Source organism: Rhipicephalus microplus, unplaced genomic scaffold (assembly GCF_043290135.1).
Source record: "Rhipicephalus microplus isolate Deutch F79 unplaced genomic scaffold, USDA_Rmic scaffold_24, whole genome shotgun sequence".
NCBI classification, from domain to species: domain Eukaryota; kingdom Metazoa; phylum Arthropoda; class Arachnida; order Ixodida; family Ixodidae; genus Rhipicephalus; species Rhipicephalus microplus.
This window is the reverse complement of record NW_027464597.1, coordinates 5,061,543-5,182,521: the sequence shown is the minus strand read 5'-3', so window position 1 is coordinate 5,182,521 and position 120,979 is coordinate 5,061,543. Positions and strand designations below refer to the sequence as shown.

The following is a 120,979-nucleotide window of genomic DNA, read 5'->3' as shown; positions in this document are numbered from 1 at the left end:
TTAGATAAATAAAATATACCTGCTACGACAAAGTATTCGCTAAAGAGAACTGAAGATATGTACACACCATGGAATCAGGGCGTCGAAGAATCATATATAAGAATACTAACAAATCTACAGAGACTCGAGGGCCACTATATTCATCCATAATAAAATCGACGAAATTCTAATAAAGAAGGAGATAAGGATTCATCTTCATTTAAGCAGCGCACTGAGGGACGAGGACTAGGAAAAGAAGCTGCACAACACGGGCCTCGTCATCGAACCTCAGTGCCCTGCTGAAATCAAGATGAATCCGTACCAACTTACTTAAAGTTCAATACTAATGAAGGAGATAAGAGTTGGAAACACGACCTCCCAATAGCTATTTATTGCCTGCTTACAAGAGGTTTACAGAACTCTAGATTGGAAGCAGTTATGGATACGAGTACCTTAGTAACGAGCCGTTCACTGATGACATTGCCTTAATGAGTAACTCTTGGTAGAAATATCAGCTCATTATTTATTCAGTTGGACGAGGAAAATAGAACGCATTTTCTGAAAAATTTAATGCACAAAACCAAAGTAATGTACAGCAGTCTTCGGAGAAACAAGCGCTTTGCGATAGGGTAGCGAGGCAGTGGAGGTGGTGAAGAAATATGTCTTCTCGGGAAAGGTAGTTATTACGAAGTCGAACCATGACACTGAAGTAGCAAAAAGAATAAGAATGAAGTGGTGCACATTCTGCGGGCATTCTCGTGTGATTAATGGTAATTTCCACTATCTCTCAATCGGAAAACAAATAACAGTTGCACCTTATCGGTACTTACCTACAGAGCAGGAACCTGTGGTCTTACAAAGATGGTTTCACTGAAATAGTGGATGACACAACGAGCAGCGGAAACGAATGTGATAAGTGTAACCTCGAGAGACAGAAAGGAGAGCAGAGTGTGTCAGGGAACAAACGGGTGTTAAGGATATCTTAGTTGAAATCAAAAATAGTTAATTAGAAAGAGACGTGGGCCGCGCTGGTAGCGCGTAGGCAGGATAGGCTGGACTCCAAGAGAAGGCAAACGCGTGAAGGGGAGACAAAAAGTTAGGTGGGCAGACGAATTTGCGGGTACAGTGTAGCAGCAGCAAGCGCAGAACCGGCTTTATTGGCAGAACATGAGAGAGGCCTTCAGAATGAATGAATGAATGAATGAATGAATGAATGAATGAATGAATGAATGAATGAATGAATGAATGAATGAATGAATGAATGAGCACAACGGGAGCAAGAAATACAAGTTAATTACGTCACCGGAAGTGGATAAATATGTCGGAAGTTGGCTTCCAGATAAATTTTGCGCTAAACAGCACTAACAGCACGCTCTGTAAGAACCCACAGGGTCCTATATGCCTCCACCTACGAGTACAGTAAAATATAGTAGAACCTCTAACATTGTCACACACACACACGCTGGAGGATTAGCCAAGAAGCAGGTAGTTTAAAAAATTCCTAATTATCAGATAAAATACAGGCTATTTAAAGATTAAAGAAGTAATTATGTATCGAAATCGCAATTACTAAATATAGATGAGCAAAAGCACAGATAGTAATGCTGAGAACACTCGAAGGCTTAAGCCTTCTTCATTTCCTTTACCTTCTTCATCAGTGTACTGCGATTCCCGCTCACTCGACTGATAAGGCTTTATGCCCCTAACGTGGTTTGCGTTTACTCCATGATTGGTGGCCTTTCAAACTTTATGAGCCTCGTTTTGTTTTGCTCTGCCTCTGTGATCGGCTCTCCTTTTACCGAGTGACGAACGATGTCATGCGACGACTTCTTTGTGTGACGTCACATTATGTGACCTCACTGCGGCGGCATGCTGGCTTCATAGTCACCTGCTGGTGAATACCCAAAGTTCTGGCGACCTGACGCGCCATGACATCATATCGTGACGTTATCGCGCGATGGTCGCTGTTTGCGCCACTCGAGTTGACGCCGACCCCGGGGGACGACTGCAGACGCCGGAAGTCAATTTTAGCGTTCGGCGAGGCATTAATTACTTTCGCCTCAAAACATAGGGAGGTTTAGTAATCACGTTTCGTCTTCAAAACGCCGATGGTTGCAGCTTACTTTACTTAAAGCTGGCTTCTTCGCAAAAAGAGTCATTTTGCGGAGAAGCAGACTTTCTTGACACGCAACACTTTAAAAAAAAAACGCGCTTAATCTTTTTATTTCAACGCGTCACTGAAGCGTAACCCTGCCTCCATATTCCCAACATTGGGCTTGGAGACATGGTATTCGCTAGAGCTGCTGTAACAAAGTTCAGAGCCCCAAATTTCTAGGTCCAATGCTGGAAAAAATTGAGCGGCGACGATCCTGCCAGTTACAGGCCGTTCGGCGCTCTGCCAGTGCGTTAAGAAGAGGTTGAACTTTGCGCCTCGATATCGTGCTCCCTTCTGGGCTTCATATTATATCGGGCTCCCTTCTGGGCTCCCTCCGTATTCATATAATTCGTATTCGTATTCTAATACGTCAATAAACTGAACGGACTTAGCGGTAAATCAAGCGTCCTAACCGTGCATGTAATGTGATTCCTGCGCTCCCAAATCTTGTTGTCGCTTCATCGACCTCGTTTTGCCTTATAGCTGCATTCGGTGTCCAGGAGTTGTGAACTGCACGCGCTCAGTGAGCTACTATAAACGCCATTAACCTGCACACTTCTTGTACCCCGAATTTGCGTTTGCGCTAGGCGTTTACAGCTTGCTTAATTACTATATAGCGCAGTTGGTGCTCATGTTTTCTTTATACTGCTCGTAAGCATCGTACTACTGAACAACTAATATCACGGAAAACGGAACTAAATTGTAAGGACTGCAGCTCGAGCGCCCGTCCTGCCACTGATCTCCCGGGTATGTGCGACTTCGTTCCTGTTAATATTCTCGTTATACACTTTCTTTGGGTCTCATATGCACAGTAGATAGACCAGCACATTTTTAATCTATATGATTAAGAAATGGGGCGATTTATGATTACATAAGCCGCGGCAGGCAAAGCCGAGCAGCTGCTGTTGCCAAAGTAACGCACCTGCGCCTGAACATAGTCAAGAGGGAAAGCTACGTCAGTAGGACCAAACGGGTGAGAGCGGAAAGAGGTACTGCTGGCAGCAGTGGGAAAATTCGGCAGATTCCACGTACCTTGGGAATTGATGTTATGCGAAGCACGCGGATACAAATGGACTGTGTTGCAATTTTTAAATGCGAAGCGTTTCTTGGCGAACTTTGGCGGTCTTGAGTGTATCTATCTATCTATCTATCTATCTATCTATCTATCTATCTATCTGTCTATCTGTCTATCTGTCTATCCATCTATCTATCTATCTATCTATCTATCTATCTATCTATCTATCTATCTATCTATCTATCTATCTAGCCACTTACGCTCGGATGCTCTCGTGGTCACCCCCTTAACTTGGCATCAACCAAATCAGCATAGGAGGGTATAAGATGCCAATATGACGCGCTGGTCAAGAAATGAATAATGCCAGAATCCCGTCACATACTTCGTCCAGCACTTCCCGCCAGACAGTGGCACATACCCACGGTCGGGTATGCGCCACTGGTATGCGGGTATGTGCCACAGGTAATTGACACTTAAGAGACAAGAAGAGAGCAGAGTGAATTAGGGAGCAAACGGGGGTTAAGGATATCATAGCTGGAATCAAGAAGAAGAAATGGACATGGGCCGGGCATGTAGCGCGTAGACAGGATAACCGCTGGTCGTTAAGGGTAACTAACTGTATTCCCAGAGAAGGATAGCGGGTTAGGGGGAGACAGAAGGTTAGGTGGGCAGATGAGATTAAGAAGTTTGCGGGTATAAATTGGCAGCAGCAAGCGCAGGACCGGGTTAACTGGCGGAACATGGGAGAGGCCTTTGTCCTGCAGTGGACAAAGGCATCATCAGGCTGATGATGATGATGATCTACCGAGGAACGACGAGAACAGGCATGGGCAATTTTAACGCGCGAGCGTTAAGAAATGCCCTACCCGACATCGGTAGCGTCAACCCGACAAATGCAAAGAATAAATGTCAGGGTCACACCTGGAATCTAACCCAAGCATTCTGCGTTGCAATGAAACATTTTAGGGCAGAGATACGCCAGATTTCAGAATTACTTTTCAAATAGACGCTAATCTTCATGAAACGTCAATAGTGGTTGCAGTGCTGCCTACCCAATTTTATAAACATTACATATGTACTCCTATGATACAGCGTTCACGTTGGGTTAGGTGTCATGCGCTAAATTTTATTTATGTAGCAGTGTTTGGGGCTACCGTCCTCGCGAACACCAGCGCTTCACATCAGCTTGTCGCTCCTGGTGTTGGTAATAATCATGTTCTTGATGGCATTGTTCCGAAAATTTGAACAACTGGTTATATAAACATCTGCAACTCTTCAACATATGTCTGTGCGTGCAACATTTGTACATATATACGGTGTCATTTGATGACGTGTTTAATTTTTTTTTAATGCAACACGGTCACCTTCCCTCCGCATGCTTCGCATAACGTCGATTCCTAGATACGTGAAATCTGGCGAATATTTTTATTGAGCGAAACGTTACGAAGTGGAGCTAAAGGTACATACAAATAAATGCCCGCAAAGCTATACATTACACAGACGCATATATTTTATATAGCCAGGTGTTTTCGGTTGCGTAACCTTGTCAACAGCAACATACATATTAGCATGCATTATCACAAGCGGTCAGCTACATACATGAAGCACTGGTGCTCGCGAGTACGGTAGCTCTGGACACTGCTACATAAAACGACTTCATCGGATGGCTCGTCAACCTGAAGTGACGGATGTTTCATAGGAGTACATATGAAACGTTTATAAAGTTGGATAGCCAGCACTGCAACCACAATTGACGCTTTGCGAACGTTAGGGTCTCTTTGAAAAGTGGTTGCGAGGTCTGCGTAGCTCTGTGGGGAAATAATTGATTGCCACGCGGAATGAAGGGGTTCGTTCCCTGCTGGGAGTGTGACATTCATTTTCTGCATTCGTCGAGTCAACGCTGCCGATGTCAGCTTTTCCTTAATGCTCCCGCGTTAAGATTACCCATGTTTTCACCATTCCTGGGTAGATGTAAATTGTCAATGACCTGCAGCACATACCCGCATACATGTGGCACATACCCCAACGCGGGTATATGTCACACGTCTGGAGGAAAGAGTTTGACGACGTACTCAACGGGATTGTGACACTATTCGTGCGTTGACCAGCAAGTCATTTTTGTCAAACTACCTTCTTAGCATTTTATACGGTGTATTCCAGAGGTATTCAATCACATGAGTTGCGAAGCTCCCTATGTATCGAAATCCGGACACGTCATCAGGTTGTCGCGCCACATGTTGATCATGACACCCACGATTAAACGCATTATTTTTGTTTTGTGTTGCAGCTCCCAGGTGGCGTGAACGTCATCTAACTACCGAAAAATCGGGCCAACTGCGTGTCCGGATTTCGGAACGCAGTTTTGCAACTCGTATAATTGAATAACTCTGGTTTATTTCAAGTTATTGGGGTGGTTACGAGAGCACCCAGACGTAGGCGGATGGATGGATGGACGGACGGAAACACATCACCTTGCCGGGTTACGCGGCAGGGCAAGCGGTACACGTGCTCTGGATGGATGGATGGATGGATGGATGGATGGATGGATGGATGGATGGATGGATGGATGGATGGATGGATGGATGGATGGATGGATGGATATGGCTGTACCCTTTAGATCGGGCGGTGGCTAGCGCCACCAAGCCGTAATACTGAATGAACCTAAAACTATATTTATTTTTTTTCCTTAAAAAGTGAGTTTGAGGATTCGTACTTTGCAGTGAAGAGTTTAATTTTCACTCGTGCCTTCACTTTAGCCACCAACCAGATAACCTCCTTCTAGTTAAGTGTACTTGCTTAAAGTCTATTTTGCCCTCCCGGTCCCTAAACCCCAGTGCTTTGAAAAACTCTGCGCCATCATCCTGAACTATAGGGTGAAGCCCTTTACAGAACATTATCAAGTGTTCGGCAGTTTCTTCTTCCTCTCCACACGCACTGCATACTGTGTCTACCCCTTCGTATTTGGCCCGATATGGCTTGGTTCGCAGTACTCCCGTCCTTGCCTCAAACAGTAGAGAACTACCCCGAGTATTATCATAGATCCTTTCCTTGGCAATTTCCTGCTTAAAAGTTCGATAGATCTCTAGTGCGGACTTCTTAATCATGCCCATTTTCCACATGTCAGTCTCCGTTTCCTTCACTTTCTTCTTAACCGATAGTTCTTTTTCGTTTGGCCACCTGCTGTTTTCTAAGTATTTACCAGTCAACTTCCTGGTTCGCTTCCTCCATTTTGTATCGTCATTCTTCATGTACAAGTAGCTCAAAACCTTCCTAGCCCAACGCTCCTCCTTCATTTCTCTCAATCGCTTCTCAAATTTTATCTTGCTGCTAGCTTCCCTGCCCTCAAATGATGTCCATCCCATATTGTCACGTGCTTGCTCAAGAAAGACGATGACAGTTGTGCATGTGCCACGAAGGACTACGAAATGGACGAAGAAGAAGAATTCGCTTGCGCGTTCTAATTAAAAAGATCAGTTATAAAATGAGACCCCTAATACTGCTGGAAAGAGAAGCGTTGCGTTTGTGTCTGGGTCTACCAAAGTTTGTTGCAAATAACGTGTTGTATATGGAAGCTCGCCTACCTTCTCTGCTAAATAGGTTTAAAATTCTTACTGTGCAAACATTCTTAAAGATATACAGTTCACAACAAAGACTCTCATTTTACGCTTTCATTCAAGAACCGACTTTATTTTTCGAAACCCATGGGTCGCGACTACGCACCCCGCAAATAGTATTTGCACAAGCGCTACTAAAGCAACTGAATGTAAAAATTAGACATATTGGTCCAATACACAACCTAAAGTCAATGCTTAACATACAATTCGATGATATATTTCCTCATAACGCGAAACGATTGGCATATAGGTATTTAAATGACCAGTTAGCAGATTATCTAGCTCACCTAGAGATAAGCAATATCATAGCGACTGATGCATCTGTGTCAAAAGAAAAGGCTGGGGTTGGCATCTTCTCTCCTTCTTTGGACTGGTCCTTTTCGATTCGACTCCCAGATTATACCCCGGTATTCATTGCAGAATTATTGGCCATTGTTCTTGCCCTACGCAAATTGCCCTCAAGCGAATCATTAGCAGTTATCATTACAGATTCGTTATCAGTTTGTAATGCACTTTCTGCGGCAGTAAATTCAGAGCTGATGAATACGTTTCGGCATTTAGTACCGAAAAACGTGAAAAAACTGCATTTGCTATGGGTACCAGGACACCGCGGATTATATTTGAACGAAATGGCGGACTCTTTAGCAGCAGTATCCCTGGGTGGGCCCACCATCCCAGTTTTGCCAGATACGGCTTACGTAACCGCGCTAAGGTTCCGAAATGCTTGCCTGCAATGGGGAAAAGGTAATTTGGATAAATTCAAAGATTTCGAGCATTTGAGCTATTGCTGGAATAAACAGTGGTGTGTATCTCGCCAGTTAGAGGTCACTTATACCAGATTGCGCTGTGCAGTTCCACAACTAAATTATTACCTTAACAAAGCTCGGCTCAAGGCGTCACCGCTATGCATTTGGTGCAACGAAATTGAAACAATTGAACATTTCTTTTTATTCTGTCATCGTTATTCTTATCAGAGAAAAAGATTTTTAGTAGCCCCATTACAAAAGCTAGAAATACAAGTAAATCTACCAGTAATTTTATCAATTGGCGGAACTTCATTTGGTTACTGCCACAGGGATGTATGCTCCGCTGTGTTTGATTACATCAACGCAACTAAAAGATTACCATGCTAGTGATCCCCTACCTTTTCAGATCTTTAGTTTATAATTCGTAATTATGTCTTTCAAAAACAAAAGATGGTTTGACCGCTTGCTCAGCAAACATTTTTGTTTTTTGGTAGTATTATTTGAAGCTACTTTTTCAGATTGGCTTCATTTTCATTTTAGTTTCATTTAAGTATCCTGCCGCCCGGTTCTTGGCCCATCCCCCTTTGTGGGTAAGCGCCATTCATCAGAGGTCATCAGCATCAGCATCAGGAAGAACGCCGCCATACTGATACTGGAGAGATAGCTGAGTTAAGAAGGCGATCGTTCCTGCAGTAGTTGGCGCTTTCGATTGCACGGCTGTGAGAGGGGATTGGCCATACTTATCACCTTTGGTTCTTTATTAGCGGTAGAATTTCTTTTTGCTGATTTTTCAGGAGCCATCAATGCCGGTCTCCGGCCCCGGTCAGGGCTCGCCCTGGTCGGCCAGCCGCCCTGCTGAATCGGTACCACTGGAGTAATTCCTCAAGAACGGCGTAAGCAGTTTGCCTGTCGCGCTTGTGCCCACTGATGGTGGAGCCATTCGGTTGAGTGAAACGGAGGTGTTTCAAGAAGAACTTCGCAACATAAGCGGTCACTTTCTGGACATCTCAGAGGTGAGGCGTTTCGGCAAGACTGGCATACTATGCAGGTCTTCAAATATTCAATGCTTAACAGACTTACTGGCCGCCACGAGATTTGCGTGCATTGCTGTTCGCGCTTTTATCCCCCCTCATCTTGCTTGCGTGAAGGGCATTGTTCGGGGTGTTACAACTAACATTAGTCCTGAGGCATTCTTAAAGATGGTCTCTCCGGCTGGCGTGACATCTGTCTACAGATGCACCAGACCTGTAGGTGATACACGAGTCTCTACTGAAATCGTCATCGTTACCTTTGCTGGTCTCACACGCCCCTCTGAACTGAAGGCCTGGCCTTATCTATTCCGTGTAGAGGCATTGACACCTCGCCCACTGCAATGCCGTAACTGCTGGCGATTTGGACATAGCGCTAATGCTTGCAGGTCCTCATTGAGATGTGCGAATTGCGGTGGGGCACATGCCGCATCAAATTGTCAGGTAGACAACTGCAGGTGTTGCCTATGTGATGGAGCACACACAGCCACGGACAATAGCTGCCCTGCTCGAGAACGTGAAACACAAATTCTAGATATAATGGAGAAACGCCGTTGTTCTCGGTCTGAGGCAACTTACTTCATTAAAGAGCGCGAAGTGGGGTACACTGGTGCTACGTCACGCCAATGTGGGTCAATTGAAGCGACGGTCGCTTCCACAGTGTTGGCAGCGATAGATAAGGTCATGCCGATGATTATGGAACGGATTTTCAACACCTTTGCTGAAGGTCTGACCGAGATGCTCGCCGCCAGGTTAAACAGCCTTATTCCCTCCTTCGCTGCACACACTGTCACGGTCCAGGGTGAAGCTGAGCACCCCGACAATGTACAAAATAATCAGCGTCAAGAAGATGTTACCCCTGAAACGCTCGTCAGCACTCAGTTGCCGACCCCTGTGGGGCCCAGTGGGTCGTTTGGTGACATGAGGCTTGGTAATATCACTCATAAACGACGCAATGCTCCATTGTCTCCAACCAGTTTGTCAATGTCAAAACCAAAAAACGTTGTTACTGATACCAACAATGAGCAGGACGTTTTGAGTTCTGCAGTAGAGTCAACTATATTAAGTCCATCATAGCGCCTGTAAAAGTTCTTCAGTGGAATTGTCACTCCATATCTTCCGCTTACACAGATCTTATTTATCTCATACAGCAAACAAATCCTAATATAATTTTACTTCAAGAGTCTTGGCTTTCAGTAAACCAAACATTTACTCTGAAATATTTTAGAACTTTTAGACTGAATCGGTCAGGCAGAGGAAGTGAATTATTGGTTCTAATATCTTCAAAAATGTGTCGTCATGTTACTGTAACTTTTGAACATATTTGTCCAGATTGTGAATTGTTAGGAATAGATTGTTTGTTACCTAACTCCAACAGGATTACAGTGATTAATGCGTACTTTCCGAATGGGGTAAGGCGCACAGATCACCTAGATTGTGTTATCAAGAATTCTTCGTCAAATTCAATTTTATTGGCTGGGGATTTTAACTCGCATCACACTTCTTGGGGATTTAAAACAGATGGCTGTGGCAAAAGATTGTGGAATTGGTTGCAGGATAATAATTTTCGCTGTCATAACTCTGGATAAGTTACCTTTCTACGCGGGATAAGCTCATCAACATTAGACCTAACATTTTCGTGTGGCCAGTTTATGATTTCATCGTGGGAAACGTTTGATAATGGGGCGAGTAGTGATCATGTACCAATTACCTATGAAATCATGCTACCACAACTTACCTTTGCTATCCGGACACAAAAGTTCACCAACAATAAAATTTATAAAACTGTTTTAAACTCCGCGCTCTCGTCATTGAGAGGACGCGTCGGACAGCAACGAGCTGCTTCAGTAGTAGTGTGTCTGAGTGCCTCTGTCCAGCCGGCAGAGTTTTCTGTTAAGTACGGCAGCACACCGTCAAGTTCAGCTTGGTGGAATGAAGATTGTACGCTTGCGTATAGGCGACGTAAGGCTGCTTGGAAACGTTTACGCCACAATCATACTCCGAAAAACTGGGTTGACTATAAATTCCACGCAGCGCTGTTTAAACGTACAGTTGCAATAGCTAAAGATAAACACAATTCTGACTTACATTCGCGTTTATCAAAACCTGATAAAAGATCTGCCCTGTAGAGGTTTCTCCGGAACAAAAAATCGACGCAGGTACCAGCATATTCGCATTCAGTAGTGCTGTCTCCTAAAGAGACAACCTATTTGTTAGAGGGCATCGCGAAAGGACTTCAAGCGCGTTTCGCTTCGTCATGCTTGAGACCTGTGACATTAAAAAGCGCAACCTCGGACTTTCGGGAGGTCACTATGGCTGAACTGGCAGATGTCATACTAACTGTAAAGCAAGCGGCTCCCGGTCCAGATCAGATTACAAACTCTATGATTAAATTGATATTTAATTCCCATCCCGAGGAGCTTTTGAATATTGTTAACTGCTCCTTACAGCACGCATGGATTCCAAGCGCATGGAAAATTGCTAAAGTTGTGTTGCTGCGAAAAAATCCAAGCCTCGGATATCTCCTGGATAACATTCGGCCAATTTCGCTTACTTCAAACCTAGTTAAAATAATTGAAAGAATCCGTCATAGAAGGCTCAGTGAATTCATCGCTCGTCAGGACATCTTTTCACCAAGGCAAGTATGATTTAGACAGGGGTGCTCTATATGGTCGGCTCATGTTGATTTGGAAAGCCGAATTCGCCTTGCAAAAGTATCTGGTGAGCTTTCTGCATTAGTCACGTTAGATATCGCAAAAGCCTACGATAGTGTGGAATACAGTACATTAATTTCAAGATTAGTGGACTGTGAGGTTCCCAAGTACATTATATCTTGGATTCAGGAGTTTCTCTTTGAGAGTTCTTTTGTCGCCACGAGGGAATTACTTCGGCTTTATATAAGCAAACAAGAGGTGTTCCGCAAGGATCAGTCCTGTCACCTCTTTTATTTAATATATTATTATCATCTATTCCCGTTCATAAAAATGTTCCTCTTTACGTCTACGCCGATGATATTGCTTTTTTCTCGTCATCCCGAGATATCAATAGTTTGTATCAAATCTTACAGTCATATTTGAGTGAGCTTGAGGTATGGCTTGGCGGGCTGTCTTTTTCACTTAATGTTAGCAAATGTGCTCTGCTTGTATTCCCTCTATCCGTTCCCGTATTTCTTTCACTGCATTATCGAAATGATCCGATTCCACAAGTAACAGCGCTAAAATATCTTGGTATTGTTTACGTGGACAATTTAAATTGGCAGCAACAAATAGAATCAAACACCCGTAAAGCAGAAAGCACCGTAGGATTGCTCCGCCGGTTTTGCAATAGGAAGTCAGGGATGCGCAGGGATACGTTACTTATGATATACAAACTTTACGTACGCCCAATTCTGGAATTTGGCTGCGTTCTGTTTTCTGGAAGTGCTGAGTACAAATTAAGACCTCTTATATTGCTACAAAGGCAAGCTCTGCATCTGTGTCTCGGGCTACCTAGGTGTGTCGCGAATAGCGTGCTTTATTTGGAAGCTAGAATCATTCCACTGGATGCTAGATTTCGACAGCTTACTGCGCAAGCATTTTTAAAACTTTACGATGCACCCTTCTTCTGGTCACAGGCAGTTTTCATCCAACATCCAGTTTCTTTGTTTCAGCGCCCGTGGTTTCGTTATCAAAGACCCCAAGTCATTTTCGTAGAGTCTCTGTTATCAAATCTTCACGTTTTCCTACGGCATTTAACCCCCCAAACCCAATGCTCGGTGCCAGTTGACTTAATTTTCGATGATATTTTTCCGAAAAATGTTAAGTTACTTCCAAAGCATGTTCTGGAGGGCCTCCTTCAAGACCATCTCAGTCATTTTCCTAAATACGTAGTAATTTTGACGGACGCAACGCAAAATCTTCAGAAGGCTGGAGTATGGGTATTTTTTCTCATCAGCTTAATTGGTCTTTTGCGCTCCGATTGCCTGACTTCACACCAATTTATCTCGCAGAATTCCTGGCTATTACATTGGCTCTTCGAAAACTAAATTATCAGCAATCAAAAGCTATTATTATTTCGGATGCTTTGTCTGTATGTACACATCTCACGTCCGCAAAGAATTCTCCTCTTCTCAGGATATTTTGGTCTCTCGTACCGCATAGCCTATCGGAAGTTCGCTTTATTTGGGTCCCCGGGAATGCTGGAATTGAACTAAATGAAATTGCTGATTCGCTCGCTTCGGCATCTTTAAATTTCCCGGTGGTGCTAGTAGCTCCATAGTTTCCTTTTATTACTGCCGAACGATTCAAACGCCTGTTAATCTTAAAAATCAACGAAACGTCGCTTCTACAATCTGAAGAATTTCGGCACTTGCAATTCACATGGAACACCGCAAAATGCCTTTCCCGTCAATGTGAGGTGACCCTCACAAGCTTTCGCTGTAGAGTTCCTCTGTTAAATTTTTATCTCAACAAATCAGGATTTTCATTAACTAACCTATGTGTAGTTGGATGTATTGCCAGTTGGATGTAATAGGGTGGATGTATTGCCAGTCAATACATCCACCCTATTATTGTTTGGAGCCAGTCAGTTGGGTGTGGGCCGCAGTGCTATTCTGTCAGCGCTACATAAATTCATTCAGGCAACCGGAAGGATACGCTGCTAGTGGTACTGCCAGATATATCCAATTCTTTCTCCCCCTTCCTCATTCTTGTTAATTTGTTTTATATAATCTGGTTTATCGCATTCTTCTGCAATTTTTCACGTTTTTTCAAAGGAACATTATTATTGTTCCTATCTAATTTCTCTTTATTTTTTTAGCAGGCGTTGTAAAAAATGATCTATTATGAGGTACAGTGTGGCCAATCCCCCATGTGGGTATGAGCCAAGATCTCCTAGGAGACAAGACAAGACAAGATCGACCTGCTTCTGGTGTCTCAGTCTCTACGGCAAGACCTCTGTTTTGACGTCGTGACACTGGTGGAGGTGCTGGAGCCTACAACCGGATGCAGGACAGTCTTGCTCAGACCCGTTCACCTAGTCCAGAGACCCAGCCCCTCGTCACGACTCCGGTGCACCGATTCAGTCGGCGCCTACTAGGCCTAAGTCCGGAGTCCGCACCTGTTCTGCCTCTAACCAACATGGCAGCTCCTACCACATCCACGGCTACCCTTACATCGCAGACCACTCTTCCCTCGCAGGTGACTCTTGAACATCCTCGCGTTCCTGAAGTTTTCCATGGGGAAGAGTACGAGGATGTTGAGGACTGGCTCGAACAGTTCGAACGGGTCGTTGTATCTAACTACTGGACCGAACAGCACAAACTTGGCCGTGCATATTTCGCCCTGGAAGATATGCTCGCACGTGGTACGAGAACCACGAGGCTACTTTCCAATCTTGGGAAGATTTCCGTCGAAAGCTCCTCGCCACATTTTTGAACACGGACCGACGGGATCGCGCACAGCAACTGATTGAGGCTCGCGCACAAAAACCCAACGAAACAGCCGCCATGTACGCAGAGGGTATGATCCGTCTGTTTCGACGAGCTGACCCTGACATGCCCGAGGCGAAGAAGGTGCGTCACCTAATGCAGGGTGTCAAAGAACCAGTGTTTGCGGGCCTCGTACGAAATCCACCTACAACAGTAGATGAATTCATAAGAGAGGCGACTGTCATTGAGCGCGCACTGCGACAACGATACCGACACTTTGACCACCTGCCGAACCACACGGCAGTAAGTGTGGCAGCTCAGAACACTGCCGTGTGTGAAAGTTCCCTGCGACAAATGATTAGGGAAATACTGCATGAGGAACTTCAGGCCCTCTGCGTCCCTCCTACCCAACCGCCCGTCGCATCTGTTGCCGAAATCGTCCGCCAGGAGTTGAGGCAAGCCGTTACACCACCGGCGCCAAGTCCTGAGCCACACCCAGCGAGCTACGCTGATGTGGTCCGTCGTCCTCCACCGTCATTTATGGCGACACCCTTCCAGCCACGACCCGCGGCCGTACTTTGGTGGCAACGGGATTCCATGAGACGACCACCAGTTCGCCGAACTGACTTGTGGCGCATGGCCGACCGTCGACCTATTTGCTTCCGCTGCGGAGAACCAGGTCACATTGCTCGCTATTGCCGTCATAGCGATTCCGTCTTCGGGAACTTTTCTCGTCCCGCTTCTTTCCGCTCTGAAGACCGTCGTGCCCACGATGCCGATCAACTGTCGACTGGCCAAGCAACTACAGCGCGTCGCTGGCGATCTCCATCTCCTGCGCGTCACCGTGACTTCCCTCAGAGCTACGCGGACGTCACCAGAGGCCGTTCGCCTATAGCCCGCGCCGGGGAAACTAACTGCTGCGACCTCCGGGGGCAAAGTTGCCAATCGTCGAGACACTGAAAAGTTCCCCCTATCACCGCAAGAAGATATGACGACAACCACGACCAATACGATGCGAATACGACTACGAATACTAATGCCGGTGAAGTTGTCCGTGCTGATTTTAGCGTTTTCATTGACGGACATTACGTTACAGCACTGGTCGACACTGGCGCCGACTTCTCAATCATGCGACAAGAACTCGCCGACCGCCTTAGAAAGGTCAAGACACCGTGGACAGGGCCACACATAAGGAGTGCTGGTGGTCAGCTGATGATTCCCACGGGTAAATGCACCGCTCGAATTCGCATTGGGGATTCTAGCTTCGTGGCCACTTTCGTCCTGTTGCCAGACTGCTGTAAAGAGCTGATTTTGGGCATGGATTTTCTTCGAGATCATGGCGCTGTTATCAACATCATCCCTCAACGTATGGTGACGTTTTGAGCACATCCGTATGTCGATGACAGCAGCGACGAACTACGCGGCAGTTTGCGAATAGCCGACGATGTGACGCTCCCACCGAGATCCTGCTGCCTTGTGTCTGTGTCCAGTGGGTGGCCTTCCTATAAGGATGTGATAGTGAAGCACATAGTCGCTCTTTTGCTCACGCAAGGCATTTCCATCGCGAGAGGCATCCTAGCGCTTACTGGTGGACAGGCAGAAGTGCTCCTTACAAACTTCAGCAACGAGCGCCGTCAAATCCAGAAGGGTACCGCAATTGCCTACTTCGACGATATAGACCAAGCCGGGGATTGCTGTGCTTTGCAACCAGATGACGCGACAGTCCCTGCCTCGATAACTTTGTCGGTGGACATCTGCTCCACGCTACCGCCCCCAACAACCAAGATAGGAAGCGTCTGCATGGACTTATACACCAATTCGAAGACTGCTTTTCGCGTACGTCAAAGGTCCAGCGGACATCATTGACCAAGCACCGCATCATTACTGAAGACAACACGCGACCGATTCGGCAGAACCCCTACCGTGTGGCTCCGAAAGAACGCGAGGAGATTCAGAAGCAAGTACAGAAGATGCTCGTGGATGACGTCATACAACCTTCGAAAAGTCTTTGGGCGTCCCCCGTTGTTTTGGTCAAAAAAAAAAAAAGACGGCAGCTTGCATTTCTGTATTGATTATCGCAAGTTGAACCAAGTCACGAAGAACAACGTCTATCCATTGCCTCGCATAGACGATTCATTCGATCAGCTGCGTCATGCGCGCTATTTCTCTTCAATGGACCTCCGAAGCGGCCACTGGCAGATAGAAGTCGACAAGAGAGATCGTGAAAAAACGGCCTTTGTGACGCCTGATGGCCTTTACGAATTTAAGGTGCTTCCTTTTGGGTTGTGCTCGGTGCCAGCCACTTTTCAGCGTCTCGTGAACACCGTACTATCGGGCCTGAAGTGGCAAACATGCTTGGTCTATCTGGACGATGTTGTATTCTCAGCATCATTCGAGGAACATCTCAGCCGTCTATCCACCGTACTCCAAGCCATACGCTCGGCCGGCCTGACTTTAAAACCAGAAAAATGTCATTTTGGTTTCAACGAACTCAGCTTCCTAGGCCACGTTGTCAGTCACGAGGGTGTTCGACCTGACCCGGCCAAAATAGACGCCTAAGCGCAATTTCCTGCACCCCGTGACAAAAAGGCTGTGAGACGCTTCTTAGGGTTGTGCGCCTATTACCGGTGATTTATCGAGGACTTTTCGTTTATTGCGGCGCCATTGACACGACTCACACATGAGGACGTCCCCTTCTTTTGGGGTGAACAGGAGCAAATGGCATTCAATGAACTGCGACAACGCTTGCAAACACCTCCAGTCCTTGCGCACTTCGACCAGAACGCCCCTACAGTACTTCACACTGACGCCAGCAATGTAGGTCTAGGTGCCGTTCTGGTGCAGTGGCAAGACGGCTGTGAAAGAGTAATAGCCTACGCCAGCAGAACTCTCTCTCGCACGGAGGAGAACTACTCGACCACCGAGAAGGAGTGTCTCGCCGTGGTGTGGACAGTCATCAAACTTCGTCCGTATTTGTACGGCCTCTCCTTCAAGGCTGTTAGCGACCATCACTCTTTGTGCTGGCTCACCAACCTTAAAGATCCATCTGGTGGTTTGGCGCGCTGGAGCCTAAGACTTTAAGAGTTTGACATGACCATCGTCTACAAATCTGGGAAGAGGCACACCGACGCCGACTGTCTCTCACGGTCGCCAGTGGAAACTGTCGCTCCTGATGACGAAAACATCGACGCGGCATTCTTGGGAGTTGTCAACACGGCCACTATTGCACGAGAGCAGCGCAGTGACCCTGAGCTGTTACCACTCATTGAATATTTAGAAGGACGACGTAAAGACGGGCCGCGGTTATTTGCTAGAGGACTGCCATCTTTTTGCTTGCGAAACGATGTTCTCTATAAGAAAAACTTCTCACCGACTGGTAACCCGCACTTGCTCGTCGTGCCTGCCTCTCTTCGAAAAGAAATTATGGAAGCGTGCCATGATGAAGTACCTTCTGGTCATCTAGGCTACACCCGAACCTTGTGCCGACTACGATGCAAGTACTACTGGCCAAAGTTACCTGCTGCTGTTAACCATCACATGCGAACTTGCACCAACTGCCAAAGACGCAAAGTGCCTCCCAGCAAGCCAGCCGGTCTTTTACATCCAGTCGAAGCACCAGAAAAGCCGTTCACCCAGATTGGAATGGATTCCCTGGGTCCCTTTCCAACTTCCACAACAGGGAACAGATGGATTATTGTGGTCACTGTTACCTGTCCCGTTATGCGGAGACTAAAGCTATGCAGCGTGGCACAGCAGCAGAAGCCGCTCAGTTTTTCATCGAAAACATCGTCCTTCGGCATGGCGCTCCGACAACAGTGATCACAGACAGAGGGCCTGCCTTCACCGCAGAGCTTTTGGAGTCGGTTCTCAGACTCAGCGGTACAGCTCACCGGAGAACAACTGCATACCATCCGCAAACAAACGGACTGACGGAGCGCCTCAATAGGACCCTCACAGACATGATCAGCATGTACGTTGACACGGAACATAAAAACTGGGATCAGATATTGCCGTACGTGACCTTTGCTTATAACACCGCTCGACAAGAAACCACTGGAATGACATCGTTCAGTCTGATCTATGGTCGCGAAGTCACGACAACATTGGACGCCATGTTGCCGCATGAGTGTGACGACATCCATGTAGACGCCGAAGAATTCACTCAGCGTGCCGAAGAAGCCAGACAGCTCGTGCGCGTGCGCATCTGTCATCAGCAGCATCAAGATGCACAACGCTACGACACCCGACACAAGTTTGTTAGCTACTCACCAGGCGACAAAGTGTGGGTCTGAATTCCGATACGTCGACGTGGACTGTCTGAGAAACTGCTAAGACGGTACTTTGGTCCATACAGCGTCACGCGACGCTTGAACGACGTGAACTACGAAGTCGTTCCCGACACTAATTATAGTTCTAAGCGCCAAAAGCGTTTGCCCGAAGTCGTGCACGTCATGCGTATGAAACCGTATTTATCGAGTTAATCAGCTCCCGGTTACCGTTTTCGTACGACCACTTCATACGCCTGGTAGAGCACCTAAGGTGCGCCTCGGGACGATGCTTCTTTCGGAGGGAGGCAAATGTCACGTGCTTGCTCAAAAAAGACGATGACAGTTGTGCATTTGCCACGAAGGACTACGAAATGGACGAAGAAGAAGAACTCGCTTGCGCGTTCTAATTAAAAAGATCGACCTGCTTCTGGTGTCTCAGTCTCTACGGCAAGACCTCTGTTTTGACGTCGTGACAATGTCACCTTGTACTCCCTGATTTGGTGTATTCCCGTGAGCTCCTAAAGCAAGCCTGCCTATTCCACGTTGCTTAATTTCTAATCTTGCTTGAACTTCTGATCTCATGCACAATACCGCATTGCCGAACGTCAGCCCAGGAACCATGACCCCTTTCCATATTCCTCTCACAACATCATACCTATTGTAATTCCACAGTGCCCTATTTTTCATCACTGCTGCATTCCTGTTACCTTTAGTCGTCACGTATATTTCGTGTTCCCTCAGGTACTCGGTCCCATTGCTTATCCATACGCCCAGATATTTGTATTTATCTGTTATCCCTAGCGTGACCTCCTGTATCCTAAGCTCACTACCTTCGTTGTCATTGAAAATCATGACTGCTGATTTTTCCTTACTGAATCTAAAATCTAACCTATCTCCCTCATTACCGCAGATGTCCATCAATCTCTGCAAATCTTCCTTGTTGTTGGCCATTAGCACTATATCATCTGCGTACATTAATGCTGGCAGTGCCTGATCAATAAGTTTTTCTTGTTTGACTAAAGAGAAGTTGAAGCCCAGCCCACTTCCCTCTAATTTTGCCTCTAATCCTTGTAGGTACATCATGAATAATAAGGGTGACAGGGGGCACCCCTGCCTAAGCCCCCGTTTTACCTCTGCAGGCTTGGATACCTGTTTTTCCCACTTTATAACTACCTTGTTACCTTTATAGATACCCTTTAAAAGATTAGTGACTACATGTTCCACGCCTAGTGTGTCCAGTATTCCCCACAATTCCTCTTGAACCACGCTATCGTACGCTCCCTTGATATCCAAGAATGATAGCCACAGGGGCCTGTGTTCCTGCTATTTCGATGCACTGCGTCAGTGAGAACAGATTGTCTTCCAACTTCCTGTGTTTCCGAAACCCATTCTGCAGTTCCCCCAGCACCCCCTCATCTTCTATCCATGCCTGCAGTCTTTCCTTTATAATCTGCATCGCCAGCCTGTAGACCACTGATGTCACTGTTATAGGACGGTAGTTGTTTATGTCAGCTTTGTCCACCTTTCCTTTATAGATCATGCTCATCCTGCTAAGTTTCCATCCATCGGGAACTTCACCATCGATTGTTATTTTGCTCACTGCCTCTCTCAAAGCCTGCTTAGACTTCGGACCTAATGTCATTATCAGCCTAATTGGAATGCCATCTGGGCCTGTTGATGTACTACTACAAACCCTTTTCTCCGCCCTTTCCCACTCTCGTTGTGAAAATGGAGCCATTGCACCACTTGATTCGTCCTTGTCTATTGTGGTGCATAAATTACTTCTTTGTTGAAATTTTTCTGTCACCCTTGTTCTTATATATTCAATAGCTTCGTCCCCTTCCAGCCTGGCACCTTGGGCTGTAGTTATAAAACTCTGCTCTAGGCTCGTCTCATTTCTTAGGGAGTGTAGATGGTTCCGAAATTTCGCAGCTGCCTTTCTATCTTTTTTATGTACTTCTGCCAGCCACTGAGCTCCCTTTCTTCTAATCTTTTCATTGACCAGAAGGGATTCAGCCCTTCTACAGCTTAGAAAGGTTTCCCATTTTCTTTCAACATCATCTGTCGGTTCACCCCGCTGCTTAGCATGTCTGTGTTCCCTAGAGGCTTCCTGACGTTTCGCTATGGTTCTCTTAACTTCCTCATCCCACCAACATTTGGGTTTGTGTCTTCTTTTCCGGGGTGACTTGTTACGCGTCTTAGCAAGCTCTAGCTCAAAGAGTCTAATTAGATTCGTGTATGTCCACACTGTCTTATTATCCTCCGTGATTACTTTCTCAATTTGTTTAGTGACTATTTCAATTTGCCTTTCTGAATAAAAATTTTCCTGTAGTTGCTCATCTTGTCTCCTTCCCGCTTTCACTGCTCTTCCAAAACTTAGCTTGATACGTTTGTGATCACTACCCAGACTTCTGGAGCCACCTTCATCTATGCGCATTCCCCTGAGCTTATCATACATCCTATGTGACATCAGTGCATAATCTATCGTCGACTGCAGCCTTCCTACCTCCCATGTTATTTGCCCTACTTCTCGGTACTGTTGCAAATGATCAAATCAAGCCTTTCACACATATCCATGATCGTTTTGCCTGTCGGTTCGGTATACCCATCTATATCTTCTATGTGCGCATTCATGTCTCCTAGTATAATTATCTCGCACTCTCTTCCTAACTCCTGAATGTCCTTTGATATACACTCTACCATTGCCTGGTTTTCCTCTCTGGCCTTTGCTCCCGTCCACAAGTACACGAAACCAAGGCGTGTCATTTCACCTGCCACTTTCCCTTTTAGCCATAAATGTTCCTTGAACTCCTGCTTGACCCTTTGCCAGTCTGTACTTTTATGAATGAATGCCCCAATACCACCCCCCTTTCTGCTGCCTTCGGTTCTATTACAATATTCCCACGCGTAGTCCGGATTGTTCGGAGGTTTTTCCATGTCCCTGAGATGTGTTTCTACAAAACCTTATACCATCGGCCTCTCTTCCCTTAGCTGTTCTTCTATCTCTTCCCACTTCAGCCTGTTCCTACCACCCTGCATGTTAATATACCCTATGTCTGAATGGGCTCGGCGCTCGTGGCTACGTCTATCTATGCCCCGGACTCTACCTATCTTAGACATTGGTGCCACTTTGGAATCGTATCTGTCCATAACACCTGTCGAAGAGTCTCCCTGGTTGTTTTCCTCGTTACTAGGTATCCTGCACCCCGAAGGGCTCGCTTGCCCCCCAAAAAAGCTACTGCGCGTCCTGCTCTGCGGCCCGCGAGCTGCGCCAGGTATACTCTATACTGCCTCCACGGTCCCAATAGTTCACTCGGGTACACACGGACGACACGACTCTCACGAACGGGCACACTGGAGCTGCGTTCTAAAGAAAAAAAATGAGGCAGCTATGCACTAGCACTGCGCGCGATTACTGGGCAAATATTGGAGCTCATGCCTTGCCCTCTTTTTTTTTCTTCTTCCTCCTCGCTATCACTTCTTTACAACCCTTACAAGGGTTCTTTGTTGAGCCAGGTGGTATTTATAATTGTTACGTTTTCGCGTACCGCTCAAGAGACGCAGACCTAATTAGGAGACGAGGAGCCACAAGAACACAAGCTTTCAACTGAACTTATTGAACGGACACATGATGCTTTTATACAATCGCGTTTTATGGTAATGACAAAACAATTAAAAACAAAAATATACAAACACTACACTACTTTCTTTGGAACTACCGCGGAAGGAAATAATGTATCTGAATTTGTAATGCAGGCCATTCGATAGTTGCGTGTTCCTTCGGCGTGAGCGGTAGTTGGTATTGTATGTCTATATTCTTTATAAATAATTTTTGGTAAACTTTTTGGTGCCACCATGAAACGCGAATGCATAAAAGTGTCCCGTGTCCATCGAATACGTTCAGTTGAACCTTAGCGCTTGTGTCGAGTGGTTCTTTGCCCTATTAGTCATCTTTTAATTAAGAGATGCGCAATAACGTAACAATGAACTTTTCCACCCTGTACTGCACTATACTATAACAGACTACGCCACAGGCATTAATACCTCCCGTTCTACTTTGTTTCCTAATCCTTCCTAAAATAGGCCCGTGTGCTCAGATTTGGGTGCACGTTAAAGAACCCCAGGTGGTCGAAACTTCCGGAGCCCTCCACTACGGCATCTCTCATAATCATATGGTGGTTTTGGGACGTTAAACCCCACATATCAATCAATCCTTCCTAAAATCACTTATTCTCACCCTCATTTCTCTTTCTTACCCAATGCAATACTACGGACCTTTTCACGGTAGAGAAAAAACGTCGCCATGCTGGGCTGCGCGCGGAATTCCATAGAGGATTATGGCGGCGCCCAGGGAGACGTCTGTGATAAGGTCCACACCATACATGGCTATATGCTGACCTTCACACTTCCTCCTTCACCGACGAATCAGCGGACGCGAACCAAATTCTAATCAGTCCGAACATATTTGCATTTGCGTTGCCTAAATCGTTTGTGGTTATAATTAACCACCGGCCGGGCCACTAATTCTCGTGCACGGGATAGGCGCGCCTTTCATTTCTTCCTGTTCTTTGTTGCTGGAAGCCAGCGAGTCTCAAGCGTGGTCTCCAGTTGCCTTCTCGTCACTGCTCGGATCGACCAGCGTCGATTTGAGAATCAATGCTTTGTACAAGATCGAAGCAAAAATGATTCGCGACGTCGCGAAATCGTAACAATTCACAAAGCGCGCTTCGCTTTCTTCATCACTTAGACAGGTCCTGCAACAGTTTTTGAGCACGGTTAGAAAACGCTGCAGTAGTAGAGGCTCGATAGCGCGCTCGATCGTTACAAGGGTCGCCGCGGGAGGCCGCGACTTGCCCATGCGTGATCAATCGGAAAAGGCTGCGTATTCGACGAAAAAGAAAGTGCTCAAGGTCACGAGGTGCGCGTGACGTATTTTTCTTTACCCCTGTCATCCCACGTGCTTAGCCTCCAGCGCTTTTGCCGGGACGACAGAAGAGAGAACGCGACTGCAGCGCGCGACAATTCTTTGTAACTCTGCTCGTACTGGACGGATTCTTAAAGCTTTTGCTGCGTTCAACTTGTGAGGTAATAAGCTCTTTCAGTGAATCCATTCAGTAGCACGTTAGCATGAATAACAGCGTGTAGAGTCCCAGTACCACCAGCGCCACCCGAAACTTCGCCAATGTTGAGAACCCGCACAGACGCAAAAAAAACAAAAAGTGATGTGCATGGCCACTGTTGTTTGCCCGGTTAGTCATGCTGACATTGTCAAAGTGTTCACGGTTATCAACATGTGCATGGTGTGTGCTTCACCCCATGCTTGTTATTTTAATAAGCAAGCTTCCATGCAATGTATGTGAGGCTATCAAAGCAGCTCGGAGACCTTGCTTTCTTTGTTGTGTAATGAGCCTTGGCTATTTCAGAAAAATACCTTTTTTATTATTTATTTTTGGTAAAACACCCCCTTTAGCCAAAACTATGAAGGGGGGGGGGGGGGTGTCCCTGAACTCCTAAGGCCTTCTGTCCACAGGCCTGATAACAGCATATAATTTCCTAAAGATGCTAAGCACTTCGTACACGAAATTCATGGGACACACATCCATTTTCGGAAAACAGCAGAGGTACACAACAAATATTGACTGTTCCACCTTACGTGCTAGAGAGGACGTAGCTTTCATGTTTTTTGAAATCATTTTACTGTCAATAGAGAGAGAAACGTTTAGTGAAACCCAGGAAGGTTAACCAGATGAAAGGTTCTGCTTTGCTACCCTGCACTGGGAAAAGAGATAGAGAGATAAGAGGGGAAAAAGAAAAGAGGAATGGTTAAAAAGAAAAAAAAAACAAAGCACAGCAGTGTCATAGCCGTTTTGAGAGTCTGGTTGACTGCAAAAGCACGGAAAGCAAAGAGGACAACACGAGCGCTGACTACCAACTGAATTTTATTAATCGCAGCACACATGATAATATATACAACAGGCAACCTTTTAACAGCAAACGTGAGCAACGTGACATATTCTGGGGAATGGTCTGATAAAAAGAAGGTACAAAAATGGCTAACCCTTATCTAAAAGCGCGAACTCTTTGTCATGCAAGGCCACTGAAGGTTGGCTCACGCATCTGTCACCCTTTTTTCTAATGAAATACGCTTCAGCTATTTCACGAGTTAACTTGTCCATGTGGCGTGCCAGCACAGTCACGCCCGGAAATCGAGGCTGGCACCCGCAGCTTTTGCAGTGCAAAACAAGGTTTGAACTAATTCCTTTGCATATATCATTCATATGTTCTCCTAACCTTTTATTAATGCACCGCCTAGTTTGGCCTATATGACAACGACCGCACGTTGAAGGGAGCATGTAAACAACACCAACTGCGCAATCTACAAATTTATTTATGTGTTTTACGGCACATGTCCAACTTTTTTTGGTGATTCCACTAAGTCGCTCATCCGTCATTCTGCAAATCTGGCTTACTTTGCACGGGGCTGATAAAACCACATCCACACCATATCTCGAGCCTACCTTCTTCAAACCATGAGATATATTGTGGAAGTATGGGATGACTGCAACTCTTTTTCACTTTTTATTTCCTCATGCATTTTCTTGTTTCTGTTTGATTTTTTTCAACAAAGCTTCGTACACTGAAGAAATTACAGATTTTGGAAATCCCGCTGACAGAAGTCTGGTAATTTGCATTGTTACACTATCAGTCATCTTGTGTAGGCATGACTTAGATAAGCCAGCACTTACAGCCAATGAAGCAATAGCTCTCTTGACCAGTTTTGTGTGGCAAGAGGCATAGTTTAACAAGGGTTTAACACTTCGCGGTTGGTATTCCCAGCATACGTGATTTGGAAACAATGTAATATTAATATCTAAGTACTTCAGTGATCCCTGTTAAGGAACTTCGCAAGTGAAGTCTAGCCCACCTCCATGTGTTTTAAAAGCACTCAATACAAGTTCAGCCGGGTTTTTCCTGTTACGGAAGGCAGCAGAAAAATTAAATAGTCGTCCACATATCTGAAAGTGGTTTGCACCAAATCCACAAGTTTTTCACTGAGGATGGTGTCAATCTTGGCAAGAAAAATGTCACTCAGAACCGGGGCGACCCTTGACCCAATGCAAACTCCCTTACGTTGTCTATAAAGAGACCCTCCCCACGACACAAAAGTGGAGTTCAAGTAGAAAAGCAAAAGTTCCATGAAAGAGTTAACACTGATGCCACTATCATTAATGAACAAATCTTCATGATTATCCTTGGTTATACGATCTCTAACATAATTTAACAATGTGCTCTGAGGAATGGAGTAATACAAATCTACGGGCGTGAGTGTGCTGGCACGCCACATGGACAAGTTAACTCGGGAAATAGCTGAAGCGTATTTTATTAGAAAAAATGGTGACGGATGCGTGAGCCAACCTTCGGTGGCCTTGCATGACAAAGAGTTCGCGCTTTTAGATAAGGGTTAGCCATTTTTGTACCTTCTTTTTATCAGACCATTCCCCAGAATATGTCACGTTGCTCACGTTTGCTGTTAAAAGGTTGCCTGTTGTATATATTATCATGTGTGCTGCGAATAATAAAATTCAGTTGGTAGTCAGCGCTCGTGTTGCCCTTTTTGCTTTCCGTGCCTCGACTTTCGTCTGTTTCTTCTAGCACATTCGTGCTCGCGCTGCAGTCCTTATTACCATGAATTCAAACCAACTAGCCCAAATTGCCATTCTTCTTCTTTGCCTGCAGAAGCTTCAGCAGTGCCTTCATCGCTTTCTTCCAGGAAGCTCAAACAATCTGGCACTTTAAAATTGACTGCTCCAAAAGCAGCCAGTCATCAAGCTGTGCTAACATTGCCGAAAGCTGTTGTCTTTGGGAGCTGTAATGAGGACAATCCAAAGAATGTGTGCAATGGTTTCCTCACTGCCACAGGGATCCCACACAGCACTGTCAGCCATTCTGATCCGGTAAGCAAAACGGTTCGTGTATCACACTCCAAGACACAAGGGGCCCAGGGCAGTTGTTTTGAATTGAGATAGTCCGCATAGAATTTCAAGTTGGGGTGACGGATCCAGACAGTGAGAGCCGGTATGCAGGAAGCCGGTCATGTTGCATATTCAGTGAGTTATATCACGTGCTAGTGAACGAATCGTTGATGCTGCATTGGTTCTTTATAATGAAATGGATTCCTGTGCACCACTTTCATGGGCATTTCTGGCAGAATTATTGGCATGTTCGCTGCCGTCGATGCCACAGGTCGACGGTGTCATGCCCTTTGCCTTTTAATTGCTTAGTTTCTCTTATTTCCAATATACAGAACGTACGTTAGTGACATGGGATCTGTATATTTCCCACAATTCTTTCATAATAAAATTGGTTGGTAAGGAGTGCCCGTCCCATCTACTTATCTCCTGTGTGTCTTTCTGTGCACTACCTTTATTTGATGCACCAGATCCCCCAAGTTATACAAAGCGATTTGTGGCTTAGTCTGTGTAACACAGGGTATGCACATTGCCTTAAGCTCCCAGCAAGATAGTCTTATCTTGTGACTGCATGGTACATGTGGGCATACTCTTAATGCAGTGTTTAGTCTGATGCAGTTTTAGTTTATTCTGTATATACAATGCTACCAAGGTCTTAATGTTCTAAATGTTTACAAGCTGCTCGGACTTCGTTGACAACGGTTTTTCAAAAATTAAAAATCAGCGTTGAGGAAGTTATTGAAACTGAAAATCACAGTGTAAAAGCACTTTATTTCTTTGCTGGTGACTGTGTCTAAATTTGTCAGCCCATTTCGTACAGCTTCCAAGTACACACTAGTACAACCAGAAGCTACACAGCACGCTTGCTATAACAAGACGATAACAAAACGCAGTTCTCCCTTTCCACAAAAACGAAGTTGATGAAACATTGCTGGAATGAGAAACAGAAAGAGCACGGACAAAAAAAGTTGGCGTTTTACACAAACAAAAAAAAAGACTTGACATTAAAGATGTGAAGGAGCTCTCGACAGCATTTACAGAAACTGCATATGTCAGGTTGTGAACACTGTTTTTATATTAGCCAGTCAAAAAATAAAGATGAATATTCTCAGTTTTCGGGGAAATATGTACGTGATGCCTTCTCTTGGTGGCACAACAATCCCCTGCCATAACTGAATGGGGAATTCAGTTACAGCGGGCCACCGCTGTCACTGACGAGAGATGGTGCTACACAACGCACATGTGTCTAAGTCCTGATCATGAATATTGGTTTTGAAACTTAAGCAAAGCACACAGGATATGATACAGGAAGTCGTGAAGCGCTTGTCTCTGTTTTTCTGTCCACGTCTAAGTAGTGCACTCTCATTTCAAAACATCATGTATCCCCAACTCGCCCAATCAACCATATTAACAGATAGCAGGGTCTCGAGATTAAAGATATAACAGGTGTTCTTGAGTGGGCATCCAAATTTATTCTACTCCTAAAGGGAAGCTACTGTAGATGGAGTCAGATCTGCGAGCTTGTGATTACTAACACAAAACCACAATCATCACACCATCACAACAGGTCACCTGACACAACCAAGCATCACATAAGGGTTGTTTATATTAGGCGTGTTCTGAGTAGAAGAGGACCTTGGGGAACAGGACGCCAAAGTGCAACGCCGAATTTTTTGGACTGTTGGATTAATTTCTACTTGCTTGACAGTCAGTTATGAAATAGCTCTAAAAATGTATGAAAAATACATTTGGAACTCGACACTATATGTGAGCCAACATAATAAAACTGTTTTAATTAAATTTATGGCTCAAAATATGATTGATTGATATGTGGGGTTTAACGTCCCAAAACCACTATATGATTATGAGAGACGCCGTAGTGGAGGGCTCCGGAAATTTCGACCACCTGGGGTTCTTTAACGTGCACCCAAATCTGAGCACACGGGCCTACAACATTTCCGCCTCCATCGGAAATGCAGCCGCCGCAGCAGGGATTTGAACCCGCGACCTGCGGCTCAAAATATGATGCCACTCTTATGGACAATGAGACAATGTTGATTGTTGTAGCACATCAAACTCCCCAATGCTTCAACACAACATTTCATAGCAAAATGGAGAACATTGACTAATTATGTTTACTGCAAGTATTAGTACAATCTGATGTCCAGGCTCCTTCACATCTTAAGTATTCTCAGTACTAATTACCTCGTATGCAGGCATAAGCAACGCCTTATAAGAATACCATGAGCAAGAGATTCAATGACAGCGCATCATTCCACAAGAGTGAAAGGAAGGTCAGCTAGTACGTGCCGTTTAGTCAGGACATCCCTACAGAAGGAACTGCGGACTAGGAAGAACTGGGAAGCTCGCGGTAGCAATCACGAAGTGGCTTCACGCCACTGTACCACCATCCCCCAAAATCCCTCTTTGTGGCACAAACCACTCACACAGCCGGCAGAGATTCATGGAGCCCATGAATCGGATCACAGACTAGATTACCACAGCACAAAAGGCCACCCCTCGACAGAGAAATGCCATCTGTAATCGAAACAAGACAGGCCATAACTACGACATGCATTCTTCTACTACTCACTATCACTCGGGCACTGGGCCGACAATTTTCCAGCTCGAAGTCGCAAAAAAAGGCTCCCATTCCGCAAAAAAAAAGCGTATGTATACATATAGTATTTGTAGTATATATAAGTAAAAATGCTGTATAAAAGTGCAAAGGCAAAACTACAAGCTCAATTGGTACCCCTCGGCTAAAACAAAATGGTCAACATTGGAGGCACATTTGTCAGCTGGGTTTTCTCTTCAAGTACGCGAACGTGGACTCAACGTGACAGGAAGGTCATGTTTTCATGTCCTTCGAGAAGACAGGTACATTTTCAAAAACTTCAGGCGTACTACAACATAAAAGTTAAAAAATACAGCAGAATTAGAGATGGACTTCTCCAAAAAAAAAAGGGGGGGAGGGGGAGCAATCACTAATAGATGCTATCCTCTAGCATGTAGCGCACATTGTAGCCATGTTTACAATATTGAGAGAACATTCTCAACTTTGTGGCAACATTCCATGAACAATTGTTATTACCATGGATGCTAGAAACAAGTTGCTGGAGTCAACATAAATAATTTGCTAACTATTTTCGTCATTAAAGGGGCCCTGCAACACTTTTTGAGCGTGATCAGAGAGCGATGCTGATCCGTAATAAAGGCTCCCGAGAACACGTGAGCCAAATATTATAGCGTAGCATGCGGCCTGGAATTCACAATAAATTATCAAAGTCAGCAAAAAATATCTTTCTCTTCTCTCAAGAAATTTCGTTAGACCCTCGAAAATTGCGCGCAAAAGGCCATCTATCAGCCATTGGTTGAATTGAACACGGCGTACTCGGTTGTTACAGAGATCACCGCGGGAGGCCACGAATTGTGGTGAAAGGCCGCGACTGCTAGTGATGCACGTGCGCACTTCACTAGAATGCGCGCACGATCACCCTAAAAAGCCACACTTTTGAAGAAAAAAAGAAAATGCTCTCAAGGTCACGAGGCATGCATGACACATTTTTTTTGTCCACGCCATCCCTCCCTGCTCAGCTTCTAGTGCTTTTGTCGGGACGAGAGAAGGAAGAATGCGATAGCAGCCTATGGCAAGTCATTGTAACTCCGCTCGTACTGGACGTATTCTTAAAGTTTTTGAGGTGTTGAATTCGTGAGGCAATAAGCTCTTTGAGTGAATCTGTTCCATGGTTACTTGAAAAAGTGTTTCAGTGCCCCTTTAAAGCAAAGCTTTCTCTCCCCTATCTATTTCAAATTACAAGCAGTGTAGACAAATATTTCATCAACAGGAAGGTAAAATTTAAATATGTTTGTCGCTTTCATGCAACTCTAAAGCGCAACTTTTCTTCATAAGCTCTCTGCGCTTTTTGGATATTTATGACACACTGCACTGTATACATATGAACACCGTAAATGTGGCCAAAGCTCTAAAAGTCTAAAAGCAAAATAAATACATCAGTTAGATACGGGCAATCAAACATGCAAATGAAACTTGCGCGTCACTCTCCATTCAGCGAGCACATGCAGAAGGCACTAAAAAACTTTCAAGACTCTTCGACACCATGATGTACAGAAGCAGTCACACTCCATACAATGACCAGCGTTCAACGAATCACAAAACGTCCACCAAACTCAGGTCTCACAGGAAAAAAAAATGGGCACTGGTGCCAGACATGTTGAAATTCATGTCGACACAGAATGATTACCTTCAGCACAGTCATTCTCTCATGACTACCACATTATCAGCAACAACACAATTATGCATCGTTGTGCGCAAACTGACGACTCATCACAGGTAAGCTGGGCAGCCATCCGTCCACACTTCACACCTACAGTATCGTTGTCTACAAAACTTATCTGCGTGGGTATTGTCAAAGTTCTATGGTATGTCTATTGCATTGTGTAGTGCTCACTGCAATAATGATGCCGTTTCCAAACTCGTCGGCACTCCCAAGTGGTGATCAATATTGACTTTAACAGCATGCAAAATAAGGAAATCTTAAGAAATAGCAGTGAAAGAAGCATGACATTAGACAAGGACTAAGTGTTAAAGGCCAAAAACATCGTACATCTGTTCTCTCTACACATACTGAGGAAGTGTAAACATCGGAAAGAAAGAAGCTACATTGCAACGTTACTCAGCCATCAAGATTATCGTGGATCATTCATTATTACTCAGAATGCACGTTTTATTAACAATGCTATACTAAACTTGCTAATTTTGAATGCGTAGTCAGTAAGAGACTCGCAACGTCAAGTTTCTCGAACTTACTGAGAGATTTGCAATTGGCTTCTACGAAAGACTGCTTAGCCAATGATATGATACCTTTAACTTGTCCCATAATCTTGTAAAGAGTGACCTAAACACATCTGCACTGCAAGGCATATGCATACAGGGTGTCCCAAGTAACTTTAGCCAGAGTTTAAAAATATTACAGAACGTAATTATGACGCGACGAAATGCATGTTGCTCACCGTTGCCTGGAATGAGCCAGACTATTTTTGTGTCCTCAAATATTGTTTGATTAGATATGTTTAATTAACTAACCTTTGAAGAAACAAAGATAGATAAAAGCTATCAATGAGAAAGTTGTAGATGAGAAAGACAAACACGCTCATGCGCCAGTGCGTACGATGATTCTAGTGCTCTCTAACGTTCCGAGTACAAACTACACGCTTCCCTCGCACTAGTTTATGACAGCGATAAGTAGTCACAGCAGTTATCGTTTTTGTGGCCGATAGTAACATGTGTTCATCGTAAAGGCACCAACATCATTGCGGCCCTGCGGAGACAGCACAATGGGGCAAATTCTATGGCTGTTCGTACGCGGAATGTTAGGGAGCACTAGAATCATTGTGCGCACTGGCGCACGAGCGGGTTTGTCACGTGGTATTTTTTGTATTTCGTGGGCATTTGTAATTAGCAGAAAAACACTAATACCTAACACATATAAAGTTCAAAACTGTCCAATCGGACATTTTGCAAACCGATCTACAACTTTCTCATTGAAATTTTTTATCTATCTTCATTTCTTAAATGTTAGTTAATTAAACATATCTAATTAATAATATTTGAGAACACAAAAAATTATCTAACTCCAGGCAAGGGTGAGCGACATGCATTTGGTCGCGTCGTAATTACGCGTTCCGGCGTATTTTTAAACTCTGGCTAAAGTTATGTGGGACACCCTATATATGCAGCTAATAGAAATGTTAGTGTATATAAAGTGAAAGATCTCGGTAGGGAGGTGGATACCGCACAACCTCCCATATTGTGCGATCATCATTAGTTGAGACTGCAAGCACTTGACTCATGCACTTGCAAAAGTTGCAAATCCAACAGTGATACTTTAAGAGTCTTGTAGATTCGAGCCTCAATATAACGAATTATCAGTTATAATGAAGTAAATAAGCAATATCACCACCATTATGAATGTATGCTCATAATGACTTACCGAACATACCTTTGCAACATACGTTATGGTCAAATGCCAGAAATGCAAAAACTCATATAACTTGACTTCAATGTTCTGGAGACCAAATGTAAAGCAAGTGGAGGTGTTAGAATAACTTATAAGTATACTACAGCAATTCACTATAGTTACAATGTATGTAATTATCTACTCATTGTACAGTCAGTCATGCTTTATTTTTCACAAGCAGCATTCAATGACCCACTCAAATTACATGCGATAACTATCATCTGCCAACAAGCATTCCTAAAAGGCAAAAAAACATTTATTTCCCACTGATACGCTTCGCATCCAATGTCTCGTCAAAGAAGTTATTGCCTTCGTCAATGTGTTTTTGTCTAGATAAATACTTCAACCTATTTCAACCAGAAGTAGTGTAAACAAACATGAGGCAACAGGAATGCTTACTTTACTATTAGCTTACTGCTTGCAGTCTCTTCCTTACCAGCAGTCCGAAGAAATGGCAAAAGCATAAGTCTACAAACAAGGACACTGGTTCTAAAGGGATATAACAGAAGCTATTTTTATGTATGGTGTACTTTGTTACAACGAGGCCTTAGTGTATTTTCATGTACAGTGAAATCAGGAAAGCTTTAAAATTCTGCTAGATTCTGAGCCATGTTAATATAAGCAGAAAAGAAGGAGCAGATAAGAGTGCATGCATGGCATCGAAAATAACCATCAAAGACCTGGAAATGCCGTCTACCTACTATACAGTAGCATTCTGATGAGCAGTGAACAAACGTCAGTTAAAGCTGGATAAATACTTAAATGACAAACTTCATGTTATCAAACCAATGCTCAGAAAATCGAAATCTTGTAGACACTAGGAACAGTTCATAGAAGTGGTTCGGTGCCAAACTACTACCGTAATTGGGACTGCTAAATGAATCATCTTCTACATAAAAAAAAAAACAGCAACCGACTTGTCAGAGCTGTGAAGAAACCTTATCTAATCTACAAAACTAAATAGGGAATGGATAGAGCTTTTTAAGCCCTTACACTATAAGAAATCTTATTTTATCCCATCTTTTTTATAGGAGACAACTCTGAAATATAACCAATAAATCTTATCAGATTCCTAAAAGCCGTAAATGTTGAGCATCAAGTCTCACACCTTCTCTATAAAATTCTTAAAATGTATTCCTATACCTTCCCACATACACCAAAAAACACCTCATGTTGGAGAAGTATAGCGATGGTAGCATTTTCATCAAAAAACCTGATACAACCAACCAATCTATTTTCATTTACTTTAAAATAAACTTCAAGAAATACACCAAACAAGTCAAGAATAATAATGCTGTTCTTGAGTTCCTACTTGCACTGTTCGTAACAAAATGAATATTTTTGTATAAATACAAAATATGCATGGCAGACCTATCTGTATGTTAATTTCACATGCAATCCATGTTTTTATGGTATATTTATTCATTTTGGCTCAAGTCTTTCCGTGTTGTTAAGTTTACGCTTCACTTAATGTTGAAATGTATGCAATAAAGTATTGTAATATTTACTTACACATCACTTTTGAACATACAAGAGCTCACAATGTCAAGAGGAGATCTAATGCATGAGGTTGTGCAAAAGCACGAGACAATGTTAGCGAGTTTCGAGTCACAATAAGATTGACTTCTTTGCGATTTCGTAGCTGCACCTATCGATATAAGTTCAGTTCATTTCCTCTTCAAGTCCACTTAAAAGCACAGCCCAAGAGCACAATATGTCGATAGCATTCCTGCTCAATTTAAGGTTTTTATACAATCCCAAAAAGATCAGAACCCATAGTTAATTCTTTATGCATTTTTAATTAAGACAGATACATTTTTGAAAGAGCAGCAACAGTGCACACACGCACCTTTACCATTGGAAGATCTTCCTTTTATTCCAATAATGAAAACTATGCTAAGTAGTGTAGTAATATTTTGAGGTGCCAGCAAATAGTACCTCTAACTGAAATTTGTTGTGGAATGAATATGCACTTCTATTTTTCATAAACAGTTCATATGTCTCGCTGAAGCATACTTTAAAAAAAGTGACAAAGCTGCCTTTTCCAGAAAGCTGGCAAAGGTTCGAGTGATAAGTTCTCAAACCTAATGTCCCATTATGCATGCCAGGCATAAGCTTCATTCAGTCAGTTCTTCAATAAAAAAGGAAAAAAACAAGAATCAGAAAAAAAAGGTGAAGAGGCTGGCACTACGTATGGCAGCGGATGTTTCATGCCAGCTCCATGATACAAAAGTTCACTTTTCATGGTTTCATGTGATCTTGAAAGAAACAAAAAAAGGCCCTTTCTTTCAACTACAGCTGTATTTCAATGGATCTGGCAGGTGGGTCACAGGCTGGCAAAGTCCGAGAAACTAGTGCTCATTAACACTGCCAAATGCTTTATGACAAGCTTTCTCAACAAACGGTAGAGCAGATCTCAGTAAAGAAATGCAAAAATGTGCTAAATCACTGACCCCATGTAACAACAGCCCATCTCACAAACTCAATGCACTGCAGCATAAAGGTATTGGTCGTGAAGAGTCAACCAGAACAAACAACTACAAAAACTCTTCCACTGTTTGCAACAGATTGCCCGCTGCGTAGCACTTGTTGAACAGATGCTTCATTTGAGAGTTAATGACATTAATAAACAGACGAGCCATCTCCCATTCTCACTTTTGGTTCCAATCGGCCAACATAAACTCTTGCCTCCAGAGCCCTGCGTCAAGCTGGTGCGATGAGGTGTAGCCTAACTTAGTCTGCTTTAGATAGCAAGGTTCACCACATTTGAGTTGGCACATGAAATACAAGAAAATAAATGGTTGCATTAGTGGATTCCTAGCTTTAACAAAGTTCAAAATTGTTCGGATTGGATTATTCTGTTGGCACTTGGCTACATGAGGCACTTATTGTGGGGCACTTGAAGTTGTTTCCATCCGCTGAAGTTTGCAAGATGGCCAAGCTAGTTACTAGATGGTAACAGGTCTAGATTCCAAAGCTTGGCTGAATATGATCAATAAAACGAACGTTTAAAGTATACTACTACAAACATGACCGTACGAAGCATACCTTCTTGCATGTGTCTCAATAGAACTGTGGCAGATAACTTAAGCAAGCGGTGTATCCTCTCTCACCTTGGCCTATTTTGAACACGTGTGCACTTGAATGTAGACATTAAATCACATAGGATGTTCAGACTCCGTAAAATTGGGCAATGACAGCATTTGTTCTTTTTGTCTGTTCTGTATCGAGCTTTCTAAATGCAGACACTCACCATTTTTTACTAAGTCTTCTGCAGTAAAGTGGGACACAGACATAAAAAAAGAGGGGTACTAAAGCTCATCACAAGCCCACAACCAACCCCTATAGCAACCACAGCTCATTGATAAGTAAAAGCTAAAAGGCACATAAACGAACAAGATGGCGGCATTCACTAACCAGCTTCACACCAGGACGACGCTGCATCGGGTGATTGGCAGTGGAGATCAGACAACACTTCAGCCTTTCAATGAGAAGAGGGCTGTCGGGTGCCACTAGCCAGCAGAAGGCAGTTGTGGTTCCTGCTGCTGCCCACGCTTGGAAACTAGGTGTCGTTTGGCACTTTGATGGCCCCCCTACATCGACGAACAGTGCAACAGCACGGGGAATGAATGCACAGTCCAGCTGAAGTCACTCTCTCTATCTTGAATTAGGTGTAAGCCGTCACAGGCTCCCCAATCAAGGGCTCGACAGTACGGCCGGGCCATCGCTGCTCATGCGTGCCGCCATCGCCAGGATGCGCTGCTTCTCGAGTGGAAAGCGCAACTCGCGACCGGCGAGGCGTGCCGCTTCGAGCTCGGCACGAGCGGCCGCCGCCTCGGCCGCCACGCGACCCGGCGGCCCCAGCTGGCGTTCGCGTGCTGCCCAGTCGAGCGCCATCTGGGTGCGCAGCTCGTCGTCAAGCGGCCGGCGAGAGTAGTGCGCAAGCACCTCTTGGCGCGAGCACTGGCGCTCGCGCATTGCCTTCAGCGAGCCATTCCAGTGCAGCAGCTGGAAGACGCTCATCAGCTCCTGAAACTCGAGCATGGTGCGCCCTCTGTTTGCTTCAAGCATGAAGCGGAACGCCTCCACGCCCTGGCTTCCCTGCATCGTGGGTGGGCCGGAAGGTGAAGCTTATGATGCTAGCATGGACAATGCTGTCGTGACACAGAGTGAATTCTTGAAGGAGCACTAGAGATCAAAATTCTGCAGTTAATGTAGCATTAATGTACTTCCAGAGTAGGTGTTTGTGTAGTGTTAAATTCTGCGCTGAACTGATAACCATCCCAGCTCTGTATGCTGCGCACTACCATGATGGCAAAATAGTCTGACCTTCAGCTCAGACGCTCCTTTGACACGCAGGAACGCTGACTAGAATTAGCTACATTCTGCCTGCAAGCCCATACACATAAATGCTGCTAATTGGCTTTTTACAGTACAACACTTGAATGGGTCCTGCGAGACCTTTTGAACATGACCATAATACGCTGCCAATCGATAGCCAAGGCTCACAAGAAGATGCCAGTCAAACATTATGAACACTGGCACTGATAGCGACGTACAGAGCATCGGCCGTCAAAAAACTGATCATCGTTGGATGCGCCGTCTTTTACACATCACATGTCGAACTTTCCAGGCTTATAGTCAGTGGTCACGGAAGCTCTGGAACAATGTTGAGTGTTCTCATCCTGTGCGCAATCTTGACAAAATTATCTAATGCAAACGTGAATGTTCTCGAACACTGAGACATGATCTGCACTGAGTATTGCTTACAGTCTCTGTGGGTTTAAACTGAGCCCATTGAAGCAACACTCGCAGCAATATCATCGTCTGCTTGCTCATGCCTTTTTGCCAGCATCTCAGCAGCGCAGCCACAGTGAGTCAGCATGCCGCGTGTGTGTGCTATTTCACAGAAGAAAAAATTCAGGAACTCTTGAATGATTTGTACTCCAAATAAAATGTATAATTAGTCTCTCAGGAACTTTCCATCACAAGAGAATCATTCAGTAATTTAATTATGTACTATATTTATTAAAGTGAAATATTCCGTTCGGTCACTGCTTATGAACGATTGCTACTTCTGTTTTGATGCGATAATCCCCAACAGAAATATTGCTACGTGCCAGTGCATGGAGTTGAAGAAGACAAAGCATATAGACTGGCACGACTCCCTGAGATATTTACTCTCTGACAGCATCCAGCTACACTGCTAAGAAAATTTCCACGTAACATGCAGAAAAAAACACTTGGCATGCAGTGTGCAGCAGCACAAAAAAAAAAGTAGACAGAGAAAGGGTTCAGTGTTTAACTTAATGAAAACCTTGTAGAAAATCTACAAGTAAAAAAAAAGCAATGAAACAGGACGTTCACGTCGCATTCACTCACACCAAACGAGGCCTTGGCATCGTGCACTGCTTGGGCCACAAATTCATCCGAGATGCGGCGACTGGGGTGCTCATTGAACACCGAGTTGACCAAGGCAATTTTGGCTGCACTGCGACGGGCCTCTGCTTTGGTCGGACAATTCTGCAACAACGGGAGCACAACCAGTGGTCAAGCCAAGCGTGACAACGCGAGTCATTATATGACCGACAATCACAAAGCCAAGGTTACACATCCATTTCAGCTTTGTCAGAAAAGGGGGCAGTGGTAGCTAGGGTTGCCTTAGGCGGCTTCTTTCTGCCAAATTGGCTACTTTTAGACCCTGTCTGGCATCATAAATTTCAGATTGGTGCCATGGCTATTTTCTGGCTACTTTGAGCTTATATCTTGGTGCATTCACTAGCCATTTATTCCTATGATTCAAGGATGAAATGGAAAGCAAGTCTAAAGAATAACCATTGTTTTTAAGCTTTTTTTGTTATGTTGACATACGCACACAGGTGCCCTGCCAGCGTGCTAATGCCCCGAGACGCCGAACAAAGCACAATGCTGACACCATATTCTAAAAGAGCTGAGATACAGCAGGTCGACGAGATATCAGCAACAGGATGAACTAAACTGTTCATCTTTGACCGGACATCTCAACTTGAAGCTGAAACAGGTAATAATGTAGCTTTGCACCAACCTCGGTCTATGGCTTGAAGAAAAAAAATCTTCATCGCTTTTGTTCCTGCTGAGTGATTGGCCTAAAATGACTTGTTGCAAGAACGCTACCTTTTGTAGACAAACTGCATGCAGGCGCACTAGAAGCAGAATTATTCATTATCGTTTCTCAATTTACCAGCGTCTTGAAGACCAAGCAAAAGGGAAAAATATTATGCTCATTGTACAACTTTCTTTCTCATTCAATATCATATTGCCACGACATCTTCCCCTCATGTTGGGATCCGCACGTTTGAATAGGCGGATTATGTCGTCAATGTACATCGCCACACTTTTGTTTGCGAGCTGGTTCCTGGTATGCAGAGCAGCCTCTGCCTTTTCTTTGCAGTCTGTGGTGCACTTGTCAAAATTCTTGCCATGTAGACAAAGAGGATTCATGGTTCTCAAACCAGGTCTTTGCTAAGTTCTCCAGAATGAAGTATACCTTGCGAAGCTTCTCTCTCTCGTTCCATCCATTCAAGCTCGCCACTATCTCGAACAGGTCCTATCAGTCTTCCACGTCTTGGAATGAGTCGCCATGGAATACTGACTGCTTGAGTGGTTAATTAACGACCACTTGCGTTGGTGTTACTTGAGTGGTCATTGTGGCGGTGTTCATTCTCTGAGCTCCTCTTGGCGTAAACTGAAGAGGACTAAACTCAGGCTATAGTAACTTCAAGGACGACGGCTGGCCCTCTGGTGCACAGTCTCTGCTCCACAGGATTGACTCGCAGGGGGTCGGGGCTATGCTGTCTAACTCATACACAAAACCTCCACCAGAAATATAGTGATGCTGAAGCACACGAACAAATCAAACAAACGTATTTATTAAGGGCAGACTTGTGGCCACCACTCAAAGTGACTGTGGTAAAAAAACTACAAGTCAGTCGAACATCAAAGAGGACGCCCAGCTGTCTTCTTTTTCCTCTCCGCGAGAAAACACCAGCGCATGGTTCATACGAGCTGGGTCCAGCTAAGTGCTCGTGCTATACCACGGTTTCTGCGACCGGAGAAGGCATTATTTGAATTTAGCATTATTTGAACGAGAGGAAGATGTCGTGGCTATATTATTTAGTGTTGAATACTAACAACTTTATGTATATTGTTACGAGAAGGTGTATATTGTTACGAGAAGGAACCACACCCACGGTTGCAAATTTGGTGTATTCACAGTGATCGCAGAGGTTTCCCAGGCGGAGATAAGCCCCGCCGTCTTCCTCCAATCGGAGAGAATTTTCTTATTCTTTTTACCGCAACATCACCCTCCCTGCGGGCATAGCTCCATCCCGGTGCACATCATGGAGCACCAAATGAGGTGGGGATATAAGGCTTGAGCCTGGCGATGTGAACAATGTCACTGTTGGCATGAGGTAGCAGAGACATGTCATCTGGTGCAATCTCGTACCTCACGTCAGACAATTGGCGCAAGATCTTGTATGAACCACAGTAGCAGAGCTGTTGCCAACGGTCACACGGGCTGTACACACTTCGATAACAGGCAGTGCTACCATCGGCGACTCGTACTGTACTCGTTGCGGCGGGCGTGAGGACCTTTTGGAGCCTTTGGCGAAGAGCAGCGCTCATAACCGATAGCTGCGCCCCCGTGTCGACAAGAGATCGGACATGAACACCATGAACTTCGACGTCCAGTAGGTTTCCACATGTAGGCAGGATCGGTACAGGGCTTGAAGCGAACGGAGCGTCGGCTGTTGATCAACTGACAAGCGGCGAAATGCGTCGGCATTTATACACTTGCCATCGAACGTTCCGGCGTTATAGGCGACGTAGGTTCTAGAGTAATCTGTAATGTTTACGAAGTGTGCCTACTTTTAACAAAACGATCTACTACAGCCCTGAAGCTTTTCGAACATCGTGGGTGCGATTTGCACTCAACGTAGTGCAATGAGGTGATAAAAAAACTTGAGGAAAGGAACGTGGCAATATATATATATATTGTCGTGAACTCTAGATTCAAGATTAAATGGACAGATTACCCTCACACTGAATAGTCATTTGTTAAGTTTAACAACTTGTTATATGGGCTTACATGCTACAAATATAGTAAATTTTAACAAGTGATTAAGGCAGTTTCATGCCAGTGTGGCCAAATGTGAAGGAAGCGCAGAGTTGGGCAGCCTTCTTTCTTTATAATTGGTTTCCTCACCTTTCTTTCAAGTTGTCCTTTCCAGTTTTTTGTGTACTTTTTCTCTTTATTTCAATTTTTCTCCCTATGTTTCTCATTCTCTCACATCCAAATGGGCCATAAAATCCAGAGGACATTTGAATCATAGCCGAACATCCACGTCTGGAGCCGGTTATCTAAGGGATGACCTAGGGCCATAGCATTTCAGTTGTTCTTTACGTCCATTTTGTTTTCTGTCTGGAACATCCGAAGGATATTTACAAAAGATTTCATATGGACGCAATAATTTGGACAGCAGACGGACATCCCAAGAAACAAAACCTTAAAGACTTTTTGAAATAGCTACAAAGAGTTATATACGCCTTGGTCTAGGGAAAGACCTTAGAGAGACATTTTCAAAAAGGAAGAAGAGTGCCTGAGATGTGCTCGCTTGATCTGTCAAACAACTTCATAACGTCAACGTCCACCTCAACGATTCTAAGAAGGTTGCGTCGAGAAAGTGCCAAAACACCCAAAAGTCATGTCAAAAGAGCGGTGACCGTAGGTTTTACTTATAAATGATGTAATTGCTAATAACCTCCCTAAAGTAACTGACTTTACACCGGAAGCACGAGTGTACAGCTGCCCATTTCTTAAACCTGAACGTGCAAGCGCCAACCAGCGAACCATTAATTCCCTATTCCCAGTTTCCCGTTGTTTGGATCCCAAAACAGCCTAGGAGATGGCAGCTGAAGACTGTTAATACCGTGCACGCGTGTATTGCCATTTTATAATTTCGTCGCTGTTCTCAATTAGTCAGATTCTCATGGACTAGGCGGTCAACGCTAGCGCGTTCAGGTTTAAAAAACTGGGTGGATTGATGTGCGTGTGGCATATTCTTTTCAAGCCAAGGCGCTCATATAACGACGCTTCCAACAATAAGCTCGCGCAACTACGAGCGATACAATAATGGGTGCCACACGTGAGCAAAACGCAGATGCTCATTGGCGTGCACACCAGCTGGCATCAGCTTTGGGCACTTCCTTTCTTCGAGTAAGCAGTGACACAGTACAATGTCACGCATGTTGGTGGAAATTGCATGATCGTGTTTTTTATCGAGCGGACATGAAACTTGTCCTGCCTCCTGCAACGATGTGCGGTGGCTCAATCGGTAAGCCACCAGTCATCGCGTGGCGTGTTCAGCTTTCCTGTATGGATTACTGCAGCTGTTATGCAGAGTCAAGTAATAGTCTGCATATTTTACATCAGTGTTCCGTGAAACAAGTTCTACTGTGTGTTTTCACTGAAGGTTCATTTCAGTTCAATGGCCGGATCTGCTTGCCACTCTTGTTGCCGATACAGGATGCAGCTAAACGTCGCCCATTCGGATAATGTAATTCTTTCGGTAAGTCCAATTAAGTGGCTCTGACTTTTTGTCAGTTTGTTACTATAACAGTTTAAAATTGTAATGAAAATAGTAAGTTTGACAGTTCTTTGCTGGAGGTTGAATCTTGGTCAAACGCGTAGCTATAGAACACATGCTGGAGCAAATCGTAAGCTAGACTGACTTGACCTATTTTGGATAATATCGTTCTTCTGCGTGTTAAAGCTCACGTTTGTGGGCGCGTGCGTGAGAGCGACAAGACGACCTACTTGTAGGCAAGCTTGCTTACAACTATGCTGGCCAGTCACTGGCGAAGTGCAACGGTTCTACCATATATATATATATATATATATATATGAGCCTTACCTGAGTACAGTTATGATTCATTGTTATTTATAAATACAGTAAAAGCTCGTTAACTCGGATCTCACGGGACCAGAGAAAATGTCCGAGTTGACCGAATTATCGACTGGACTATGAAAACAGAAAGAAAACAGAAAGAAATGTGCACGGCACAAACAAACCTTTATCTCTTAAAAAAGTGCGCTATTTTTGCCTGCCTCACAGTCAGAATTTCTGACAGAACGATCTTATTTCATCCCATCAGGTGGTGGGGCGCACGTTCACTGTCGCGAGAACAAACGCAGAACTCCTCGAGGACAGCGAGGGCTTCGGCGGCCTCCTGCACGGTGCGACGAAGTCGTGTCGGCTCATTCTGGCCGTCATCATCGGAACAGTGATTTCGGTTCTCCTCAAGCACTTCCGATAACATATCATCGTCAGTCAGCGGACCAGCAACGGCAACATGATAGTCTATAGCGACGTAGTCTAACATCTAGACGCCACTAGGAAGGAGAGAGTCAAAACGCGTCATTCACCTCATCGTCCATATTTCCAGTGAGCTCGCAGGTGTCCTCTAAAGTGGCCTTTGGAGGAATATTCCAGTCGCCAGGGTGGACAAAGCCGCTGTGCCGGCAAGAATTCGCAATGACCGCGGGCGGCGTGTCACTCCAAACATGCACTAAAATGTGAATTGCGGTACTGCTTTCTGTACCTGCTTTTTACGTGCTGAATTATCCCTGGATTCAGCAGTTGCAGAGCAGCCGTCGTGTTTGCAGGTAGAAATACAAGTTCAATGCACTCCAGCCCTGTCACTCTAGTATGAGTACTGCAGTTGTCAACTAGAAGTAAAACCTTGTGCTTGTTAGCGGAGAAGCGGCGGTCGAGTTGGAGCAGCCAAGCTTGGGAAATAACCTAAGTCATCCAGGCCTTTCTGTTGGCGCGATATTGCACAGGAAAGTGGTGAATGTTCTTAAAACACCTTGGGTTACGAGCCTTCCGGATGACTAGCAGTGGCAGGCGCTCGGTGCCCAACATATTTGAAGCGAGAAGCACAGTGATCCTTTCTTTGCTCCTCTTTCCTTCAATGCACGGGTCTCCCTTGAACGTGATCGTTTTGCCCGGCAAGGCTTCAAAAAAGAGAGCCGTTTCATCGGCAATAAAGACGTTGGCAGGCTTATAACGAACCAGGTACTGGGGAAGCTCAGTTGTCTTCCAATCAGCAATACGCCATTCATCCACTGCTGCTTTTTCCTTGCACACGTTTCCAAAGACCAACCCGTGCCTTTCACTAAAGTGGGCAAACCAGCCTTCAGACGCACTGAAAGATTCGATGTTCATTCTCAGTGCATACCTTTCAACTTGCTGATAGATCAACGGTCTACTCAAGGGAAGCTGGCTGTTCCGCATATCTGTTATCCACCGCAGCAGTGCGTCTTCTAGCTTCGGGTGTGCTGCTGTTTTTAGTCGTTTTCGTTTTCCGGTGAATTAGCCGCTGTCAAATGCCTCGAAAATTTTTTCTTTGTTCTTCACGTAGTCACTTAAGGTGCTTCTCTTAACATCGTACTTTTTCATTATCTCCTGCTGAGAAACACCTGCGTTCACGTCTTTCAATATCATAACCTTTCTTTCAAGATCATTTGCTGGCTGCTGTGTCCACTTAACTCCTGTGACGGTCGCCATGAAGTGCGACGTGGCGGCAATGCACACAAACACAGCCGCAACACGCGAAGTCACAACACAAAGAACCAAGAAACGAAGTACACCAGTAGGTGTAGCATGGGTATGATGGCTAGAAAGAGAGGTGCCAGCATCGTCCCGGCCGCGCCTTGAAAGGAGGCGTGCTGGTATTTCATTTCGCCGCCGAGCGCCGCGCAAGTCGCTACCGTGATCGGTCGAGAGCGCTCGCCAGCCGCTAGTGCATCACTTTTATTCGCTTGCTCGTGTGCTCGCAAGTCGCAACGTTGACTCTTTGCCTATTTGGACTTGTTTGGAATCAATACGTGCCAATGTGACCATGCCACAGCGATGGATAAACAGTAAACACACTGCTTGGCTCCTGGATGCAATGCGGGATATGTTTCGGCCCGCAAACAAGGGAAGAAAGCGTCTCTCTTCTCTGCTCCCGTCAACGATGAATGGCGCAAGGCCTGGGAGCGTGCGCTTCCTCGCGCTGACAAACCACAGGAAAAGAAGTACGTTGTGTGTGAAGCTCATTTCGACGAAAGATTCATTGTCTGTAGCTACAAGCATGTTATCAACGGGTTTTTAGCAACTTGGGAAAAAGCTGTACCTAAGGAATGTGGGTTCCTGAGTGAATCAACTGCCGAAGGACTCCGCGTTACTCTAACCAGCACCCTTTCCACCCGGCACTATGTCACGAAAACCTTGGGCTATAAGTACTTGATGACGTCTCGCCTCTGCCAAGACGCGCTTAAAATCTTTTTGGAATTCTGAAGCAAATTTCTGGATCAAATGATCACCCTTCACCGATACAATTTTTGATCTCTGTGAATTGCCTCAGTTTTTACAGTTTGGCACAGCCACCCTCCAGTGAAAACATACCTTCTGAAGTTTTGAGCAGCATTCTATGTCTGAGCATCCACAATAAGTCAATAAAATTGCAGAATAATCTGGATGAGCTGCTATATGTAGGGTTCCTCAATGAGGTTCGTGACATGGTTGATGCTTCTGAATCCCTCCCTGACCACACTGACCTCATTGGACGCAAAAGTGACTCCCAGATCACTTATTACGTCAGTGGCTATGCGGCCCGGAAGATTGTGAAAAAGACGAAGTGCAACGAATGTAGCAGGTTGTTGCTTCACTCTGAGAATTCCAGCTTGCTTCCGGCAGAATCATGCCTTCTGTTGCCCGTCCGAGTCCTTACCAGACCTGGTCAAAGCTATGGAAGATGCATTCACTTATTGCTTTAGCTTCAACAAGTTGAAAAGTGACAGCATAACAGATGTTATCTCTTGCCTAGCATGCTGCCTGTAGAGGCATGGTCGGCTGTGAACACTGAACACCAAAAACTGCAAGTGACAAATCAGATATCTAGATTCTTTACACTGACCAGAATGCATTTTCTCGTTGCTGGAGAAAATGCGTCCGAGCTTTTACTGTACATGACGGCATTTTATCAGATCTGTAATTGGAAATCTGTCTCATGTTTTCGAACTCATACGTAGCTAACTTACTTTTTCTTGTATTCAGCTTTTTTTCACTGCTGTTTGTGCAAGACATTGGGCCTGGGACGGCTTGCTCATGCGACCTTCAGTGCACTTTCTTTGACAGGACCCGGAGTGCATCATATGATTGTTATTGTTCATGAAATTTCATGTGAAAGCTTATATTGTTTTCAAAAGTCATTTGAGGTTTTAAAAATAGTTATAGATTGCTGCACCCCGTACTATCTGCCGTGTCCTTATCTTAGTTGCAGCATACTACATTGTCAGAAAAGCCAGGCAAGTTGATGCTACTGAAGCATTAAACCTGGCAGGGCGCAGGCAAAATTTATTTTCGGGAAGAAGGGGGAGGGGGCAGGGCTGGCAAATGGTCATTTTGCACTATCTATGCCTTGGCAAAAAAATATTTCAAGGGGGCATGGGCCGGATGTGCCAACCCATGGCTACGCTTCTGTACCATGGAGTACGTTCATTAAAGGTGCAGTTGTGTTTGTGTGCTATAATAGAACGTTCGCTCTTGTCATGCCCAATAAATGGAGGCTTGCATAAACGTAGTGCGTACGTGGCACCCTCCACCAGTTGCATGGATGAACATTGTGTTAGAGAGTTTTAGTGTCACTATACTTCCAAATTGCCTGCATGCGCACGCTGTCGCATTGTTTTGTACTCAACGCCCCACATTTGGAGAATACAAAAGAACACGAGGGTTCACGTACCCAAGCAGCTTGGGGCTCCAGCACTTAAACTCTCTATTGTGAAGCCTCATATAAGACAATGCATGTCCGATGAATGTCCGGTAATTTCAACAATATTTCCAGGTACGTCCAGTTTATGTACTGAAAGGGCTAAGTGCAGATCCGTCCTGTGTCCGAACATACAGTTTTTGTCACTCATCGGACATTTGAAAAACCAACAATTTTTAGCGCATAAGAATTCTACAGACGACCATAGTGCAGCTGGCAGATTTCTAGGGGTTTTCCATCAGACGTACGTATGTCCAAAACTGGGATACCGGTAGATGTCCATCGAATTTTTGTGGCCCAGTGAGTAGAAGATGCACTGGAGCACTTAAGCTTCAATTTTGGCATTACCAGACTAAAGGCTACGAATTACAGGGGAAAAAATGCAAACAAGAATTTCGCAGCCAGGGATCTTTTAATCCCAGAGTGTTACGGATTCTTCTGGTTTATGCAACCCTACTTTTTCGTTACTCCAATAGACCACCACAGATTATGTGCTTTGTACTTGCAGAACCTACACATCTGCCTCTTCCATAACTAGAATATTAGATACCCAAGTTTGATTTCTAATCCACATTGTCTTAACCCTAAGTTCAAATGTTGGAACTACTGTTTTCCAATTTCACTGACCAATAGTTCCTTGCCTTCTTTTTAGGTGTTATCATTAAAACATTTATGAAACCCTGTGCAGTTAAGTAATCTCACCTGAAAGCTTCCAAAGCAGCTGCCCCCCGGCAGCGTAACGTAGCACACATATGGCGGGCTGCACGAAGGAACGAGCTCGTACGTCACCGGCTCGCCCGGACGCTTCATCTGCCAGAACTCTTGCAGGGCCTCCACCACATTCACTGCAGGCAAGAGAGACAGCAGGACATGAGGCGCCAGTTTTGACCCTTCTACAAGTGTCCCATAACGTCACCACAAAATGCAGGAATCAGAACAACTATCACTCATGCTAATTTCATGCAAAACAATGCTCATTTGATAACCTTCAGTATTACTTGCAACTGAAGACTTTTTGCTATAGTTACCTAGTTCACATGAACGCAGTCACATAATCCACACCAACGCTCCCGTAGTCCATGTGACTGCTTATGTAATTCTGGTGGCCTCAGTGACCTAGCTTGTGTGATTGTTGCCATGTCACTACAGTGTTGTAGTCTATGCATCAAACCACGTGACTTTAGTGATGTGCGTCTATGCCACAGGAGTGATGTCTATGCCACAGGAGTGATGTATTTCATGCGACCAGCCACACGACTACGGTGCTCAGGGCTACAGTCATGTTGTCCATGCATGACAACAGTCAGTGACAAGGAATGCTTCCATGAGTGCCAAACAGCTAAGGCAATCAGGTTCAAAGACAAAGAGTCATAGGATGACCATCAAATGTAACCTTAACTTCGTAAAGTCTGAACAGCATTTTACATTAAGAAATATCTTAACAGTTAGGTACATCGCTTTGGTTCCTGACCATGATGAGTGCATTTGTACTACAAAAAAGATATCTCATCTTGATTAAAAATGAATTTATATACATTAAAAGATTAGGAGTTTGTTTGCTGGCAGATAAAAAGCTCAAGTTTGCTCTAGCATGTCAAAAAATACATAGCAACTTTGGCTCATGTTAACCTTGCAGGCCTACGGATGCATTATCCAAAGCTTGTATGCTCAGCCGCTATTGGCAGAATAATGTCTTTTTACCCACTTCAATTTCTTTAACATTTATATTGCAATCAATGTACTACAGTTAAACAACTACAAATATTGCTCCCTAAACAATCCTTGGTTTCATTGGCTTGCAGGTCTATGATGCGGATACTCACCATTTGCTGCTGCTGAATCCAGGAACAAAGGGTGAAAGAAAAAAAAAGGTGCTAGGATGCCGACAAGCCCACAAACTTAGTGGGGTAGTTTGTAAGGAATGTGTTATATTGTCTGCTTATGTAGCTTGTTCACAAAAGAGGGAACCCGCCATTTCTTTCAATTCAACATCTCATCTTTAGCTCAACATCATAGACTTTCCTTACTGCAGTTGTCTAACTCTTGCTAAAGAAAAATGTGCTCGTAGTGCCCGCACTTAAATCTAATGACAATTTTTTCTGATGCTGAGTTCAAATAAAGTCTTTTTATTTATTAACGCACAACAGAGCTATGGAATTCCATATACAGTGATGACCATACCTCGCTATTCAATGAGTTTGTCACTCAAGGGCAAAGCACTATTCACCCCGTTGTAGTCCCATAGTCCCACACTGGATTCTCCAGAAAAGATCGGCAAGCAAGGAGGGCTGAGAACAGTGCCTTGATAAGAATTTAGGAAAACACAAGCAATACAGTGGTTAGCAATTTTATAGTCTAGATGTTACTAGGGGGCAGCCCCCTTAATTATTTAAGTGGGGTAACAACGGAGCCTTTATGCAGTCTGTCTTTTACTATTATTGTTTATTGAGTACAGTTATGGCAATGGAGTTTTTTTTACAATAACGGTGACCAAGGACCACACGTGCTGCATTCCAAGAATGGTTTACTTCCCATCACAAAGCCAGGAACCAAAGAGTTGCCACTGCGATCATTAGTGTTCTTCCAAAAATTCAAGCTATGCAAAGGGATGGGGGTACGCTGTGATAAAACTTACCCCTCCCCTCACCGATGAAGAAACTGCCCATACGTATGCTTATAGTAGACACACTAGGAATGATCCAAAAGACAACTGGTATATTTGGGCCATGTGGTCAAGGAAAACATTTGAGCACTAGAGAAACTTGACCTTCCCTTGTTTTTCCATGTTCTTTCCTTAATATAGGCCAATATGCACAAGCTTCTGTTTTAGCTAAACTTGGTTTTTGACAATTTTACAATGAAGTGTAGTAATTAATGTTTTACTGGTAAAGGTTAACTTGACCTCAGAAAATGCTGTAAAAATGCGCAACATAAAAAGCTGTCACCGAAATTTCAAGCTCATGTTGCCTTTCACATTTCATTCTGTTGTCCTCACTGACACACCAAGCCAATGCTCATAATAAATATGACTTTCTGACAGGGTATCAGAGTGACGTACTAATGCCCCAAATTGAAGAAGTACTGACACCAATTTTCAAAGCAGACTTTACTCCACCATAAAAGTCTCCTAAATACCAGAGATGGTGTTGAATGAGTGTGAAGCTACGTGAATGCTGATAAGATATTTTATCCGATTTTAAAGCGAATTTTCTCATGTAACACATTCTGAGATCAACGCTAGTGTGTTGCCAGGTCACAGTACCTATTCTTGTAACCTCGTGCACCAGTGCAGCCACTTGCCATGATGTCACACACCAAAAGATACAATATCGCTGCTTTTGTGTTATTAATACAGCCTCAGAGCAGAGCAGCCATGAAAACATTGCAATATGTGGCATCAGCATGTGACAAGAAGCTCATTTCGTCTTGTGATCATGGTGCACTAGAAACCGAATGTAATCACAATCAATCTGGTAACGTGTTTTAATGAATTTTTCAAGGCACACTCATGCTTACCGGCACGTCTTCAATGCTCTTTATTGAAAATGTTTGTGTCAGCAGCCCTTCAAGTTACAAATAAATTAAGAGCACCTTTGACCAGAATCTGTCTGACCGGAAGAATTACGTGTCGCCTCGAAAACTTATGCTTAATATCATGAACATGATGCTTTCTATCTTTATTTCTGTTTTCTTTTAGTGATTTACTTAGATATTCTATAATCAATCCATAATTTGTTGCATGGTCTACAATGCTTTATTTACGACTAAGGAATTTTATTCTTCCTGTCATGGAGTTTACAGGACCTTGGTCTTCCACTAGACTCTGGCCATGGGCCCTCCTTTTGCATGAGTCAGTTTACCATATGCGTATTCATGTACTTGCTATGAATGAAGCTGATTGACTAGTTTATTAACTTTTTTCTTGACTGCCTCTTTAAGGACAAGAGTTTACATTCAGCTTGCAATAGCTAGAGCTTTTGTGATGAGCCATACATCAAAGATGTTGTCGATATGCTCGGCCCACCACATCTACTTTGTAAAAGTGAACACAACCACTGCTTTACTAAAGAGATTGTCAGTAAGCCTCAATAACACCACTGGATCCAGGGGCCTTACCACTGATCATTATATAGACTTCATACATGAGCCTAATTAGCATGTGTATTTTTCACACCACACTATGCCTAAAGGGAGGATTTCGAGAAAAACAAAAAAAAAAAAACTTCTGACTGGTTCTTGACCAACAGCTTCAAAATACAAGCACCAGTGAACATTATGAGAAATGTCACAAGATTGTAGGTCGCTACATAAGCAACTCCTTATCATAAAGACTCCTGTGCATTATTAATCAAGTAAAAAATTTACATCGAGAGATGGCTGGCATTTTTATGAGCTATACTCTATTTCAGAAGCAGCGAGACGCTACACGGGTTAGAAACACGAGAATTTACAGCAGCTGAAAGAGTTTTCTTACACAATACAGCACATGATATGAAGCTGCTAGTGAACACTGTAGGTACTTAGGAAACAGCAGTTTACAACAGGTGAGGCTTGGTGCAACGGTAGCTGTAATAGTTGTTGTTTAGGACAAAGCACCACGAATCCCACAAGATCAACCTGGGAAAAAGGCGTAGTGAGAATTCAATAGATGGCCTCTTCCAAAGCATTTCCTGCTTATTGAAATGCTCATCTGTAAGTTAACCAAAGAGCTTCCCAAGGAGCCGAATTTAGGTATGTTCGCTAAAAGTGAACAGTGTGTGGTGTATGCATCGAACTTCTGCATTATCATTGGTGAAATCACAGACCATACGCTTCGTATGAAAAATTACATTTACAGAGTAGTTGCTGTATCTCTACGTATGGATGCACAAGAAAGTTCACGAAAGAACCTACAGCAGGATACTGGTGTGAATACCGTGTGCCATATGTTCAGTAGAGTGGAAAACTAGCTGGTACATGAAAATTAATGATACCAAGAGACTGTGCCACAACACATCTTCCATTGGATGGCCCACTAAGTGCAATTTAAGATTGAAGGGTATACAGCACTGTACGCATTGAACGGTGATTAAAACAAAGATTGTGTGGGCTTTTTATGCCAAATCACACTTCATTGTACTTGAGCCTTGTATATATGCATGACAATATGCTTAAAAAGGGGAAGCTAGCGTTTTTGTCAGTAGGAACGCTGGAGCAAGACTAAAAAGCTTGCGGAGTTAGGCACTTCTTGAGATATGAACACGCCAGAAATATACAGCCCTGTCTAGTCGTCACAATTCTGCCCAATTTTGATGCTCATTTTCTTTTCTGGCAGTTTTCGCACATTATGCATTGTGTACGATAGTTATACTGACACAACACGAACAATCCGCTGTGGCATGTGCACACTTGAGTGTGAAGAAAAGAACGTTTTGGCTGGCCTAGTTCCAGGGATGATGTCAATTCCTGGCTGTCTGGTTTGTTGTTCCTTATTAATCTGGCACAACCCATTGTGGGAGATTGGCCATGAAACAGGCAGTGCTTTCTTTTAGAAATGAGATTGTTTATATTCAATATATGCTTAGAAATGGATAGTTCTCAATGTAAATGATAGGTGTAATCAAGCGAACAAAATAATATTATACCAAACCAATACTGTCTTCCCCAAAACCAGAGCAGTCAGAATGGTCTCTTGTTCACACCCAAACATGTATGTGCCTCATCAGATTGTTCATAAATGATGGTATGTCCTCTCGTTTATGATATAGTCGAACAAGATGCTAATGATAGTAAGGACGCCTGTCGAAAAGAATATGTGGCTGTCATTATATATAATTAACATATATAATTAACAGGGTTTGCCTGCACACATTCTTGACAGTGTTGGCTAACTCTAGAGCAATCGCTAAAATTTGTTGCCCTGGATGTTATATGTGCACAGGATGTGGCTCATGATATTCGAGGTTTCAGTCCGCTAGCCAGCTGCGCGACCGGCGCTTTAATTCTTCTGGCGTCGCGCCGTCGATCGTCGCCGTCATTCTGCGAGATACAAGCCCCAGCTGAAAAAAGCGGGCGCGGCAGCGTCGCGATAGCACGTGCTGCCACCCGAATAACCGGTCTCGACGGCCGACGACCCTGTGTGCCGCCGGCGGCAGCGTCCGCGCCGAGACGAACGACCCCTTTATGGCGAGTGGGTCAGGGGCGGCGGCGGCGTGATCGCGTTGGCCCACCTCGGCTGCAGCCCTGGGGGCCTCGGGCGAAGCTCTCCACCACGGCGTCCACCGCCTCGCGAAGCATCGCCTTGGCGCGCTGGTCGGCGGCGTCACGCTGCTGGGCCGAGGTCGAAGACGTCGACGATCCGCCGCCTCGGCGACCACCGCTGGCACCGCACGACGTCGTCGCCGTCTCGGCGTCAGACGCGCTGCTCCATCCGAATCCCGCGGCAGCCGCGCGCATCATGCCGTGAGAGAAAAAGAGACGCGCACACCACGCACGTGAGAGGAAACGCACTTCTCTTCTTGGAGCAGTCCCTTGTTCGAAACGAACCAAAACACACAACACACAGCTGCGCCGCCGCCGACAGATGTTTCCTGTCGCAGGCACGGACCGCAGAACGCTGCAGACGCTCTCCGCGCTGGCGAGGCTCGCGAAGCGCGCGAGAGGGGGTAGCGCGTCCAGTGAAAGAGCGAGAAAAAAAAACACGCACACACATCGCAAGAAAGGATATGACGAAGAGAGGAGCGAAAGGAGGAGAGAATGAAGCGAACGGAGTTCACTAAAGAGAACAAAAAAGCAAATAAAAAAAGATTAGAAAAACGAAAGAAGGAGGAACAAATAGAGTGATGTAGTTGGCTAAAGAGGGCTGAGGCAAAAACTGAAAAAAAAAACTACAGTAACAAAAAACAAAAAAGTAAGAAAGAAGGGCAACGTGGAGTGATATACCTATTGGTCGCAGGTTGAAGCTAGCGAACTCCAAGGCAATTGTTTATGAGGGCACTACGCAGAAAACGTCGTCTCCAAAGCAATTTTTCGTGTTAAACTCTTAAAATCGACATGCTTCTATGCGTTGTTTTGCAAAGCAAAAATAAAAACTGCTGAACCGTTATTTATCTTTAAAGAAACCTCAATCGTCACGAAGGTAAGTTCACTTGCTAACTAGGTTTTTATGTTTAATGTAATGTTAAGTAGAGGATACTTGAGGCAGCATCTTGATGGAGCAGCTTCTATAAATCTCTGAATTTTTTAGAGTATTGTTACAGTTGATTTTAGAGTTTGGTTACAGATTGGTTGCAAGTCTAGCTCAGTTTTGTTTTTGCGATCGTACAGACACAAAACCATCTCACTTAACTGTTCACCGGTTTATTTTGAGTCATTCAAGTCAACCCGCAATCATTTTTATAATAACTAAGAATGGTTTTGCCAATTTTACCGCATCGCCTTTTACTCGTCACCGCTGTTAGTCTCTTTAACTCCAGCGCTTTTCTTCTTGTAGTTTTTTTGTTTAAGTCAAGGCCAGAAACAGTGGGCGCTCCTTGCGGCGTTGGCAACGCTGGCCAGGCCCGTCGTCAGAATGAGCGTTCACATCCCACGGCCATGGTCGCAAGTTTCTGGTCGCAGCGGCGAATCCCCTCAGCACGGACGTGATGACTGAGCAACGAGACCAAATCTTGGCCGATTTTCAGGTGAGGGAACGTGCGTCGCAGGACGCCGATTCGTAGGCCTGCACCGGGCTTCACGTCTTCTTGGGAGCTCGCCGTTCCTCTAGGGGCGAACGCACTCGAAGTCTCCACGGGCTTGAGGGGTTCAAGGATTCGGCTGACGCGCTTGCGAGAACTCGACCCTGGCGCCCGGAGAACTTCAAAGCGCAGCGTCACTGCGAAGTTGGCACCTCGCGGGGTGTAATCGGTCGCCAGCAAGCGCCTCATGTTCTTCATAAACGCGGAGGCTTATTTCCGACTTATCGCTTGTTGTGTGTGCAACTTGACGCACGGTTCATTCGATTGATAAACCGTACAGCGAGGTCGTGAACGCCGACGTGGTCACTTCTTTTTGTAGTGAGCAGTTACAACAGCGGTTGTTGTATGTGGACACGAAAAAACAACCTGACGCCACTCTTGCGCAATCGAGGGCTTTTTCTCGGACCTTGAGCTCGAAAATCAGCTGTCGCTGACACCTTCCCTTTGTTCCGTACGACTGCAGTGGCACCAGCTGTAAATCGCATGCGATTTCTTTCCCGGATGAGACTCGAAACGCCCGGACAATGTTCTCGGGGATCACCTGCACACTGCGTTTTTCCGAATGCCGCTTCTTTTCGTACGACGGAATTCTGAGGCGTCAGATTGCTTCTGCGAGCATCGCCTGTCGTCGGAATATCTCGTCATCGCATGAAACGGTGGGGCGGACACATGTGTGCCGTGTAGACTGAGCAGTCGAGCGGTAGACGAATTTAATGAATCGCGACATTGAGTAAGAATTGAACCAAGGACAAAAGGCCCGGCGCGATTCTAGGGCAAGCTGTAGTGTTGCTGTCTCTGGCTTTCGCGAAAGACGTTGGCTCATTGTATTTTCTAATCGGCACCTTGGTTGAAGTTTAGACAGTCTATCTTGAAGGCAGTGCGTAAGCGCTGTCAGTAATGTTGTCCTTATCTGATAAAATATAATTTTAGATAGGCGTTTAGGTCCCCCAATGCTTAGCTATCTTACTGGGCTAAAAAATATGAGAAAAAAAAGCTGTGGGGTCATGTTGATGACCTTGCAAACCAGTGTGCATTTTGCAACTGCAGCTGTAAATGCATGTATGTTTCCTAGACTTGCAGCAGAAGGGCAATTGCATTGACAGAAGTTCAGAAATCGCAAAAAAAAAAAAAGTCTTCATCCTTTTAATCTTCGCCACATGTGTTTGACAAACTGTTTCAATACAAGCCAACTCGGCAGTATCTTTTTTACTTGGGAAATGTGTTTGTTGTGTTTCACTGACGCATTTGGTTTGGGGTGCTTGCATCCACCCAAAGTGCTTTGTTTTGGTACATGACACTTAAGCATGATTGATGCTCCTGGTGAGAGCCGTCACAGACATACAAAACACTTCCACTTAAATTGCGAATTGATACCAGGTCATTTTTGTAGGGACATCAAATGGAAAGACCTAATGATTTAGCAGGCTGTTGGGTCATGCTATCTGGTATCGATTCATGGTGGTAGTTGATGCGAACATTTTATAGCACCTTAACAGGTACATGGAAACTCGAAACAATGAGTACCTGCTTCAACTTAAGTTTAATTTAGAAAGTGTTTATATACACTGATGTAAAAAGGAAACAAAAAAAAAACCTTAACAAATAAGATATCAGATATCGCGTCAACGATGCCAGTTCTTTGTTACCATCCTACCAACCCTCTTGTTATTTTACTTTTTTTCTTGTAATCAAAATTTGTAGTTTGTTTACACTGACTGTAACAAAGCTTAAGAACTCTGTAGTGGTCCATTTCTCCAGCATCTTCTAGTGGGTCATTTTCTCCAGCTTCTGTCTGATCGAACGCCGCTCATGATAGGAGTTCATGCTTTGCCTCGACTGTCACTTTTGCGCACTGTCGCCAAGTGTGGTCCAATAAACACCATTACGGTACTAAACAATCACGCTGCGTTTGAGGTGCTGTGTAGTCATCAAAGGGGTGATGTGCAGTCGCTGACAGGGCTGTGCTGTTTTTTAATGTTATGGCTGTCGTTTTCGATTCTATCTCATGCTGCATGGTCCATAGGCGTATTCCTCCGCTTTCAACCACTGGAATGGTGACAGCATCACTTGAACACACTGTTTTGTTGTTTAAGTTTTTTTTGCGAACAAGGTTGTTGTAACAGGAAAAAAAATCGCAATTAAAACAGCTCAATAAATGTCCCACATCACTAGGATCGCTGTGGCAACAAGGCAGCAGAAGCAAAGTGCATCTAAAAAAAAAGTAAAGTATCATACAAAGAAAAAATAGTGACATGCTTAACAAAGCATATTCAAAATATAAACATTAGAAAGTGTGCTCAATTTCATAAGTACCTCAAGTAAAATGCATATGCTCTGCAAACGAGAAACTTAATGTTTAAAAACCATGGCTGTTGTACATACCATCTTTCAGAGTGCGGGTCTTGGTGCACAGAGAGATTTGATTGCAGGGTAGCTGAATTATATATATAACCATGACTTTTTACCGTGTCAAATCTAAGAGTGATTAGTGCATTCATGCAGCAAGTTTACTTTATATAAACTTAGTGCATTCATGCAGCAAGCTTACTTTAATTAACTAATTTGCCATACATACGTGCGTTCATCATGTGGAAATTTGTTCGACCTTACACGTCAGTTAAGTGTGTATGGCGCATTGGAGTTGAACCAGGAAGCAGTGTCTGTTATTTTGGCACTTGAAAACTGAGTAGTATGTCTTCAATTCGCGTGGCAGTGGAATATAAGCCATTGCATGAAACATAAGTGATATAAAAAGGACAGCACTTCACTAGGCACACAAGAAAGGTTGTCTCCTTTTCTCAAATGCTTTTGGCACGCATTTTACATTTCGCCGTACATGGTTCTTGTTGCATTGTTACGGTGGCAAATGCATCAGATAAAAAAATCACTGAGCTTGTGCTCAGAAAAGCAGCCGACATGCGCATACAGTGACGATGGTAAGCGCTGGCCTCTTACGTCTATAAAGCACTGGCTATTCAGACACTAGCTTTGAAATGTTTCAGAATATTCACAGATGGTCACGCAATTTCTAAATGTGCTCCACCATGCGTGTCATGCGCTGAATTCAGTTAAAACAGTTGGAAACACTCTTAGAAGCTTTCAATAAATTCAGCACTGCATGTGTGGAGTGATTGCACATTTTAAGTTTCAGTTTATCAAAACTTTTTCACAATAAAAAAAGTGTCATTATTGAAATAGTAATGGCACAAATGTCTATTTTATTATTATTATTATTATCATCACCATTATTATTATCAGAAAGTCTTGAGCTTCTTAGATTTTAGGAAAACGTGCAAGTGTCAAAGCATTTTACACAACTTACTACGTCTTGTAGCGTACTAATTGTTTTCTGAGAACTGCATTTCTTTTTCTATATCTAGGAATTGGATGCAGTGTTATTTATTGGCTAGCTCCACTTACGCATTCTCTGCAGTCACTGTTGTTAGAGCACATTGAATTCATGCAGTACTCAAATTTATATTTTAACGAGTAATGTCATTGCATCCAACCTTCATTCCACATGAACATAATTTAATTTTGGCGTAATGTGCAGTAACAATAAGCGTAAATTGAGTCGTGCATATCGCACATAAGGTGCATGAACAAATAAAATTGTTAGCTAGCATAGATGAATAAGCATCACTTACAGTCTCATCTTCCTGGCTTTGCAAGATAGGCTTGTAGCTCTACCAGGAATGTTATTGAACAGTTGGAAGCATGAGCAAGCTAGGAACGTTTGAGTGGTCATTTGTACAGTTTTGACATTACTACACTGTCACATTTTCACAAGTATTTTTATACTGGTAACACACCCAACCTCAAAACTAAAATTGGCCTCGTTGTGTAGTGGCTTTTCTCATGGCAATGTGTGGGTGCAGTATGGACCTTGCAGAACTAGCAGGAGAGAACCCAGATTTCTTTTAGCCACCATGTTGGTGTAGATTTTAAAAGAAAAAAATCTTCTGAATTTTGTAACTTAACAATATCTTGCTCGAAAAAGTTAACCCTCAATGCCTGTTGGCTGTAAATGTAATGAAACTGAGACTCTCATGTTAATGGCGTGGGCCTGGTGAGTTTTAATTGGCGTTGAAATATGATGGACTTGGTCATGTGGGATCTGTAACCGTTGCTCCAAGTGAACCCAAGACGCTCACCAGATTTTCTGTTTCATGGGGTATTTTAATGCTTTCGTATTTACTGGTTTCTCGCTTTTGCTTTGCTAACTGGTTTCATGCTTCCTGTGCTTTGCTAAGAGAATACGGTGCTCCCACATACTCGTGGCCTTGCATTCTACAAGTTATGGCTTTCGAGATGTCGCACGCACGCCACGCACTTTCTATATCGAAGGCCATGTACAGATCATGTAGTTTTCTAAGATTACTGCCAAATGGCTCTCGTGTCTCACACAGTTCCTCCAGAATCTAATTTACTAATTTTCTCAACCAGAACATGAAATAAACGCTTTATTCACTATTTGCAATGAAGCATGCAGATATGCAGCCTATTTTTTTTGCTCCCACTTCTTATTCTACAAAAGCAGGCCATCGTTGCTGCTGATAAAACATTACATGGCACCATGTACAGATCCCCCATACTCTGGGAATGTCCCCTGTGGTGGTGGATAGTACCAGCTGTGGTAGCTTAGCTGTCAGATTTGTGCGCTCTTTCTGATTACTGGCCACAGCCAATGCACCATAATGGGAGTGAAATGCAAATGAAACCGTTTACTCATGCTTACACACACATAAAATAACCCCAAATGGTCACTTCAGTTCATACTGCTCGACTATGGCATACTTATTGTTGGTTTAGTACATAAGACCACTGAATTTAATCATTTAAGGCCTTAAATATGAAAAAGCTGAAGTGAATAAAAATTTTCTCATTTTCTAGCTTTAAATGGCAACCTTTAAATAATTCTGTAGTTAAATTTCATAATTTGCAGCTTTAATGCATACTTTCATGTATGTCACAAGTTTTCCATATGCCACAGAAGTGAGGACCTAGCAACAAAAACACACTTCAGAACCTCTTGGATTCGTACACACCAAATAAACAAAATTATTGAAGATAGAATTTACATCACATAGGCGAGGAAGAACGCAGAAGTGAGAGCTGTTGCACGTGATTTGCACTCTATTCCATCAGGTACAAAACAATTGTTCTAGTTCTAGCATAAAATACCTTAGACGAGATGCCACTGATGTTTATGCTGAAAGCTACGTTTCTGGTGAGTACTCGACAGCAGGCAATAAAGGCAGCAAGTCTTTCGGAACTTACTTGCTCGAGGTTTTCATGTACGTCGAGAATTCGCGACTTTCAGCAGTAAAAGGTCAGTCTTGCTGCCGGGGACCGTGGCTTTGTGCTGTTTGGCTTCGAGCTTTGGCTTTGCACTTGATTGCCGCACATTGACGCAAGCAAGCAATCTGTTGATTTTGCTTGACAGGCAAGCGAGATGACGAGAAAAAGGGGGCGGGCTAGTTGTTTGTTACAAATGGAGGAGAAAGAATGCAACCGGGTGACAGCTAGCCTGCTGACATGTGTGCAACGTAGCACTGAACGGCAGAGTGGCCAATACTAGTAGCGCAGTGCACCATCCCCTGAAAAAACCCTGAGCATTGACTCTAAGCTACGCCGTACCACAACACCTGAAGGGGAGATGGGAAGCCCGTAGAGCAGCATGTAAGTGCTTTAATTGGTGAGCTGCGATTGAGGAGCACTTTAAAAAAATAATAAAGAAGTGTTGTGAAACCTGATTGGTCTGCTACAATGAGCAAGCTGGTGTTTGTTTCATTCTGGCCAGGCCTGCACCGGACTTGAAGATGTGGGGGAGTGTTTCATGTTCCTGGAGCAGGCCAACTGGAACCTTCTGGTGAGTAGATGTATCTGGACCGTTGGTTATTTCTCGTGAAAACCAGTTATGTTTCGCTCAATGGCTGTAGTAGCCTCCTGCCAACTGTGAGATTACGAGTTTTGTTCCCCTTGGCAGCATTATCCTAGTCGTTCGGGGGGGGGGGGGGGGGAGGCTGGAAACTCAAAAGTGCGAAAGAGTTGTAGCCAATCAAAATTTTCTCATATCCTCATTTGTGGAGTTTCTTGGGTCTTTTGTATTGCACTTATATTGCCATGCATATATTGTTTTGCGCTGTGCTGGCAAGTGTTTTCACAGGACTTTCGTTGTACGAAACATGCCTGCTGTGTCTGAAATTTCTTGAATATTGTCACTAATAATGTAACAGTGGGGGCACTGTACTAATGATGGAAAGAGTTCTGTGCTCTTTAGAAGCTGTTTATTACGAAGCTGAGGCTTATCTTCACTTCAAACGATAAGAGTCATCTGACATGCACTTCCTGTTTTGAAAAGTACTAGGAAGGCAATATGTTATTGATTTTCTACATTGCATGATGAGAGCTACGGCTTATTATTGTTCTGAAGATAACAGAATAAGTCCTAATAAAAGGGGCATATATTTTTCTGCCGTGTATAATCTTAAATGTACTTATTCTCGCTCTCTAGAATAGGTGGTATGCATGTGACATCAGCGTATGCTGTTTCGTTGTACGATTTGAAGTTTTAGCTTTGCTTCTGGGAATCAGCAGACAATGAACAAGTTGACATGGCACAGCTTTTGACCATGCTAACCGTAAAACAGTATGATGACTTGAATGACATGAGTGCATACACAAGAAGCCGTGTAAAGATAGTTGGAAATCTTGGATAGCTACAAATCTCACACGTCAACATCACTGTTGCAAGAGGCTTTTTGTGTTCTGGGCATACATTTGCAGAATGAGCAGTCCATCTGCCTTTCTGCTTGCAACTCAGACTCCTCAATATCACTTGGCACAATGTAAAGTACCCCTGTGAAAACATTTGTTCAGTACAGTTGAACCCCTTTATGAGAGGCACCAATATAAGGGCAAATGGGTGTAAGAAACACCAGTGTGCCTACAGTAAAATACGAGTGGATACTAAAATGCATACGTGGTACCCTGCTTATAAGAGACATCTCTATAAAAGATGAAAATTGCTGCTCTTATAAAGGGGTTCGACTGTAACAACCTTTTTATTTTGAGAACTAGTGTTCTTCAATTTATTGAAGCATGTGACAACAGTAAGTAATTACCATCAGTCTTTGGTTATAATAAACCATTTATGAGTGGATTAGAGTAGCGTAGCTTCATGCATAGGTGCCATAGGCTCTGATCAAAGAAAGTCAAGGGAGTAGGATACTTTAGGCATTTTCTACTATGTAATTATAGTTAGAGCAACTATATGTCTTGTATTAGTGCCTAGTGTAATTAGCCACGTTTTATTTTTTTTTTCTAAAGGTAATGAACGATTCACAGCGCATGTGCAAGTTCATTACAGGCTACGAGCATTATGAATTAAGCAAGAAGAACTATTTCTTATCGTTAGAGTTCAAATTAGATACACTGAACATGCTATTTAACATGGCAGCTCCTCTAATGAAGTGGCAGTGTGTAGGTGCACTCTGTACATTAGAATTGAGTGGACCCTCATTGTCATTTTGTATAGTGTTCAATTTATTGAAGCTAAATTTCCAAGTTGGCACAAAAATTTGTACACCACGACTCTATAGGATAGAAATGGAATATGGAAGCTGCAGGCAACTGCATTTCTCCATTCTTCTCGTGGTAGGCGCTCACTTTATAGTCTTGAAAGCTCGCACTCTATTTTGAAGATTCTAATAAGGCTAAAGCAGCATTGTGGATTGTCAAATTTGCGGGGCTTCAAAATGTGCAGGACGCGGTACACAATGCACTGCCTCGGGAAACACAGTCACTGCCATCGGAAGAGGACTCTGTTCAGCGAATTCAGCTCATCTACCGGGACCGGGCGGTGGCCCTGACGCTTCCGCGACAGGGGCTCACATGCGGTGAGTTTATAACTCCCACTGATTGCATACCCCTGCACTTTGTAGTTACACACTAATAAGTCAACATTATTTTCGCCGGTCACCAAGATGTTATGGTTTACAAACCAGAAAAGTCGTTGAACGCACCTTGAGCAAGCTGCTGAGTTACTGTCATATCAGTGAAGTTGGTTCTTTCAGTAAAGGCTCAACTCTTATCTCAACTAAAACTGAGTGCTCATCTTCATAACAATAATGCCCAGCATATTGGTAGCGGGTATACTTAAAAAAATTAATATTAACAGAGCAAGTTTCAGCCCTTCACCTCCATGTAATAAAAAGGTACCGTAAATGCCCTAACCAAGGGCCTAACCAAGAGCCTGTAAGGTACCTGTAAATAAATAAAGAGGAGCTACGACTCAAATTGATTGAACAGCATCTGAGAACACAAATGCCATATGTTTCACTACCATAAGTTTATATTAGTGAAAAAAAATCAATGTTTGAATTTTGTTCTTGAATTTCGAGTTGAAATATTCACGCATGCTGTCAAACCTTTCAAATCTTATATTTCGCACTTTTGTGACGTGGGCTCGATGAAATTTTCTCAGAAACGCCGTTTCCTGGGTTTATAGCACCCACTGATGACTATGTACTTTATTTTTATCTATTAGAAGTTACGTAGGACTTAGTAGATGCTCTCAAAATCTATGGCATCATGGTGTTTCGGGCAGGAATCTTAGAGTGGTGTCTCCACCTGCATGTTCCTTTCGCTCATTTTCTCGCTTACCAAGCATCGTGTAGTGGTAAGAGGGATGTTTACAGTATTGTGAAAGTGTAATTTACTAGTACACGAAGAATCTTCCTTGCTCTTTAGTATCTGTTTAACTGTGCAAAACTGCAATAGCAAGCTGCTGTCTTCTTGAGCCACGTTGGCACTGCCCTAACCGTAGATGTCTGTGCCGCCTTTCTCGTCCAGGTGATGTGCGGCAATTGATTGCACAGGAAACATGCGTCCCACCGTGTCGTCAGTCGCTGATGGGATGGGACCACGTCACAGATGAGGTGGGTTGTGTTGCATGGAAATGGTGTAGACCAGGGTGTTGGAACAAAATGTTTTTCGTTTCAATCCACAGACAAAAGTTTCGTTTCGTTTCTGTTCCGGAAGGAAAAGAAAAAAACTTTCCACAACGGTTCGTAACGGTTTCTTAATAATAATAACTAACTAAATATTCAATATTAGAAGTACTTACTGAAAAATAAAAAATAAACTAACAAACAAAAGTGTATTAATAAGTGTAAGGGTTTTACGCCAGAAAGCGACGATATGATTGAGGGAAGCCGCGAAAAATTTGGAAGCAAGCCTACAACAAAAACTCTATATTTATTTTCTCTCAAGTTTGAACCACCAATTTTTGTCAAGAGGGTGCACACGATTTCAGAAGCAGCCAAACATCGAGTGTACTTTCCGAATAGTGAGAGACTGCTGCTTTGACAAAACAAACTTCAATGCCGAAAATGCTCTCTCCACGCTGACTTGTTTGGCTGGCACACCAAGGGTCACTTGTGCTAACATGTATAGCTCCGTTTGGCGCTCTTTGCACTTGTCCCAAAATATCAACACATTCGTGCTTCTTGGAAGGCGCGGCTGCTTGTCCAGCATTTACGGTAAGCGTGCCATCTCCGCTGATACTGGCTCACTTGTCAAATGTGACTGAGCTCCAACTACACCATTCTTTGTTCTCAAAAAAAAGGTCTCGATGGCATCTTCTGGTTTCTCTGAAGCTGACTAGCGGTGCTCTCTGGAATGCAGCTTCTACATTGATTCTCCTGAAGGCCTGTAATGCACTTCCAGGTTTTGCACACTTGCATTCTTGCTCATGATATTTTTCTTGAGCGAATTAGAAATTTGTAGAGCAGACTCAATGCTTTGTGTCAAGAGTGTTAGCATAGTCTCAGAAGGAGCCCACCATCAGCGCGACTGCTGTTCTGATCAAACTGCAGTGCGGATAATGTCTTCACCACGAAGTCCTGTGTGAGAGGCACACAAAAGTCCACTTGTAATAATACGAAGAGCTCTGGTTGTGACTTTTTTAGCTTTCCCCAATATTTTATCATCTTTACTTTGGGGTATCTGTCGGAGATGCGCACTGATTCTGTACCCTGAGTTATGCTTTGATGCTCACGCTGCATGACCTCGCTTTTTCCATTTCACCAAATTTTCCCGTGAACTGAAACACGGTAAAAAATATTTAGTTTTTACTCCGGAACAAAATAATACGTGATATTCGGATTACGTTTTCATTCTCGTCGAAAATATCGTTTTATTTTCGTTTTCAGTTTTCGTTCCGTTCCGACACTCTGGTGTAGACAGTGTGTGGTCTTGTAGAATGTAGGATTGCGAAGGAAGCCAGCCTTGTAGCCCTAGTGCATCCATCGTCGAGAATTTTCACATCATCTGCACGGGCCCAGATACTGCTATCATGAGCAAAGGAGAACTGCATGCTATCAGAGAGTGGAACAGTGTTTTTACTTGATTGAAATGTATAAAACAAGATGTATTTTAGTTCAGGACTTCCTTTCACATTCTCTTCGTAGAGTTTTGTTCGAAAGCTTTACAAAATTTGCTTTCATTTTTTTTCTGTACTTATCAATGTGCTGGCAAAAAAAAAAAAATACTCAAATTTTGAAAGATAGCCTAAGAAAATTGTTTTCTCGCTCCTTGTTCATTTCGAAAGACAGCTTCTTTCAATAAATAGAAACCATCGTGCGAGTGCAATGAAAAAACACTACACACGAAAAGGAATACAGTCGAACACCTTTAAAAGGGGGCACTGCTATTAGAGACAAATGGGTATAAGAGACACCAGTGTACCTAGTAGACCTGTGTGCCGGTACCAAAATTGCCGGCGGTAGCTTGTCAACGGCTTGGGGTCTACCGGATCGGCGGCGGCGCGGGTAGGGGGGAGGGGGTATGATCACATTTCAAGAGCTGGTGAGAATAGCGACTTGTTCTTTGAATTTAAAAAAAAAAATTTCCCCAAAAGGGCGAAGCACTTAAAGTGACAGCAGCATGTCTTAATGTTATTTATTTTCAAATACTTCTCTTTCGGTTTTCGAGACATAGCAGGTGTAAACAAAAATGTTCTACACCTTCAAACATACAATTTAACAAAATACATGTTATAGTACATATTAAATGGTAATCTGCTACTATCTATCAAGAGAAAGGTATATAACAGCTGCACCTTGCCGATAGTTACCGACGGAGCAGAAACATGGAGACTTAGAAAGAGAGTTCAGCTTAAGGGGGCAGACTGGTATTAGAAATTTTTTTTAATTTATTCAGTGATCTTGATCAAACTGCACAGGGTTATGCAGTTTTTTCTGCTGATTTCAAATATTTAATTAGTTTTCCTGTAACTTATATTTTTCCTGAGATAACTTAAGTTCATCCAGTATTGTTTAAGGCCACCATAGGAAAAGGAGTGCTCAATTAAAAGTGATATTTAAAATATGCCAACATAGACTAATGACTATAGAGTGATAGTGTGCAAGAGTTTTTGTTTTTAGACCTTTTTTGGTTATTTTAAGGCAAAATGAACTACCCATTTTAAAAGCAGTTAGAATTGTGCTATAATTTTGATGAGTAATTTGTCAAAAAGGCTTGTGCTCTAAATTCTGCTTCCATACTTGCATTCTACACGCAGACAGATTTCCACTGCAAAAAAATTATTGTTGTACCTGCCCTAGCTGCAGAGATATTGAGGCTTCAAAATAGAACAGTCGTAGATTTACTTTTTAGAGAAAAATGGAAAAAACTGAAAACAGATAGTTTCTTTAAGAAGCAACATTCATGGTGCCCATGTTCTGCGATCCTCATAAAGGTGCTCATAAATTGGTAGCAGAGCTTTAGACACAGGTGCTGGCAAATTATAAAGAAGCCTCAAAGTCATTTCCCCATTTTTTCGCAGGTTCTGCATATTAACAGCACCAAGAATATGGACAGTTAGAATGAAATTACAAAAAAATTACTACCTCCTGGTGTGTGAAACTTTGCAGAGAGATAGAAAAATACTTGCAGAAACCAAATATGTCAATTTAAAAAAATGAATTTCTTAGTCACTTTTTGGTCTCAAAGACCAGTCTGTCCCCTAAATTGAGGACGATGCAGTGAGCGATGGAAAGGAAAATTATAGGTGTAACCTAAAGAGACAAAGAGAACAGGGTGGGTCGGGGAACAAATCGGGGTTAAGGATATCATAGTTGAAATCAAGACGAAGAAATGGACATGGGCTGGGCATGTAGCACGTAGCCAGCATAACCGCTAGTAATTAAGGGTAACTGACTGGATTCCCAGAGAAGGCAAGCGCACAATGGGGACACAGAAAGTTAAGTAAGCCGATGAGATTTAAAAGTCCACAGGTATAACACAGCAGCAGAAAGCACTAGACCGGGTTGATTGACGGATCGTGAAAGAGGCCTTTGCCCTGCAGTTGGCGTATTCAGGCTGATGATGATGATGTTCACGCAATGCTTTTTTCCAATTGCTCAGAGCCAAGTCTGCTCAGGTAGCCATGAATCTAATTATGAAAATGCATGTTCCACAGAAAAGCAAACAAGAAACAAAAGAAAATTAAAACAATTTATATTGAATCTATCGGGCACAATATTCATAGAATCAAATCACTGAGTACGGTGAGCAGAAGGTGCAACAAAGGGTATAGGTGCAAGAACACTGTAATCAGTGTGAACTGTTTTATTTATGGAGGAAGATGACAGGTTTGCAAGTGCACTTATGTTCGACAGGGGCTGCAGCAATAAAACATGCGCATGCGAAGTAACAAGAAACACTGGTCAAAGTGACATAATATAAGGAGTATTGCTTTTTTTATCAGATTCTCACATAGCTATGTCAGGTCACCAAACAACCAACGCTTATTCCAGTTTGGCCGAAATCTTATAGGCTGTCAGTCTGTATCCTTTTGTCTAGTTGCTTAATCTGAATCAAAGATACTAATGCTTTCACAGATATTGTACTGTTTCGAAATATTGTGTCATTTTAAATGTGTTGGGAGAGTTGCACCAACGTATATTTAAGCTCTGTGGCACGTGCTATACTTACACCGTCATAAGTATATTCAAAATGAAGAGGCCATTCTTTTTTTTTAAATGTCGTGACTACGGTATGTCACGTTTCAATTGCCATGTTTCACTCCTGTTACAAAAACGACAAAAAAAAACTGTAATCAGCGCATGTTGGTCTTGAGTATTAGAGATGAGACAATGTAGTCGTCTGCATAAATTTCAAGTTTAATGGGGGTCTTACTGATAATCTCAGCTACGTCACTTATACAAATAATAAACAAAAGCCGCCCAAGTGCTGAGCCTCCAGGCACCCCTAACATGATTTGTATGTCGGATGACTTCACGCTTTTCAACGTAATGAAATCGCAAGTGCTTTGTTATCCAATCAACCAGCTTGTTGTTGCCGAAATTGTAAAGAAGGTAGAAGGGAGGTTCAGTATGGAAAACTTTGTCAAAATCCTTAGAATTGTCAATAAATATGGCATAAATCTGTCTTCGGTCTAAAGGGAAGAAAAATGTCGTGTGTAAATTCAAGCAACTGTGTAGCCTTAGGGAAAATAGGTTATGTGCATTAAGGTATTCTACATAGTATTTGTTGACTACTATATGCTCCAAAAGTGTGGAGCTGGTATGGAAAGCTAAGTTATCGGCCCATAATTTGCTATTTGCTTGTTTCCAGACTTAAGAGCACGACGTTTGCTAATTTTCGCAGTAGAGAGATTGTTGCAGACATTTACTTTTTTAAATATTACTGTAAAATAATTAGCATACCATAATCAGTACCACTTTAAAGTATGTTTGGCATATCGTCTGGGCCAGAATGTATTGTAACTTCAAAATACTATTATATTATGCACTTCAGAGGAGCTCAATTCAAGATTAGGAAGAGCAGGTGAACGGGGCTTCCTGTTTGGTTTAGGGGCAATCGACAGTAGGGGTCGCACGCGGAGTGAGGTTATCGCATGTGCCGTCCGTGCGTTAGAGATGGGCAGCTTGTTTAATCTATGCTTCAGCAGTGTTGCTCGCTATATAGAGCTCCTGGGATTTTATCCGCGAAAACAGCAGAGAGTGTGTGTACAAAAGTGATTTCTTTAGACTGACATGACAGAAATGTCAGTCCGAAAAAATTCCTTGACATGACGGGGATAATGAAAGCCTATAGAGAGTGTCTATATAATTCTTCTCGCAACTAAAAAAATATACCAATACCGTTGAAGCTGACTGGCCTTTGTTATAAAGAGCTGTGTTGTCTTCGCTGTAAAGAATTCGTCTTTTGGGAGATTGAAATAATTCCTTTTCCTTTGGTTTCGTTCTTGATTACACGACACGGCACTCTCTCTACTACAATTCTTACTGGCTCTTCAATATTTGTCTTGATAAAGCATGTGTGCAATTCGAGCGCTAAGCGTTGAGCCTATCAGTATTTCAAACCTCTCGGCTACTTTTCATTTACACTTGCGCAATCAGAAACTCACAAAATGCAGTGAAATGACAAGTTCATCGCGCATGATAACCCAGCGAGACGCGAGGAAGAACGAGAGTGGCGGGTGGTGAATGCATGGCAAAACAAGGTAGAAAACAATTTACAACTCATATTTTTCGTATATAGACCCTTCTAGAGTATGTACCTTAATCATGTCACGTGGATCACTGTTCTGGCATCGCGAATGGCGCCAAAAGAATTAGAATCGCCATGAGAGGATAACTCACTCGACTGTATCTTCAGATTTTGTCTTAGGGCCCTTACACAGACAGCACATGTAAACACGAAAACAAGAGTGCAGTCAATGCTGCTCTCAGAAATCTTAAAGCTGTAGAAAAAAAAAAAGATGTAGTGATGTATTTTATGCACAGATTCTCCACTCGGGAGAGAATAACATAAACGGCGGCGTGCCGTAAATTATTGTCTGGCAGCGGCGGCGTGGTCTCTCTTGGAACTTTGGCGGGGCTGCGAGTGGCAAGAGCAAAAATGGGCGGCGGCGGCGCGGTGTGGTGGCGCACAGCTGTAGTACTTACAGTAAAATAAGTGTTGATAGGAAAATGCATGCGTGGTACTCTGCCTATAAGAAACATCTCGTACAAAAGACGAGAGTTGCTTCCCGCAGCATGCCTCTTACAAAGGGGTTCAACTGCAGACGAGACCATGCGCCTGGTCTCGTCTATTCCTTCTCGTGTGTGCATCGTGTTTTTTATTGCGTTCTCAGAATGGTTTTCATGTCAAAACACCAACTCACCCAACAGTCAACTCCTTTGAATTTACTTTCATGAAGTTTTGTCAATGTGCTGTTACACCGTGATGATCAAAGGCGAACTTGAACAGCATTTTCAATGCCTAAGCTGGTGATTGGTCAGCAGTATATTATAATCAAGGAATCTTAGCAAGGCTGCTGGGCTTGCTACAGTGCAATTTTTTTTTCTTTTTATGAGGATTAAAACGGCACTCTAATGGGTCGCATATGCACTGGTGTGTTGCTGATACAGTAGAAGCTGGGCATACGTGTTGCATAACCAGAATCTTACTTTTTTTTTTTTTTGAAGCTTTTGTGCCTGAAAAGATTTTTTTTAGAATTTGATAATGAATATCATGCTTTTAAAATACAGATTTTGAATGTCGGAAAAGAATTGCTGCATATGTTTAGTTAAATTAGCATAATGAAGTTGCGTAATGATGGTGTACTCTCAGTAGTCTTCCTTTCTGATGAACTGCTAATGATGTCGTAATCCTATCACTCTCACTTCCAAAATCAAAATAAACTTCGGTGTCTGAATAATGGCTGCTTTAAGAGCTGGACAGTGTCCAAAGGCTTTTTTCAGTTGATGCATGACATCAGTGCACACATTGCCTTCTCTAGACACCATTTTCTAAACACAAGCCACAAAAAAAAAAATTGCCCGCAGCTTTCCTCGGGGGAACACTGAGGAGGATGCGGAGCATATAATTGGTTAACGGGGTGTTAAAGTGCGACTTACTTGGGTCGATGGCTAAATTGGTTAACGTGGTTGTGAAATGGGGTGTTAAATTGCGACTTACTTGGGTCGATGGCTAAATTGGTTAACGTGGTTGTAGGAGGGGGTGTTAAATGAGTGAACACGTACACACGTATGCGAAAGGACGGCGCTGGTCGAAGGGACGTCGATCATTGTGTTTGTGGATTCGTTGGAATTCATTTCACCGCGACCTTGGACGTCGACGCGCCGTACAAACCAACCGACGAGCGGCAACTGAGCGAGCGAGCGCCGACCTTGAGTATATATACAGCGCTACGGCGCATGCACTGTCAGCTGTTGAATGTTCTCGAAGGAGAAGCGCGCGCGCGGCACAGATGGCGACGGCGCATGCGCTGTCAGCTGTCGAATGTTCCCGAAGGAGAAGCGCGCGCGGCACAGATGGTGGGCGACGGCGCGACGGCGCATGCGCGCGCGTCAGCTGTCGAATGTTTGAGAAGCGGTGCGGACGGCGCGGATGGCGCACTACAAGGCGAGTGTATAAGATGCTTCCGCATCTAAAAAATGCTAAGCAAGTGCTGGCATCTGTGAGGTGACACATGAACTAGCTGGCAAATGAGTCTCATCGAAAACACTCATGGGGGAGAGTATCTCAAGCAGACAAGCTGGGCTCATCCTGAATGGTTAAAGGGGTTAAGCAGAACTATATCCTAATTTGGTTGGCTTTCTACCGGGTGCAGCACTCCGTGCATGTTTCTACGTAAACTAAACACCTTCGTCGCGCTGCCCCTTTGGGTCCCATTTGATTAGATGCTGCTGCATATGACGTGGGCCAGTGTACTACACTGCGATATTTCAGGCTGCCACAGGATAGGGCTATTTAATCTTGCATGTCGTACTAAGGAGCAGTTTGTTGTCAGGTAGGCGTCCCTCGCGCTGTTATTTTTTTTTTTTTTGTCCTTGCTGAGGTTTTGCTCAAAGAAATGTAAATTTCACTTATTCTCTGGAACTTGTTCAGTTTGTATTTTAGATGTAAAATTCTGCTCTCAGGTCCCTCTGTATCACTTTCTTACCAGTCATTTTTATAAATGACGTGGTTATAGATATAAATAATTTTTATAAGTTTGTTGTGCACTTGAATGAGTTGGTCGCGTCTTACTTTAGGAATTAACACTTTGTCTGCAGACACCCTTCGTGGCTTCGGAGCTGGCGCCTGGTGGTAGCATTATGCTAAGGAGCAGCCAGTCGTATGGAGAGACTGTACCTAGCAGAGGAGGGTGAGCCCTTTTTTTTTTAGCGTTTGCTGCAGCTGTTTCAGTGGAGGTTTTTAATATGTGCTGCAGGGTGATCTAAGGCTACAGATTGTTGCATTTAACAGGATTTTGCTAATGAACTTCAAAGACAGCTTATCTTGGGTACAGATTGCAATTCGCAACTTGTACTGAGCCAGTTGCATCCATTTGTTGCTAACTTTAGGGAACGGCAGTGTTACGTTCTAGAAAATACTTTGGCATTGGCACTATGTTTGTTTGTTCAAATAGTCGAGTGATTTGAATCTTTTAACCAATTTTGCCTTATTGCAGGTTACTTTGACAGTACTTACTTTAAGTTTTCAAGCGAATATTACTGTATTGGAATTCACTCTAAAAATTTGAAATTTTCAAAAAATTTTTTAGTATATTCACAACGAATTAATTTATTTACTTCACTGCATGCGACGAGCCTGCTTCAGTGCATCTTCAGTGTCATTTGCTTTAGTGAATCGGGATCTGATTTGGTTAAAGTATCGCAAAGCTAATAACATCACTGAAAGTCCTGGACTTATATTATCATTTTTTTCGTGCCACCTGCAGCTAACAACCAGTATGAGTAGTTTACGCGGCAGGTGTGGTGCAATATCTACCGAAGATCTTTTCTTGCGATGCGCTGTTTTGCCATTTCAACCTGTTAGAGCTTCATGTACATTTCCACTTCATGAGGCGCCTGAAAACATTTTATTTATTTCTCTTTTCTTTAAATTAACTTTCAGTGCCATTCTTTTGTGGTGTCTCTTTCACCAGAAGCCAAGTAACACTTCGCATCCGAGACGAGACCTCTGGAAAGGAATACTCTATATCCTTCCCTGGCTCCAAAACCATTCTAGAGGTGAGCAAAGTAGAGCCATCCTTTGTCTTAAATGAGCATGTTAGAGATTTGTAAGAGATGCCTATTCAGGTGCGACTATTTTCCTTTCACAGTAGTAGCAAAGGATTACTTTTCTGCTATTTTCAACATCTGTAGTCCTGTGTTAGAAGTGACGGGAAAATCAGAAAAGGAAGTTCACATTATAGACTTTCTGGAATAAAAGTGTACTAAGAGAACTATGGTGCAGAAATTGATTATGTATTTTCAGAATTATGATTATTTGATTTTGTTCACACCTATCAAGATGTGATAATAAAGTTAGGCCTGTGAACTTCAAAGCATTTGCAGGTTTACCAAACGAGGCAAGGCTGTGTGCATGTTGAATAATTGCAGATTTTTGCATTTAAAACATGGCACATGTGGGGAACAGTTTTCATGAAAAAATTTTTTCTTTGTAGGTTTTGATTAATTTTGTTGACTACATGTATATTTCTGTGTTGATTTCAAATATGGGATTATTTTTCTAGTGTAATGTGTGGTTCTTAAATAACAAACTATTTCACGTGCCTTTGAGCAACAAGATTTTTTTTTTTAACCAAGCGTGTTACAAAAGAAATCAACATATCATAATAATCTGCTATCAGAACTGTATGCAGTGCAACAAATATGGATTTTCTAAACTCATTTCAACAAAACATGAGGTATGTTATACATCGGGAGTGAGTCATTGTGAAGCTGCAGTTTTATTTGTCAATGTTCAACATAGCATAACTTTTGCTTGTGTATAACTTTTGCGTTTGCTTGTGTCTGGTGCTTGTGCATCATGAGGTCACGGCTCAGTCATCACTTGGAGTGTTATTACGCTTTAGTTTGGCACCTACCAGCGGAACCTCAGTGATGAGAATACGACAGCACGCTGCACTCGTTGTAAGCATCACAGACTCGTACTCAGCAGTGAGAGGCTTTATTGGCACATTGGACCAGGAGATAAAAACTGTTGTGAGGCGGCACTTTGGTATTTGCGATCGAGCTTAATGTAGTACTTTGAAACATTTGGCGCCAGTCTTGCACTTGACGAGTGAGCTTACTGCTTGAAGACGGGGTTAGGCTTAACTGTGCTTGCGGCGCTGTTGTACAAGATGAATTCGCCTTTTGCAAACAAGGGCATTGCACTGGCTGACATGCGAAAGTAAACATGCAGAGCTTCATTGCAAGCAACGAATCGCATCGCTTGCTGGCTCCTCATTACCGTTGATGGCTTTTTTATGAATGTCGGCAATGGACACCCCGGCCAAGCTCGTCGTGCAACGGCCGCTCGGAGCACCTGTGAAAGTCTAGCAGTTTTGCACTCCAGCGCACCAAAATGCAGGACCAAGCGTGCTGCATGATGATTTTTTATTATTATAAGCCATTATATTTGTTTTCTGGAAGTTCAAATAGTAAAATTATGGTGTGAATTAAATTGAATCGCAAACACTGTTTTAAAAATATTTGAAAGTTCTAATATTCGGGCACCCCTAATAAAAGTTTTTTCTTTTGCACGGAAGGTGATTACCCTAAACCATACCATCTTCATCATCACAAGTGTCTATTTCCAAGGATGGTGTACTTCTTTCACCATCATATGTTGCAACGGAACTAAATAATTATTTTGGTTCAGTATTCACAGAAGAAAATCCCATTTCTCCTGACCTTAAGTTCACGACTCTAGATTCGGTCGTGAACGATTTAATTATTTCACACCAAGGTATTGAACGAGCTATTGAAAGGCTCCCAAACAATTCGGCACCCGGCCCAAACGGCGTCTGCACAAAAATGCTAAAAATAATAAAGCTTGTTATTTCTCACATTCTAGCTTCTTTTTTTCAGCAATCTATTGATAGTGGTAGCGTACCAGACGCCTGAAAAATTGCCCACATCACTCCTATCTTTAAATCAGCTGACCCCTCTCTGCTCAGTAACTATAGACCAATTTCACTAATGAGCATACCATGTAAACTTTTAGAGCACATTATATCATCTGCAGTTATGACATATCTAACCACAAGCAAGTTCTTCTTAGCAAGTCAGCATGGTTTCCAGCGTGGCTTTTCTTGCGAAACTCAACTACTCGAACTAATAACCGATATTCACGAAGCGATACATAATAAAACAGACGTTGATGCTCCCTTTATAGATTTCGCCAAAGCTTTCGACGAGGTCCTCCATCACCGCCTAAATATGAAACTGAGTGCCCTCAACATCAATCCTAATAGCTGTGAATGGGTTGCTGTTTTCCTGTCCAATCAGTCTGTTTTTGGTAATAATACCTTGTCTCTATAAGTAAAAGTAAAATCAGGTGTTCCACAAGGTACCGTGCTAGGGCCAATCCTATTCCTAATTTACGATAATGATATAAGTAACCAATTGTCATCCCCAATAAGACTTTTTGCAGACGATTGTGTAATTTACAGACAAATTACTAGTCATACTGATACGAGTGCACTGCAGTCTCACATTAACCAAATCACCCGATGGTGCTGCCAATGGCAAATGGAAGTTAATGTTCCAAAAACAAAGTATATTCAATTTACAAGAACTACGAAGCCTGAGCTGAATTATTACATGATAAACAATAGGCTAGTGGAAAATGTGACCACAATAAAATACTTAGGAGTTCATCTTGCACACAACCTCTCATGAAATGCTCATGTTGAGGCAATAGCCAGTAAGGCTTTAAGAGCTCTAGGATTTATTAAACAAAATTTGCACTTTGCTAACCAATCCACCAAACTTCTCGCATACACAAACTTAGTTCGCTCGAAAATGGAATACGCTGCCCTTATTTGGAATCCAAACCAGCAATACTTTATTCATGAACTTGAGGCTGTTCAAAACAAAGTAGCCCGCTTTATCACAGGAAAATATTCTCGGCTATATAGCATAACAGCTATTAAAACTTCGTTGAAATTACCTACTCTAGAAATACGTAGGCTTATCGCTGTGCTGTCTCATTTCCACAAGTTTCATTTCAGTGAGTCATCTTTATTACATTCACAGATTAAACCAGCTCATCGCATTTTTCCATGTGTGGATCATGCTTACAAAATACAGCCCATGTTTGCCCGTACTAACTTCCTTCGTGACTCACCATTGTTTCTTGCGATTTATCATTGGAATAAAATACCAAGTGATGCTGTATCTGTGCGAGATCATGACATGTTTGTTGGCAGATTAATGGAGATGTAGAATGTAGAACTGTAACATTTTGTGGCTTTCTTTCGTTTAGTCTAGTGCCAATATCACATCAGTTATCGCACACCTCGTTTCATGCCATACTGAGTGCTACATTGCATTACTATGTCTATTTTGGTGCGAAATTTGTTTCTGCATTTACCTTTTTAGTATTTTTTTTTGTGTTCTGTATAAATATTTCTGTTTTGCACATAACCCTGCTTTATTGTTCGGGCACCCCTAATAAAAGTTTTTTCAAGTTCCATGTTCCCCCATTTAAAAGAATCAATTTATGTCACTGGAGCACTTAAGGGGCTGAAAGATAAATTTATTGCAAGTCATTCCTGTGCTAATTAACCCACCATACCTGCAGCACCCTTGGACTGTGGAGCAAAAGCTGTTGATATAGTGCAGATCGTTATTTGCAGAGGCATCGTCTCTGCTTGGGCCGCCAGAACTGCTTGGCATCATATTGTGTCACTCATGTAGGTGAGACTTTAACGGTCCCGCATTTCCGTGCAGCTGAAACAAGATGTGAGCGACTTGACATCCATACCTGTGCGTCATCAACGATGGATAGGTTGGCTGTCACCAACGCAACCACCGGATGAGGTGAGCACCTGTGTGGGACCACAATCATGTACATTAACTGCTTCTTTGGTAGGCAGTTAACTGACATAGCTTCATAGTTACTGAGCGGTTTTATGCTCTTCATTAGAATTTAATTTTAAGCACCGTGTAAATTCAATAGCTGATCCAGCGAGGAATCGTGCCTTGCCATTCTGCCGTGCAAAAGTAAAAAGGCTGTATTTTTAAGATTATAGGTTGGACTGAACATAACATTCAAAGTTGTGGGGGTTGGCTTATGATGGAAACGGTAACTTGCATTACAATTAATGAAAAGACAAACAAGAAATCAGGTTCTCTGCACTGTGTTACAACATTATGATTGCTTTATGGCTCTGTCTATTGTATATAATTCCGCATGCTCGCTCAGATGGAAAGAGGAAAACAAAAAGCAGTATGCTTATTAAGGAAACCCACCACACTCTACTACCTCCATGTAAAAGTTTCAAGGGAATGGGGGATACCGAAGTAATCTAAGCGGGTTTTCCCCTACAAGGTCTGATTTTCGGGTTCCAGGAGAATCAAATAAGTAAATTACCATGAGCCTTGGTTTGTGTGCGGTCACCTTTAGCACTACCCCCATCTCATCTGTATCCAGGGATGCATGTGGAGAAGAGCAATTGAAAAATGCTGCATATTCTCTTTACTAAGATAGTTTTTGGGCTTATCAGGGGCTCGTATTGGTGCAGCGCTGATAACATCACCTATGTTGTTATTACTGTGTTCCTCTTACGCAGATGGCACTGTCCCTGGCCATTGGTAACGCTAACGAACATCGGCTGACCGTGGCGAATGTTGGGGGCACCAGTTCGTCAGCGGTGAGTCATTCACGTCGCGATTGAGGTGCACAAGACGCCAATGCTGGATCAATCTGGTTTGTTTGGTTGGTTTTTGAAGAAACCATGTCAGGGGACAATGCGTTGGTGTTCCCAAATCTAGGGTGTCCTCACGGCTGGCACGTTTGATTGAGTAAATTGTCACGCTGTGCCCACTCGTTCATGCAGATTTACTTCATCTCTCAATCTGCCGTGTGCCAGTAGTAGTCCTACTAGCATTGTGCTGAATAAAAATTGCCAGTCTCGTTGTTCAGAAACCTGGCATTAGCATTTTTGCAGCACTCTGTCTGCTTCACTTTTCGCCCTTGTTTGTTAGTGTGCTAAAAAAAGTAAACATTAATTACCAGCGTGCCTGAGCGTACACTCTGTCAAGAAAAGGTAGTCTTGCATGAACTGAGACTAGACACCCTATAGCACGATGGGAAATGTTAAGGAGTCTTGAACCACTTTTCTAAGAAATCGTCGATTGGCTCCAGTGGGTGTCTATTGCCCTGTGAATAGATTGCCGCAAAAAAATTTTTCGAGTCTGCAGAGGTGAGACAGCTGTGCACATTGCGCATTTTCCTGTGCCAAGCTGCTCCAAAAGCATAAATATCGCAAAAATTGCGCCGAACTGCTTCAAAACAGCCTCAAAAGCAAGACTTTTGATGCCATCATCAGCTTCAGGGGAAAAAAAGGCTGAGTTGACTATACATAATTTTCCGGGCACCGCTAGGAATACCAAGAATATAAGACACGCCCAAGCGTGATTTTAACGTTGCACCTGTTGACGAAGGTTCCTATGTGAACAGGTCCGCCCTATACATGGCTGGTGCAGAAGCCTAGCAAATGTACTAGCCGCACCCAGTTGTACCAGCACGATTAACGTCCCCTTCTTGTAGCTCGAGTCATCTTAACTACAAGGGGTTTCGGGTGAATGAGACAACAGGCTAGGTCAAGAAAACACCACTTTATTGCTACGTTAGCAATAATGCATAAACGTTGCATAAAGGGATGGTCCACTCTATGAAGATAACAAAGGGTAGGCTAACAACTTTGGTCGTTGATCGCCTTGGCTCGCAGGGATTTCTGAGGTCGGTCATCCCTGTCCGGCGGCTCATGCAAAGGAGACCCTCTCGCTGTCCGAACAGTCGTTTTGACCAGCCTCCTAGTTACCCTCTCTCTAACGAGAGTTCCTTCTATTGCCAAGGGATAGTAATCTGTTCCACGAGCCGGGAAAGGGGGACAGTGCACACCAGACCCGTGGTGAACGGCCCTTCGAAAGAGGCTTCATTGCCTTTATCTCGAAGAGGCTGACGTGTTCTCGCAACTCTGCGGCCGCAAAAGGGAAAGGAAGCATGGGCGTGCTTCCCCACTCATGGTGCCGCTATGGTCTCCTCTGGACAGTTCTAAATATGTGTGATCTCGTAAAATAATATTGCTGTCCGTCGAACGTGCTGTTTCTGCTAGCTAGGCTGCATGTTCTGACGCTTGTTGCTTATTGAAAACCACTGAGTTAGCCACCCTAATGAGTGGCATGTGTAACGGGCTTAACACTTGGGTTCTTTGTTATGCGTATACAGAGCGTTCCTCCGGTCACTGCGGTTTTCATGTTGACGCTGCTGCATGTGGTCACTTGCACACCTGCGTTTGCTGTGAGTTCTTTGTTGTGTAAATGTGAAGTCATCCCCCTGCATGCGACACGTCTCCTGAATGCTCTGGAACGCGAGATCTCAAACTGGGTTTCATGAGCGACAGAATGCATGCAACCCGCTCCCATTTTACCCCCATTGGCAATTATTCATATAGATTAGCAACTTTACTTTGCATGTAACGAGAGACCCATTTGGTATCAGCAGTAAGGACACGTTGCACGATTTGTGGTTCCGTGGTGACAGAACTCAGTTGGAACTTTATTCATGACTCATGACGCATGGGCGATCATGTGGAACAGTTTTCATTAACGATGATTTGCAATACTGATTCGTTTTGTAAATGAAACTCGCAACGAGCGCTTTAAGAGGCGTCGCTGTATGCCGGCTCGGAGCTACACGAGGTTTTATGCCGAGCCTGGTGTTTCGGTCGGCGACCGTTTCGCTGTGTTTTTTTTTTTTTTTTTCCAACAAATCTGGCCTTTGTGCGTTCAGTGGTTCGTTTGCTTGGACACATTGCTTACATGCGCTGCGCAGTGCGAGCGCTTTACGCAAGTCGCGTTATTGAGAGTTCCATATCTACAGGGATTGTCTTAACTATTAAAAAATTTAAAACAGGCCAACGAGGGCAGCATTAATGACGCGTGTGGTTGCGCGCGTCGAGAGGCGGTATCACTTCGTATCAATATTCATTTATCACTTAGGGCCATACGCACGCGTTTTAAGAAAGAGTCAGTAAGACAAAGCTTCTTACTTGCTGTGCCGCACTTTTGAAAAGTGCTCCCGCATGGGGTGGCTGTGAACGGCAGTGCAGCAAGCGGGCTTTTGTTGTCTGTTAAAAGAGTTCAGTACACTTGACGCTAAGCTATCTGCACAGCTGAGCAAATAGATTCATACTGAAATATTGGCAGCGAAAACTAACGGGATGCAAAAGAAGGAGCGTCAGTTTGCACTGGCAATACTTCAGTGTGGGGTAATCCAATACCAACGAGCCCGTCTTTCAACCCTTGAGCAGTCAGTCAGGAGCGGGACTTTTGATACAAAGCCACTCTTGGTTGATGTCAGCTATCGACCAATAGCAGTACTAATCTGTTGTGTGATGAAAAATCAGCTGTATGCCAACCCTCCGAAGACGGAGTACGGTCCTGTGTATGAAAAGATGGCACTTGAGAAAGTAGCGACTTTGTGCTACACTTCTGAACTAAACTTAAACGCTTCAATGCCAACTCTTTTAATGCCAGTGTTTCGTGGACACCTTTGGGAATCAGCAGTTGTGTGTGTACGCATTCCTTTGCAGGCAGAGTTGCTGTCGAGTGATAGCAGTAATGCGGACGAGTTCGAGGATGCCAACGAGTGCCTGATTACGTCTGAAAGCAGCAACACTGCTTTAGCACCTCTGAGTGAGTGTTCATCACGGCTGGGCGAAACCCCAGGCGTCGCATCTTATGTACCGATCAGTGAAATCGGGTCGTTCTGTGCTGATACAGTTATTGTCAGGTCTCTCCCCATTCCTTTGTCCGCCACACGTTCGTCAAATACAGCGTAATCTCAGCGATGTGAATCTCAAGGCTGGAGTAGAGGAAAATATTCGCATCGCCCACGATTTCATATCAAGAGAAAACTAGCAAAATCCGTCTTCAAGCTATGATACATGCGCATAAAATTTTTTTCGTGAAAAAGAACTTGCATATGTTTTTCTGGAACTTTCTTCCACAAAGGTGCTCACCAGAGATTTAACTTTTTTTCCGCAACTGTGGCACTTCGTGAACGTGCATGTCAAAGCTTCAAGCTTCGCTAAGACAAACTGAAAGGTATATACCGAAGCCCACTTCACCAAAGTCATAATTGAATGGCAGGAACAACAAAACACTTCGTGTTTTTTTTTTCATGGCTTTATTGCCTTCTAATCTACCACTACTTTCGCCACGAACTTTTAGAGTTGCGTAGCAACTATTGATAATCATGATTATAGTGATTGCGGTTTCGTGTGCAGCGGCTCTTGCAAGCAGTAGTTCAGTCTTGAATCCGTGCACTCTAGGCATGCTAGAGCTTTCAAAAATGCGTTGTTTCTATGATTGCATCTGCTGCTGTTTTGTCGACAGTGGTATTAGCAAGCTGCATCACGTTAGCTCAGTCAGCATGGGGTGCCATTAGAAGATTTATCACCATCGTACGCGATTGCATCGATGGTAACCACAAATGTTTCATAGCAGTAGTATCGACTGATGATAAGCACAATTCTGTGCTGGACACTCTCATACTTCTGAAGTTAGCTAAGCACGTTGCTGTCAACTGTAGCTCGTCAGTTTCAGTACCCAATTTTGTACCTCCCGATGCGCAAAAGTGTTTAAAAAACCAAGTCCTTGCCCATCATACACAATGCAGTTTGAGCATGGAATTTTGAAAATTCTTAGACACCTGGTTTGTATCACCAAGATTCTATGGTACATATATTCAAACAATATTTTGTTTGCTTCTTGTCTTATGTTTGCACATGCTGTTTTTTTGCCAAATATATTTGTTCTATATATAAAGGACATAATCCATGAAATCACGTTCAATCTCGGTGCCATCGCTCGTCGCCACAAACACAGAAAATGACTGAATAGTGTTTATACCGTATTTACTTGTGTAATGAACCTGCCCCCCACCTTGGGCCTCGAAAAAGGAAATCTTTTATTAAATATACCTGTGCATTTTTTTTTTTTTTGGTGTGATAACCAGTACCTTTGACGATCGAAACAACTTCAAATCACACCATTATATCACATAATAACGGCACAATAAAAGTCAAAACATAGTTTAACAACCATGCTAAACAGTCGCCAGCATCGCAAGCGAGGACAATATCGATTGAAATCTAAAAGTCCCGCCTTTTACGGCACAACACCATCTGTCGAACGCAAAAGAAACCTTCACCTTATAGCGCCACTCAAGCACGGCTGCGCAAAAACAAAGCAAAAAAAATGCAACCGCGCTGATGGCACAACGTGCACACACAATGTGCATGCACTGCCATTCAACACCGCGTTTTTGTTGACGATCGGCCAGTGTGCTAGCAACATGACCATTTTGAAACTAAACATTGGTCTAGCATGCGCTGGAGCATGGGAATCAAGCGGCTGGACAACACTTTCAGCGTCGATCCGTGTGCGTTGGTCTGTACCCATGCTATCCGCTCAGCCACGTCGCAAGTGCTGGGACACCTGCCACACCCAAGCGGGGGGTGAAATGACGTATATAAACAACACTTTTTCACCCTCCGCTTGCATGCAGCAGGTGTCTCGACACGTGAGGCGTGGTTGTGCAGATAGCGTGTGTAAAGCTTCGGGCTACTAAAAAGGTACGACGCGCATTTGGTGGGCCAATACAAGGAGTTTTCTTCTATGGAAAGCGAAGCTTTCGAATAGAGGCTCCGTAGTCATGCAGCAGTTGGACAGTATGTTTTTTAATATCGTCATGCAAAATTTTTGCTCTTATAACTCCCTTGACTTTTTTTCTCCCGCGTAAATAACCCTCCTTTTAATTGGCATTTTTCTTGAAAAAAAAAGGGGCGGGTTCATTACATGAGTAAATTCGGCACTTCCTTTTACCTGTTTCACTTCGTCATCCTGAAAATATTCTGACATCTATTAGTGAGCTTCTAAGTTAAAACTGACAAAGTTTTGATCGGAGATTCACATCGTCATTCCCCTGTTGTTCTGAAGAATACCATGTCATAAAGACATTGTAGTTATGTTAAAAAAATGTTTTTTCATTGTGTAGTGCCCGAAGGCCTGGAGGATGAGGCAGAAGCTGTGGAACATTTTTCCCGGGCATTTGCGAGACGGTAAGTTTTGCGCGAGCTCAGCTGCAGGCTTTCTCGGAGACATTGGGGACAAACAATTGTTTCTTTTTCTTGGGAACATATAAAACATAACGTGTCTATAATTTTTTAAAATTTTTTGACAATATAAATGAAACTCACTGATTCATGTATATTTGTGTGCTGATTTCAAGTATGTAATTTTTCCCCCAGTACCATGTGTAGTTTTTAAATTTCAAGTGCCATTTTGGGAGCCCCTGTTTGTCTTAACTGACATAGGCTCCGAGTACAGTGGAACTTCGATTATACGTCCCCCTGTTTTGGAGCGTTCTGCATTTTACGACGAATCGATTTGGTTCTGGTAAAATCCCCCATAGAGATATCAATTGAAAACCTTGGTTGTACAACGTAGTTTTATGCCGACCCTGCATATTCAACAGCTTTCAGATTCCGTCCGAAAGGAAAGCCGAAAGGAAAAAAATACCTTTAAACGTCGATCAAATATTCATGATTGCAAAATATGAACTTGTGTTCCCCTAGGTTGACGATTGGAGAAGTATACAGTGAGACAGAATCTCTTCTTAGAATGGAAAATTTATTCTCCTGAAAGTTAATGTGCTTCTACATAAGCCTCGACCGCGTGTGTATGTATCTGGGGTCGTTACTTAGGCAAGTTTTATCCACACAGAGTAGCGTCAGCCGGCTGAAATGCAGATATTTTCATGTTTTCGGTCTTTGGAAGCTTTTTCTGGTCGAAATGCAGCCGATTTCATTCCTTCGTGGCACTTGCAGTCACGGGCTTGTGCTCGCATAAGGGCGTGACTCTGCTTTTTTCACCGTGCAGAATTATTTTCCCTTGACATCAGCATTCATGATAAGAGCGGTACACCACTAGTTGCACTTCACAAGCCAACAAATTGCAACGCGCGCAGCTCAGTCACGCACGAAGGCATTCTACGCAAACTCGTGGTCCGTCGCCATTATGAGATAGCGATGACACTGCGTCTGACTTTTGTGACGCTGACTTTTCTGACGGGAGGCTATTGGCAACGCGATTTCAGTTTCGTTCTCACACGCAGGCAATTTATGGATTTGATTTCTTGGTAGAAAGATCTACCTACGTAGTATTCGATTGTTTTCAGGTTTAAGAATCAATATGCGCTCGCACCTTCTTCAACCACAGTGTTCTGTCTTACGTCCCCTTTTATTCCTAATTTACATTGATGATTTACCTTCATGTGTTTCTTCTAACATAAAACTGTTTGCAGATTACTCTGTTGTGTTCTGCAAAATTAACCGCTTAAGTGACGTTGCTACCTTTCGAAATGACATTGAATTCATCTTTAATTGGTGCACGACTTGGCAAATGAAACTAAATACTTACAAATGTAAGGTATTGCGCGTTTCTCGAACATTCTTTTCTCCTTCTTCTTATTTATTTAGCAACATCCCACTTGAATCAGTCATCTCTTACCGTTATCTAGACGTACGAATCACCACTTGTTTAAGCTGGTCACTCCGTATCCGCTCCTTTATTAATAATGCATACCGCATGCTTGGGTACATTCGCCGCAACTTCTCTTCCGCACCTGTCTCACTTCCATACTACCAATGTACAAGATTCTAATTCGTAGCAAGCTAGAATACGTTGCTGCAGTATTGGATCTGAATTTAATTGTGCAATGTGCTTCATTGTGAATATACTTTAGTGAACAAAAAGCCAGAAAAGCCAAAGAAAACAATCTACAGCTACACGCATGCTAATGTTGATATGATTATAAATCAACTGTCGTCTTCTTCTTTGGAATTTTCGCGCACCTTGTCGCTGTGCACAACTAATGAGAACTGGCATCTCATACAGACGCAGCTAACCGAACTAAAGGAAAAGTATATCCCTAAAATTGAAGTGACAGCGTCAACCCAGAGCGCCTGGTTCAACTTGCATGTCAAACGCAGCATAAATGAAAAAAAAAAGACTTTACTCGAAAGCCATACAGTCGCGATCCGATAGTGATTGGGAGCATTACCGTGAACAATCCAAGCAATGTAAGACAGAAATCGAAGCAGCCAAAGACAAATTCTTCAACAATGATATAACAACGCCCTTAAAGGAAAATACAAAAAAAATTTTGGAAGGTGATTACCCTAAACCATACCATCTTCATCATCACAAGTGTCTATTTCCAAGGATGGTGTACTTCTTTCACCATCATATGTTGCAACGGAACTAAATAATTATTTTGGTTCAGTATTCACAGAAGAAAATCCCATTTCTCCTGACCTTAAGTTCACGACTCTAGATTCGGTCGTGAACGATTTAATTATTTCACACCAAGGTATTGAACGAGCTATTGAAAGGCTCCCAAACAATTCGGCACCCGGCCCAAACGGCGTCTGCACAAAAATGCTAAAAATAATAAAGCTTGTTATTTCTCACATTCTAGCTTCTTTTTTTCAGCAATCTATTGATAGTGGTAGCGTACCAGACGCCTGAAAAATTGCCCACATCACTCCTATCTTTAAATCAGCTGACCCCTCAGAGTCTGCTCAGTAACTATAGACCAATTTCACTAATGAGCATACCATGTAAACTTTTAGAGCACATTATATCATCTGCAGTTATGACATATCTAACCACAAGCAAGTTCTTCTTAGCAAGTCAGCATGGTTTCCAGCGTGGCTTTTCTTGCGAAACTCAACTACTCGAACTAATAACCGATATTCACGAAGCAATACATAATAAAACAGACGTTGATGCTCCCTTTATAGATTTCGCCAAAGCTTTCGACGAGGTCCTCCATCACCGCCTAAATATGAAACTGAGTGCCCTCAACATCAATCCTAATAGCTGTGAATGGGTTGCTGTTTTCCTGTCCAATCAGTCTGTTTTTGGTAATAATACCTTGTCTCTATAAGTAAAAGTAAAATCAGGTGTTCCACAAGGTACCGTGCTAGGGCCAATCCTATTCCTAATTTACGATAATGATATAAGTAACCAATTGTCATCCCCAATAAGACTTTTTGCAGACGATTGTGTAATTTACAGACAAATTACTAGTCATACTGATACGAGTGCGCTGCAGTCTCACATTAACCAAATCACCCGATGGTGCTGCCAATGGCAAATGGAAGTTAATGTTCCAAAAACAAAGTATATTCAATTTACAAGAACTACGAAGCCTGAGCTGAATTATTACATGATAAACAATAGGCTAGTGGAAAATGTGACCACAATAAAATACTTAGGAGTTCATCTTGCACACAACCTCTCATGAAATGCTCATGTTGAGGCAATAGCCAGTAAGGCTTTAAGAGCTCTAGGATTTATTAAACAAAATTTGCACTTTGCTAACCAATCCACCAAACTTCTCGCATACACAAACTTAGTTCGCTCGAAAATGGAATACGCTGCCCTTATTTGGAATCCAAACCAGCAATACTTTATTCATGAACTTGAGGCTGTTCAAAACAAAGTAGCCCGCTTTATCACAGGAAAATATTCTCGGCTATATAGCATAACAGCTATTAAAACTTCGTTGAAATTACCTACTCTAGAAATACGTAGGCTTATCGCTGTGCTGTCTCATTTCCACAAGTTTCATTTCAGTGAGTCATCTTTCTTACATTCACAGATTAAACCAGCTCATCGCATTTTTCCATGTGTGGATCATGCTTACAAAATACAGCCCATGTTTGCCCGTACTAACTTCCTTCGTGACTCACCATTGTTTCTTGCGATTTATCATTGGAATAAAATACCAAGTGATGCTGTATCTGTGCGAGATCATGACATGTTTGTTGGCAGATTAATGGAGATGTAGAATGTAGAACTGTAACATTTTGTGGCTTTCTTTCGTTTAGTCTAGTGCCAATATCACATCAGTTATTGCACACCTCGTTTCATGCCATACTGAGTGCTACATTGCATTACTATGTCTATTTTGGTGCGAAATTTGTTTCTGCATTTACCTTTTTAGTATTTTTTTTGTGTTCTGTATAAATATTTCTGTTTTGCACATAACCCTGCTTTATTGTAACTACTCCCCTATGTAACGCCCAAATGGACCTTTAGGTTATACGAATAAATAAATTAATTAATTAATCGAATAAATTCTCTTGCATTAATCCAAAACAATTCTGTTTGCTTCATTCTTCACAACTACAGTCGTCACGCTGGCATTTATGCATGAAGAACTCACTCGAACTGCCGTCTCTTGCCTCTCAACGTACGCTCTTCCGCCTCTGTTTATTTCACAAAATTTATCATCATATTCCAACTCTTCGCGAGTCACTTATTTTTCAGCTTTCTTACTTATTGACTAGAATTGATCATCCTAATAAAGTTGTTGCCTAACCAAAACATGCAGTAATTCATTTATTCCCAGAACATCAGTAGACTGGAACCGCCTTCCAGGATCTGTGGCCATCTTGACCGATCATCACTTCTTTCGTTTTGCACTAGCTAGCACTGTATAAATGCACGCACCTACTTACCCGTTCTCTTTGTACACAATGTTTATGGTTTGTTCTTTCTTTTTAGCTAGCATTGTTTGAATAAATAAAATCATGCTTTACCCACCTCCATAATGCCTTTGAAATGAAGGGTATTACAAAATTTAAAAAAAAATAACTAATGCTGTCATTAGCTGCCACCTGGCACGAATATTTTAATCTACCTTCCTTGTATAGGCCTAAGGTCGTGTCGTGGGCTTATTCAGGTGGTCTGCACCAGTTTTTCGGGCAAGGCTGAGTGTCACTGTCTATAATCTTAGTTTTTTCAATTATACAGCTCTCAGATTGAGCGACAATTTTTCGTGGTCCCGTAAAAGTCATATAATCAGGGTTACACTGTCATTAATAAAATCATAATGACCTGGAATGAGTACAGAGTGGAAGAAAACAATGAATTTTCCAAGTACTTTTGAAGAAAAGCTTGAGGTATGCTGAATATTTGTGACTGAAATTCCAGCTTGATGTAGACTCATTTTCGAATTCACCGTCCCATAACTTTCGTTCAGACTGGTTTAGAACATCGAGTCTTGTTTTCTCGCGTTCTGTACTTATTCTAGGTTATTCTTATGTACTTAATTACTTTGTAACTCACTCAGTTCAGGCAAACAGGGGCTCCCAAAATTCGCATGAAATGATTGATGTTTCAAGAGTGAAGTGGCCATCTAGCAACTCCAGATTTGGATGGAGCCGAATCCTTGTCAATTGTGATTGCGATTGAAAGTGCTTATGTGACGCAGGTAGAACACTAGCTCAAAGTCCTTATAGTGGAATCATTGGATTGTCACCCCCCAGGTAGCTCAGCATTGCTTCAGTGTCATTACATCCAACTTGATTGACTCGATGATTGGACTGAGCATCAACTACTGCAGCTTCATGTTCATGTTAATTGACAGCGCTTCTTGCACTGTGCAGGTACGGGGACTGCTGTCCGCCCTTCTTTCAGGGAACACTAGCACAGGCCATCGAGGCGTCCTGCTTCAAGCCCATTCGGGAGGTAAGCTGCACTGTTGCACGTGGTTCCTAGCCGCGCATATTTTTTCACATGTGACAGAGTGTTTTCTTCTAGATGTTTTGTAGCAATAGCTTGCGCACAGTGAACTGGATTCACGGCAGTTTGGATTGACGGCTATATTTACCATATTGCTCTAACTTCAAGCTTTAAGGTGGCCCTGCAACACTTCTTGAGCATGGTGAGAAAATTCTCTCAATTAGCCATCGAGACTCCTGAGAACACGCGTGCTAAGTAATATAGCGCAGCACGTGGCCTGGAATTCACAATAAATTGCCAAAGTCGGCTAAAAATTGCTTTCTTTTCTCTGGACAAATCATGCTGCAAGCTCGAAATCGCTACGTCTCAGGCTAAGTATCAGCCATTGGCCGATTCGAGCACGGCGCGCTCGTTCATTACTGCGGCTGCTGCAGAACGCCACGACTTGTCCATGCATGTGCGCACAATCGCACTGAAAAGCCTTGCATTCGAAGGAAAAAAGTGCTCAAGGGCACGAGGTGTGCATAACGCATTTTCTTTCCCCGTTTCATCCCTGCCTGCTTAGCTTCGGGTGCTTTTGTCGGGACAAGACAAGAGAGAAAGTAATGGAGTTTGCGACAAATTTTAGCAACTCTGCACGTACCGGGCGTACTCTGAAAATTTCGTGGCGGTGAATTCATGAGACAAAGAGCTCCTTACGCAAATCCGTTTTATGGCTACTTAGAAAAGTGTTGCCGGGCCCTTTAAGATTTTTACCTGTATGGTGAGTTGCTTTTAACTAGCATGTATACTGGCTGTGTTAGCTTTGGAGCTATGGTTCTGAACTGCCAAGCTCGGGGCCTGGCACTCCAAATTTTGGCACTCGCATTTTCGGTTTCAAAGAGCATCAAGATAGGCGCGAGCATTTCCGCAGGTGAGTTGCCTACGTGACCAAGTAAAACTGTGATGTGGCAGTGGGTGAGTGGGCATCAACCCCAGCACAGCTATTACGCATAAAGCCGCAGGCACAGATTAAGAAGTCACTAATAGCGCAAGCGCAAGGCACGTGCCAAGCAAACAGTCAACACAAACTCGTGATGTAGGTTTTTTGTCTCACGGAAGGCACTTTAGAATCATTTTTTCTTTATGTTCAAGGCAAAAGTTCTCCTGACATTTTATAGATGTTCATGGTCTCCAGATAAATCCTTATCATTCATTTTTACCTATGAATGTTATTGTCTGTGCTCCTTTAAGGAAAGGCATACTGTTATGTAACTACATTTTTTTTGCGATCATACTTCTTCTGTTATGAAGTGTGTTGTTTTCTCTACTTCACCGCCCAATCTTTTTTTCTCAAATGTATGACGTTTACATGTGTAAAAACGTAGTGTATTTCGTACTTGGTGGTAACCCACACTTTCTCAAAATCCTGTTTCAGTGTTATGTGTATTCTAAGCTGATTAAAATATGTACTTGCCCCAAGTCACTACACATTAATTTTTTCAGGCTCCTAAAATGACATGTTAAGTGCCGCTAACTGTTCTCTATATTGCGATTCTTCTGCTCCACAACAGAAATTTTGCTGCTTCAGAAGCTGCTCCCAAATAAGTTTCAGTCATCTCATCCCTTTATTACACTGCATTTTTTCATTCCAACATCAGCTATATTGGCAGCACTGGTCACAGTATACTTACTGGTGTGATAATTCAAAATATTATAAATGGTTAGTGTGCAGTCGAGTTGGGCCTTGTTTCATGAACAATCACCCTTGATCTTTGATCCAGCGGAGGCCGTTGGTGCTGTACCTGCACCAGGAGCAGGGCGCAGGTTCTTTTTGCGGTCAGCTGCTCTGCTCGGAAGCGGTTATCTCTTACCTGACGCTAAACTTCATCCTCTGGCCGTGGGACCTGACGTTACCCTCCAATCGAGACAGGTGTGTGGGTGCACCTTTGCATGCAGTCAGTGAATGACATCCTTAGGGGTGCCCTATTTCTGGGATCTACAGACATACAGTCCCATCTACTGTTAAAGGGAACACTCGAATGACCGCCTGTCATACTGCGGACCCCATAACTGCGATTAGGCATAGAAACATTGTTCGTGCACGACACTAGTCTATCAGAAAAAGTCAAAACAGTCAACCAGCAGTGGTCTTATGAAAATCTGAGCCACTATGCTTTTGCCAGAGAGCGAAATCCGGAAATGGTGCACACAAAAGTGTTCGCTTTAACTGTAAACCTGTCTGTACAACAGTGTTGCGTAATGGGTGCCTTTATTCCAATTTCATTCTGGGAATTGGGATTTGCCGCAATTGCATTCCTTTTAATTCCTTGGAACGAAAAAAAAATGGCCGATCGCCACTTTGGGAATGGCAGGGTCGTTCAATTTCAGTCCTCAATGTAGGAAATGCATCTTGATACTTTTGTTCAGTTAAGAATGAACGACACCATAAATATAGTGTCATGAGATGCATTAGGAACTGCAAAAGTACGTAAAACTCGTTACCAAAGTCGAGGGTTAGTAGCTTGGTGGCGTATCTCGTGCTGTAAAACTACCCAGCCAATTCTCATTGGAGCACTTCTCCCGCTATATATAGTATTCTAATGGACAGCATGTTTGAGTGAAAGGTGATAGCTTAATTGTTTAAGGTTAAATTTGTTAGTTCTAAACTAATGCATAGCGTATTTTCATGTTAACAAAAGTAATGTTCAAGGAGCCTAAGCAATTTTGTGCCTCGTCTCGGTCGTGATCATGAAGAAAGCTAAAATTTGGTTAATGGGGAACAAAATGCTCTAGATATGCTGGTATTATAGAAAACAGTGCGCCACCGCTCGGGCACCTTGTGCCTTTGCATCGAATACGGAACACAGGGCCGCACTGCTCGTCAGCACTCACGCTTGTCGAGCATGCCTCGCAAGCATGAATGGGGTGAGGAGAACTTTGTGTTGACCTGTGCGCAGTTATGCAGTGTCTTTCTTGTTGCAAAGGTGATTTGCGAGTGTCAGTTACTAAACTGCTGGTGAGATAAAGATCAGGCTGTGCATAGAGTATTCGCCCCTTTCGTATGGGGTATCAATTAAAACCAACGTCCGAGGTTAATTTGTTACTCTCTTCAGTATCTGTTGGAATAATGCATTTGTTTGTATGCCACCTTATACTGCGGTTTCTCTTTTACAAATTGGCAGATTGTTCACACTTTTACATCTTGCTACCCTTGGCTTTGGCTAACTAAAGGTGAACCTAGAGAAAGCGTTGCGGCCTTCGACTTTAGTAGAGCATGTACTCAGGCCTACATGACTAATTTGAGCATGATATTACAGTAGTAGCTATTAAGGGTGTAGAAAATTCCTCCCCAATGTCGTTTTTGCTGGTGATGCAAACCCAGATATCTGCCGAGCCGTAGGAACCAAGCGAAGTTTCAAAAGAAAACAAAAAAAGGTAAGACAATTGCCCTCTACCTAACAATGTGTTGCACTTCACAAACATGAGCTGCTCAAGTGTGAACTGCTGGACGCAAGAGCCTGTGTGGTGATGCATTATGGTAGTGCTTCTCTACTAATCAAGACGTGCGGCGGCGCTTCCGCCACCGGGGCCTTTCCTTGCCGCCCTTAGAACAGAGCAAACAGGGGTTTAGTTCGGCGCCTGGGTTTTCTTCTGCAATCGGGGAGATGCCATCGTGGCCGTGGTTACGTGGGCTTTCCTGCTTCAGGCAGCTTCCTGAACCAATGCTTTCAAAAGTTAATTTTCTCTCTCTGTCTGTATGGCAGAGGAGTGCACACAGTTCATCGTGTACGACTGTGTGCTGAATGTGCTCACGTCAACACACATCACAACTTGGGAAGCGTTTTTTCGAACATTTGTCCGAGTCGGCCGATGGCGACAGAAGCTAGCACAAAGAGGTAAAGCTTGTAAAAACAGCAGACAGCTGGGGACTGTAGCTGAGGTGCCGGCGAGGCCAGGAAAAAATCACAAGGCGTAAGGGGAGGGGGGGGGAGGTGCTGCCGTTGAAGTTCCGCTCCACCACAGTTATGCGAAAAATAGAGACAAACTTGAGATGAACACAGTCAATATAAAGACAAACTTGTAGTAGGCGCATTGTGCTTGTAATCAGCCAAGCCATTTTAAAAATATTGCTTTATTGTTTGATTTGAGGCTCTGATCTATTAATGTTTGAAGTTTGAACAACAGCAAGTAAACGAAATCGTGCTCTATTTTCGGTAAAATACCTAATTCCAATCCTATTACCTTGCGGGCAAAATGTTACTTATTCTATTCTCATTCCATTTCTCCTAGCATATTCTCTATTCCATTACGGGTCTCGAAAGTGTGGAATGATTCTGGAATCATTTCCATTCTAGAGTGGCAACTCCACAACACTGCTGTACAACATGCTAGTTTTACTGTGTCGGTGGTTGGGCAGCATCAGTTTTCTTGAAAACCAGTAGCAATAACATTATTACGCAGCGACATGATATTTCATGAGCATTTGTACATTTTCATCAAATGCGATCTCTTTAGCTTATCGCTTGTCTGCCTCAGTGGTACAGTGGTTACAGTACTGGGCTGTTCACGTGGAAGTCACGTATTTCATCACAGACATGGTGGTTGCACTTGAACAGATGTGAAATTCTGTAGGCCCGTGTACTGCGCTACCTGCATCAGTGTGCTATTGTTGCAGGGTCGTGATGTTGACAAAACAGCAGGTGACATGTCCAAGACCAAACTCTTTATTTGGCAAATTGTGCCCAGAAAACAAAAGTCGCACTGCAAGCAACACACGTTGTTGACTGATAGCAGCGAACAGAGCGTTGGCCGTCTCTGATCTGATCTCTGGCAAGGTGCGTCATCATTTATACATGCGGCATCGGACATTCGAGCCTTACCGCTGGTGCTCACGGAAGCTTTCAAATTAACTTGACTATTTGCGTACTTCTTGTAATCTTGGCAGAATAAGCTCAAGCAACAGTGAAGCTTTCCAGACATTGCAGCATAGTCTGCATCAAGCATTGATAACGGTCCTTGTGCGGAAAAAACGACTACATCAAAAGCGGAGGATGAACGTGCGTGGCACTGTAGAAAACACCAGATGGTCGAAATCTCCAGAGCCCTTCACTATGGTATGCTTCATAATCATATCGGAGTTTTGGCATGTAAAACCCAGAATATTAATATTAATTCATTACTCACTGCCAAACAATGGAATTAAAGAAAACTGAAGACACGCACGATGTCACGTGAGGACATAGATCTTGTTGCTGTCAACATCAATTTTCAGTTAGTTAACCAGGAGTGGGAAAGCTTAGTATGCGCACTCGTCCACTGTTCTCGCGCCCACGTTGTTTTCTTCTCCTGACATTTTCGTTTGTTGCTCCTTTCAGGTTCCTGGAGTCGATCAGCCGGTCGCTAGGGGTCAGTGCAGTCAGTGCGGTCCGCAGCAGTGCACTCGACTGCCTTCCAGCACTAGTGGTGCTGTCACGGGTGCGGGGATCACTCGAAGTGCTCTCCTTAATCCCTGGTGAGCACTTCAGCCAAATATTTATGTTTGTTGCGAGCACTCTTTCTAGTACCATACCGTAAAAGCCGGCGTATAGCCCAGGATTTTTTAAAGACGATAGTTTTTCTTGGGGACCTTCGACGCGAAAATTTTGGTTTGTCTGTCTGTCTGTACATTTGTCTGTTTGTTCAGTCTTTACGGCACCCGGTATTTGAAACGACCGACCCCATCTGCAGTGCCCACCAATGTTGCTCAAGGTTTAGCATTAATACTTGTTCAATTGTCAATACGCAATTATTGTGCAAGTCTGCGACACCATAACAACACGTATATATTTTGCATGTGCATCTTTTACTAGAAAATGCATACATAAGTAATTTTAAGGACCGTAGCACTTATCACGCTGCGCTAGCCATGCAACGCTTGCACGGAACGGGGAGTGTTTCCAGCGCTTTGCTAAGACGCGATGGTGGCGGCACCTACCCATCGTCTTGCGTTCGTCACCTTATCACCTCTGAGATGGGTGCGCACACCTGTCTCAAAGCCGCATGCTTCGTTTTCCAAGAAGACAGCCAGATGGCGCTCATGTCTCACGTGTGACATCACCTCTTGACATGGCTTGATGCGCTCATTCGCCTCCGCTGCACGTTCGAGGCCCTCTAACGCAAGGCCTCCAAAATACCATTCACCGATTTTCTTGCGCAAAACATCAAATTAATTGTTCACTCTCTCCACACGCAAGACTCGTCTTTTGACGACATTTGTTTTCTAGATTTTAGGGCACGAAATTTTAGCCCCGTTTTATATGCGTGTCCCTAAATGTTTCAGCGGAAATTAAGTTTTGGTTTCAGCATAGCGCGGTGCTGTCATTATCAGGTGTTTGCACGCTTCTGCGCTAGTTGCTAGGTAGTGTTAGTGTCGTTAGCAGGCGATAGTCTTTCAGACCCACGCGTGCATCAACTGTCAGTGGCCTTTGCTTCAACTTGGCGCCCATAACGACGGCGACGATTTCGCTCCTGTGATTTTACGCCATGTCAGCACTACACAGACAGTACTCGGCAACCGTATTTACTCGATTCTACCGCGCCCTCGATTGTCACGCGCACCCGGTTTTGACGACGAAAAAAAAAAGTACGACATCGATTGCAACGTGCACCCATTTTTCTCGTTGGCCTGCACAATCACACCACTTGAAAAAACTACTCCTTTCGGGAGCGTTTTCCATTTAAATATAAGGTACGGTGGAAGCTTGTGCCCATCTGACGTGTAACAGAGCATTGCCGTCAGTGCAGTTTTACCATGGACCGATGTCAGCACGCGAACTTGCTTCGCCCCCTTCTTCTCGACGGTTGTGGTGCTAGGCATGTCCAAGTAAAGAGGCATCTGATCGGCACTCCCGATTTGCCCAAGCAGATAGCTGTTGTTGTGCCGCAAGTTTAGGACGAACCTCTGAAAACTGTGAAGCTTTTCATCGTACTCCTCCGCAAAACTTTTCGCATATGCATGTTCCCCTTTGGAGGAAAAAGCCTTTCCTCTTCCTAAAGTTAGTTAGCCAGCACCTGCTCGCTTTAAACTGGCTCCGTTTATACTTTTTTCTAAGACTAATTGCATAGCCCGCACTTGGAGCAGTTCTGTCGTCACGGGCCGCTGTGCCGCTCGCTGCTCAAGCACATACTCACCGAGCAGCTCTTTAATTTGCGGAAACCGACCCTGCTGTGGTCCACTGAAGCCTTTGCGCGAAGCTTTGCTGTCGACAATCTTTTGCTTTTGTTTCCGCCGGTCCCGCACGCACGTTTCGGGAACTCCGAACGACCGCGATGCGGCCCAATTTCTGTTCGTTTCTGCACACGCGATGACTTTTCTTTTAAAAGCGGCATCGTGGTGCACTCGAGTTTTTGGAGTCAGCCCTTCTACGCCGTCGATGCTAATGCACTACTAGATGACGAACTCCTCAGCACACGTACGAAGTGCCGCACATGGTAAACACATAGGCAGAAATGGCCGACGCACGTAGGGGGCGGTCATTTTGGATTTGCCGATGGCAATAGATTGACCGTAATTTTTTTTTTTTTTTGTACTCGATTCTAACGTGCATGCGATTTATGAACTCGCTTAACCGGTAAAAAGGTGCACGTTAGATTCGAGTAATTACGGTAGGCAGAAATGGCCGACGCGCCATGCCGACGCACGTAGGGGGCAGCCATTCTAACGCGCATGCAATTTATGAACTCGCTTAACCGGAAAAAAGGTGCGCGTTAGATTCGAGTAATTACGGTACTTTTCAAAGGAAAGTTATCCCTGCTGCCGAAACCATTGGCAATTGCGTCACGAAGCTGCAGTTTGGAGTTAACGAGCGGAGTATTTGCGGCCGGCAGAAGCAGGACGCCCTTTTTTCTTGCAGTGGCCAGCGAAAAAGTTTCCACGGACCAAAAAATGAAGTGTTTCTTGATGTGGGACGAGAACTTTGTGGTGTACACGTATCCCAAAGGAGTACGGCCACCAGCGTGGGTCCGGTTTTAGCGAGCCGCAGGGCACGCGTTGACCGTCGCTGTGGCGGGAAACACGATACTGCTCAAGTCGCAACACTTTATTGTGGCAACACCAAACGCAGTACAGCCCGTTGCAAAAAAGGCGCGGCGGGAAAGCAAGTAGGCTTATCCACGCCACGGGCACAAAGTACTACACAGGGTGCCACGAGCACATCTCCGCGGTAAAGGTGATCCACGGAGACACCGGGACAAAGGGCCCGGTTGCTCGAGCGAGGGCAAAGGCGCTCGCGTTGGCTTCGAAGGGAGACGGGTCGGCGTAGCTAGGCCACGCACTAGGACACCGTACTGCCCTTCGACCGTGAGTACGCAGCGGGGCAACAAAAGGTGAGCGTTCGCATCGGGCGCGAGGCGCCGTCAGCGAAGTCCGACGAGCCCCGAGCGACGGGACTCGACGGACGGAAAAAGAATGCGTGGCTCACCGTTTGAAGTCCCGGACTGTACTCACCGCACACGACGCAGCGCGCGAAAACCTCACGGGGGTCCCCACGCGCGGCGCCACAGTCAACATCCGCTACCGGGTGAGGGAGTTAAACGTCACTCCGCCCTTCCCAGCGTGGCTGACAGCAAAGGAGGGCAGACATGTCGGGACATGAGAATGGCAGAAAAGGCGGGAAAGCCCGCGCAAAGGCAGCGGGCCAGCCTCAATTCCCACATCCCCCTCTCCTAAACTTGTCCTTTACCGGTCTGCAAAAGGCAGCCGGACGTCACCCATGCAGTTAAAATGACACTGCTATGAGCGGTAGCTAACCTCAGTCCAGCCCTGCTACTGCTGCTTAAAAAAAAAATATGATTACAAAGGAGAAACAAAAACATAAATAACAAAATAAACACACGACACTATACAAATAACTGCGGAAGGGAGCACAGAAACGTGGCACTAGTGTTCGTGGTGCTGAAGGGGGATAGCGTCCACTGCGCGGAGGGGCGGAAAGGCGCGACAGTGTCCGCTGGGTGCGATGCCCGAGTGCGAGGTCAGAGGTACCGGAAAGGGGGGCTCACTGATGGCTCGTTGCTGGTCTTGATAAGCAGCGAGTCCGACGAACGCTGCCTCGGCTGTGCTTCGGAGGCCCCGCATTTCTGGCTCGATGATGAAGCTGGAACGTTGCGCGAAGCCGGGCCTCTCCAGTGCTCAGGGAGGCCGACCCAAATTGGCTGCGAATGGCGTTGGCCGGCAGCATATAGCTGCTTTCAGCTGGCCTCGCGCAGGAGCCATGGTGGTAAAGGCAGCGGGGCTTCTTCGACGACGGCCGAGAGCAGAGCACAGCCAGATGGTCTGACGTCAGTGGGTCAATGCCCCCCAGCACCTCCAGCGTCCGCATCGATGGGGGGAAGCCATGACGCACTCTTCGCGGGCTCGCACTGAAGCGTCACGCACTTACACACGCACACACACCGCCGACGGCTGCGCGAGCGTAGGCGCAAAGCGTCCTTCGTCTCTCTCTCCTGGCAAGCACCGACACTCAAGGTCACACACAGCTCCCTTCGCGGTAGACGAAACGAACACGAAAAAAAGTAAAAACAGAGCAAAACGACACTCAACATCTGGCGAAAAACATAAAACACAAATAACACTTAATATTAGACAAAAAACATAAAATACACATGAACAGTTCAAAAAAAAAAAAGAAACACTTGCAGCAGACAGGGCGGGGTCAACTCCTTTACGAGAAAAGGCCGTAAAGAAGCTAACCTATACTGAGGCTAGACAATAACTGAGGGCCTTCGGTTGCGGAGAAGTCCGCCGTCCGGCGCGAAATCACAAAGGTGACCGCTTCCTCAGATTATACCGGGGCGGGGTCCGAATGCGGTCCGCCGCTCCGGGTGTGCCCGTTGCTTGCGCGAAGTGCCGCAGGGCACTGGCGCGAGCTCGTCAGGCCGTGACAAAGGGCTTCAGGTCTGCGATGTGGGCACGGCTGAGTTTTCCCAAAGGGGATCTTTCAGCTAGTACGCGCCACGGACGCTCGCTGACAATCGGTTCATAAGACCGGGCGGCTTTCCAACCCTTGGCTCAACCGTTTGTCAGACGTGGCAGGCACGGAATAGCGATAAAAGCCACGCTTTGTGCCGGGCCAGGTCACAACATTGCTCAGTTTGCAAAAACTTTCGAGCCACTCAGGTGACGGCGCCCAACGTGGGGCCAGTGTGGTGTACACGTATCCCGAAGGAGTACGGCCACCAGCGTGGGTCCGGTTTTAGCGAGCCGCAGGGCACGCGTTAACCGTCGCCGTGGCGGGAAACACGATACTGCTCAAGTCGCAACACTTTATTGTGGCAACACCAAACGCAGTACAGCCCGTTGCAAAAAAGGCGCGGCGGGAAAGCAAGTAGGCTTATCCACGCCACGGGCACAAAGTACTACACAGGGTGCCACGAGCACGTCTCCGCGGTAAAGGTGATCCACGGAGACACCGGGACAAAGGGCCCGGTTGCTCGAGCGAGGGCAAAGGCGCTCGCGTTGGCTTCGAAGGGAGACGGGTTGGCGTAGCTAGGCCACGCACTAGGACACCGTACTGCCCTTCGACCGTGAGTACGCAGCGGGGCAACAAAAGGTGAGCGTTCGCATCGGGCGCGAGGCGCCGTCAGCGAAGTCCGACGAGCCCCGAGCGACGGGACTCGACGGACGGAAAAAGAATGCGTGGCTCACCGTTTGAAGTCCCGGACTGTACTCACCGCACACGACGCAGCGCGCGAAAACCTCACGGGGGTCCCCACGCGCGGCGCCACAGTCAACATCCGCTACCGGGTGAGGGAGTTAAACGTCACTCCGCCCTTCCCAGCGCGGCTGACAGCAAAGGAGGGCAGACATGTCGGGACATGAGAATGGCAGAAAAGGCGGGAAAGCCCGCGCAAAGGCAGCGGGCCAGCCTCAATTCCCACAACTTGCAGACTTTGTGCGAAAGCAGCAAGCTGTACATCTCGCTGTTAACATCTCACTGTTAACATCGAGCTGCTACAAGCGAAGGCAAGGGAGATCATCCAAAACAAAGGCATTCAGCCAAAGGATTTCAAAGCGAGCAACCATTGGGTGTCTTTCTTCACGCGCTGCGCTGGGTTCTCCTTACGTCCGCATACGACGATCTTGTAGGAGCTACTGAAGAGGACCTTGTGAAGTTTTAAAGCTATGTAATTGCGTTGCGAAAGGCTGCCCCCTTTCAGCCAGGCCAGATCAAACAGCGGTCTACCTGGATATGCCCTCGGTGCTGACTGTGCATCAGAAAGACTCCAGGCAAGTCATCGTGCGATCAGCTGGAAACAAAATAACGCAGGTGACTGTAATGTTGTCCTGCACTGCAGACGGTCACAAGCTGCCACCCTATATGGTGTTCAAATGAAAGACGCTGCCAAAGGGCGAAAAGTTTCCGAAAAATGTTGTCCACAGCTGCTAGGAGAAGGGGCGAATGAACGAATCACTAGTGCTTGACTGGATAAAGTCTGTGTGGTGTCGACGGCCCGGAGAACTGCTGGGGCTCTCTTCGATGCTTGTGCTTGAAGGGTTTCGATGTCACCGATTGACTCATGTAAAGCGACTGCTGTGCGACTCTTGCACCGAGCTCATCGTCATCCCTCCTGGCATCACAGCTGAAACCGCTTGATGTGTACCTTAGTAAGCCATTTAAAGAATATGTCAAGCGCCTGTATGCGGAGGGGATGAGGTCTGGAGAACCAGAAGCGACCGCTATCGGACAGCTGAAACGGGCCTCGCCAGCAATGCTGTGCTCGTGGATAATTGATTGATTTGTGGGGTTTAACGACCTAAATCCACGATATAATTATGAGAGACGCCATAGTGGAGGGCTCCGGAAATTTCGACCACTTGGGGTTCTGCAACGTGCACCCAAATTTGAGCACACGGGTCTACAACATTTCCGCCTCCATCGGAAAGGCAGCCGCCGCAGCCAGGATTCGATTCCGCGACCTGTGGGTCAGCAGCCGAGTACCTTAGCCACTAGACCACCGTGGCAGGGCCGTTCAAAAAGTGCTTCATCTCGAACACGCTTGATAGCACTGAGGATGACCTACCGTGGGAGTGCATTTCCGACAAGGGAGCTTCGAAAGAGAGTGCGTCCGACGACAATGATGAATGACGTGTGTCAATAAATGCATGTCCAAATAATCGGTGTCCGATTTTTCTGTGCGCAACTGTATCTCCTATTATCGGCATGTGGCCTGCGAAAGAGTACAGCAATGACTTGGTGCCGGATACTACAGGCATACTGCATGAAAATTACTGCTGCGAAGCGGAATAGCTGGGGTCACACTTGATTACACGCAGTTAAGTGTACTTACACATATACTTTTACTGAGCTCGTAGTTTTTTGTGTTGATTGCAATCATCCGCTAGCGGCGAAGCTCGATGTTTTTCCTTGTGGATGGAAATCTGGTCAATATAAAAACACCTCACCGAAACAATTCCCGCGCCGTGGTGAGTGTGGAATATTCCTGTTTGGTGTCACGTAGCACATGACGTTATTACGAGTCAGTTGACCAATAATTCCTTGCATACTACATCAAGGCATAAAGTCTGCCAGAACAAGACCTTCGCTATGAATGAAGGATAGAAGTGTACATTCAAGGGCTTGTTTTTCATTGTTAGGCACAATAATAATAAGATCTAACAGACTGTCATGCCAAGGAAAGTATAGGGGATGTCTTCTAAACTTCGTTGTCGCGATTGTTTGTTAGATCTCATTAATATTGTGTCTGACGAAGAAAAAAGAGCCCATAAATGTACAATTCTTTCGTTCATATGTAGTACCGTAATTACTCGAATCTAACGAGCACCTTTTTTCCGGTTAAGCGAGTTCATAAATCGCATGTGCGTTAGAATCGAGTACGAACAAAAAAATTGCGGCCAATCTATTGCCATCGGCAAATCTAAAATGGCCGCCCCCTACGTGCGTCGGCCACGACCTCCTCTATAAACTTTTATAGAAAAGGTCGTGGCGTCGGCATGGCGCGTCGTCCATTTCTGCCTATGTGTTTCTCATGTGCGGCACTTCGTACGTGTGCTGAGGAGTTCGTCATCTAGTAGTGCATTAGCATCGACGGCGTGGAAAGGCCGACTCCAAAAACTCGAGTGCACCACGATGCCGCTTTTAAAAGAAAAGTCATCGCGTGTGCAGAAACGGACGGAAATCGGGCCGCATCGCGGTCGTTCGGAGTTCTCGAAACGTGCGTGCGGGACCGGCGGAAACAAAAGCAGAAAATTTTCGACAGCAAAGCTTTACGCAAAGGCTTCAGTGGACCACAGCAGGGTCGGTTTCCGCAAATTAAAGAGCTGCTCGGCGAGTATGTGCTTTAGCAGCGAGCAGCACAGCGGCCCGTGACGGCAGAACTGCTCTAAGTGCGGGCTATGCAATTAGTCTTAGAAAAAGGTCTAATGCGGAGCCAGTTTAAAGCGAGCAGGTGCTGGCTAACTAACTTTATGAAGAGGAAAGGCTTTTCCCTCCGAAGGGGAACATGCATATGCGAAAAGTTTTGCGGAGGAGTACAATGAAAAGCTTCACAGTTTTCAGAGGTTCGTCCTAAACTTGTGGCGCAACAACGACTACCTGCTTGGGCAAATCGGGAATGCCGATCAGACGCCTCTTTACTTCGACATGCCTGGCACCACAACCATCGAGAAGAAAAGGGCGAAGCAAGTTCGTGTGCGGACATCGGTCCACGGTAAAACTACAGTGACGGCAATGCTCTGTTACACGTCAGATGGGCACAAGCTTCGCCCGTACCTCATATTTAAATGGAAGACGCTCCCGAAAGGAGTCGTTTTTTCGAGTGGTGTGATCATGCGGGCCAGCGAGAAAAAATGGGTGCGCGTTGCAATCGATGTCTTACGGTTTTTTTTTTTTTTTTTTTTTCGCGGTAGAAATCAGGTGCGCGTTACAATCAAGGGCGCGGTAAAATCGAGTAAATACGGTAGGTATGTGCCATTAAGAAAATGGTATCATCATCAGTATTAGCAGTGGAAGCATTCATGGAAGAGAAAGCAGAAGTGTAACAATGGCTGCCTCTGGAGCCGTGCTTGGATCTGGCATCAGGATCTGGCATCAGGTACTGCTTTCGAGATTATCAGTTTTGTCAGTTGAGGTTGTGGAGCCAGCTTTCATTATGGGAGAGGCTAATTGTGCTCTGGAAAACTTCTTTTCATTCTGCCTTCAAGCCTCAGTGCTCTTAAATTGTGGTGTGGTGCTCTACAATCGATTTAGTTCACTTCGTTGATCTGTTCATGGTATTGGCCCTAAATTATGGAACATGAGAGAGGAATTCGGAAGAACTGTTTTGATATTTTATCCGTTCTTCGCACAGATTCTGAGCATAATGTCATGACTCCATGCTCTCGCCCCCATCCCTCCATTCTATGCTTTCGAAGTAGGCTTGTGCCTACTTCGAAAGTAGGCTTGTGGTTGTCAGGGATGAGCCAAAATTGCACGCTCATCGCCACTGGCCACCTCGCCTTCGGTCTTTTCTAATGCTTGCCTATTAAGGCGCTGCAACCACGCGAAAGTCGTTATCATTGTTCAACCGGTCACTGCCCTTACCAAAAGGTGGAACACCTTTAGTGCCACACTGTTGCATTGGCGAGTTGAGCATCGCAGTGAACTCTTACGCAACAGAAAGTGATCGCTTTTTTTGCTTTTTGCATTCAAAAACATTGTTTCAGTAGTCGTCGGTTGTCGCAGGTGCATAGAATGGCATCAGAAAAGTTTACCGTGTGAAAACTGACCACAATCATCATACTACCTTGTTTTGTTTTTGTTTTTTTTTTTTTCTTTATTGCTATCCTGCCAGGAACAAAACGCATGGAAATTGAGCGACCTTGCTCTCAGCGTCCCAAGTCTGTGCGCTGTGCTATCGCAGCAGGTATTGCGGTCTGTGGTATCTTCTCTGTGAGTAAACTGCAGCGGGGCGTGAGGATAGCGCGCCTCTCAGATGCTTTAGAATGCCTGTTTTGACTCTCTTTTTAGCTTCGTATGTGCCATATTTTTACCATGACTGTGTCGGAAGTGTTCGCTGTAACAGTAGGAGGCTTCAAAAAATGTTGGCTATATGTGGACCACGACCTACTGTTCTCCTGACCTGCCCAGCAGGCAGAACGCTAGCACGTGCATGTTACTGCTTTTTTTTTCAGCCGCTAGGAGCCTTTTTTGCCACAGCTTTGAGCTAGTAGTTACTGTTGTTTCGTGTCATGCGATCCCTTTAAACACACCATGCATACCTGCCAAGTCTCCGGAATTGTCCGGGAGACTCCCGGATTTCAACCATTCCTGCCGTTTGTGCGGTTGTCGTGAAATTCTTCCAAAAATTGATATTTTTGTGTGCATTGACAAAAATGCCGCTTAATCTGCTCCGGGCTCTTTGCGAACCCACCGCGTTTTATTATAAACAAATATAAGAGGGGTTCATTGATGTACAGTAGAATCTCAGTGATACAAAACCACGGCAGATGCGAATTCGTGAAATTCCCCAGCCAAATTTTACTGTCTATTGGGCCAAAATTTGAATGTTCCAAACACTTTTCCTAATTGCGGCAGGTGATATTAACTTTATTACGGACGCCATCAAACGGAGGCCGAGAGCAGCGTGCTCAAACCTTCGGAAGTACATGTGCGACCAGCGCGTGCGTGTGATTGTCGTCACAACCGCTGTGGGAGAAACCACGGTCGTTCTTGACACGATCATGTATGGTGACGACGTAACTGACAGAACTCCGAAAGTGTGTGCGCATCCAACGCTTGACCAGTCAAAGCAACGTGGCTTTCCGCAAACTCTTCGGACAAATTCACGGCAGATGAGATCGTAGATAGCATAAAATGACTTAGTTTTTAAGGCACGTGCGCATCCAGCGCACGTGGCTTGGAAACTGAAGTACCGTTTGCCACAACCGCTGCGCACTAAACCGCGGTCGCAGCAACGCGATGGCGATCTACGAGCTCCAAGGGCGTGAGCTAAGACAACTTAGAATAAAGCGTGTAAAGATGCAAAAAAAGCTAGAAGTGTTTTTGCGTTCCTGTCAAAAGAATGTAGTAGCGAGCAAAGCTTTGACCTGTGCTGTCACGGCAGCCAGCTTCGCTGCCTCATCGGTTCACGTGTGTCCCAGGAAGGCGTATGCGAGTTGTTTTAACGCAAATAGATTTTGCTAGTTGTTATGATCCTTTGAAACTCTCAACTTAGCGGGATGCCCTATCCTGGTGTGTTCAGCCACTCCAAGTCATTATAAGGCAGCACCACCAATGTTTGCATTTGTAATTGAGACTTTTTGTTGCAATTTAATTGAGACTCACCCCCCTTTTGTTTTTATACAATGTTTTCTATTCTCTTTTTCTACAAATAAAAATATGGGGGGAAAGAATTCAGCAGACCTTCCCGCTCCCTTCTTTGCAGAATTCTCCCGGATACAGAATCCTTGAACTTGGCAGGCGTGGCCATGTGTTGTGTCAGGCAGGAGCACGCATAAAATTTGTAAAGATTGCCATACTCAGCTCATATTATGCCCACATAATGCACTGTTAAGCTTTAAATAAAAGTGAAACCGGTTGTACATAAAGTGCAAACATAACCTTCACTGCACGGGCACATCTGTGCGTACGTTTGCATCACCAAGAACGTTGTCAACGCAGGCTCGTTGGGCCCAGGCCTGCCTCGTACACACCCACGCAAGACAATGAACATTCACTTTTGCCTCGAAGTCTCTGGGACCAGAAGTTCGCCGTGCCCGCCGCCGCTTCGCGCTTCATTGGTGGCGAGGCAACTGCGAAATATGCATGCTCGTGCCAAAATGACAAAATCCAGGTGCAAGTTTGCAGATTGTGCGTGACGAAAATTTGTTATACAAAAGATGTCTTACTCTTATACTTGGTTACATAGAGGTTGACAATACATGTGCTTTTATGGAGTAATGGTGGGGAATAGAAAAACTTCATATTATCGAGAAATTCGTTGTATGGGTGTTTGTTATAGACAGGTTTGATTGTACTTGACTTCATAAGCAGTTTCTCCAGCGCGAGTGCGCTGCACCATCTCAGCACCTCACCTGCTCTAATTTGTCGCTGTTCTCCACGTCGTACTACAGCTACGCCACCACACTGATCTTGAGGCAGGTGCTGGCAGATTAGTGTGCTCTGCAAGCTGTGCCGGCTCCATTTTTTGTTTGTACAGTGTTAAGGGTCGGAGGCAGTTGATGGTAGGTAAGGTAGGTTTCTCTTTAGGGTAGCTGACACCCCGCCGTCGTCCTCATAGCTGACCTTCGTCAGTGAGGAGACGCGTTCATAAGAGGAAGAACGAAGGTTTTATTTACATTATTGAAGAAGGAAAGGTACTGTACAGGGATCCAGAAGATCCCGCATTATGTACAACAGAGGTTCAGCTCATGATTCACTACAAGATTCTGCTCACATGATTCAGCAAGATTCAGCCATGAGGTAGCTCAAAATTCAGTTCACTTTACAAAGATGCTTCGGCTTTTATAGCTGGCCGTCACTGCCATCTGAAGGAGGCGCTGATCACTCTTTCCACAAAGCAGGGGACGAAGTATTTGTGGTCGACCCACCAGGAAAGGTGCATATATTGCACCACTCGGCTGGGCGAAACAGTCCAATGGTAGCCGAAACGCACCACACAAACAGGCACCTGGCCCACGCCTTGAAGGCACCGCAGGGCGAGGAGGTAGAGTCCCGAGAGGGAAAGTTGCACTCCTCCAGGGACATGGCCGCTAACTCGACGGTCAACAGCGGTGCACGCTAATTTCAGGTTCAGGCAGTTCCAATGCACTGAGACGTCCCCACTACGCCACCGATCGCCAAAGAGAGGGAAGACCCCTCAACCCCCTTTTTATCCGGTTCCCTCTTGGCTACGTATCCCAATCACTTTCCACATACAGGGATTTGTGCTGGGGCCGGGAAGTAAGAGACGTCACGATCTTTTATTAATCATAGTCGCATTTAAGCCAATAACAAGTGCAAATGGCGTACACACATACTGTCCGTGAACGACATCTCTGTTACACGAAATTGTAACACATCAGCAAATGCTCGCGACACGCGAAACAGGATACATAAGCGAAGTAACGGTGACAATACAAGGGTACCTCAGTACAGAGTAAACACAGGACGACACAAATGATAAAGTCATTAATTAATAAAACTGCGCAATGTCTCAATATGCCGTATCCCTTCCCGCAAAGCTCGTTTAAGTAAGGAAGGTGAAGTTCGTCTCACAGAATGTCCATGTAGTCGGGACCTCGGAGTTGGCTGCTCGAGTCGGGGCCCAAGGTTGGTTCTTGGCGTCGAGGTCTGATCTGTCCCCTTCTGTTGCCGTGTACTCCTTTTTTTTTTTTTTTTTTTTTTCGGAATGACTCTTCTCACCTCCCCCTTCCTTGACCCATGGCCGCTTTTCTCTGGTTCCGGCTCCGCCCTACCAGGTCACCAAACCAATCGCGACTATCGACATGGCGTATTTTCTTGTCAGTCGGAGTGTATCATCTCCGACGGCCGCCCACGCGGCCCACACCAGTAGAAAACCCTCTCCCAAACAAAGCCGAGCAAGTAACAATGTACAAACTCAAGCTTCAGAGAGAGAGATGGGCGAGCTTCCCAAGACACGTGAATTACGGACGAACAATGGTCCCGATGCTTCCGACTAAGTGCGTCGTCTGTAATAGCCAACGTCCGGGGTTCGCAGTGTTGTGCCGAAATGTTTTCGGCCGAACCAATTGCCCCGGTTTTAGTACCTGATGAGCCGATGTACAGAACGAGTCTCAACGTCTCCATGCAGCTCGGTGTCTCCCGCGAAATTCTCCGCAGCCGCCGCTTCTTCGTCATTCAACGCCGCGGGTGGCCATCCGCGCAGAACGCAGTAATGAGCCCTGGAGCCATGGAGGCTGACGGAAAGTCAGGCCGGACCCGGCACAGAGGCTGCAGCAGGGTCGCATTCACTGAACCAACAAAAGGTGCTGTGCTGCTCCCCCATGCCACAAATCGGTAGGGTGCGCGCGGATTATTGCCACCGTACACTGTCACACTGTCTATAGACAACAAAACGCCGCCCGGTCCTCGTGTTTGCGAGGGGGGGGGGGGGGTGAGAACAGTAGAAATAATCCTTCCAGGTACTCCACTCCCGAATGCCTATTCGTTACCCCGAAGGTTTTCTTTTCCTTTTTTTTGTGGGTTTAAGAAATGAACGTAAACATCTTGAAATGGCTGGGGTTCCGTCCGTGTTTGCGGGGGCGTCACAGCACCATTCCGGTGCACGGTCTCTTCGATGCGCTCCCACGCTTCCGGGCTGTATTGTGCACCGAGATGGCCTCACGTAGTTGACAAAAACCGAGTCTTAAGGGCAACCGCCATAGTGGCGCCATTCCCCCACAGTAGGGGCCCGTTCAACAAAAGGCTTGCCTTGCGAAGCTTTCGTTGAGACCCGACTGTTTCCCGGAACGTCTACCGGACAGCGTCTTGCAGACTGGGCGCCGATGGGGTTGAAAGCCTTCCCCGTAGACCGGCTTACGCACAATGGCGTCTGCCCAGACGGATTGCCGATCCAAACTTAACAACAGTTAGACCCAACAGTAATAAGATCGGCAGGGAAACAAAAAATTGATGACATTGTGAGAATTCAATTATTTCAGAATAATGCAGTGCAAATAGGGAAACACTCTGCCAAGCAACAAATTTATGGCCAAATTCAGTTAGCTTGCTTTGTCGACCCTTGCCATGTAGTAAACACATAGATCTTTGCAATTCATCAAGTATTCTGCTGTAGCATTGCCATTGTGCATTTGGAGGAACGTCCAAATTGTGTCGAAAGCATCAAATACATTCCGTGTGGCGGTCATGTTCACCTTGATGCTTGTTCCCTCAATGACACATGTGTCATTTTAGCAATGGCAACCGCTGTATTAGCACTGATTGGCCGCATCTCAATGCAGCTGCTGTAGAACCTCGTGGTTGAAATAAGCCCTGTATCATTATGATTGTTATAGCGCGAGAACAGAACGAGGACGAACAGACAAGAAGGAGAAGAAGACAATGTTCTTCATAGTACTGTTCTCGCGCTACAACAATCGTGATGTCATACCAACTAGCCCAAACCGCTACGCCTGTACCTTTGTTTGCACCGCAAGAGAAGCTTGACATGTGTAAGCAGAACAGCTTGGGCATGGCAGCCTGAGAATTGGCTAAGAGCAAGCTGACATGCAGCTAGCTGGAGTGATGATGGAGCCTTTCACGAAAAGCCATCTAAGCAACGTGATAAGTGGCTTCTTGCGATGTGAGCAACTGCTCCTGACGCCATGCCCATTTCCTAAAACAAAGATGGTGGAACTCACACAAGCTTATGAAGGGGCACTTTGCACTATTTAGGTGTGAAGGTAACACATTTCAGCAGATTTTGGAGTGTGCTGACCTCGCACATGCCGGTAATGTGTGCAAAATATTCTGTTGCGGTAGCAGCCGACGCGGCATGTGAGGAATGTCCATGCGTAAATAACAGAGCTGGTATTTCTGGAAGATGTTGACACAAGTGGTTTGGCTGTTTTTGTATTTGGCAATACCTCTTTTTCTTTCTCTCTCTTTTACAAAATGTCTGAGGAAAGGGTAAACTCGGCAATAAGCGCTCGACTTTGTCATTTTTGTCCATCGTGCTGCTTCGCACCGCACCACTCTGACAATGAAAGGGCGATTTGCTCGAGTCACTACTTTTCGAAAGAGCGTGGCTTGTTGTCTCATGCATCGAGTTGTGTATTCTGTCGACCAATATCGATTATGAATGCTTTGCCACCAGATGGCTCGAGTCAACATTCAAACTCAAGGCTCCAGTTGATGCTCACATGCAGCCCATTTTTCGGCTGTTGCGCACAGTAAACTAGTGGTGTAAGTGGCCGCCTCGAATGTAGAGTACACAGCACACCGGATGTTGCGCATGTACAGCCATACGTGCGCCAAACTGAAATTGTCTTGTAAACAAGATCACGAACTGCGCATGTGTGTTCTTGTCGTGACCTTTCGTGCTTGTCCCCACAGGCAGTGTGGAGCTCGACGACCTCATGACAAGGCTCATGCAAGTTGTTGAAGTATTCAGCAGCGAAATGGCCAGTGAAAGCAAAGAAGAGGTGAGTTCCATTGGTCGGAGCTAGTACGTTTGGTGTATAAAAAAGGCATTTTGTCGAGCCATGTCATTTCTCAAACGTGTTCTGTGCTGCTCAGTGCATACACTGTCAAACAGCACTTGAAAGGCACTGTAGTAGGGCCTTGGGCAAAGCAAAGAAAATTAAACGTTCCATGCTCTCTGATCATGTTTCGTTATCTTTTTCTTTCTTTCTCAGTGAAGATTTACTAGCACAGGTCTCTGTAGAAGAAGTATTCATAGTAAAATTAATAACATTTAATGTGACAAAACAATGCAAGCAAGATGGTACACATATCTACTTTTGTATGACGTGCATTTATTACATCAGACACATTTCATTGAGAAAACAGACCAGATCATGTGCATGCATAGGTTCATGCATTCTTTTTTGAACATGTCGTCGTGGTTACCGTGCATGATCCACTGATATCTTACAACATGAACTTTATTTGCCTTTCTAGTTTTTGAGCTTGCATTGAATTCTCTGCTGATCACATGTCACGATAGTTTCAGCTCTTCATGCTCACTGCATATGATCATTCAGTCTGTAATCTTTGTATAAAAGTGTGTGTTGCAATGAAAATGTTGCTGGTTGAAACCTGGGCTGTGTCCTGTCATCTCTCTTGTGTCGTTTTGTTGTGCTAAATGTCACTATGGATGAGCTCCAACTAACCTGTTAACTAATTATGTTGAAGTTCGATCCAGTTTGCTTGCAACACTCCGGACAAGCTCATAGCTTAGCTTCAAAAGCACGTGCATAACGCAATACTGTAAACGAATAGCAAGGTTTCCGGCGCAGCACACACCTTCCTTTTAATCGTCATGCGTCATTCATCCAAGTTCTAAAATGTCATGAACTGCACGTATGGTCAAACTTTGAGGTGTAAACACACTGTGCCTAAGAAGGAATAATAACAAAATGCTGGAGTGGAATTTATGCTTCAAAAGTGAAGCCAGGAACTGTCATCGTACTAGCAGCAAGATATGAAGTTTGCAGGTAGTGAATGAAAGGCACCATTTTCCTCACACACCTAGTTTAGTATGCGTAATCTGTTTGGGAAGATAGTGCTTGACATGTGCCTTTGGGTTAACCGTTTAATGCCTGGATTATGAAACTGGCAAAGAAAATAAATATTGTTTTCATTTCCCAGCTTTGAATTATTCCATTGTTATATTATCTAAAATGCACCTTTAATGCATATTTTTATGTCTGTCGCAAGTTCTCCGCATGCCGCAGAAGCGAACACCTTGGAATGAAAAGCGTAGTTCAGAAATACTCAACATGTCGTGTGCTCAAAATTATTGAGGATGGAACTTGCATTAGCGAGGCGAAAAAGCACAGAAGTGAGCGCTCTTGCATGTGCTTCGCGCTCACTGCCATCAACTACAGAATAATTGGTTCTAACATAAAATACATTACACAAAATAGTTCTAGTTTTTTTATGCAAGCTGCGTTCCCCGTGAGTACTTAACAGGCGGCATTAAAAGTGGCATGCTTCCATGACTTGCTTGCTAGAAGTTTTTTATTATGCTGCGACTTTGCGACGTTAGGTAGTAAAGAGTTAAGATGCCTTTACATCTAGCCAAATTTCTTTGGAGATCAGGTCATCAGCAGTCTTCTAGATAAACTACTTTCATAGCAAACAACAATCCATTATTTTATCATTCGCCTGGTGTTTACTCCAACAGAACAAAACCACTTTACCTCTAGGCAGGCACCACCTGGAAAGAGCGTGTGTGTTTCAAACATAAACCTGGGGCAAACCGCAGCTGCACCTTTGTCGGCTATGCACTGCGAAGGTTTGCACTCCAGCACTTTTTTTTTAACCGCCTTGAGCATGTCTCGTAATCAATCATTTTGGCTTACAAAATCTGAGATATCATCGTGTGGTTCAGGGGTCACCGTTTCTGTACGAATGCGCTGTAGAGGAGGAAAAAAAATCGGCAAGACAGGGACTAGTCTGCTGTAGAAATGAGTGTTGGGACGAAGCACCTCGCAAACTAAATGGATGCAAATTGAACCAGTCTAGTACGAGGTGTGCATGAGCCCTTTTTGATTGTTCACACAACGTTCGGAGTTTCAAACTTCTGACTTGGTGATTTGTCGCTCCCCATTCAATGTGCTGGAGGCTGATTTGATTGCGTTTAGTGCATAATTTGGGGTGTGTACCTTTCGGTGTACTGGACTTGTCGTATGAATAGTTTGCGTGTTCCCTTGTTTGTTTCAGGAAGAGCGGGAAGCCCGAGACAAGGTGCGGAGGGAACAGGACGCGGCTTACCAGGCTTCTCTTGAAGCTGACCAGGAGAAGGTAGCTAACTCTTGCGTCTGTCAGCGTGTTCAGTGTACTTCAAAAGATGTGGATGAACGCGTTTTGTGCTGGGTTTTGCACTCCTCACCTAACTTTCTTGGCTGCATTATTGTGTTCCCCATTGTAATGTACATCACAATATCAATGAGAACTAACAGATAATGATGCTCAGAGAAGCATAGGAAATGTTATAAGAGGTAATCGTGACCTAAATGTGAAGAAAGAAAAGTGGACGGAAAGATAACCTGCCACCGGCAGGATCTGAGCCTGCAACCTTTGAATAACGCGTGTGGTGCTCTACCTCTGAGCTACAGTGGTGGTCATCCTCCCGTCCACTTTATGGTTATACATGTGCATCTAAACGTGGGAGGGTCAGTCAGTGCAATCGAAAATAAAATAAAAATTGTGCCGGTAAAATATTGTGCTGGTCATGACAAATATGCTCGAAAACATATTGAACGCTAAGAGACGGGGACATAAGAGAGACGACAACCCGTCCTTGTTTTTTAGCGCTCGATATGTTTTCGAGTTCTGTTTACCAACATGGCCAGAAAATGGCAATGCTAAAATGTGCTCACTTTTTTTATAAATATGTGATATATGTATAAATGTATGACATTTGTTGATTTAAAATTATTCAACCGAATTGCTATTCGCTTCGAATTTGCTTTGAGCCTAAAATATATACAATTCGCACAAGCCTACTCATGTGCTTACACCACAATTTCATTAAAATGAATAAATATGTAATGTCGGATTGGCAAACATTATAGTTTTGTCCTTGGACAAAGGGACGACTCGAGAGTGTCGCACCATTGGGACGACAAGGTACATACTTAAAAAGAATGCCAGCATCACATCTGTGTTGGCTACACTGGGGGCCTGGTGCAATTGAGACAGGAATTCAGTAGAAAAAAAGTGTTGTGTTCTGTAAGCCAACCTTGGCTAATGAAACTTTATTAAAAGCCATTTCTTTTGCATCTCACTCTGCATTGCCATCCAGATAGAGATGTGTAAACAGTGCTGAATGCAAGAAAACAATAGATGTTCTAAACTCATTTGAACTAATATTATGTTATTTATTTGAAAATGTATCTACATCAAGCTAGGATTCCAGTCACAAACATTTGACGTACCGCAAATTTTGTTTTAGTGGGTTTAAAACATCCATTTTTGTTTTCTTGTACTCTGTACTCATTCAGCTCATTCTGATGTGCTCATTTACTTTGTAACTCTCTCAGTGTAGACAAACTGTGGCTCTTGAAATGGCACCTGGAATACAAAAACTGAATATTCACTACAAAAGTGATTGCATATTTGAAATCAGCTCACAAAGTATACATATACTCTGTGAGTTTCATTTAAATAAAGAACTTTTTAAAAAGATTTCGATTGCAGCACCCCTCGTCTTAAAGTAATGTGAGATACGCAATGTGTTATTTGTCTGCGTGCGCAGGATAAGCAACGACAGAGGCTGGAGCAGGCTCAGCTGGAGAAGGAAACCGAAGAAGAACGGCAGAGGGCGCTGCAGCGGGACGAGAAGTTGCACCAGGAGGAGCTCCAAAAGGTAAGCACTGTGCGGCCCCTCAAAGTGGGCACTGCTGGGTGCCATTGGCATATGTATATAAAGTACTATGTATTCTTGTGCATTATAAATACGAAATCGCCATTTCTGTTGGCAGCAGTAAGATGGAATGATTTTTCTGAATGAATAGTTGCACTAACTGATCTGTTAAAGGTAACTGTGTAAGTGATTGCTGACCCTACAAATCACTCGCAAGGGTGGAACATTTCCTTCTGAGCACTACGTTGAGGAGGAAAAGTTTCCCACACAACAAAGCACAGGAAGTATTTGATGTCTTTATAAACTACCGTATTTACTCGCATAATCCTCGCACTTTTTTTGGCGGAAAACTGATGCGGAATTCGGGGTTGCGAGAATTACACAGGAAAAAGTTTCCACGAAAACGTACGGCACGAAAAAGAAAATGAAGTGGCCGCAAATCGGGATTCTCACACCAGCAACTAACAGCAAGCTTTGAGACGTACTAATTAAAACTTACCTCAACAATAAAAGCACAGGTTCAACTCAAGGCAAGATTTATTTGAGACACAAAAAGTGCAAACAAATAGTCGAGAATTAGAATACCCCCAGGTGGTCAAAATTTCCGGAGCCCTCCACTACGGCGTCTCTCATAATCATATCGTGGTTTTGGGACGTTAAACCCCACAAATCAATCAATCGAGAATTAGAATACCATACGCAAAGCTTGTGGGTGTTACGGGCGTAACAGTAGAGTTCGTTGCTCAACAGGAGCCCTCAAAAGGTAGGCATAGGACGTCAGTATTGGGCTGATAGCTATTTAACAGAATCGTCAGCAGTTTCCTTCTGAAGAAATAAAGTTTACCATGAATCCCAGATTTAGGCACACGGCAGGCCTAACGTGTCTTGGTGGCTTTCAGATGCTGTCACCAGTAGTGAACACAAAACTTGTATGCTCCGAAAGGCCTACCAGCGGCTCTGTTGCCGTTGTTTAGATCATGATCTATCACTTTCAACTTGAAAGCAGCCGTGTAGCTTCAGTATCGCACCATAACGTGACAAGATTACTGACACAACATACAAAACACGCCGCAACGTGCACTTACTCCTTTGGCTTGGCTTGGATTGAATTTTCGTGCAATAATAGTACGCTTGATGCTTAAGAGATGGCGCCAGAAGTGCACGCTATCATCAGTGGCTGGAACGAGAAGACGGCATTATTGCTGCTGCTTTCGGGGGTGCGATAATTACTCGAGGAAAAAAAAAAGTTGTATTCGTTGGGCGATGTTGCAGGTGCAAGAATTATGCGAGTGGAAGGATTGTGCGAGTAAGTACGGTACACATTTTACTGGAAAAATAATGGCGTAATTTTTTTAAGTAAACAAAAAATGCAAGCAAACTCTGCAAGTTTCATTAGAATCAATAGAGAATTTCGAAGAAACTCATGAAACACAGAAGAGGGCTTTACGAATATTTTCTTGCCTGATTCAACCAGTGACCTTCGCAAAATTCAAATTTTCCTGATCAGCAGTATGTTGTTTTTTCATTCAATTTAATTTCTAATACACTCAAACCCCTATATAGTGAACCCGGGATATAACAAAATATTGGTTATAACAAAGTACAGTAGACTCTCAGTAAACAGAACCTGAAGGGAGCGGGAAAATGTGTTTCATTTAACAGGAGTTCCGTTTACTAAATAAACGGAACCTGAAAGGACCGAGAAAATATGTTAATTAAACGGGAGTTCTGTTTACTGCGAGGTGAACATGGGTGCAGAATACAATAGCGAAACCAAGCATTGCAGAGACAATAGTTCTGTTTAAGCAGTAGTTCTATTTAACAAATGATTTCCATTTACTGAGAGTCTACTGTAAATGAAAAATAGTCTTACAATAGATATAGTGTTAAAAAATATGCCTTTGTAACGAATTTTCGGATAGAACGAACTTATTTTTGTGCAAGCTGCAACTTTGTTATAATGAGATCTGAGTGTAGTCATTGCACCTCAAATTAAAACTACAAGTAATGTCTTTATGCTTTCCATAACCTGGCTACGTACAATTATAGAACACGTCGCTCGTTTTGTTTCCCAGGCCTCGTTTATTTCTGCTGCCGTGGTAGTGTTGTCATTATGGTGCTCGACTGCTGGTCCGAAGGTCATGGGATCGAATCCCAGCAGCGGTGGCCACATTTTGATAGCAGTGAAATGGTAGAGGCCTGTGTGCTTTTGTAAGAATTAGATGCATAATAAAAAATCCACCTGGTCGAAATTTCCGGAGCCCTCCACCGCAACGTCCCGTCTGATCGTATCCTGCTGTTGGGACTTAGGACCCCAGCTTTTGTGTTACCCTTTGTTCATTTGTGAGACACGTGAGCCATGCCTCCTTGTTGCACGTGTGCAGGCATTGCTGGAGTCCCTAGCAGCGCTCGTGCCTGCCGAGCCACCCGAGAACGGGTGCAACAACGAGCCCGTCACCCACCTGCGGGTGAGGCTACCCTCGGGCGAGGTGCTGACGCGGCGCTTTCTGGCCAACTCTCCGCTCAGCCAGCTGATGCTGTACGTGGCCTCGTGCGGCTACCCTTCGCAGCGCTATCGCCTGCTCGCCTCATGGCCCCGACGAGACGTGAGCACTGTTGTTTTTCACTCCTCGCGTGCCTGTTCCAGTGTTGTGTCCTAGTGGCCTTTGTAATCCTCAAGGATTGAGCTTTTTAAACTTTAACTTTAAACTTTGTAAAATGAAATACAGTAAAGCAAAACCTTGTTCTTTAGTAGAATGCTAGTGTGGATCTATAGAACTATAATGCTAATAAATGTACAAGCAAGGCACAGGGTTATACAGCCAAGCCCGCTTATAACGAACCTGAGCGTGACGCAGCATCCGTTCGCTGTATCCCGAAGTTCATAGTAAATGAAACACAGCTTTTAAAGAAAGTTGCTAGTGAAAACACAAACTTTTTTGCCCCCAAAAGTCCGTGGTGCACGTGTTTTGAAGAGCAGAAATGATAAGGGCAGTCTCGAGTTCATTTAAAACTGCAGGGTGCTCGTTCGCCAAGGCCCGTGGCACAAGCTGCATGAGGCACTGGCTCCAAAGTTTCGTCGTTCTCGCAATCCGACTGCTCCAAATCGCTCTCGCCACGTACTTCATTCACAATGCCCCAATCCGTGCACGGTTCCGCAGTGTTGGTATCATCACCGACCGTAATTAAACCATCGCAACAGATGTCCCAACCGCTCTCCCAGGTCAGAGTCGACGGCGTGCTGCCACAAATCGCCGCCGCAGTGGTCCTGTTAAGGAGCTTCAGGCTCGGCATTGGGCCCGACATTGACGAAGTCGGCCTCGCGAAGACAGTTTTGCGGGCATGTAACCGTCACCGCCGCCCATGAAATATTCACCATCTCCACAGCTGAATACCGGGACGCCCGAAGCAGCAAGTTGGCTGCCAGGTGGTCAACGGCTATGAGCAAGCGCTCTGCAACGCGGCACCTAACGCAGGGACTACGCTCAAGCCAAGCGTTCACACTTATGACGTTTTGTTGAGCGGCAGGAAAAAGCGTGCTAGTTTTTCCATCGGCCACCATGACCACGCACGCACACCAAGAGCGAGCAAGACACACGTGACACGCATGCCAGAACGCGTGGAACAGCTCTGGGCCCGTTTCCAGTCAGAAAATGAAACTAATTCGAGCCAGCGTGGCGAACATAGTGGAGCGGTGGAGATGGGCGAAGCAGTTGTGATCAAGAGAGGAGAGCAAACTTGTGAGAGAAGAGCAAGAAGTTGCGATAGAGAGAGGGGAGGATGTGGCGGGAGGGCGACCTTGAATACCAAAACACACAGGAAAGAGACAGGTTGGGTAGCTTGCTTGAAAGGTCCGCGAAACTCGCACGTAGATAAACTTGGAAAGAGTGCCTGCACGTGCAGAAGTCAAAGCGTGGCCGCCTGGATCGATGCGTGCGGTGGTGTTCGGAGGATCGGCGGCCGTGGTCAATATTTTGTTTTGTTGCACGGGCTGGTTTGCGTGGCCTCATGAACTTCAATATTTCAAGATTCGTTCTGGGCAAATTAACAGCTGTTTCCGCGCTTCCGCACGCGCGGGGAAGGCATGCTGAGTTGAGTGCGAAGTGAGCGAGAACAAGTCCTAAACACGAAATGAATCGCAAATTATCAGAGTTGGTGGGGTAGCGTACGCGCGTGCACTAGACGCAGACTATCGGATACAGTCTGTGGCCGATGATGTTGGCAAACAGTCTGGTCACTCCAGGCCGGCGACGCCAACGACAGTACCAGCGATCAAAAATATGCTAGATGGCCGACCGGTTTTCGAAAGATCGGTGGCAGTGTGAAAACACGGGCCTCGTCTGGCAATGCTGGGTGCTCAGAGTAGCGGGGGGGACAAAGGACGGAGGGATGCTTAACAAAAAGCAGTCGAGGCATGGAGGAAGGAAACAGCTTTCCTTTCTCCGTGGGTTGGGGAGAGCGGCAACTAGAGGTTCGCGAAGGCGGGGTCGGCGTTTAACAATAAGAATGTGTAAGCACCTCGCCGATGCCCGATCGGTGGTCGAAATTGTTTTCCCGGGAAGTCGGCAGACCGCTGACTTCGTTCGCTGTAACTGATCAGTGGCGCCTGGAGAAGTTCGTTGTAAGTGTGATTTTGTGCCATTGAACTAATGTATATTGTTCGTTTTAAGCGGAAGTTCACTTTAAGTGGGGCCGTGATATGTGGGCTCGATTGTACAATCATTAAAAGACATGTCAAGACTGAACATTTTGAAAAGGAAGAATCTTATACAGAACAGTTGAACAGGTAGTGGTTTGCCGACTGAACATAAAGAATACGTCTAATATTTTTATACATCTGTTTAATGAAATCATATTTCATGTCAGCATACGAAATAGTACTGAACATCGTGTCAGGTTTTAAAGGGGCACTGACACAAAATTTCGCGGCCAAGATAGCCTGTGGGGTCGATTCCCAAGAACATTCGTATATCATCTGCAAAATACCAACAGCGAATATAGCTGGGAAAGTAATTTAAAAGAATTCTGAAGTTTGCGTGAGCCCTCAACTCCATCGCGCCATTGACACCGTCGAAGGGGACCCTGAGATGACCTCCTGCTTCCCTGACGACACCGCGTTGCTGTCAACAAAGCAAGTTATGTCGCCATAGTCGCCTTTTTGTTTTCTACGTTTGTTTTCGCAGCCTATACTTTTTAGTGGCTGGTTGCGAGTGCGTGGCCATGGCGCATGCTTAGAAAGATATGTGTTTGGCGACACTGCAGTCTTATTTCCTATTCGAAAGTAATTTATGATGCAGACCGTGCGGAAGCGTGTCACAGTTTTGTGTGGTGACGTGGTCAAGATCTGCACACGCTAGGTGGCGACAGTTACACCCTGTTTTTAGAGCGATAATGAGGGGCCCGTAATTAATTATCTGTTGTGTGCTGCAGCAAACAATGTGTCGTCTCATGTTTAACAGGCAACACATTGCAGCAGAAAAACACGAGGCCGAAGTTTTTGTGTCAGTACCCCTTTAATACCAAACATATAAATAGTCCAATACAGCTTCTTGTAGTGACGATTGTTTTTTTTATTGTTCAATGTGACACACAAAACTAATGCAGAAACAGCTTGAGTCTATTGGATTGTGGGTTTGCCAGTGCACCTCTATATGTAAACAGTAAGCTCGTGCAAATAGTAAATCTTAGGGTCAAAGCAATGCTTGTGCAAAGACTATTTTTTTGCATCAAAGGAAGCAACAACAACTTTGAATAGTAGCAGGATTTGACTTTCGGTGCAGTTCTAGTGATAGCCAGTAAAATATTCTATGTTTTAAAACTTGCTATACCTGTAGCATAGAAGTCTGTGTAACGAACTTTTGAACTTTTGAACTGTAACGAACTTTTGAAAAAACAGAAACCTTGAAGTGGGGCTTTGCTGCAGTGCATATTTCTGCTGAATATGTGTTTTGACAGCTTAGCATGAATTTACTGCAATGAAACCACATCTACATGCACTGCACTCAGACCTCGTTATAACGAAGTTGAAGGGGAGCCACAATTATTTTGTTATATTCTTTATTTCGTTATATCTATTATAACAGTTTGTGGCAATGTATGCTCATATGGGCGCACACCTATAGGCATGCAAAGAAGGAAACCGCCTCGCGGCGTGATGTACCGCTACGCGATCACGCGTGCTATGGAAAATAAAAACAGGCCAACCTCATTCATTCGAACACGCTTACGCTGAGGTCCCATCAGAGCTATGTGTATTCCAATGGGCAAAAACGCCCTGTAATTCCAACGCGAAAGCACTTGCGGCGGTTAATTCAAACATACCGGGCTCCGAAAATGCTCTCAGCGCCACGCCCAATCTTGCAGCGGTACCTCCCAACGCTGTGTGGGAAGAAGGAAAAGAAGAAAGGGAAAGAAAAGACTGCGGCAAATGGTTTGCTCTCTCTCAAATGCCGATCCGCGACGTGCCTGTGCCACGCTTCTCCCTTTTTCGTCTCTGCACCAAGAGACCCTTCTCCTTTCAAGGCCGCACGCTGAGACAGAGGAAGAACAAAAGAAAACTGTCGCGGAGAGTCCTCCTTTTTCGGTGCAGAGGGTAACAGCGGAGACGCAGTTGTTGCCGTCTTTAAGGTGCGGAGAGGGAAATCGCTTTGCACCGCAGTGTTGCTTCTCGGTCCTGTGACCCGCTGAGCGCTTCCTCAATCCTCTCCGCTGGCTGTGTGAGGAGGATGGCTCTCTTGGCCGTGCGTGGCGTGGCTATAAGGTCGGCGCGTTAGTTTTGAAAGAGCCGCCCTGAACGAGTGTCAAACTCCACAGAAAACGATATACTAAACACACTACAGGCAGTTTTTTTTTTTGATAGACTAATTTAGTTCGCTTTATCTATTTATTGGTCAATTTTATTTCGTTACAGTTAGGTTTAAAATGCATGGTTCTCAATGGAGCTTTCAAGGGGAATTTCATTTACTTTGTTATATCCATTATTTCGTTATATCCCATTACGTTATAACGAGGTTTGAGTGTAATACGTTTGAATAGGTGTTTTTATGGCTTAGCACCCCTTCACTGTAGTGACACCACCATTATGGAGCGTTGCATGCAGATTAATATGCACCTATTCGTTTGTTTCAAATAATTCGAAATTTTCATTACTTAAATTCGATTCGAATATTCGCACAAGCCTAGTAGTAAACAGCCATCATAGTCTTTGTCAATCAATCCACTACATTTTTCGGGTGTCCTTGTTACAGGAGTGATAGGTCTAGTGATCGAGGTTTGGAAATACCAGACGGCTTGCTAGAGTACTTTTCGTTTTCTCTATTTGGCAGTTCGTTATTTTGCCTCGAACTGTTTTTTCGCCGCTGTGCTTGCTAGGTCTGATTGATGCAGTCATCAAATGCTCCGTTATGTCACTGTCATGTTGTCAAAATTTCATTGTTATACGGCATTTTTTCAGTGCTTTTTTTTATGACGTTAAAAGCATTAGTGTGCCATTGTTTCAAGGAAACTAGCTAGAAAACACCAAAAAAACACATTGAGGGCTGTTTGAACCAAGCCGAGGAGTTGTGGGCGGTGCACTGACCGGTGTCTCTCTGGTGTGTTTGCAGCTGTCGGAAGTCGATGGCGAGAAGACGTTGAAGGAACTCCAGCTTTTCCCGAAAGAGACGCTGACACTTGAAGAACGGCCCTCTGTGAGCCTCGATTGAAATAAATTAAACACATTACAGCACCTGTCATCTGCTGCCTGTCCACTTATTTCGTGTGGCTACAGTCGCTTGGCGTCGCTGCATTTTTTTACACTGCCACGAGCAAGTTCTTTGACTTATTTATAGTGATTCATTAACATTGTAGGTCAGTGACGTAAATGCGTGGTGCCGCCACAAACGAGTCGCAAGTGATAAATGCTGTACATTTATGGTGCTGTGTGTACTTTTGAAAAATTTGTCTGGAAATGTTGTAGGCCCGTGTGCTCAGATTTGGGTGCACGTTAAAGAACCCCAGGTGGTCGAAATTTCCGGAGCCCTCCACTACGGCGTCTCTCATAATCATATGGTGGTTTTGGGACGTTAAACTCGACAAATCAATGAAAAATTTGTCTAATTGGTAACTTCTTGCCTGGCAAGTGATTTCATCTTGTGTTAATGCAGGAAATGTTTTTATTCTGTTTATATTTTTTGTTTCATTCGCCTCCAGTTTCAGTTTTAATTCCAAGTGTTCAAAGGTTCTTTTACACCAGTGTGTAGCTTATCACTGTTGGAATACACCGAGCATAATGCACACAAAAACGCACGAGGCGAAAACATAATGTGCACTGTTCTCGCCTCATGTCTTAATTAAGTGCGGTGTATTCCAATGAATTCGCCTAATTAAGTGCGGTGTATTCCAATGAATTCGCCCCAATGATCTCGCCTCAACACCCTCTGAACCTATCACTAGCACATCGATGCATGCATGGGTGTGGTGCAAGTTTGGTTTCTTCTCGCATTGGGTTTCCGCTTGTGGTACTTGCAAGAAACTGATGTCTCT

At 44.3% G+C, this 120,979-nt stretch overlaps 2 protein-coding genes across 2 annotated transcripts; one reads left to right on the top strand and one right to left on the bottom strand.

Annotated features, from left to right (window-relative positions):
• Nucleotides 1-26,933: 26,933 nt before the first annotated feature.
• LOC142786493 (protein limb expression 1 homolog) lies at nt 26,934-52,748 on the bottom strand. The gene is made up of 4 exons (XM_075884210.1): nt 52,290-52,748; nt 46,783-46,925; nt 37,606-37,746; nt 26,934-36,324 (listed from the first exon to the last, which is right to left on the bottom strand). The coding sequence occupies exons 1-4, from the start codon at nt 52,516-52,518 to the stop codon at nt 35,920-35,922; spliced, it is 918 nt and encodes a 305-aa protein (XP_075740325.1). The 5' UTR covers nt 52,519-52,748; the 3' UTR covers nt 26,934-35,919.
• Nucleotides 52,749-53,583: 835 nt separating this feature from the next.
• On the top strand, nt 53,584-120,187 carry LOC142786491 (FAS-associated factor 1-like). Its single transcript, XM_075884205.1, has 18 exons — nt 53,584-53,741; nt 59,599-59,667; nt 61,564-61,696; nt 62,652-62,737; nt 70,892-70,983; nt 71,767-71,851; nt 75,566-75,655; nt 76,408-76,488; nt 79,435-79,537; nt 81,903-81,966; nt 87,367-87,448; nt 89,206-89,354; nt 92,800-92,936; nt 108,478-108,566; nt 110,812-110,892; nt 112,349-112,459; nt 114,841-115,062; nt 120,061-120,187. The coding sequence occupies exons 1-18, from the start codon at nt 53,703-53,705 to the stop codon at nt 120,157-120,159; spliced, it is 1,812 nt and encodes a 603-aa protein (XP_075740320.1). The 5' UTR covers nt 53,584-53,702; the 3' UTR covers nt 120,160-120,187.
• Nucleotides 120,188-120,979: the final 792 nt, after the last annotated feature.

Bases quoted from the DNA above. Each gene is read 5' to 3' on its own strand.
- LOC142786493 (XM_075884210.1), bottom strand. From the start codon at position 52,518: ATGATGCGCGCGGCTGCCGCGGGATTCGGATGGAGCAGCGCGTCTGAC. The intron at 46,926-52,289 runs GTGGGCCAACGC...TCTTGCCTGCAG, and splicing joins CCCCCAGGGCTGCAGCCGAG to TGAATGTGGTGGAGGCCCTG. The intron at 37,747-46,782 runs GTGAGATTACTT...CCGTTGTTGCAG, and splicing joins GCTGCTTTGGAAGCTTTCAG to AATTGTCCGACCAAAGCAGA.
- LOC142786491 (XM_075884205.1), top strand. From the start codon at position 53,703: ATGACTGAGCAACGAGACCAAATCTTGGCCGATTTTCAG. The intron at 61,697-62,651 runs GTGAGTTTATAA...TTTCTCGTCCAG, and splicing joins GCGACAGGGGCTCACATGCG to GTGATGTGCGGCAATTGATT. The intron at 115,063-120,060 runs GTGAGCACTGTT...GTGTGTTTGCAG, and splicing joins CCTCATGGCCCCGACGAGAC to CTGTCGGAAGTCGATGGCGA.